Source organism: Cuculus canorus, chromosome 7, assembly GCF_017976375.1.
Source record: "Cuculus canorus isolate bCucCan1 chromosome 7, bCucCan1.pri, whole genome shotgun sequence".
NCBI classification, from domain to species: domain Eukaryota; kingdom Metazoa; phylum Chordata; class Aves; order Cuculiformes; family Cuculidae; genus Cuculus; species Cuculus canorus.
This window is the reverse complement of record NC_071407.1, coordinates 1,997,429-2,134,329: the sequence shown is the minus strand read 5'-3', so window position 1 is coordinate 2,134,329 and position 136,901 is coordinate 1,997,429. Positions and strand designations below refer to the sequence as shown.

At 45.8% G+C, this 136,901-nt stretch overlaps 4 protein-coding genes across 9 annotated transcripts; 3 read left to right on the top strand and 1 right to left on the bottom strand.

The window, feature by feature from the left end:
- Positions 1-8,620: 8,620 nt before the first annotated feature.
- On the top strand, positions 8,621-28,375 carry BAG3 (BAG cochaperone 3). The gene is made up of 4 exons (XM_054071789.1): positions 8,621-8,952; positions 21,849-22,205; positions 24,737-25,117; positions 27,069-28,375. Exons 1-4 carry the CDS (start codon positions 8,779-8,781, stop codon positions 27,840-27,842), a joined length of 1,686 nt encoding a protein of 561 aa, XP_053927764.1. The 5' UTR covers positions 8,621-8,778; the 3' UTR covers positions 27,843-28,375.
- Positions 28,376-47,153: 18,778 nt separating this feature from the next.
- Positions 47,154-90,061, top strand: INPP5F (inositol polyphosphate-5-phosphatase F). Of its 4 annotated transcripts, none has more exons than XM_054071573.1 (20): positions 47,165-47,384; positions 62,589-62,669; positions 68,074-68,210; positions 68,736-68,864; positions 69,565-69,732; positions 70,293-70,349; positions 71,847-72,045; positions 74,045-74,224; positions 75,441-75,508; positions 75,914-76,038; positions 77,371-77,448; positions 78,183-78,303; positions 80,323-80,451; positions 81,962-82,079; positions 82,603-82,801; positions 83,735-83,806; positions 83,899-83,972; positions 85,187-85,315; positions 86,046-86,133; positions 87,471-90,061. In XM_054071573.1, exons 1-20 carry the CDS (start codon positions 47,288-47,290, stop codon positions 88,603-88,605), a joined length of 3,384 nt encoding a protein of 1,127 aa, XP_053927548.1. In that variant the 5' UTR covers positions 47,165-47,287; the 3' UTR covers positions 88,606-90,061. The 4 variants fall into 4 exon arrangements, with proteins under 4 accessions (XP_053927551.1, XP_053927548.1, XP_053927549.1 ...); XM_054071574.1 differs by lacking the exon at positions 47,165-47,384 and adding an exon at positions 48,475-48,508; XM_054071575.1 differs by lacking the exons at positions 47,165-47,384; positions 62,589-62,669; positions 68,074-68,210; positions 68,736-68,864; positions 71,847-72,045 and having other exon boundaries at positions 69,660-69,732.
- A 2,462-nt stretch (positions 90,062-92,523) lies between these two features.
- On the bottom strand, positions 92,524-109,259 carry MCMBP (minichromosome maintenance complex binding protein). 3 transcript variants are annotated; one of them, XM_054071100.1, is made up of 16 exons: positions 109,105-109,259; positions 107,681-107,766; positions 105,870-106,010; positions 104,989-105,030; positions 104,409-104,510; positions 103,054-103,183; positions 101,754-101,905; positions 101,013-101,113; positions 99,175-99,338; positions 98,138-98,261; positions 97,121-97,238; positions 96,314-96,479; positions 95,124-95,257; positions 94,352-94,516; positions 93,171-93,259; positions 92,524-92,900 (listed from the first exon to the last, which is right to left on the bottom strand). In XM_054071100.1, exons 1-16 carry the CDS (start codon positions 109,160-109,162, stop codon positions 92,774-92,776), a joined length of 1,899 nt encoding a protein of 632 aa, XP_053927075.1. In that variant the 5' UTR covers positions 109,163-109,259; the 3' UTR covers positions 92,524-92,773. The 3 variants fall into 3 exon arrangements, with proteins under 3 accessions (XP_053927075.1, XP_053927076.1, XP_053927077.1); XM_054071101.1 differs by lacking the exon at positions 109,105-109,259 and adding an exon at positions 108,312-108,602; XM_054071102.1 differs by lacking the exon at positions 109,105-109,259 and adding an exon at positions 108,336-108,602.
- Positions 109,260-109,520: 261 nt separating this feature from the next.
- Positions 109,521-133,821, top strand: SEC23IP (SEC23 interacting protein). Its single transcript, XM_054071099.1, has 18 exons — positions 109,521-109,722; positions 113,500-114,023; positions 115,193-115,388; positions 115,634-115,827; positions 116,175-116,264; positions 117,929-118,049; positions 118,389-118,478; positions 119,444-119,585; positions 120,994-121,202; positions 122,332-122,450; positions 122,996-123,166; positions 123,942-124,037; positions 124,219-124,425; positions 125,746-125,901; positions 126,852-126,954; positions 128,273-128,458; positions 129,266-129,428; positions 132,298-133,821. Exons 1-18 carry the CDS (start codon positions 109,578-109,580, stop codon positions 132,377-132,379), a joined length of 2,994 nt encoding a protein of 997 aa, XP_053927074.1. The 5' UTR covers positions 109,521-109,577; the 3' UTR covers positions 132,380-133,821.
- The last annotated feature ends 3,080 nt before the right edge of the window (positions 133,822-136,901 follow it).

Genomic DNA, 136,901 nt, shown 5'->3' with positions numbered 1-136,901 from the left:
CTCAGCACCAGTGGGGCTGCACCTCAAATGCTGAGTTCAGTTTTGGGCCCCTCACTCCAAGAGGGACATTGAGGGGCTGGAGAGCATCCAGAGAAGGAGAACAGAGCTGGGGAAGGGGTTGGAGAACAAGGGTTATGGGACTGGTGAGGGAACTGGGTTTTTTTTAGCCTAGAGAAGAGGAGGCTGAGGGGAGACTTCATCGCTCTCTGCAGCTCCTGGAAGGGCAGTTGTGGTGAGGTGGGTGCTGGGCTCCTCTGCCAAGTAACAAGAGAGAGGAAATGGCCTTAATTTGCACCAGGGCACGTCCAGACTGGAGAGTAGAAAAAGTGTCTTCGCTGAAAGAGTGGTGAAACCCTGGTAGAGGCTCCCCATGGCAGTGGTGGAGTCTCCATTCCTGGAGGTGACAATCGCTACGAGATGTGCGAGGCCTCCAGAGCTCGCCAAGAGCAGAGGCAATGGGGAAAGAGGCCTGTCTGCCTCCTTGCGTTCCACACGCACCATAACGAGGTGTTTCACAGGAAGCACACTGCAGGGCACTGTTAGCTGGGACCATGAAACCAGCCCCTATGGTAGGCATGGAAGAAAGTGTCCTTAATTAGCAATTAGAACCCCAAACAGAGTTGGTATCACAAAGTGGAACTTGGTGCCAGCAATCGCAACTCAGCACAAATGGCAACAGAGCAGGGATGATGTCTCGGAGGAGTCTTGAAGGAAGAAGCCTTGTACATTATCATCTGTCACCAACAAATTCAGCAGAGGCATTGAGCAATGGCCTTGGGAAACTCTTTTTCCTGGAAGTGCTCTCCTTTTCACATCAGACACAAAAATCCTTGCCAACATAGAATCACAGAATGGTTTGGGTCGGAGAGGACCTCAAAGCCCATCCAGTCCCACCCCCTGCCATGGGCAGGGACACCTCCCACTGGCTCAGGGGCTCCAAGCCCCATCCAACCTGGCCTGGAACCCCTCCAGGGATGGGGCAGCCACCACTGCTCTGGGCAACCCGGGTCAGAGCCTTCCCCACCCTCACAGGAGAACATTTCTTCCTAAAACTTCATCTCAATCTCCCCTCTTTCAGCTTAATTATCTTACAGTTTGAGCAGAAGGCTGTGAGAAAGCCAAGACATCATCAATTGTTCCCACAGAATTCCTCTGAGCTGAAAGTGTTTCTCATGTGGAAGTGGAACCTCGTCAGGAAGCATCTAGGGCCTTTACACATCAAAAGGTCATTCCACCAAGAATAAACATGAAGACACTGCCAGCTTAATGAACGTTTACTTCAAATGCCATTCAGAATTTGTCATCTATTTGTCAACGCTGAGTTTGCAACAAGAAAACACACACACATCCTAAAATAAAACAAACCCTTCTGTTGTGCCACGCTGTTCCTATCTGATCGTAGTCTCAACTCCAAAAAAACATTGGCTGTGATCCCACAGGGCTAACAGGAGCACAACGGGATGTGACCAAACCAGTGCGCTGAACACACAAATAGGTCGATACTGATTTGCTTTCCTGAAGCTGACACAAAGGCACTTCGATGAATGTGTCTCTGCCTTGACTGGAATCTCTTGCAGAAGTGTGGATGTTCATGGAATCTTCACTTCTGTCACTAAACTGAGCAAAAATAACCTCAGAGAACATGATTCCCTGGACATCTCAACAGAAGACACCTGCTTGATGGGCAGCAAATAGAGAAAGAGGGACCAGGTCCCAGTGTCCCTGTCGTTCACCTACAGTCCTGATCATTGTAACAAAAGGAACCAATTCTGATATGTTTTTTACTCAGGAATTCACTGACCATGAAGTTTCAGGCTGCCCAGGGAGGTGGTCGAGTCGCCTTCCCTGGAGGTGTTTAAGGAACGGGTGGATGAAGTGCTGAGGGACATGGTTTAGGGAGTGTTAGGAATGGTTGGACTCGATGATCCAATGGGTCCTTTCCAACCTGGTGATTCTGTGATTCTGTTACATTCCTTTGCCAGACTGACCTTGGAAGCACACAGAGACTGGAACCTCCATCTGTTGACGATTTCCCACCACCTGAATTACTTAATAATTTTCTTAAATCTTCTTATCACAATGACCCTGAGGTTTGATTCTCGCAGCTCAAGAGTTTATTGTGCCAAAACCACAATGGGGAACTGAGATACCTTCGTTTGTCTGGTCAGAACCAAAGGAGATGTTATTCCAAATGACTGACTGCTGGCCACGCTTCTGATGCAGCCCAGGACACGGTTGGCTTTTTGGGCTGCAAGCACACATTGTTGGCTGATCTTGAACTTCTCATCCACCAGCACCTCGATCTCCACCGCGTATGCTGAGTGGAAGGACTGTGCCCGTGCTGGGTAGCCAGGGACCAGCCGTTGAGCAGCTGACTTCTACTCATCCGTCCTTTGCAGGAGATGTTCGCACGGATTTCTCTCCACTATTGATTTCCAAGGAATATCTTGGGATGCCATTGCATTTGAAATATTCTTCCTGCTCAGAAATATTCTTCCTGCTCAGTGATAGGTGTTAGCACAAGAGAGAATGGCCTCAAGCTGTGCCAGGGGAAGTTTAGATTGGACATTAGGGAATACTTCTTCATAGAAAGGGTTCTCAGGCCCTGGCAGAGACTGCCCAGGGAGGTGATGGAGTCCCCATTCCTGTAGGTATTGGAAAGGTGGGTAGATAAAGTGCTCATTAGTTGACAGGTGTGATTGGAGTTGATGATCTTGGAGGTCTTTTCCAACCTAGCGATTCTATGATTCTATGATTTCCATGGAAGTGGCCATGGATTCAGAGGACACAGGCAGCAGGATTGCATGAACACCTTTTCCTTGGACTAGGCTAAAAAAGAAACCATTCCAAAGCATCCAAGGAATTTTTCCAAACACGGTTTTCTCATCAGGAATTGCTGACTTCTCGAAACTGAACTTCTCTCAGCACTACAAGCTTTGATAGGAAAGCCTTCAGAGGAGAGAAAAGACAGACAGTGCACGTGCAATGATCTCATGGTCTGGGGCCCAACTGGGCTGTAAAGAATAAAAGTGAAAGTCTCTGATCTCAGCAAGCGCCAGGAGACTCAGACCACAATCCAGTGAACACCCTAACCATGAGGATGTTATGGGATGATATTCTCATTTTTCTACACAAAGACAACAAAAGTAAAGATTTCCTTTTTGACAAAGATCACTGACGGTTAAGAAATCTCAGAAGGGTTTGTGGGACGGAAGGAGAGGCCAGGGCAGCAGACTGGTCCTCCAGCTACTCACCTGGCCAAGACAGACTACTTTGGCAGCTCTGGATTTGCTAAAGCATGGAGGTGATCTACTGCAGGCCACATTCCCAGCAGCAGGGAACAAAGGGAAGGCTGGGCTGCCCCAAAGCTCGGCAAGGATCTGTCCATGCCAGCACAACCCTCTGGAAATCACATCCCCTGGTGGTGTGTTTTGCACCGTCTGTGATATTTTTTTATATAGAGGTGATATTTAAACCACAGAAGAACAAAGAATAAAGGGTGTTCAGCCAAAAATGAAATAAAATATGAGAACACAGAGCGACACACAGTCGTTCCTCCTTCCCTCTTAGCCTGCTGCCTCTTTTCAAACCCCAGTGTGCCAGGGAGGGACGCAGAGATGCTCTCAGCTGTTTGCCTGCTTCTTCAATTCAAGGGAATAAAACCATATTGGAGCAACGATCAGAGATAGAGCACCAATACAGATAAATCAGCGGCAGTGCCTACGGAAAGTGGAGAAACCCTTCTGCCTCCACATGAGCCGCATTCTGCTACTGCTCATAAAAGATCAATCTACTGACAAAAGAGAGGTTTCAAGTTCCCTTTTCAGTTGTTTTTTCCGTGGCTGCTCTTGGGCACCCTCAGCTCTGGAAACAGTTCTTTTTTTTAACTGAGATTTGCCAGAAAACCATGACAAAGCAGCCCAGATGTCCCCACGGACCGTTGGGCAACGGCAGCCTTGCGTGCAGAAGAGCCATTCACCCACTAGATGGGGGCCTGCAAATGCTAATGGATGCTGACCGCTGAGCAACCACAAAATCGACTCTAATTCATCCTCCTGGCTTCTAACGAAGTAAGGCAAGGTTATCTTGCTCTCTGGGTAGAACCAGGTAGAACCAAAGAGCTTTCTCTGTAGGCTTCTGTCTGACCGACTCAGGAAGAGCAGGGAACGGTCAACCACCAGTGCCTATTTTGTACCCATTTAGCTTACACGTGCCAGGCATAAATGAGGAGCTCTAAAAATCTCAGTTGTCTTCTGATGCCTGTCATAAAATCATAGAATAGTTTGGGTTGGAAAGAACCTCAAAGCCCACCCAGTCTCACCCCCTGCCATGAGCAGGGACACCTCCCACTGGATCAGGGGCTCCAAGCCCCATCCAACCTGGCCTGGAACCCCTCCAGGGATGGGGCAGCCACCACTGCTCTGGGCACCCTGGGCCAGGGCCTCCCCACCCTCCCAGTCACTCGGTTTCTAGCTGTATTGGGACACCATGGAGCAAATGCTCAGACTGGTGCTCCTGGGTGTGCAAAGCACTGTGCAGATACGCACTCGGAGAAGCCAGGAGTGCTGTGTGGGCACCTGCAGGAAGAAGACAAAAATATATCAAATGCTTCTTGATTGCTTTCCCTTCTGAAATGGAATAGAGAGACCTGGAGCCTGGAGTCTCAACGGAGTTTAGCAAGACACTACAGAGAAGAGATTTTTGCTTGGCAGTGTTCCTTACGTGAGCATTTCCATAAATCATTCTGATCTGAACTTATGGCTAACGACAAGGTAAACTGGGAGCTGAATCCCCCCAGGGCTGCAGTGATGGCCCAGCAACAGCACAAGGGAACAAAAAGCAAACCTCTGAACCGCTGTCCCACGTGACCCACCAAGCTGGGAGTCCTTTCACCTTCACAAGACACCACACTAACCCCTACCTGTCAAGGAAGACAATTTAATTAGCAGACAAAGCTTGAGGTCTGGCCAATTCAATCACTAAAGTGCTTTTTCCTTCTCAGCCCAGGCTGCTCCATCTCCAGCGGGATGCTGGTCCAGACAGGGGTTTCTTTCCCGCAGCAGCTCAGTGGATCCTGAACCACCAGCCCATGCCAATTCCTGTGAAACATCATCTCCTCCGTATCTTAGCAGGGCGTACCCTGACGAAAAATACCCAACTTAAGCCTGTTAGAAACCCCTTTGAATGTTCCTTTTATTACTTTTTTGTCGCTGACGGTGTTCAGGACTTCTGCTGCGCGCACTGATAGCTGTCGGCCACAGCGGAACAAAGAACCCCCATTCTTTACGTCTCTCTTTGCCCTCCATCAGCTGCAAACCCTGCCTGTATCACTTCCTCGACTTCCATGAGTGATTCTCCTGCAAGATCTTTCAACATCTGTGTCCCCTGCATCTGAATCAGCTGCTTTTGTTGATTTGGCAAGCGCTCCGGCATATGCTACGGCGAACAGATGGTGTGAGAGTGCCTCGCTGTCACCAGAGAGAGACAGTGCTGTGCCCATCGCTGCAGGCTGGAAGTAGGACAAAACCTCTGATATCACAGCTTTTGAGGCAGCTGCTGACATCTGCGAGGCTGAGCGAAGGTCTCATGGCACTGAGAGGTAGCAGGGGTAGGAGATGTGTCCTGGGATAGATGGACAGACAGACAGACAGACAGAGACAGGCACCGCAGTCCAGGGCTGATTACAGGATGCACAAAGTATGTGACTTATTCACATAACAGATAACAGATAATCACAGAATCACAGAATGGTTTGGGTTGGAAGGGACCTCAAAGCCCATCCAGTTCCTCCCCCTGCCACCGGCAGGGACACCTCCCACTGGATCAGGGGCTCCAAGCCCCATCCAACCTGGCCTGGAACCCCTCCAGGGATGGGGCAGCCACCACTGCTCTGGGCAACCTGGGCCAGGGCCTCCCCACCCATATCGTGAAGAATTTCTTCCTAACGTCCAATTTAAAGCCATTCCCCTTGTCCTGTCACTCCACACCCTTGTAAAAAGCCCCTCCCCAGCTTTCCTGGAGCCCCTTTCAGCACTGGAAGCTGCTCCAAGGTCTCCCCACAGCCTTCTCTTCTCCAGGCTGAACAACCCAACTCTCTTAGCCTGGCCTCACAGCAGAGGTCCTCTAGCCCTCGGATCATCTCCGTGGCCTCCTCTGGACTTACTCCAACAGTTCCATCTCCCTCTTTTGCTCGAGATCCCAGAACTGAATCACAGAATCACAGAATCACAGAATCACAAGGTTGGAAAGGACCCACTGGATCATCGAGTCCAACCGTTCCTAACACTCCCTAAACCATGTCCCTAAGTACTTCATCCACCCGTTCCTTAAACACCTCCAGGGAAGGCGACTCGACCACCTCCCTGGGCAGCCTGTTCCAGTACCCAATGACTCTTACTGTGAAGAATTTTTTTCTGATATCCAACCTGAACCTCCCCTGTCGGAGCTTCAGGCCATTCCCTCTTGTCCTGTCCCCTGTCACTTGGGAGAAGAGCTCAGCTCCCTCCTCTCCACAACCTCCTTTCAGGTAGTTGTAGAGAGTAATAAGGTCTCCCCTCAGCCTCCTCTTCTCAAGGCTAAACAACCCCAGCTCTCTCAGCCGCTCCTCATAAGACTTGTTCTCCAGCCCCTCACCAGCTTCGTTGCTCTTCTAAACTGGACGCAGGGCTCCAGGTGGGGTCTCACCAGAGCGGAGCTGAGGGGCAGAATCCCCCCCTCTCCCTGCTGGTCACACTGCTCTGGATGCAGCCCAGGACACGGTTGGTTTCCAGGCTGTGAGCGCACTTTGCCGGCTCATGTCAGCCTTCTCATTCCACAGCACCCCGAGTCCTTCTCCTCAGGGCTGCTCTTAATCATGTTGTCCCCCTCCTGTACTGAAACCACGGATTGCCCTCACCCCGTGTAGTACCTCACGCTTGGCCTTGTTGAAGAGATAACAGATGATGCTACAGAGAACAGAGGGTCAGTGATGGTGCCGATCATACAAACAGTTGAAACACTCAGGGAAAGAAATGAGTCAGTATTACAATTGCAATACTTATAAGTCAAAGGCACACAAGAAGAAGGATGGAAAACTGAGTCCGTGATGGACCACATTGTGGCGAGGGACCACACTGAAGGTGAGCGACGTGCTGGACAGAAGAGCTGCAGGAATGGAGCTTGAGCAATCATGAGGTTTGTCAGCGTGATAAGCAAAACCCAGTCTGTCAGAAGACAAATGGCTCAGAGCCCAGCAGTATCTAGAGGACTCTGATCCTGCCCCAAGCAGGAGGAGGTCCTGGCTGTCCCCAGGGGTGTGGACAGGCACGTTTGACTGAAACAAGAGATGCTGCAGCAATGAGCATCTCTCTCCAAGGAGCTCATACCTTGGATTCACTGAAGCAAATACCCTTGCAGTGTGTAACGTCTGCGCTTGAGGGACACGGTGCATGCACTCTTCTACGCAACCACCACCAGACATCTACGGCCGTTCCTGTGACCCTCAGGTGACTGCGAGCGTCATCGCTGAGTGCAGACACCTCAAACTGAACCCACTGAGCGCCTGGTATGGGACTGGTGCGGAAAGAAGTGGGTTTAAAGCTCGCAGACACACTCTCTGCCTTTGGATGTGTTTCTAAATGGGACCCAGAAACAGATTTGCTGAGCAAGTTCAAACCATCGGGATCTGAACAGCACTTGCCCTCACCCTTAGCTGGGAAGAAACCTTATTTTCGTTCTTTGTCCATTCTCATCTCACGTTATCGGACCTGAGCCAAAGAGCTCTGAAGGAGGAGCTCTGCGCTTTGCTCTCTGCTCGGGGCAGCAGAAAGGAGTTAAGGGGCAATCGTGTCCCCATCAAATGACCCTGGAGCGTGCGGGACGGCTGGGGATTCTCCAAGGACACCCAGGGTGCTGAGACAGAGCAAGGACCGGGCAGAGTGGGAAAGCAGCTCCATGGGGAGCATTTACTGCTCCAGACCCTGCGCTGAGCGCTGTCCCAGTGCAAACGGAACCGGTACAAAGGGAACCAGTGCTGCTGTCCCGATGCAACTAAAACTGGTGCAAAAGGAACTGATGCCGCTGTCCTGGTGCAAATGGAACCGGTGCAAGGAGAGCCAGAGCCGCTGCCCTGGTGCAAACAGAATCGGTCCAAGGGGAACTGCTGCAAAGGAACCACTGCTGCTTGCCCCAGTGCAAGTGCAACCAGTGCAAGCGGAACCAGTGCAAAACGGACTGGTGCCGCTGTCCTGGTGCAAACAGAACCGGTGCAAAGGGAACCGTTGCAAGGAGAACCAGAGCTGCTGCCCTGGTGCAAATGGAACCGGTGCAAAGGAAACCAGAGCGGCTGTCCTGGTGCCAATGGAACCGGTGCAAGGGGAATCGGTGCTGCTGCCCCAGTGCAAAGGGAACCAGAGCCGCTCTCCTGGTGCAAACAGAACCGGTGCAAAGGGAACCGGTGCAAAGGGAACCAGAGCTGCTACCCTGCTGCAAAGGGAACCGGTGCCGCTGTCCCGGTAGGAAGGGACGCAGCTCCGCTGCAGGGAGCCGTGTCCGGTAACCTGAGGGTTGCCTGGAGCCACCCAGAAGTTTCCAGCCGCCCAGCTCCTCCGCCTCCCTGCCGCTCCGGATCCCTCCCCCCGTCCCTCCTCCTCCTCCTCCGTTTCCAGACACTTCCAGCCCGGTTCCTCCGCCCCCCGGCCCCGCGGTGCCATAAAGCGGCCGGAGCGGCGCCCCCGCCCGGCACTGGGATCGGAGCGGGCAGAGGCGGAGCGCAGCCCTCGGCCCCGGAGCAGCCCATCCATGAGCGCCGCCGCGCAGCCCCCGCCGCCCCCCGCGCCCATGGACGGCAGCGCCGAGCCGCTGCCCCCGGGCTGGGAGATCAAAATCGACCCGCAGACCGGCTGGCCTTTCTTCGTGGATCACAACAGCCGCACCACCACGTGGAGCGACCCGCGGGTGCGGGCGGCAGCGCAGGTACCGCGGGGATGCGCCGTGTCCGGTACCCCGGGATGCAGGGATTGCGCCCTGTCCGGTACCCCGGGGTCCAGGGATGCTGCCTATCCTGTTCCGATGGGGTCCAGGGATTCTCCCGTGGCGGGTATTCCCGGGGGGCTCGGGGGATGCTTCCTGACCGGTACCCCGGGATCCAGGGAGATGCTCCGTGTCTGGTACCCCGGGACTGGAGGGAGACGGGGATGCTCCGTGTCCGGCACCCCGGGATCCAAGGAGATGCTCCCTGTGCGGTACCTCGGGATCCAGGGATGCTCCCTGTCCGGTACTCTGGGCTCGGGGGACACAGGCGGGATAAGGAGGGGTACCCCGGGCGCTCGGGATGGCGATGCGGTGAGGGCAGGCGCTGCCTTTTGTCCCTGACGCACTTGCAAGCCCTTTTTTGTGCATTGGATCATTTGATACCGCGGGCCCACGGTGTTTATTTAAAGTTGGGGGGGGGGGAGGAAGTTTTCAGCAGAGCTTGTAGCGATAGGACAAGGGGGGGAAGGCTTTAAACTAAAAGAGGAGGAGTTTAGACTAAGTATTAGGGGAATTTTTTTCATGCCGGGGGGTGAAGCACTGTCCCAGGCTGCCCAGAGAGGTGGGAGATGCCCCATCCCTGGAGACGCTCAAGGTCAGGCTGGATGGGGCTTAGGGCAGCCTGAAGGGGTCCCTGCTCACTGCAGGGGGTTGGACTGGATGGGCTTTGGGGTCCCTTCCAACCATGGTTCCCCCCGTCCCGCCTGGGGAGACACAAAATCTGATTTATTTTCCAGTTCACACAGCAAATGCCCTTTGGAAAACCAGAAACCGCCCCAGCCTGTGTCGGGGTGTTCTTCTTTTTTCATAAAATGGTCGGAAGGGACCCCAAAGCCCATCCAGTCCCACCCCCTGCCATGGGCAGGGACACTTCCCACTGGATCAGGGGCTCCAAGCCCCATCCAACCTGGCCTGGAACCCCTCCAGGGATGGGGCAGCCACCACTGCTCTGGGCACCCTGGGCCAGGGCCTCCCCACTCTCACAGAAAAATATTTCTTCCCAAGATCTCATCTCAATCTCCCCTCTTCCAGCTGAAAACCATTCCCCCTCGTCCTCTCCCTGCACTCCCTGATCCAGAGCCCCTCCCCAGCGTTCCCGGAGCCCCTTTCGGCACTGGAAGCTGCTCTAAGGTCTCCTCGGAGGGACCTTTTCTTCTCCAGGCTGAACAACCCCAACTCCCTCAGCCTTTCCTTTTCTCCCTGCTCAGGAGCTGTCAGTCGCTCCCTGCTCTGCGATCGGAGCGCTAGGAAAAGCCGTATCCCACTCCAAATATGTCCATGGAAGGCGAGGCGAGAGCGGTGCTGTCAGGGCCCTCAGGAGCAGCTCTTTTGGGTCTGATTCCCTCGGTTTGGAGCAACGCAGCCCCTTTGGAAATACTGCTTCCTTGGGAACGCGTTCCCCCCCGGGAATGCCACCCCCTTGGGAGTGCAGCCCTCTGGTATTTTTACAGTGCAGCGGCTGTAGGCAGAAAGTGCTGGAAACTTGACCTGAAGTAGGAGTTGCCTGGTGGGAAAAGGGTTTCCTGTGGGGGGTTTCGTGCGCTTCCCTGCCCGCTCGGGTCGGTTTGGCTGCACAGGGCCCCGGGGGGGTGAAGGTGGTGGGTGCGGGGCTGGGAGCCCACGGGCCGGGCTGTCACCACAGTGGCTGTGCTGGCGGGAGCCAGGGGCTCGAATAAGGCACCGCTGGGCTCGAAGCGGGACCCTCGAACCGTATCCAGTCATGTGCCAAACACCGCAGCAGTGGGAACATCCTGCTTCCTTCTACATCCACCCTTGCCAGACCTGCTGTAGCTTCGCCTCAGTGGCCCGCAGTGCTCCAGGCTTGAGGAAAAGCAGCTGGGGAGCTGCTTGGTGGAAGAGGACCTGGTCGATACCGGCTGAACACGAGCCGGCAGTGGCCCAGGAGGGCAAGGAGGCCAACAGCATCCATGGCTTGGATCAGGAATGGGGTGGCAGCAGGAGCGGGGAAGGGATCGTCCTCCCTCGAATCCTGGGTTCAGTTTTGGGCCCCTCACTCCAAGGAGGGGCTGGAGTGTGTCTGGGGAAGGGAATGGCAAACAAAGGTTATGAGGAGCAGCTGAGGGTCCTGGGGGTTTTAGCCTGGAGAAGAGGAGGCTGAGGGGAGACCTCATCGTTCCCTGCAGCTCCCAGAAAGGAGGTTGCAGCGAGGTGGATGCTGGGCTCTTCTCCTGAGTAGAAAGGAAATGGCCTCAGGTTGCACAAGGGGAGGCTTAGATTAGATATCAGCCCCTGGCAGAGGCTGCCCAGGGAGATGGTGCAGTCCCCATCCCTGGAGGTGCTTGGAAGACAGGCAGGTGAAGTGCTCGGGGGTCTGGTTTAGTGGTGGACAGGTGGGATTGGCCTTGATGAGCTCAAAGGGCTTTTGCAACCAAACAATTCTATGATTTTTCCACAAATGTGAGGGGCAAAGCTCTCAGTCACTGTTATTATTTTAAGAACTTGATGTATCCTAAAATAGCGCTTGTCCGCTCTGAGCACAGCCCGTGGCCGATGCTCGGTGTTGGAAAGAAAGGGAAGGGCCATCGCGCTGCAGCCACATCCAGGAACCTGCTGGAGTGCTGTAATGAGTCACAAGTGACCAAACGCACCCTTTCCCTGCCTTTCGACCTTCTGAGGGCTCGTTCAGTTGGTCTATAAATAAACACACAATGCTAGTCATAATGCAAAGAGGTCTGAGAAGGCTGTAATTTGATAATGTGGATATTGGAACTGGCGCAGGAAAAAGTGCTTTAACTGCTTTTCGGAGCCACCATCGTTCCGGTGTAAGGTGGGACCTGATAACACTGGCTGTAAGGGCAATTCAAATAATAAATAGTTTTGGTTTTAAAACAGACTTGAGAAAATTGAGCTGTTTACTCAGAGGCTTTTGTTATGAAACACCACTTGAAAGTAACCTGTTTAGTGGAAAGGTCACTTTTAAGCTGCTTTTGGTAATCTTGTGAAGTACCAGCATGGATCTGACTGCTTGAGTAGAAAGGTGCCCAAATCAAAACAGATTTCACTCCTATGCAGTGTGAAATCCATGGCAATGAAGGGTGCCTCCTCTTCTGCCAGCTTGCAAAGGTTATTGCAGAGAGAAAAACTTGCACCGGCTGTTGGACAGCTTTTGCGGGACATGCTTTTTCTGGACAGGAGAACCGGTCGCTGGGCACTAAGAAGGAATGTGTGCACGCTTTGGGATGGTTCATTGAGGAAAGCTTCTAGAGATAACCGTGGAAAAGAGCTGATTTTCGGGAGTTCCTGTCTAATGCTGTTCAAAGAGAAAGCCCTCCAGTGTATGATGGCAGCAGTGGGGTCTAACTAGTCTGATGCAGCCACGGGTTAGAGCTGTGCGAGTTAGGAATATCTGTGGGAATTCATGGGCAGCCTCTGAAATGGTTGGTTTGTTAAATAGCAGTGGATTTCCTGAGGCCAGGTACTGTTTAGAATCTTGGAACCAGGCCCAAGGAAAATATTTCTTCTCCTCAATAATAATTTCTTAGCCAGACAATGCCAAAGAAGACACATGACCCACTGGCACTGGATTTCAAATTCAGCAGTGATTTTTGAAGGCATTAGGCTGTTTTTTAACTGAAGGGGTAGGAGGGGCAAAATCACAGATGCAGGCAGAGAGAGAGACTAAATGTGAACCGCTTTGTGATTCCCTCACGCTCTGTCTGTCTCAGATGAGAAGTTGGGGATTTTAGAAGTGATCTGAGAGCTGCGGAAGCTGGCTGCATGTGTCAGGCTTCATGCACCTTTCCGAGGGTGATTACACAGAGATCAAACTTGCGCTGACTTTGCTTTCATGGAAATCAGCCAGTGAGACTAGAAGTCTTTAAAATCACATTTATGATGGTCCTTCAATAACCCTTACACTCATATCTATCAATATTCTCTCTCTGAGTATTTGTTCCACTTCTGGAGAAACCTGGATAATGAAATGAGGTGTTAGAATCAGAACAGTTTGGGCTGGAAGGGACCTCAAAGCCCACCCAGTCCCACCCCCTGCCATGGACAGGAACACCTCCCACTGGATCAGGGGCTCCAAGCCCCATCCAACCTGGCCTGGAACCCCTCCAGGGATGGGGCAGTCACCACTGCTCTCGGCAACCTGTGTTTCACTGTGAGTGGTCAGTGAATGGAGCGCAGGTCTAAAACTGAGCTTTTCCAGCTAAGCAACGCACTGAGACAGCGTTAACGATGGAGTCCTCTTTTCCCAAATGGTTGCGCACTTGCTTCAGGCTTGACATCAGTGTAGCCATGCTGACTGCAGTAAACTGTACCAGGTATAGGGTCAAGTAAAATTCAGAATGGCTCTTTTAAAGTTTTAACCCATGACAGACATTGTAAACCGACAGAACCAGACCTTAATTTTGCATTTAACTATGTTTTTAGATACATTCATAATCATGATGCCTCTCATGTTCTCATTCCAGCTGACCTTTTTTACCCACCTGAAGGATGGGTGTCTGCATATGTAGCTCTGTTCCTGAGATGAAATCATTGCAGGATAATGCTGGAGCAGGGAGATCTCCCTGAGGAAGAACAGAAAATAACTTATTGTATTCCCTTGAGGAATAAGCCATGACTTTGCAAATGTAACAAAACCTCTTAGTGGGCAAATGGACTTCCTTCCATGTGTCTAATTATTTAATGGGAAGGCTTTCAAAGAATAAGTCACAATCAATATCGTGAAGCACATGTCTGCGAACTTGTACTAAAACCATGTTTGCTAGCAATGTCCTCTTTTTTTTTTTTTTTTGGTAGAATTGTGGATTTCCTTTCGTTCTCTGTCAGTATTTTCTGTGTTAACTCATGCCATCACAGCTCAGTGTACTTTCTGCAGGATTGTCTTATAAATTGTTCACTTGTTATTCCCCAAAGTGTTGATTAAAAATAGATGCTTAAAGAAGAAGACAATGACAGGGCTTGTATTGATGCCCCTTCCATGTGTTGTTTCCACATGCAGAAAACCCAGTGGGAAATATTGCACCTAAAAATAGACCAAGGGAATTGACTGCGCTGGGTTTCACCGGGCTGATACTGCGGTGATCGATAGCTCACTAATGCCTTAGGGTTGAGATAAAAGCTCTACCAGCCAGCCACAGAGTCTGGAAGCAGTCAGAAAAGTGATAAATAGATCACTTATTGGTTGCAACGATACCCAGAGGAAGACGCTGCCGTCTTACCCTCTTACCGATGGCTTTGCTGGTGTTTGGGGAGCAACCGACTACGCCTGGGTTTCCATCCTCACCCTTCCTGGCCTTTGCATCCCTTCTGTCTTCTTCCCCAAATGAGTCTTAAGTCACTCAATTCCCATCTCTTTAGCAGTGAACTTATTTTTGAGCGCTGACTTCTAGTGCTCAAGTCGACTGAAAAATGTTGGGTAGACCAAATTAGAAATCGAATTGGAAGTTCAATCCAGCCTCCCTGCAACTCTGCGCCTCCCGCAGGGGCTCACATCAGTGGAAGGGAATGTCAGAACAGGCAGCAGTTTAGATCTCTTACCGTCAGTGGTTTTTGTGTTCCCTGTGCTGATGTGTGTTCTGTTGCAGGTTAATAAACGAGTTACTGGATTAAAAAAGTGATTTATATAAAAGGCATAAAATGTAGGAGCTGCAAAAGCTTCACTAGGGGATTTTTGGAGCGTTGTGTGCTGGCTTTGTCCAAGTTCCCTGAAGCTGCTTTGTGTAGTTTTTCAAAGCACTCCTTGCCAGATCATGGTAGGCAGGGAGTTAATTTACAGAGAGAGCAATTAATCAGAAAAGAAGGGATGGATCAAATCGGGAATAAGCATAGGAACACGAAGAAATGACGCTGGCAGTGATGTGGCACTGTCTGGGCAGTCATGCGAGAGGAGAAGCAAGGCTGGTCTTGCACGGCTGTGTAACTCCTGACACAGCAACCTCTTATCTGAAGGAGAGAGAAGGAATTCTTGTGCCAGGTGGCAGCGTTCCTACCTAGGAATCATATTTAACACTTAAAGCCTGTACTCAGGCAAGGCTTTTCCATAACCATGTGACAGAAATAGTTGTTGCCACTTGAACCACGATAAGGCAGGTAAGGATCCAGTATGCTCTGGGGTACACAGACAGTGTCGCTCTGCGTGAGCACCGTCTGCACCTTTGTCTGTGGCAGATCTGCTCTCTCTTCATGCCAAGTTAAATGTAGATGTCAAATAGAAGAAATGGCTTGTTCACACCAATTACAGTGCTTAATTATAGCTGAAAAATGCTGTATCTTTGTTTCAGAAGCTGTTGGTTTGGTTCTTTTCTTTCCTCCTTGGTTTTACAGGCAGGAAAACGAGACATGGGCTGTGGAAGCAACCTGGCTAACATTGCCCAGTGGGCTGGGTGGCACGAGAGTGTGGTTTTATGGCTGATGGCAAAGCCGTTTTACTCATAAATAGGGTGCAGTGAAGTGAGTGATCTTACAGTGTTGGAAAGTTGCTGGTGAAGAAAGTGAAGTCAGAAATGTAGGTGAAAATGTTACCCCCATGCTGTGAAATCCACAGTCGACTCAGCAGGTGTTGGCTACTCATTCTCCACTTCTATGGAGCACGTTTTGCTAGTTCTTGAGGTTTGTACTTTCTTCTGTGTTCCAAATGCCTGGCTCACAGCTCCTAGCAGGGGCGCAACAGGTTGACCCCCTGCAGTGTAGGTAAGTGAACCGGAATAACTGAATGAAGTCTTTATTCTCATCATCCTTGGCAAAGATGTTGCTGTTAGCGCTCCAAAGGGCTTCTCTTTAACCCTGCCTGTTAAAGCCGGCGGGGTGGGTGGTGATGCCAGCTCTGCCCTTCGTAGCAGCTCCTGCTTCTTTCTCCAAACTTGTTCCGTGCAGCCCATTGTTCAGCCCAGCTTCCACTGGGCATGAAAAGCAAGCGTCGTCATGTCTGCGCCAAGGCATTTCAGCCTACGAATCATCTTAACGATAAAACAGAGCAGTTCTAGTTCCTGAAACAAGATGAGTCTACGCGATAGCCAGTGTGTTTGCTCCAGTAAAGCTCTCTTGTTCTGGAAGCTCGGGGATTGTTAAGCCTGGAGAAGAGAAGGCTGCGATGAGAACTTACAGTGACCTTTCAGTACCCGGAGGGGCTACAAGAAAGCTGGGGAGGGGCTGTTTACAAAGGCTTCTAAGTGATAGGGTGAGGGACAATGGGGATAAACCAGGGAGGGGCAGATTTAGGCTAGACATAAGGAGGAATTTCTTCATGATGAGGGTGGTGAGGCCCTGGAACAGGTTGCCCCGGGAAGCTGTGGCTGCCCCATCCCTGGAGGGGTTCCAGGCCAGGTTGGATGGGGCTTGGAGCCCCTGATCCAGTGGGAGGTGTCCCTGTCCATGGCAGGGGGTGGGACTGGATGGGCTTTAAGGTCCCTTCGAACCCAAACTATTCTGTGATTAGCTTTCTCCTTTAGGTTTTAGAGGTGCTTATTTATAATTTCGAATGACATCATTGCGCTCCATCAGCCAGAGCATTCGTTAGTGTCATCCTTGTGTAACACAGCGTGGTAATTACAAGAGAGAACAAGCAGCTTGTTTGGCTACACATGTGTGAGTGAGGAAATAAACCTCAGCATGCAACAAACACAACATCAAAAGCAGCGTGGCGTTTAAATGGGTTGCATGATGTGGCCGACCCGAAGCTCTACTGAGACAGCTCATGTGACGAAGCTTATTCATGGTGTCCTTTGGTCATTCGCTAATGATATCGTGCTCAGATGCCTATGTGCTCAGTGTGTATATTTAAGTGCAAATTGTGAGTAAAATAGTGAGCGCATGAAGATGTTTGGTGGTTGAAGCCTGGCAGTGGGAAACGAGGGATCAGTGCTGAGAGTAAATCCCTTCTCCACCTTCCCACTTGTAGAGTTCTCTGGGAAGTGTTAATGAAATCTACTTTATGGTGGTGGTCTACCATTAATGGACACAAAGCGCTGCTAAACTGTAGAAATACTTGGATATTCTGGTCTCTATGGGCAGTCATTCTGATTTAGCTGGTTAGTGTTAACAGGGAAGAGAAAAAGTCTGGCCAAAAGTGCAATACGAGCCGGTATGGAATCAGTTTCAAATGGTTCAGTGACATAAAATGGTATTTCTTCAATGCATAAAATTGGCACCTTGTCCTTAGATTTCAGTATTAGCTGCTGCTGGCTTTTTTGGTTATTCATGGCAATTTCTGGTACTAAATAGGTTTGAGCATATGTGCAAACTTAGTTGTATTTCAGTCACTCTGTTTAGTTATACCGTTGTATTCTGTTGTCAAAAAACAGGACTAAACTACTCCCTTCTTTCTAAATATATGATTCAGGCTTAAAAGCCTTCTCTCAAGTCGGATTTTGCCAGATGCTGGCATTTTGTCATTTGAGCAACTACAGTCCTGTTATTTGCCTGATACTCTTTACAGCAGCAGCAGCTGAGGTCAGAACCGTATTGAGCTCAGCAGCCTTTCTGTTTGCAGAGAGAAAGAGATATTGCATCTCTTCGTAATGTTAGTAAAAATGCGAGTTTCTTTGCTAGGTAATAATTACAAAAGTACAAGTTAAATATTTACATTGCTGCTGCGCTAGAGCTGCAGAGGTGCTGCCTTTGTGAGGCACATACACGCTTCAGAGAACTGAATTTACTGTAAATAATAGCAGTATCGATCAAGAAAAATATGAGAGTGTGGCGGCAGCAGAACTTGCTTTTCAATTTCTTTTTTCCATAGACCATTTTAGTATGAGAGGAATGAGAAGTGTGTTATGCCAGCAGTCTCAAAGGGAGATTCCAGGTTCCATACAACTACTTGAGTAACTTAGTGTTCGTAGAGGGTATATTGATGACTCTCATTCCATGGGTGCAGCCATCTGGATGGCTCCAGTCGCAGTTTGGTAGCATCAGCAGTGGCTGAGTTTGCAGGTTTCTGTGTTTCGGTCTGGAATAACACTTGAGCAGTCGCTGGGGCACATCAAGAGTTACGCCGTTGTCCCCCTGGATGGATAGCACAGCTGGAGCGGCAGTTCGATTGGCAAGTTATGTTTTCCTCTTGCTGTCATTTCTTTCATTCTGATGGCACAGAGTCAGAACTCACTTAAATCTGAGCGAGTTTGAGGATTTTAACGTCACTCCTGCCTGTGCCCTTCCCATGGGAAGCCAAGAGTAGGATGTGGGGGGGATGAAGTGTTTTTTTCCAGTTGCACAACTGTGTGCTGGCTGCACCTTTATTTATCCTGGTGATGGCCTCACAACAGAAACGCGAGTCCTCGTCCCGAGAGGTGGGAGTGCTGCCATTCCTCTGCCATTCCTCCTGAGCAGATCTCTTGTTCAGAACACCCCACAGCTTTTCTCTTTCTCATTTGACTGGCGATGAGGACTCCGTTGCACTTGCTCAGCATTTCATGAAAGGGTGGATGGGGTCTGGGTTCCTGGTGGTGTTTCAGGGTACCTGGCATGGAAGCCAAGACTGTGGTCAACATTTGAGCTGCTTGAGTGGTTTTATTGCATTTTTGCGCTCCTTCTTTATTGGGATTCTGTCTCTTAAATGTACAGTCACAGCCAGGATTCCTGCAGTGCCGCTTGCCAATCCTGTGACCTATGGGAAGGTCCATCAATACTCTGTTGCTTATAGTTACTCTCAATATCACTGCCCAAGAACTTCTTTCCTTGGATGAGGGTAGGAGTTCTGAGTTGGCTTCCTGCTTTCTATACTTCAAGTGGGAAGAATGATGGGCCAAGGCTTGTAATTCATTTATGGGTCATGTCTCTCTGCAGATTTGTGTTAGATGTGAGCGTTAGGCGCTTTCAGATGATGTGTTTGCTCATACAGCAAGCAAGGACCGTGTGTGGTAGAAGGCAAAGAAAACCAAACAGTGGACATCTTTCCTTTCCTGACTGGCTCTCCTTTGAAACAGGAATTAAAGTGTTTGGAGAAAATCCGTGACTCTCTTCTCCATAGTGTTAGGACAAGAGTTTTTCAGAGCTGGATTCTGTTCCTCCTCCTGTAGTGTCCCCAGACACACCTGAGCTTCTCCTGATGCCTTCCAGAACCTGTTTGGCCAGGCTGGGAATGGCAGGCTCCCTGGCACAAGGGAAAGAACTGTTTTGACTGAAAGCTGGACTGTGGGGGTGCCAGGATCCGTGTATGCTCACTGTTGTGCTGGATCCTCATTAAGCACAAGCCTGAATTGCTTGCAGCCATCTACCTGAGCCCGGGGCCAGTTCGGTCTCCAGTGCTGCTGCGCAGGTGTCATTGCTCAGGGCAGGGTGCTTCACAGTGGACAATTGTGCATAGAACCATAGACCCACAGAAAGGTTTGGGTTGGAAAGAACCTCAAAGCCCATCCAGTCCCACCCCCTGCCATGGGCAGGGACACCTCCCACTGGATCAGGGGCTCCAAGCCCCGTCCAACCTGGCCTTGGACAACTCCAGTGTTACAGAGGGAAAAAAAGCCTGGAAACAAGGACCAACTTCAAATGCTTTCACAGAAGCAGCACAGTTTTTCTGAAACTGTAAGAAAAAAGGACAAGTTATGAAAGTAGGGTTCATGCTGTGGCTCTTAAAGAGGGGCCAGGGGTCCCATTTATAAAAAAAGTATTAAACTTAACCAAAGTATCGCTTCAGATATAAATGGAATTGGTTGAAAAAAGAGCCCAGTCTGATTTTTCTTGGGTTTTAGGCTGCTGCTTTTGTTTCTCACTGGGGCTTAAGTTACAGAGGCAGATTTCTTAGCTTGCTAAGATGGTTCAAAACGAGGAGAGCAGCCTCAGGGGTCTGAAAGTGGGGATAAAAGAGGGGAGATGCATGGTCAGGCTTTAGGAGGGTTCGTGGAGAGGAGGGGAGCAGGACACTGACAGTGATGAAGCCTTGGCAAAGGTTTATCATTGTGGATTACTCCAGAATACCGAAGGGCTTCTCCCAAAGTGGAGCAGTTCAGAACACTGCAGAGCCCTAAAATGCCAAGAGAGAGGAGCTGGCAACTAATCCCTTAGGGCAGGTTTGTTGTGCATGCAGGTGGAGTGGAGCACCTGTGGCCGAGAGCCTTCTGGTGTCCGGGCATGCGTCGGTGCTGCTGGCCCACCAGCTCCGGAGCCCTTCCCAGCACCGACCCTTGACACGGCTGGAAGTGAGTGCATCTCCTTTATGGCCACGGAGCCGTGCCTGTAGGTGAGGTGTCTGGCTGCGGGCTCTCGGGCTACCCCGCAGCCCACCGCCTCTTCCCTGCGTCAGGGAGCCTGCGGAGCAGCTGCTGCGGAGTGCGTGCAGTCGCCGCGGAGCAGCAAGGTGCTTCTTCTGACTGGCAAACCATCAGTTCCCCTTGGCTCCGCTTGCCCGGCAGACGTTTGGCTCTGACACAGCCTCGCATTGTTGCTTGCTGAGCGTACCTCACATTTATTTTCTGGCAAATGCAACTTGCTGGCGTAACGGCACAGCCCTCCGGATCCCAGGAGCGGTGTTCGTTGGGACCGCTGTGGATTCGGGGTTGGTAGAAGGCGAAGTGGCAGTGGTGCTGGTGCCGGGGGTCCTGGAGCCGCTGGCAGCCTGCCTCGCCAGAGGAACGTGGTTTCCCGGCAGGGTGCATTGAAAATGACTCACCCGTCGGCGGTGGATCCTGGTGCAGACCTTGGCATGAGATCATCCTCGCTCTGCAACTGGAAAAGCCAACTCCAAATGACTTCTCCGTGCGAACTTTCTAGGCCTGGCTCTCCTCTCTGCTTCTCTCAGAATCTTTCCATTGTGTAGGGTTTTTTTTTCATGAGTAAAAGGAAAAGCAACACCAGGGCTCTGGCTTTGAACTCGTTCCTTTCAGTGCTTGATATCTTTATTTTATTAGTTTCCCGAAACAACAGCCTCTATTCTCAGTTTCCTTGCTTACAGGAATCCTCAGAAATCCTTTTTAAGGGGATAGTGCCATGTGGGAAGAACACAGTCTGACTGGTAAAATAGTTAATGAATTAGTGTATGAATGTGTACAGAGGCGACATGAAATATTTTTGAAGCTTAAACACCTCTTTAAAAATAGGGTTTCCACCATATGTCCCCTTATTAAATTCCCCTCTTACTGAATAATGACATTACCCTCTGAATGACAGAGGTGCTTGTTATATGATCTGACTTAGAGATACATCTGGAACTTAGCCCTTGCGGGGCCCCAAAATAGAACAACGGGTGCAGGAAGAACTTACTAGAGGACTTGGGAGGGCTCGCGGTGCAAACCGCTCCCACCCTTGCCAGAGCTTTGACATTGTCCAGGGAGCGTATTCAGGCAAGGCAGGGATTTAATTTGCCTTGCTTTTCAGTCTTCTTTACGCTATCCTGTCTTTCCCTCCTCTCAATATTAACTGGGCCGCATCCTCTCCAAGCTGAAAGTGAATTTATTCTCCAATATATTTTACCAGTAACTCTTTAGGTTCCAGTGGGAAGAACAATCCCAATAAACATTGTGCTTCTGATGAGATAAAGCTTCCTCGAACCTGTCTTTTCAGATGGGGTTGGTCCTGAGCGGTGCTAAGGAAATGCCTCTGGTCCCGTGGGTGCTTGTTTGAATTGGAAGAGCTCCATGTGAAGGGGTGGGCTGGTGGCTAAATGCAAGCAATGCAGGCTGAATAAGAAATCCTATTGCAATGAGGTGTTTCAGAGCCTGAGTTGAGAAGTGAAGGTGAAAGCCACGTACATAAGGAAGCTGTTTAGCTGCTTCCCTTCTCTCGCCTGCAGATCTGGAGTGTTCTTGCCTGCTGTGAGCTGCCCTGCATGGATCCAAGGGGTCTGAACTTCTCCTGCATAAGCAGATGCTGCTTTTAGCATAGACCTTAAGGGTAATGTTTTCTTACCGGGTGTATTGATGTTTTTTAACTTACAGGAAGGCCAAGCGTCAGCAAACGGTCCATCTCGTGATAGCCCCAAGCAGCAGCCAGCGAGAGAAGGAAACATGGGCTACCCCAAGCTCCGGGCTGGCTATATCCCTATTCCCATCATCCACGAGGGCATCGATGGGCGACGGCAGCACCCCTGCTTCTCTGCTCCGCAGCCCGGCGTGCAGCGATACAAGACAGAAGCCATGCCCACGTCAACGCAGGCGCAGCCACCTCTGAGGGGGGCCTATGCCGGCCCTGAGTCCCCTCCAAGGGGACCGACGGAGGCTTCCCAGGCGGATAAACAGTGTGGACAGACAACGGCAGCTGCTGCAGCCCCAGCGCCGGCTGCACACGGACCTGAGGTATCTCAACAGTGTTGCTGGGCTGTGTTCACATTGGTCTTTGCAGCGTTTATGACCTGAATGTCACATGGGCAGTTTGTCCGTCAGAAAGCCAGAGTTCCCCCAGGACTGCATTTTCTCATTACTTCCAGAGAGTTAAAATGTGAAAATACACAGTCACAGCAGCACGGATATGTGAGGTTTTCCTGACATCGCCTGCTTTCCTTCTGGAATGGCTCTGCAGAAACAAATGCATGTAAATGGCTTCTGCAGGAAGGGAGAGTCGAGCTGCGTGGGTCTGGCAGGAGGGGAAGGTTGGTTTAGGGTTCACACTGGATCCTCCACAAGCGGAGGGCACAGGGAGTCTCCTGGCTTCTGCACCACGAGTCAGAAACCAAAGTGAATAAAGTGGGAGAGAAAAACGAAGTGGCCATTTAGCCAACACCACAGGCTGCTTCAGTAGTGCTGCCGAGATCTTGGCTTTCTAATTTAATACTTGAGTTCATTAAGTGTGTAGATGGACACGTGTACAGCTTTAAAAGGGAGTGTAAAGCACTTTTGTCATTCAGTGGCATGTGAAAATACTCTCAGACTAAGAACTTCTAAAAACCTAAAAGCCACCCTGCTTGCTCTGCGCTCCAGGATTCTGGTTTGCCTGCTCTCTCTAGAGAACGAGCAGAATTGGTATTTTCTTAATACACGGAAATATCAACCTCATTTTTATTCTAAGTCAGATGAGCAAGAAATTCAGCCTTCACTAATCTTAAAACACATCAGGTCTGTAATTCAGTGCTGGATTTTACTCTAGAACCTGTTCGGAGTCTGAATAATGTAACTAGTATTCTGTTAGCAGGTTTCTGAGCTGTCTTGACTGACAGCGCCCTGTCCATGCAGTACCAGGACAAGGGGCTCAGCTTCTCCTTCTCCCAGCACTGTACAGCTTTGTCTGTTACGCAGAGTGGCATCTGGAATGTGTCTGCTGTGCCTCTCACTGGAGTCCTCTGAGATAACTACTGAGGACCCCTGAACTTGCTGTTACAAACTTAGGCAGCGTAGTGTAGGTAACAGCTGCCCAGAGCCTGTGACAGTGCCTTTAAACCCCATGTCCACATGGCCACCAGTGGTGGCTGTGATGGGTACCATAATACCCACCAGCATTTACTTGTTTATTTAAGGCTGCTGGTTCATGGGCAGCTGAGCAGTTCACCAGCACCAAGAGAGAGAGGTCTTGTTCCCCTTCCTAGAATCATAGAATCATTGAGGTTGAAAAAGACCTCTAAGATCATCCAGTCCAACCATCAGCCCAACCCCACCGTGCCTACCAAGCCATGTCCCAAGTGCCACATGTACACACTTTTTGAACCCCTCCAGGGCTGGAGACTGCCACTGCCCTGGGCAGCCTCTGCCAGGGCTTCACCACTCTCTGTGTAAAGATATTTGTCCAATCCAAGTCTCCCTGGGCGCAACTTAGGGCCATTTCCTCTCATCCTATTGCTTGTACTTCGGGGAAGAAACCAACACTCACGTCATCACAACCTCCTTTCTGGGAGCTGCAGAGAGTGGTGAGGTGTCCCCTCAGCCTCCTCCAGACTAAACAGTCCCCAGTTGTTCCCAGAGCTCCTGTTCTTCAGACCCTTCCCCATCTCCGTTGCCCTTCTCTGGATGTGCTCCAGGCCCTCCATGTCCTTCTTGTCCTTCCCCTCCTGCCTTGCCTGCCCTTCCCTCGTCTCCTGGCTGTGGTGTTCTGCCCTCTCTGCCAGCTGCAGTCTGTCCTGGCCATGTAGCAAACCCACCAGGAAATCATTAGCGAGGGGAACTGGTCAGGGAACAGCCTGACAGCTGCTGGAACTGGTGCAGAGTTGGTGAGGGGATGGATCGGCATCACAGGACGTGGAAGGGACCTGTGAGCAAAGAAACTGCCTTTCCCCAAACTCCAACCCCCAGCCTGGAACACGCTGGGAGCTGGATTCTGCAGCCAGCCTGGTGCTCGCCCTGCTGACAGCAGCTCTACGCTGGTGCAGCTCTGGCTGCTGGTGCCAAGAGGTTGAGGTGCTGGAAGGTCTTGGGAGGAAAAAGGGGACATTAACCGTAGCCTGCTGCCGAGTTAATGATGTGCTTTAAAAAACCCCAACCCCATCAAATCTGTTAGCGTGACCAGGATCAGAAGTCTGTGTGCCTCTGTTAAGGCTCTGTTTTTGGCCTCAGCCTATAATTTGTTTGCTTAACTTCAGTTTGCCTCAAATTTAACAGGTTTGGACAGGACCGGCCATGCAAAAGCAGCAGACATTCTGACTGAGCACCCACTCCCTGCTCATTTGAGGGCTGGGAATGCTGTAACTCAGGTTTCTACTTGTTATAATGATGTTCTCTCACGACTTCTGTGGTTTGTCTAGTGAGGTCCTTGGCCAGAAAACCAAGGAAGTGGATCCTTTGCATGCTGGAAACACGAGTTCAGTTTCTATGACTATCTCCTCCTTTGCTCTTTGGAAATGAAAAGTACTGCGAGTGCAAAACCGGTTAAAACTCAATAATGAATTTTGCTTTCATGGCAGCCTCAATCTCCTGGAGCTCCCGATTCTCCAACAGTTTCCTCTCAGACCACTGGCAGACCCAACGCAGGGAGCCATCAGCTTCCTCGCGGTTATATTCCGATTCCTGTGATCCATGAAAATATCCAACGGCAACCACCGCAAGTCTACCACCAGGCGCAGAAGACGCACTACCCTGCCCAGCAGGGCGAGTACCAAGCCCACCAACCAGTGTTCCACAAAATTCAACCCGATGAGAGGGAGCCGAAGCCAGCGCGAGCGCAGTCTCCGTTCCGAGTGGCTCAGAGAGGTTCATCGAGCCGCGAAAGCTCCCCGGCCAGAGTTACCACCCAGATACAGCCCCCAGCTCCCATCAGAGTGCAGACAGTTGTAGACAGACCCCAGGTATGTGGAACGGGGAAGGGAATGACCCCCTGGGTGTTCTGTCCCCTGTGGCCAGAGCTGAAAAGTCAGCTTGCACTGACAGGTACATGAAAGCATGGAAAGCCATCTCCACTTCTGGATTTAAACTGGGAGTTGTTGCGATAATAAGAGCAGCACCACCTCAGGACTGTGGAGCGCTTGGATTGCTGAGACGTGATTTAGCAGGCGATTTGATTTTCTTCTCTTCAGAGCATAATTTGGGGTAATTACACTGAGGTCACTGATATTGCGTTATGTTTGCGAGAGGAAAACCAGGTCTGCGGGCTTTGTGGCATCCTGTGTAAATGCACCTTGTTGATGTCTCAGAGCCATTTAGGATAGCATCAGGCACACAGAGTCATTTTAGTTGTGAAGGAAGAAGATCAGCAACATCCAGTCCTGGAGCTTTTTCTGCTTTCTACACAACATGGGCTCTTGCTCATAGAACTTGTTGCTCATTGAATATTTTTTCCATGTTAAAATTCATGCTAAAAATTCTTACGGTTAAATAACATAAGTGTGTGGAAGGGGGTGTGCATGAAAACAAGCCTTGGTCTCCTCTCTGGATAGATTTCACAGGCAAAAATGACAGGAGCAGAATTGAGTCAATATATTTGAAAACCCATGTGCTAGGAGAAAACAAGGAAGGCTTCAGGTATAATGGCACATTCTAGATTAGCACTAATGTGTTTTTCCAGGTGAGAATAAGCTCCCTAATTCTACATTGAGTCGTCAGTGCAGGCCATCACTTATTCGGTTTAAATATAGCTGTAGATATTTGATTTCAGCCATCTAAATCAGTGAGAGCTGGATCTTAGCATTTTTCCAAAACCACTCTGTATGTGCACAAAGAAGTGAAGAGGGCGGCAGTGGAAGGAAAATACAGTCCTCATTAATTCAGCTTGCTAAGATTTTAAAATCTAATTTTCAAGGTATTCCTGATTTTATGACTGTTAGGTCTGTAGCGATCCCAGGGATTGTCTCTAATCACAAAATCATGGAAAGGTTTGGGTTGGAAGGGACCCGAAAGCCCATCCAGTCCCACCCCCTGCCATGGGCAGGGACACCTCCCACTGGATCAGGGGCTCCAAGCCCCATCCAACCTGGCCTGGAACCCCTCCAGGGATGGGGCAGCCACCACTGCTCTGGGCACCCTGGGCCTCCCCACCCTCAGCGTGAAGAACTTCTTCCCACTGCCAATTTAAAGCCATTCCCTTTCATCCTGTCACTCAGTGCCCTTGTAAAAAGCCCCTCCCCAGCTTTCCTGGAGCCCCTTTCAGCACTGGAAGCTGCTCTAAGATCTCCCCAGAGCCTTCTCTTCTCCAGGCTGAGCAACCCCATGTCTCTCAGCCTGTCCGAGATCAGTACAGTGTAATAAGATTGACACAGTAACCTCTGCTTATAAATAGTCTAAGGATAAAATCAGTATAAATAAGTACTGGTGGAAAAAAGGGATGCCCTAAAAACAGGAACGCCATGAGAATAGCCCAAAATGTGATTAAAACTCAGCAAAGTAGCTGGCTTTTCAAGAAACGGCGGCTCTCAGTAAGTGACAGTGAGGATGGAATTGTGACTGTGCTGCAGGCAGCTGCAAACTCAACTCAAGTGAGGGCTTTGCTCTGAGGTTCTGTCTTATGAAATTGCTTGCAGGGGTTATTTTAGGGAGCATGGGCAGGGTTTGGCGGGTTGAAGTTTCATGTCTTTGAGATGATTTGTGCTTGTAATCTGCAGTAGCTTGGAAACGACTCTTCAGCATGGTGCTTTTTTATTTTATATCACTAAAATTCAGCAGTACGCAGGGAAGATTTTCTGGGGTGTGCGAAAATTGCGCTGCTTCAAGTACAGGCAGTAGAGTGTTAGGTTACTTGCTCTTTAGACAGAAATAAGGAGCATTTTTCATTGTATCTCAACACAAACTTGCCTTGCTCACCAGGTTTCTCAGCAACCAGTCCCACCTCAAGAGCCACCAAGACCACCTCCACCACCTGAAATGAAGCCAGAGAACAAGGCAGTCCCACCACCCGAAACTGAGATGCCAGCGACATACGTCCCAATTCAGGTCACCCACCAAGAACCGGATCCTAAACTGCCACCCCAGAAGCCTCCAGCCACAGCAGAGAAAGTCGATAAAAAGGTTCCTTGCCCAGCTAAGGTTGTTCCCCCACAGGAGAGACCTCCTCCTGAAGAAACAGCAGCACCGAAGACAACGGAAACGGGAGAACCTCCAAAGCATCCTGGTGTTTTGAAAGTGGAGGCAATTCTGGAGAAAGTACAAATGCTTGAGCAGGCAGTCGACTCCTTTGAAGGCAAGAAAACTGACAAAAAATACTTGATGATTGAAGAGTATTTGACCAAAGAGTTGCTAGCCCTAGACTCGGTGGACCCTGAGGGTCGTGCGGATGTGCGCCAGGCCAGGAGAGATGGTGTAAGGAAGGTCCAGAACATTTTGGAAAGACTTGAACAGAAAGCAGAAGATGTCCCTGAACCAGTTCAAGTTGATGGACTTGAGCCAAATTTGCCAGAGCCAAAGCCCCCACAGGACATCATGGAGACTGAACCTGTGGTAGTCAAGAACAAGGAAGATACCAGTAACAAAGATGCTAAGGAGGAAACCAAAGTGGAAAAACATCAGCCTGAAAATAAGGAAGAAGTGTTTACCAATCTGGCCACCACAACAAACACATCCAATAACACAACCAAACCATAGCCCCGTGCTGAAATCTCTCAGACTTTATAACTGAATGTGTGTTTAAGTGAATTTTAAGTTGCATGCATTTCCAGAGCTCTTTTCAACTGTTTTTTAATCGACATAGCAGCTTGGGACACCGTAAACACTTTGTGGGGGAAGGAGGGAGAAGAAAGAGAGTAACGCATTTATCCTTTATTCTTACACTATGTAAAAGCCGTGTTTCAAAAATAAATCCTGTACCTTAACCACTTTTAGATCAGCTGAGTGAAAAGAACCCCAAGCAAATGAACGACTTCAGGGCTAACATTGACGCGTGGTGTTCAGGGTGTGTTCTTTCACAGGTGATCTTCATACAATCGATGGCCTGTGTGGTCCGAACACCTGTCCTCCTGTACCCGTAGCCACTCTTAACGGTTAATGTTTTTATTTTCATGTTCACAGTTGGGCACTTTAACGATGGATAGAAAGTGTGTAAGAAACTGTAGGGATATTTATATGTGTGCAGGACTTCAATGCTATATTTTAAGAGGGAAATAAAATAATACAGAAGCCTCATTTAGTCTTGTCATTTTATAAGCTGGCAACATAAGGGCAGTGATTGGTTTCAAGTGCACTCTTCTACTTGGATTTCCTTTAGTACGGCACTGCAGGTGAAGTCTGGCTTTCCCATCAATGTGCCTTTCTGCATTCACTTGCTTCCTTTTAATTTCATTGCTATATCACGCACATGGACTGAGGAAAGAGTTAGGCTTAACATCTTATTTCTTCTTTTTTCCATCCTTGGCCGTGGGAGTTACCATTTAACAGAGATGTTTATGACATGAAGAAATCACTGTCTGCTGCTGCTGTCTTACAGAAGTTTGCTTTCCAGCTTCTTATCTTGTTTTGCAAGTCATTAGCCTTTTGTTCTCTACTCCTGAGCTCCCAGCCAAACGCACGGTCTGTTCACCGAGCCAGCAAAGAGGCAGTGCTCTCCTTCCGTCAGCAGTTTGAGCAATACTTCAGGGTTGTTCTAAGCTATTGACAACTTACACTTAATCAAGGGATCTAAAACATCCTTCAGCTGCACCCATGCGGTGTCAGACAAGAGCAGAGCTGAGTGCCAGGGAGAAAGGAGTCAACCAGACCGCAGAAGTCACCTTTAGACTTTTGCATTTGTAAAATAACAGATCTTTTCTAATCGATGGCATGTTCACAGCATATGCTGCTCAAGGCAGTTGATCACTTATTGAATGCCAAGATCAGATTGGAAATCGGGTTTAAACCCATCTGAAAACCTGGTTTTAAGAGGCAGGTTGAGAGTGGTCAGCTGGAACTGTCATTCTTTATTCTAAAATAACAATATAGCAGGTAAATTCTAATGCAGCGAGTGTTTCAAAATAACAGTTGGACTGAACTGCCTGCTTAGTTGTAGGTAGAAGGTTGATGCCTCTTTTAGTTTCATTTTGGTAGTTAACACTGTAGGAGCACACAATGTCTTGCAGCATTTGGCTGCTCTAGGTTTCGGAGCAGCATTGCAGGCATTCCAGCAGGAGAGGTGTGAAAGTTCATCCGCCTGCATAATTCTTGCATGATCTCACTTCAGTGACACGTTCCTCCTGCAGGATTACGTTTCAGCTAAGGACAGGCATCGCTGACATCGTAGAACAAAAATACTTAAATTGAGGAAAATCAGCGGTGGGATTTGACAACTAAGCTCTAGGCAAGGTCTGCGGAAGGTGTGATGTCCTTGCCTCGCTCTGGTTGCTCTAAGCAGCCCACTGAAGTAATTCAGATCGAAACCACTTCACTAGCTGGGATGGCAATGGGGAAATTCAGATTACAGTCATAAAAACATACCATTTACAGGGAGCTAAACAGGTGCTCTCCCTTTAAAATATGTCATCCGCTGCTAATGGCGCCTGATTCATGTTGTGCTGCTCGGTGGTGGTCAGAGGAGGTGGAGTCAAGTCTAATTATGACTGGTTTCTTATTTTTAAAGAAGCCAAGCTACAGGTAGAGTTACATTCTGCCAAGCTTTAAAAGTTGATTATTAAAGTCGGTGATACTGCTGCAGAGTTAGGTAGCGAGGTTTCGTGATCTGCCCTAATAGGGAAAGTGCTTTCGGCTGCCCCGGAGCTGCCTCGCTGGAAGACGGGTGCTCTGAGTCACGGTCTCTCTTTGTTTCCTCTGCTGCTGGAGAGAAAACTGCACCCAGTCCAGCGCGTGTGTGCACAGCTCCACATTCTGCCTGTGGGCTGGGAGGAGGGAGCAGAGGAGGAGGAGGCACATGGAAAATCCCTCCCTTTCCCTGCCCGCTCCTGAACTGCTCTTTGCGGATCCTGCTTGCTTCCTTGTGTTGGTGCCAGTGGTGTGGGGAGGTGGCAGCGGAGACGAAAAGGTTCTTCTTTCCCTTGCTTTGTGCGGGACGGCGCTGCTGGCCTGCGGTTTCACCCTGCGTAACAGGCTGGGAACTTGGCTTTGAAACTCAGGTAGAAAGAAGTCAGGGTTTTAGTACCAGTGATAAGAATGACATTGCATGACATTGCTTTTCAAGTACAACAAAAGGCAGATGTGCTGTGGAGCACAAGTTGTTCAGGTACACACACTGCCATCCTAAAAAGAAAAAGACCCTGAAGGTGTTCATAAAGAGAAGAACACAGCTGCCGGTTGCTCATTTTGAGTAAAAGGCTAAGATTTGATTTATCCAAGAAGCAAATATTCCCCAAGTCAGTGAAAGATGCTGTTTCAACTCATTTAAAAGCCGCAAGAGGAACAAGAAAAGCCTGGACACGGAATGGCAGTAAAAGCTTAGGCTATTTTCTGATAGCACTATCTTGTCCAGATAGTGATATTTTCAGTGCCAGGAGTGGCCTGTTCTCTATATTTAAACTATCACAGCAGCGAGGCGTTATGTTCCCTATAAATACAGCATTGCGATTATTTACACCCGGCCAAATCCCACCGTACCCCGAGGAAGGGGCATCAGACGGTTCCGTTGCCCCCAAGAGCACCACATTCCTCTCTTTCTCCAGCAGGAGGTACAAACCCTTTTTCTGGGATATGATTTATTCACGTGAGCTCTGCTGTGTTTGCAGAGGAGTTGGGGAAGGGCAGGAGGAAAGCGAATCCCCCCAGAAGGCAGGAAAGCCCCATGGCATGGTTTGTAGAGGCGGATCATTCCAGGCGCTCCGGTAGCGATGTAAGCCAGCCTGGAACACTCATCAGTCGTGGGATCCTCAGTGTGGATAGCACAAGGCACTTTGTAAAATGAGCTGCCAAGGAGGACAAAGGAATCAAGGTATGTTTAGCAGATTTCCGTTTGCTAGATTTTTATTCTACCTCCTTAGATGAAGATGTATTGATCTTTTTAAATATGCAAGTAAGCAAATAAATGACACCACTGCATCATGATTTAAATAAGATGTACACAAACATGAGGGTAAAATAGGCTCAGACTGAAGGCCAAGTTATGGGCAGTAACTCCTGTGCTTTTGGTCCTGTAATGTCAAGTAATGACATGCAGGTGTCTAACAGAACTAAAATCTAAATCTTCAGCTGTAAACATTTTGATCAATTGGGATCAATCTTTTGTTTTGTTAAAAAAGCTGGTGATAAAGGGAAGTGGTGGCTGCCTCTAGAGATGTTCCAGGCCAGGCTGGATGGGGCTTGGAGCCCCTGATCCGGTGGGAGGTGTCCCTGCCCATGGCAGGGGTGGAACTGGATGGGCTTTGAGGTCCCTTCCAACCCAAACCGGTCCACGAGTCTCTGGGTATATAATATTGTCATTAATGAAAAATGAACACTATGAAATATTTTAGCAGTAAATACTCTGATCTCGTTGGCACTTCCACCTTCTCTTTATGTGCGTGGGAGTGTCTCACTGGCACTTCGGAGATCCAAACGAACCACTCAGTTTAGACTACTTTTGTCTTAAAGCAAAGCATTTGCTTAAAGATAAATGGATGACAGTAAAATACGTTAACCTTGCTGCACAAAGAGCCCTTTACACTGGATAATTTGGATTTCCTAGCTTTCCGCATACAGCACATTGATGGTCTTGTGTACAGTATCAGCCTCCACTGCCCTGAACCGCTGTGTGCATGTGAACTGTCTGTCCACTCTGTAATACTAGACACGAAAGAGTTCGTGCACCAACCACTGTAATCCAAAGCGAGAGCTATTTTAAGAGAGGCAAGAAGCCGGTTACAAAGCAGTGGGACGGACAAATTCGCATACAAGTACCCTTCCAGAATTTATAAATAAGCAACTTTAAGAAATAAAGAGGGTAAAAATTAGAGGCTAGTTCGATTGTTGCCTACTGGAATTTTCCCTGCTGTCTCCAGAAGCTGGGAATTTTTACAAAAGGAAGGAACAGGTCTGTCCTTCAGGATCCACGTGTCCTTCAGGATGCAGTTTTGCACCAGCAAACTGCAGGGTAAGCAGCAGCAGAGGATCGCATGTTAAGTTTGAGATTATAAAGAAAGAAAAGTGCATTTGTCATGCATATTGCAGAAAAGAATTCCAAAGAGCACTGATCTGTAAAGACACGAGTCCTATTTCAGAATGAAGCACGGAACACGGAGCTCCTTGTCTCTGGTCCTTTACATTTGATATCCGTGCAAGGATTGTGCAGCACTCTCTGATGTCCCACAACAAATACAGAAATTACCATTAGAATTTGCACTGATTGATAATATTGATAGAAGACTCAGGAAAAAGGCTGCAGACTGACCAGGACTGAAAATAAGTTGCTTTTTCTAATGAGAAAAAATCCTTTTCTAGGAATGAGGTGTGCAGGCATGGAAATGTAACACACTTTGAAGTGCTACTCTTTCTGTTGCACCTGCTAAGCGGACAGAGGATCTGTCTGCAGGGCTCTTCAGCTGCCTTCAGAAATATGATTTAAAAATGGGGGTATCTTAGTTTTAAAGCAGTAAAGAAATACACTGAATGTAGCAACAAAGGGGTGTGGAACGCTGCCTGGCTTTACTATATTTCTGCAGCACAGATTCGATTTGCTAAATCATCTAAATGGATGACTTGAAGCCCTGATTTATTGCTTCTCATCATTTGGTGAACTTTGAGTTTCCATCCATTTCTGCCTGGTCAGGAAAGCTCAGCTCCTTCTGTTTGCAGAAATGAGCAATGTCTGGAACAATCCTCTCGGTGCGCTTCCCACAGGGTTGGCAGGCAGACCATGTGTGTTTTCTGTAGCCCATACAGACCTGTGGCCAAGAACATGAGGAGTCGGGGGTCTCTCCTGCCCTTCCAAGTGCACAGTTCCAAGCGTAAACTCTGTTAGTGAGAGCCATAACATTTACCCTAGTGGGATTTTTTCTGTTTCATTTAAATAAAAATTGAGATTAAGTGAAGGAAAACCCAAAGCAGGGTTGCCCGCCTGCCAAAAACACTTCCAAGGGATCAATGAAATGATAACATGTACCCCTAGTTAAACATTTCAGTAGGTGTTGGTGGTTACTTGGTCCTCAGGACCTTCTCTCAAGCATCATCATGTCTGCTGAGCTCGTCTCCTGTCCATTCCTGCTCCCCTCAATTGCCTTTCCAACTGCCATCAAACTCCCTCTCTTGGCCCATTGCCTCTTAGGAAAGAGTGAGATAAAAGAGATCAACTCAAATTCATCTCCCCTTTTAAAGGTGATCTTGAACCTCAGCCATTAAATTCAAATGCTTATCACCATTTCTACATGTCTGCACACCAGATATAAAGCCAGCTCTAAGACGGAACATGCCTGGAAGCATGAGGGCAAAGATGAAGTCACTGTAATTCAATCCAGATTGGGCTTCTCTCCACTCAAAGCACCAAATCGTACAGTTTACTTTAAAGCTTTGGAATTTTGTACTTCTGAAACATGTGAGCATCTGCAATAGGGGCTAAAAGCGCACACCACCAACTTTTAAATGGCCTGACTCAAGTATTTGGTTCAATTTTGAAGTATCAGGGCTGCAATTTAACTGTATGGATATATTAGATTACACTGAATAAAGGCTATAAGGTAGAAAGTGTTGTATAACAATATCATAAACAAATATTGCTGCCTAGAAACAGCAGGCATAGACACATTAAAATATTTAAGGTACCTTAAATATTAACTACCTAGCAACAAGTCCCTGATTACTTCAAGGAAAATAGGCACCACTAGGGAGGGCAGAAATGATAGCAATCATGACTATTATCCTTTTTTCTTACTTTAACAATTAGACACATCCCTCACATGACATAACACACAATTACATGCCCAGAGAGTCCCTGCCTTACATAGTTTGTGCTTGACTACACTAAGGAACAATCTATGGCTCTGAAATTACAGGATATGTGTTTGATAGAGCTGAGAAACTGGCTCCCTGCATCACTGGATTCCTGTTCCTCCTCTGCCTCTGATCTCCAGTGTGACCACACCAACTCACTGATGTCCACGCATTCTTGTGTTGGTGCTTGCGATGATAATGTGGTTGTGCCATGGCCTGGGAAAACAGGATCTGAAACATGTTATTGACATTGTTTGACTAAAGAACGAGGACAGCCTGCCAGCCTTACTTCCCTTGACATTGCCCGTGTCACTTAGAAAGTCATGTGTGTTCCTTTCACAGTGACCTATGGTGCAGGATCTCCCCGGGGTTACGGCTCAGCGCTGCCAAGTCTTCCTGCACCATCATTACATGTTTGAGCGTATGAGCCCGAAGGCAGAATTTCCTCCTGCACTATTGGTAAAACAGCTGAAAGGACTGTGCTGGAAAATGGTGCCCCGTAATAGCTAAACAAACTTTATAATCTCGCCTGTGTTCGTTAACAGCAGTGAGTAAACATGCTGGCAGGACACTTACATGCCATGGTGGCAGGCTCCAGAAGATGTCTACATTCCTGTGATCTCTTTTAAAGCTTATAAAAGGTGTCAGGTTAATGCAAGTTTCAGGGTGTTGGAGGCCTTGGGTTCCCGCAGTTCTAGTTTTAACAAACAACATTGACATGTCCCAGCTAGGATACTTTCAATTTGGCTTCCAAACTAGATTTTGTAGAACCCTACCTGCACATGACACTCCCAAGCCTCCCAATAAAACCAGTAAACGCTTCGAGTCAGGGATCCACACGAAGGCAGTAATCCCCCAGCAGAGGGATTAGAATTTGGTTTACAGTTTATAAACCAAATAAGAAAGCCATCAGCTCATTTCTGCACTTCTTCATTCCACAACCACAACTCTAATCCAAAGCTTAACTCTACCAACGATCCCAATCCATCACTCTCTATCTACCTGAAGAGAAATACAAATCCATAGACTTGGTTAGGACAAGCCGGGAATTTTCCCAACAGCACTTCTAGACCCAACACTGGCAGCAGTTCTTTATTTCCTGCAGGCTAGAAACTGGCTTAACCCTGGGGAAAAGCATGGCTGTCGGTTCAAATACCTTATTTGCGGTGACACCTACTTTTGAGATTATTTAACAGGTCAGCATTGATATGGGAGGCTTGGCTTTTCACCAGGAAGGAGTGAATGAACCCATTACAAAGCCAGATCCTATATAAATGTTCATCCAGAAAAGGTTTGCTGCCTTTGCTCATTCACTTGAATTTGTACTTTTATTGAATCATAGAATCACAGCATGGTTTGGGCTGGAAGGGACCTTAAAGCCCACCCAATTCCACCCACTGCCACGGGCAGGGACACCTCCCACTGGATCAGGGGCTCCAAGCCCCATCCAACCTGGCCTGGAACCCCTCCAGGGATGGGGCAGCCACCACTGCTCTGGGCACCCTGGGCCAGGGCCTCCCCACCCTCACAGTAAAACATTTCTCCCTAAGATCTCACCTATGTATCCCCTCTTTCAGGTTAAATTTCAGATCCCAATTTTGAAAAATCTGTGCCCTGTAAAGCCCAACAGCTCCCAGCACAGCACCGTCCTGCCTAATTCTTCTCTGGAGCAGAGAATGCCATTGTCAATGCTAGGAATTCAGATCACTCCTCCAGGTGCTGGGCAAGAGACGGCTCTAAATGGCGTTTTAATTAATATATCTTTTGAATTACTTTCTTATTGATTTTCGCCTCAACACAATGACACATATTTTCAAAGGTGTACCTTTGAAATACACAAAAATGTATTACAGGGGTTGGTCCACGGCTTTGTTCCTGGCAGAACAACATAGTGCTGTTCCCTCATTTGTAACTGAAATACACTTTTAGTCCCATAAAATGAAGCCTAGCCCAGGGGGAGAAGGCACTGTGGAAGGCCAGGTGGAATGGCTAAACTTCATGTTCCCCATCCAATTTCTTCACAATTAGGGTGGGGAGGCCCTGGCCCAGGGTGCCCAGAGCAGTGGTGGCTGCCCCATCCCTGGAGGGGTTCCAGGCCAGGTTGGATGGAGCTTGGAGCCCCTGAGCCAGTGGGAGGTGTCCCTGCCCATGGCAGGGGGTGGGACTGGATGGGCTTTGAGGTCCCTTCCCACCCAAACCATTCCATAATTCTATGATATGTAAATGATGGAGGAAGGGAAGCCCAAGTTTTGTATGAGTTCACATGGACATTTCAGGTGTGGATCCATCAGGGCACGCGCAGAAGGCACAAAACCAAGCTCTGAGGATCTTTCAGATCTAAAAACCCACGGTTAGTTGGGCTTGAGCCAAGAAACAAGTTTCTAACTGACTTTATTTGCCACCTGGTGCCCTGATACAGGCAAAGCCCAGCCAGCAGAAGGGACTAAGGGTGCCATGGACGGGCCGGTCGCTCACACAGCCAACAGGTACCGAAAGAGCACGCCCCGGTCCGGCCTTATGACTCAACCCAGCGTACGCCGTGCAGTATTGTACGCTGACAGAACGCTCTTTCCCGGCTCCCACTGAAGCGGTTCCGCTCCTGCAAGCAGAAAATCGGTCCCCTTTGTCCATGGCCGGCGCTCTTCTGAGCTCCGAGCGTGACGTCAGCAGCGCCGTGACGTCACCCCCGAGCAGAGCCACCAGCAGAGGGCAACGCAGACCCGCGGAGCACTGCGGCACCGATCCCCTCCACAGCAGGAGTCCTGGACCCCTTCCTTGGAAAACAGGCACTTTGGGGCCCTTTTCCTTGGAAACGGGGCACTCCAGGATCAATTCCTTGGAAATCAGGCACTCCAGGACCCTTTCCTTGGAAACTGGGCACTCCAGGATCAATTCCTTGGAGATCAGGCACTTTGGGGCCCTTTTCGTTGGAAACTGGGCACTCTAGAATCAATTCCTTGGAGATCAGGCACTTTGGGGTCCTTTTCCTTGGAAAGTGGGCACTCCAGGATCAATTCCTTGGAAATCAGGCACTTTTGGACCCTTTTCCTTGGAAACTGGGCACTCCACGATCAATTCCTAGGAAACTGGGCACTCCTGAACCCCTTCCTTGGAGATCAGGCACTCCAGGACCCTTTTCTTGGAAACTGGGCACTCCAGGATCAATTCCTCAGAAATCAGGCACTTTTGGACCCTTTTCCTTGGAAACTGGGCACTCCAGGATCAATTCCTTGGAAATCAGGCACTTTTGGACCCTTTTCCTTGGAAAATGGGCACTCCAGGATCAATTCCTCAGAAATCAGGCACCTTTGGACCCTTTTCCTTGGACACTGTGCACTCCAGGATCAATTCCTCTGTTGGATGGGGCTTGGAGCCCCTGATCCAGTGGGAGGTGTCCCTGCCCATGGCAGGGGTGGGACTGGATAGGGTTTGAGGTCCCTTCTAACCCACCTTCCCTGGAGGTGTTTAAGGAACGGGTTGATGAAGTGCTTAGGGACATGGTTTAAGGGAGCGTTAGGAATGGTTGGACTCGATGATCCAGTGGGTCCTTTCCAACCTGGTGATTCTGTGATTCTATGGTTCTATATGAATGTGATATGGAAAAATCCCACCAGAGACCAGGATAATCACTGGGATCACTGACAGTCACTTCTGTGCCAGAGCAGGTCAGGTCTGTATCAACCTTAGGGCACATAAGAAGAATTTTCAGCTTTGAGAAAGTATGAGTGTAGGTGAGCAAGAGACAGCTGAAACTCTTTAAAACTATGAAGTACGAGCAGTTCAGTAGTTCCAGTGCTTTGTATCAGAGCGATGTTCCTGACAAGGCTCTGGGGAGCTGTGCTGTGAGGCTTCTGAGGACCAGACAAATATAAAATTTCAGCTCTACTTTGCAACCAAGTGCTGCTCCAAGAGGAAAGTTGGACCAACGAACTTCAGTGGAATCTTCTAACCAGCATTGCTGTACCTACACTGTGAGTTCCAAAAGAGCAAGACATTAAAATCACAAGTGATTGTTGAATAAACCTTTCTTTTATCGTGGCTGCTATGACTCAAAGCAAGTCAGGCCAGAATTCCTAAGCCCCTTTTTTCCTGAGATGCAGTGGTCACACATCCTATTTTGAAGTGACTGATGTCAGCAACAAAGGCTGCCAGAATTCACAACCATCTGACTCCAAGGGCCCCTCCAATCTCTTTGAAGCTGGATTGTAAGAAGGGGACATGGAGAGCACAGAGCAAAACTTGGTATTTGCATAATGGAGCACTGTCTGTATAAATCCATCCTGTTATCATAAAGGCTGGGCATTGTTTTTCGCCTTCCATCTGAGGGAACTTTGCCCGCTCTTTCATGTGCTTATCAAATATTTTAATTATATGGTTCCAAAGTGCTTTCCAGTCATAAAATATTTCATGGGGATAGGTCGTATGCCTATTATTTGATTTACAAGTGGCATGGTAAATTATTTGCCGTTTCAGTAGTATTATAGAATCATGGAATGGTTTGGGTTGGAGGGGACCCCAAAGCCCATCTGGTTCCAACCTCTGCCATGGGCAGGGACACCTCCCACTGGATCAGGGGCTCCAAGCCCCATCCAACCTGGCCTGGAACCCCTCAAGGGATGGGACAGGCACCACTGCTCTGGGCACCCTGGGCCAGGGCCTCCCCACCCTCCTCATGAATAATTTCTTCCTAATGTCCAATTTAAATCTTCCCCCTTCCAATTAAAAGCCACTCCCCCTTGTCCTACCACTCCAGGCCCTTGTAAAAAATCCCTCCTCACCTTTCTCATAGGATAATCTAGTGATGTTGATTCCCGGACCTTCCGGAATTGTTTTCCCATAGGTATTTTGCTGCTTGTGGCAGAGCAGAACTCTTTATTTTATCTTCTGTAGGCTGACCCTGAATACACTGAACAAAACTGAAGGCTACATGGCTACTTAAAATGATGTACTTTGACTGAGAATCCAATCTGTGACCACAGCTGTTTTTGCAGCATGAAATTGCATTTGCCTGCGGACACTGTGTGTGGTTAAAAGCAAGGCAGTAGCATCTATTTCTAAGATTGTTATCAAATTTAAATAGAGAGTCTGTATTTATCTTTTTCACTATAATTAAAGTTAAGGCCGAGGCAAATCAAATCAGCCAAACAGAACAATAGCATGCGTCATGCACTAATTGGTCTCAGAAACCTCGTTTCAAACCCTTTTAGCTGAGCAGGAAAGTTATTAGGGAGTTTGCTCATGTTTGTTTTCTCTTTTTTTGGGGGTTTGGTACATTCAGAGCTACTGCTTCTGCGAAGGCGTAAACATAGCAGAGTGGGGAACACTGGAATGCCAGCCTTATTTCTCTTTTTTCCTGTTCTCTCTTTTCCTTTACATCACCTATTTGGAAAACACTGGTAGATACTTGAGAGAGAGAGACGCACATGAGAAGAAAGACAGAGTGGGATGGATGAAATGAAGGCTAAGGACATGTGGAGATGGGCAAAGAGACTATGATTCAAAAAAAACAAGGTTGCGACAAATCATCACAGGCCGTGAGTAGGAAGAGATCACTTTACCTCATTCCTGCACTGCCCAGCCTGTCCTTAAAAACACTAGTGATGGGTATCGCCCAGCTGATCTCAGCGAGCAGTCTGTTCTGAGGCTTATTTATCCCAATTCTTTCTTTCTGCCTCATCTAACTCATTCTTCTTGCAATTATGCTCACTACTTTGTTTCTACCTGAAGTAAGGCCTGGGATGTTTTACCCTCAAATAGAAAAGGCTCTGGGAGGATCTTATCAGTGCGTTTAAATGCCTGATGGGAGGGAAGAAGAGAAGCTGGGGCCAGACTCTCCTCTGTAGTATCCAGGGACAGGATAAGAGGAAATGGCACAAACTGAAATACAGGAAATTCCACCTAAAGTAAAGAAAAAGCTTTTTGACTGTGAAAGCGGTCAAACACTGGCACAGGTTGAAAAGAGCAGTTACAGAGTCACCACCTTTGGAGACCCTCAAAACCCCTCTGGACATGGTCTTGGGCAATCTGCTCTCGCTGACCCTGCTGTGAGCAGAGGGCTTGGACCACAGGTACCTTTCGACCACAACCATTCTACGATTCAGCGACAGTGAACAAAGAAACCGGTTATTCTTGTCCTCTTCCCAGTAATTTTTATGTATGTCAAGACTGCTTTCGTGTTTCCCATGAGAAATGATTCTAAAGAATCCTAATTCTTCAAACCACAGAGCACAGCTTGTAAAATTCAGAATATCCTTTGTTTCCTTTGGCTCGTTTGCAGTAGGTAACTCTTGAAATGGTTGTATCACGCTGAATACGGTGTTCCCACCAAGGTCTTACTCATAGCAGAGTAAAAGGATTACTGCACAGGTCTCATGCCTAATGGTCCTGTGTATTCATTTTAGTGTATCTGGATGTTTTTTCACGTTTTTGTTACTGGCTGGTGGATCAATTTATGATCTAGGATTACCCTAGAACACCCAATTAACCAGCTGTTCCCGAGCTTGTATTCCTGCAGATGATCATTCCTCTTGGAATGTTTTCTCTCGCCAGTCATTTCATTTATTTCAGATGATTTATTCAGCTTACCCTAATAACCTCATAAAGGGATCCCGATGCCCAGTGGGCTTTCAGGTCCTCTTAGCTTGATAATTTACTGAGTACATTTGTTATTCCATTATTTGGGCCATCGGTAAAGATACAGGACAGGACCAAACTCTTGAGTTTATCATTAGTAACCACTCCGTGAGAGAAACTTCTCAACTATTTGGGACTGTGGAGGTGTCCTAACTGGAGCGTATTTCCTTAGTTATGGGAAAATCCCAAGAGACGGGGTCAAAGGTCATATTAAGTACGGATACCCACGATCACCCAGGCCTGCTGGACTGTCAGAAGAGTAAAGGGCATTGATTCACTCTTAAATTGATTGCCTTAGCAGTTTCTTAATGCTTTGCTGTCTTGCAGGCACCTGAAAGTACCTACTTTGATTATTTTTTTCTATTCATTTTTATATAAGAAAAGGGTCTGGCTGATCTAAAATTCCCTGACTCTTCCTTCTTTTCCCTTTTCAAGGCTCAGGATGGTGGCACATATCCATCAATACATACAAAGCCCCCTTGATTTCACAGATGATGGACAACAACGAGAAGTTAGAAGCCCAAATACTTTTCCTGCTTTCTGGAACTTCACTCACCCTCTGTTGGTTTCCAAAGATCAGTAGGCACTTCTCCAAGGGTATTGTGTCATCGTATGTCCACCTGGTTCTGCTGGATGGATGACATACTGAAGGGTCCTGCAACAACACCACATGCTTGTCATTCTTTCCTTCAATAATTACCCAGAGGCTCATCTCTTTCCTCCTCCATTCTGTATGGTCTAATGGTGCACACGGCAGGCCTGGGATGCCTGAATAAATGAAGCGATGCTTTGCAATTCTCTGTGTGCCTTTTCCCTCAGAGAGGGAATTTATGAGTGGTTTATAGGACATTTTAAAATTGTGTTCGGGAATGGCTTTAACCTTTCATCAGAAACATTGTCTGGTAAAGCTGAGTCATCTGTCGCAGTGTTATAGCTCCTGATTGATCACACAGAGTCATAGACCCGGGGTATAAAGCAGTTCTAGACATGCAGTACATCTATTGCTCAAATATATTTGGATGTCGTAGCATAATTCTGATGTCAAACAAAGTGAAAAGGACGTTAGTGACTGCCAAGTGTTACAGGTGGCTCTGATTCCACCCTGTCTGCTCAGTGGCATCCTCCTTCACAAACCCCACCTTACTGACTTCAAGGACAGCACAGAACTCCTCTGATTTGTCTGAGGTATAAACTTACATCACTCTTTTCTTATTATTTCCACAAAATAGAATCATAGAATGGTTTGGGTTGGAAGTGACCTTAAAAGGAGACCACTCACTTCCAATCCCCTGCTATGGGCAGGGACAGCCTTCACTTTAATTTATCTGCATATAAATATGAGAATAAACTTTTCCACAACAGCCGTTTAAAACATTTCATACCTATCGATATAGTCAGGCTGCAGTATCTCCACACAGTAGGGAAATACTACCTTTAATGGCAAAAGCAAGGTACAAACTGCTTCAGTTCTTTACCCAAGGCCAGGCAGGTAGGACAGGGACTGTCACTGCCTGATTCTCAGTCCTCTTTTTCAGCCTTGTGTCTACCTTCTTTCTCTGGGTTTTACAATGACCTACAAATCATTGCACAAGAAACGCAAAGCCAGCAATAAACACTTTCAGCCTGTACAGAACAATGACCATCTATCCTAGCTGTTCAAGTATAGAACATATAATCTCACAGGAAAATAAAGTTCTTTTAATCTTCTGGTTTAGCCCTTTGAGAGTCAAAAGAATTCTAATTACTGAGACAGTGCTTGACTGAGCATCAAGAGCTTGAGGGCTGCGAATTCTATACATGATTTTTTTTTTATCCACATAGCAGAGATGAAAAAAACAGCTGATAGTGATTTTTGACCTAAATTATCACCTAGCTGCTGGAGATTCTGCTCTTGGGAGAAAAGGATTCAGTGTCACTCTTCGAACTTCATACATCCCTACTCATCTCTTAAATACGGATTTGTTTATCTGCAGTGTAAATGCAGCTGTACATAGAGGTTGAGGATCTGTAAACATGAGTTCTACTAGAGAGCAGTGGGTTTATATGTCAGTAAGGTTTTGTTATGGCTCTATGTCTGCTAGAAGTAGCAGTGTTAAAAATAATCACCTCCTCAGCCTGTGTGTCTCTGCAAGCGAAGGTGGTTGAGATAGAGCACGGCTTACAGAAGACCTCTTGTACTGTTCCAGCTCACGTCATTTGGGAAGGTGATGGAACAGTCACTGGAAAAGCTCCTTCAGATGGCACCCTCTGTGTCTCATCACAGGGCTCTGCTGCTCTGAATATGGATGAGCCCATGGATTGCATTCTTTGCAGCTGAAACAGAACCAGAAGGTACACTCCAGGGCTGCATCTGTTGTGCTCCAGCTGGCACTGCAGGACAAAACTAGATCTAATAAAGCTCATGGAATGTGCAGAGTGCAGAAGCTGCATCCTCAGTGCCAGCTGTTTTGTCCTCAAATCCTTTCCTATTGCACCGCGCTGCTTGCTAAGGCTTTCATGGTTGGCATCAGCCTGGTCAGAACATAGATGGGATCTGACTCTGCATTGCGTGGCAGCTCAGAATGAGTTTCTAGGTGAGTGACACTAAAGTAAATCCTGACCCTAAAAAATTAGGCTCTTTCCATTGAATTAGGCCTGGGTACGTTCCCTGTTCCTCCAGTTGCTGTTATTTGGAGGCCAGTTCCCTAAGCGGTATTTTAGCAGGTTCTTCTGCATCTGTGTGAGTTTTCTGACTCCAGCCCACAATCTGCTGCTCAAGTGCTTGTGGCTCTCCGGTGCAAGCATGGCACAGGAATAGAAACACACAGCTGGGAAGAGGGAATGACTATTTCAGCTGGCTCTAGCAGTATTCCTGCTGAATGTCACAGCATGTGAAACCTTACTCTGAAAAGTTTCCTCTGGAACATCTCGGGTAATGAAAGAAGAATTATGAATTACAAGTGGCCTTGGTATGCCATAAATAGTATTTCAGCCGATGAAGGCAGACCAACAACAGAATAAGGATCTTTTTCATATGTGATTGCCCTAGCTTGGTAGTCTGAAAAGTGAAATTTGTGGTTGTAGAATAAAGGAATTGTGCACAATCAAAACATTCCCATTTATTTCTGCAAACGGTCTCATTGATTTGATCTTAATGGTAAGTGCAACAGAGGGAAATCAATACCTTACCCATGAGCCACAGAGTACATTGCAGATGTTAACCACATGCACATTGCTTTGAAGGGAGAATGTTATTGTTTTCCTACGCGCTTAGTGAAGCTCGGGGAAGCCGGTGGAAATATCCCCACTGGCAAGTAAGAGTTTTTCATGGGGAACGAGGAAATACCAGAGTTCCTCTGCCTTTAGAGATAACAATTACAGCTGCCATGTGAAAAAGTTATTCCACTGCAAAGCAAGCTAAAAACAAATGCAGACAAAAATTCTTACGCTGCGGTGCTTTCACTGTTTTTGAGAAAGTTTCCATTCTCTTGCCAAAAGTTAATATTCATGCCACTAGTTTTGTCTTTTTCTGCTATAAAACATAACAAATGAGTATTTTTCAGAGTGTTTCTATTGAAAGTATATTTACAGGTACTTCAGAAGTGTTCTGGCTGTTACAAACAAGTCTCTCTTTATCTGTAATATTGGCAATCGGAAAAGCCTGTTGTGCTACTTCTCTTCTGAGGCGGTTCCTTCTCAAAGCAGGCTTTTCTGAGCGTCTCTTTAGTGCATAACTTCTCTAAAAAGCACACAAAGGACTTCTCAAAAACATATTTCAGAAGAGGAAAGTAACTCAAGAAACCTTCTTGCATCATGGTTCATTAACCACCTCACACAGCTGGGGAGCTCTCAGGTTGAGAAACACGCGATGGAGGAGTAGGTAAATTAAAGGACCTGATTGGAATATTGTGGACGCTCTTATCCATGGATGTGATTTAAGACAGCAAGAGTATAGCCTCATGGATTTATATGCATGTTGCTATGTTAGTAGGAACACATTGGAACCATCTGAGTTACAGAAACAGGCAAACCAGTTTGTCTTGTCTGCAAAAAATCAGCTTGGAAGGAAACCAGCAGGTGTAACAGGAGGCCAGCCCGACTGAGCGGGGAAACCTAACGAAGCTCAAGCACAACAAGGGTAAAAAGCGTAAGTGGGTGAGGACTACCCAGGAGGAATAAAGATGCATTGACTGGGCACAAGGGGTGAAAATAAGAAAGATAAAGAGCAGCTAGATTGAACACCGGCAAGGTGTATGAAGGGTAACAAGAAAGGCTTCCATAGTTAATTCGGCAACACAATGATGACCAAAGGCCATCTGATGGTCAACTGATGTACCCCCAGTCCTGAGCCAGGCAGGCAATCCTGTGATGAAGGACATGGAGGATTTTACTGGAGGATCTGCTTTGGGGCCTCTGTGTCCAATAGCAAGGCTGGGGGACAGAAGTCCCGCGGGTGGATCTCATTCCTTAATTTCCTTTAGTAACATGGTTTGTAGCACAAAGTAATATATATATATTTGAGTACGCTAATGGAGAGAAGTTGTGTGAGGGAGAAACCAATCTTTTCAAAGCGTGCTCCTATAAGACAACATGAATCAGCTGAGTTAAAAGTCCAGTAAAGACTCAGACCATTGGTTCAATGTCCATCTAAAAGTCAAGTGCATACATTTACACAATGAAATGAAGGAATAAGGGGTTTGCTGCAATGTCCAGAAAACAACAACAAAATATTTCCTGCAGGCAGGTGTGTACAACTGATTCTTTTACCAACTGAGAGTTAACTTCTCAGAAATCTGCCTCACCTCCCATCTTAGCACATCTCGGCTCCAAATAATTCTCAAATTGCTTTTTTCTTCCAGGCTTCACACATTTCTCTGTGAGAAGGGGAACGCTGCAGCTACTGCCGCTAAGACGCCGCTACGACGCCTGCTGCCTGTGACTCATTATCTAATTAAACCACTGTCCCTCTGCCCTGCTCATAGTGCAAGTTAAGGAAGAGAGAGAGAAGAGCAAACCTCAAGAACCCCTTTTAGCTGCCAACTGCCATCTTCCTGGCAAGGTCACAGAGGGGCTTTTTTCCATGAATAGGAGAAGCTGCAGCGAGGGTGTTACAGAGCCGAGGATTTGGAAAACCTGAGGCTTTTGCTGCTCTTCCTCCTTCCATTTGGGCAGCTAGAACTGAAAGACAGACATTGCTTTCTTTGAACACCATGAGCTTTCAGTTGGAGAGGCAAAGTACATCCCATTGCCATCACAGCTCTGTGGAACATCCATCTGTTCCACCTGGCCTTCCACAGTGCCTTCTCCCCCTGGGCTAGGCTTCATTTTATGGGACTAAAAGTGTATTTCAGTTACAAATGAGGGAACAGCACTTCTCCTCCCTGAGGGGTGCCATGTCCCCAGTGGCACAGGACCCTCCCGGCTCGGACCTCCCTGAGGTTTGCAGCCTGTTATCCCGGCCATGGAGGTCAAAGCGTCCCCGTGGGGCGCCTCAGGCCCTGCACAAGCCTCGAGCTGCCCCAGGCTGAGGGCACCGGGATGGAGGCGCTCGGGGAGAGACCGGCACCCGCTACAGCACCCAAGCCGCGCCTACGACTGCTTAAGCCACGCCCACAATGCCAAAGCCACGCCCACTCCATATAACCCCGCCCACTCCACACAAAGCCCCGTCCACACAGCACAAAGTCCCTCCCAGGGCGCTAAAGCCCCTCCCAGGGTGCTAAAGCCCCGCCCATGGTGCCAAAAGCACCACCCACCTTACCACAAGCTTCACCCACTGCACAACAAACCCAGCCCCAGGAGCCACAAGGCAGGCCCATATAGGAAAAAGCCCCGCCCCTCACAGCCACAATCCCCGCCCACTGCATCACACCCCGCCCATGATGCCAAAGCCACACCCAGGGCGCCAAAACCCCCGCCCACACCTCCACAAGACCCCGCCCTCAGCACCACAAACTCCGCCCACAGCCATGCAGCCCCGCCCAGAGGGGCTTACTTCAAGGTAAGCTCCGCCCACAGCATATCAACACATGCCTGTTGCAGCACAAGTCCCGCCTGACACATAAGCAACCCCGCCCACGCCCCGGAGCCCCGCCCAGAGTGTACCAATCACTGTCTACAGCGCCACAAACCACGCCCACTGTCACCCAAAGCCCCGCCCACGTCACTCAAGCCCCGCCTACGACCTATTATGCCCGTCTACTACCCCAAGACCCCGCCCACAGCGCCAAAAGCCCCGCCCTCAGAGCCTCAGCCCCGCCCACTGCTGCACAAACCCACCCACAGCCACACTAGCCCCGCTCACAGCCACTCCAGCCGTGCCCACAACACTTAGCCCCGCCCACCCCCACCGCCAGCAGCCTACAAGGCCACAAACCACGCCCACTGCAAATATAAACCACGCCCACCGCGCTCGCACCACTCAGCGGGCGGTGTCACGTGCGGTGGAGGCAGCGCGCGCGCGCGCTCGGGGGAGAGCCGGGGGGGGGAGCGCGGCTCGTGATCGCGCGCGCGCGCGCCCCGGTCCCGGCGCTTCCGCCCGGCCGCGCGGGAGCTGCGGGAGCGCCCCGCTCCGCGCCCGCATCCCTGCCCGGGGCGCCAGCATGGAGCTGTTCCAAGCCAAGGACCACTACATCCTGCAGAGCGGAGAGCGGGCGCTGTGGTGCAGCCGGCGGGACGGCAGCCTCCAGCTCCGAGCCGGTGAGCAGCCGCTCCCGGCAACGAGGACGCGGGGGACAAGGGCGTCGGCACGGGGGGCGGTGGGGGGGCAGCCAGGCTCCTTGGGGGGAGGTAGATTTGGGCTGATTGGGAGCTGGTTGGGCTCGTTGAGGGGGCATTTGGGCTGGGTTGGGGGCACTGGGACTCTTTAGGGGTGGCAGTAGGGCTGGTTTGGGGGAGACTGGGGCTCCTTGGGGGCATTTGGGCTGTTGGAAGGGGCCTTTGGGCTCGGTTGTGGGCCGTTTGGGCTGGTGGAGGGGCCATTTGGGCTGGTGGAGGGGGCATTTGGGCTTGGTTGTGGGGCGTTTGGGCTGTTTTGGGGGTCATTTGGGCTGTTTTGGAGGTCATTTGGGCTCGGCTGTGGGGCGTTTGGGCTGTTTTGGGGGTCATTTGGGCTGGTGGAGGGGTCATTTGGGCTGTTTTGGGGGTCATTTGGGCTGTTTTGGGGGTCATTTGGGGTGGTGGAGAGGTCATTTGGGGTGGTTGAGGGCGCCTTTGGGCTGGTTGAGAGGCATTTGGGCTGTTTTGGGGGGCATTTGGGCTGCGTTGAGAGCATTGGGGCTCGTTGATGGGGTAGTTGGGCTCATTGATGGGCACTGGGACCGCTTTGGGGGGTAGCAAGGCTCCATGGGGAGAGGCAATTTGGGCTCAGGGACATTGGGCTCGTTTGGGGGGCATTTGGGCTCGTTAGGGGGCAGTTAGAGGGCCTTTGGGCTCGTTGAGGGGGGCATTGGAGCTCAGGGACATTTAGCTCTTTGGGGGGGCAGCACTGGGGCTCATTTGGGGGCGCGGGGCTCATTGGGGAGCAGGTGTTGGGTCTCGTTTGGGGGCAGCAAGGCTCGCTGCGGGGTGCAGCGGGTCTGGTTGTGGGGTGGGCATAGGGGCTCGTTGGGGGGCAGCAGGACTGAGGGGCTGTGTGCCCCTACGCTGGATTTGCTTCCCTGGAGAACAGCGCAGGGCTGCCCCTGCCAGCTCCCCGTGTGCGGCTGGAATCGTTGGCGGTGTTGGAATGCGACTAGTCACCCTCATGGGGCATCAGGAATTGGGAAGGGCTGCCTTGGAGTGGTGTCAGCCTTGTGTGTAAGGGATGCTCGCCAGGGCTCCTGGTATGTAGCAACTATGTGGACAGATGTATTCCATGATCTCCTCCTTGAGGAGGAATAGCACAGCTCTGCTCTCATAAATGGCTCTCAAATTGTTTTAGCGTGACAGTTCCAGATGTGTTTGAGCGTCAGGGCTGCGGAGAAGGCAGTAGGAACAAAATTGGAATTGTGGGAATAGAGGTTCTCATAGAATCGTAGAATGGTTTGAGTCAGAAGGGATCTCAAAGCCCATCCAGTTCCAACCCCTGCCATGGGCAGGGACACCTCCCACTGGGTCAGAGTGCTCAAAGCCTCATCCAGCCTGGTTTTGGAGCAATGTTAATTATGATGACCTAACTGGGAGGTCAGTCAGTAGAGGGGCCTGTGAAGCCGAATCCTATCCTTAAAAATTAGTTTTCTTTGAGTACTATATGTAGTTTAGATGTAAAGGGCCATAGCGTACCTGCTTATAAGCTAAAAATACCCTAAACAGCTGGATATTTCACCTCACAAATGTGAGTTACAGCTTTCTTTGTGCTTTGCCACAAAAGCCAGTTCAGCGCGAGTACAATTCGGTTGGGTCTCTGGGCACAGCACCCTTCATGAGCTTTGTTAAACGGTTGGAAGAGCTTCATATGCAAACATCAAATACCATTGTTATCTGTGTTTATCCAAAGAACTGTTTTTCATACTGGTCTTTATTGTGTTTTGTTTTCATACTTGAGTCGTGCTGATGCTTTTGTCCTGTCGTTGCAATTTGTTTACATCTTGTAGCTGAAATTGCAGTTCTGTCTCAAGTTAACATGACTCGTTCTTGACCAGCAGCTTCACTTATGGTTGAAAGTCATAGAACCATAGGGTGGTTTGGGTTGGAAGGGATCTTAAAGACTGTCCAGTTCCAACACGGCTGTTATGGGCAGGGACACTTTCCGCTAGATGAGGGAAGTCCAGTAATACTTTCATTTATAAGTCACCTTACAAAATACTTGATATTAAGCTACCAAACAATTAAATCCATGTTTTCACCAAAAAATCCGCCGCCTGCCCCCCCCGCTTTTACATTTACTTTATTTAAAATCATCTGCGTAGGCATAAAACCTCATACTACTCGACCCAGAGTAATAAAAGCACAACGTAGTGAGCTGCATTTCTGGAGATTGTTGTTTGAAAGCTTTAATTTTGAAAGCATCAATCAGTTTTTTTCATGCAGCAATTGCTGTGATTTTTTTTTTTTCTTTGTCCATTAAATTCCTGGAGGCTTTGCCAGTGCCCTGCAGTTTGTCCGCATGCTGTTCAGCTGGATTTTATCCTTTAACATACCTTTAAATTTTCAGCCTGTGTATATGTGATCCCTATTGTGTGTGACCTACAGCTTAATGGAAGGTAACATGATACTGAAGTCTCTTGGTCTGCTTGAATCTTGATCGTTAGTCACGCTTTCCCATTTCAGTGTATCTGTAGCTTTGTTTTCCCAACCCTTCTCTGCATCATCTTATGGAAGGTGAACTCTAGGGCAGTGAAATGAAATACCTTAATGTGCTGAGAGTAAACCCAAGGAAGAAACAGTTCTCTCATAGGATGTATTTTGTGGATCGGTAGCTCTTGCTTGTATTAGGACAAAGCTGGATATCCTCAGGTTTACAATTTTATTACATTTCGCCGTCTATAATCAAGGCCACTGACCGGAAGGGAGTAAATGAACTCTAATGAGCGGTGAGTCACTGCCATGTTAACAAAACAAAGTCATAACTTGTGTTCATTGACATGTTTAATAGTTCGTCAAAGGGCTAGAATCTGACTATCTGTCTCTACTTGTTTTTTTGGAGACCTCGGTTTTATTCAGTCCCATGGCGGCTGTTCTAGATTAGTCTTTACGCAGTCACAGATCGAAATCCATAATACTGGCAAACCTCGCGAAGTATTGCTTTATGTGATAGGTCTGAATAGAAAGAGCTGACGGTAAACTTTGTAATACTCTTCTTCCTCAGCTCTAAAGGCCTGTTCAGAAATTTGCTGATCTTGAAAATTGCATTTCTGACCTCTTTGAATCGCGCAGAGGACGACTTGGATTAAAAAAGGCAACCCTCCTTGGTGAATGATTGCTATTCTGAGGTTGGCCTTAGTTTGAAGGCTTTCTGCCTATGTTTACCAGATATTTCTGGTCTGGTTTTCTCTGAAGTGAAAGCACTAATGAGTCACCTGCAGGAAATCCATGAATCACTTTGGCATCATTGGTTTCGTTAGGAATTTAGCTGTCTACAGTGTACTTCTTTCCATGTAGTTAAAAAACATGTGTGGTTCGACCATGCTCTACACACTTTAGGTCGCGTCTTGGTCAGGATTTCACTCCTGGTGTGCTTTGCTTGTGACTCCTCCTGACTGGTAGTTCAACACAGATTACAAACATGATTTTATTGATGTATAAACTATGTATTTATATATGCATGTGTATACACATGTAGAAAAGAACAAAAGTTTTGAAAGCAGTGAAGTTTTCTCCCCACTTTCTTATCAGCAGAAAAAGGAATGACTGTGTTTCATGGTTGAAAACTTCTGTTATCATGGTGTTGGCCTTCATAATACTCTGGGCAGGAACGTCAGCCTAAACAAGGCTAGGAATAGTTGCTACTAAAACCAGTGTAGTAATGCTGGGTTCCACCACCCTCGAGTTAAAAAACTATCGGATATTTTGAGTGAGACACAGCTTGGAATTATTCTGATGACTTTTAGGGACTTTGTGCTCAAAGACTCCATCCCCTCAGCTTGTGGTGTTAGGATGTGTCTTATCTCTGGAGCTATAACTACAGGCAAACGAGCATTTATTTGTTTTAAATGCAAATTAGTGCTACAGTGCTGGTTTTCAGCTGTTGAAAATGGTTGTGAACCAGTGACTGAAGCAATGCTTCTTACGTATTGTTCTTTTAATGAGAGATATGTTACCAAACAGCATTTTCAGGCAATCAGGGCAGAGATTTTGGGTTAGGTGTCATAGTCTGGTAGTATGAAATCTTCCTGGAATCACAGATCACAAGGGCAGCTCATATTCCAGCTGCGCATGCTTGCCTTGCTCCTCAGGGACATTACAGGAGTCACGTGGAAATTACTTTTTGGCATTCCTGAGCAGTTCTTCATGGACAGGAGTAGCTCCTTGGTTTGAAGGTCAATGCCTCTAAATGCCCAAGTGAAAGCCTTGATCTGATGAGTGTTGTAAGGGGCAATGCCACTGGTACCAGTAGATATTGGTAGGTTTAAGGCTATGCAACAGCCCTGAGCATGGCTCTGAGGTTTGGTGGCCCCAGCGGTGACACACGCTACTGAATTCAGTATTTCATGCAGAATTGACTTCCCGAATTTCAGTAATATGGCTTGGAAACTGCCTATCTAGTCTCAAAAATATTCTAGAGGAGACAGTTGTAGCGTTAGAAAGCTTCTCTCCATATTTCGAGTTGCTTCATAAGGAGCGTCAAGCTGTTTTTGACACTTTTTTTAGCTGCGATGGTTACTGAACTGTTTCTCACCCTTGTCTGCTCATTTTGTTCGCTCTTCTCCATACCCTTTCTTAGCTGTCAGCACAACGTACTTGTGGCATATGTGACAAACCAGATGTCAGAACTGGTCTGTATTAGCTGCAACCCAGCAGGAATGTATGCTTAAACCGTCTTGAGCGGTTGGTTCCCTGTTGCCTCTTGCTCCTCGCCAAAAGGGAACAGAGAGGACTAGGAGAGGCTGCTGTGTTTCCTTCATCTGATGTAACGGTGCAGACCTTAGTCCATTTTGTACCTTCTGACTGTAAAGCGAGACCTTCAAATGTATTTATTAGAGCAGGATTAGTTTCTACTTTGGTTAAATAAGATCTGCTTTGTAGTTTCAACCATGATTCTTTTTATGGAGTGTAGTAAACCTAAAGCTGACTTAAATCTGTTGAAATATGCTATATCCTACCCTGCTGAGAGTGAAATGGATCTTGAGGTGAGGTGTTTCTTCTTTAGTTTCTGTTGAGTCTCCATAGCAGATGACAAGTTGAATTCAACAAGAATGTTTCTGTCTATTTTTCTTCCCCCTTTCCTATATGAAGAGGTCTGGAAGTGTCAAACTTGTCTCAGCTCAGATGCATAGGTGTTTTGGAATTCCTGCCCACACTGCAATGACTTTAGATTTTAAATATGAAAAGCCTCTTACGCTGTTGCCTTTTTTTTTTCCTCCCTTTGAGATCTGAAAGTTGCATACTTTGGGAGGAAAAACAGCTTCTTTTTAGGATTAAAATGAAACTCTGATTCAGGTGGATCTCTTGTGGTTTGTATGTTGATGGCAGCAGAACTTAGACTTATCCGGGGTCCCATGTGTTAGTATTGACTAAATAGCAAACAGGAAATTGTAACTGCAACTGAAATATTTAGAACTGAAGGCACTGACAGCAGCTTTTCAGCTGAGAAGGGTCTGCATTTGTGTCAAAGGCTTGTGGGTTTTCGATCTGTGAATAATGTTGTTAGTAGGTTCATTCACAGATTCACACTTCAGATGTGTAAGAAAACATTTGAACTTTAAGTGACTTCAGTTTTAAACTGTGTGATCTGCAGTAAAAAGTGACCACTTGCTGTGCCACCTGTGTTCTTTCAAAATAGCTGTTGTAGATTGGAATGTGATTATTTTGTTAATGATCTTTGATAAAGTGAGACTTCTCAGGTGGTTGTATAGAATTTTCTTTTGGAAGCAAATTCTTCTGTGCAATATCAAACAGGTCTCAAATACAGCTTAATTAAATATTGAATGTGTGTTTCAGAAACTCATCTGTTTGGGTTGTGTTGAGACTCGGGGCCCGGAGCTTGATGTGTTGTACTTGTGTCTCTCAAATTCCTCGAAGATTTGAGACCACGGATAAAAGCTTTTTTTGTCTGTGTTTAGAGGGTTCATGATTTACATTTATTGTTATGAAGAACTCAAATGTATATGGAGGTTTTTAGCGGATAAGATATAAATTTTATACTGCATAATGAGAAGCAAATTCCGAGTTAAACTTGCTGTAAACTTGTGATTTAAGAGAGTAGTTCTGTTCCTTGAATGTTCTGGTTTTGTCACAGATGGGTATAGTTATTCTAATTGAGAAATTAGCTTGTGCAGGTGAATCTCTATTGCTTGAGAACTCCCTATCCTGCTGTGGTAAGATAACTTGATCTAGAATGGCTTAACTCGTTATCTAAACAACCAACAGCACCGCTTTCCTTAGTTTATTGTCAGTTGGGATTTAGCCATGTTGTCTAATTTTGCAATTATTGTTTGCAAAATTCTTAACTCTGCAATAACACCGGCTGTGAGAGAAGGTGAAAACAGCACCTGCTGGGAGGGAACTGCAGGTGGTTCTTCTCCTTCTGTGTGTTCAAACCTTTGGTGAAGTGTTCTGATTCTTGTCTGCGGAGTTCATCCTTCCAGCTGATGGTCATCGGTTCAATCAGCTGATCCTGTTCTAATTATATCCTTGCTTGTTAAAACCATTGCATTTTCTGAGTCTGCAGAGGAAACGGTAATAGGAACAGAGCATCAAGAGGAGAATAAATCGCTGGACAGGTTCCTAAAGAAGGAATTTGGGAATATTTGAAATCTCCCCTTTAGTAAACAGGAGTGTTAACTCTCAATGATCAGTTGTATATTCGCGTTCTCAAGTATCTCTTAAATTCCTCCCACAGTAAGAACTGGGAGAGGATATTTTTTCCTGAAAAGCTGAACCGAAACGAATGGAATTATGCTTGAACACTGAGGCTTTCCTTGTAAGGAAGAAATCTTCCTTGAATAGAAGCCCTGAAGCAGCGTTCATGGTGTCTTTGAAAGAATGAAAACCAGGCACTTGGATGTACTTTGTGCTTGAAAACTTGACTGATGGAGTGAGCCTTTATCCCTGATAAAACAGTAGGGATAGTAGGCAGGATCCTACTGAGATGCTGAGGTGAATCATGTAAGGTGAATGGAATTCTGGGCCAAATTTAAGAGTGTATGGCTTTGCCCAAGGGATGGTTGCAAAATGTGCTGGTTTGTCATTAATTGTTACCTTTCAGTTTGTGCTTTGTTCATGAGGAACAGCAACTTTCCCACCTATGCCTGGTGCTTGTTTTCCTATCCTGACGTGTCTTCTGTGGTGTTTAAATGAGATACTGCTCGTTGATTAGCTAATCAAATGGTCCCCAAGAGTTAAAACAAATATGGGACGATATGTAGTGTGTGGAGGGTGGAATCCTTCACCTTCTGTTCCTGAAAGGAGCCAGACTTAAGTACAAATCCCTTATTTAGCATTTGAAATGGCTGTTCCCAATGCATAATTACTTTTCTGCTCCGAGTTTGGTTCCTTGGGCCATCAGAGAGGGCAGTGAATTGTGGAGTGAGGAGGAAAGATGACAGTGAGGGAAAACCGTACCTTGCTTGGACTTGGCTCTCCGCGGCTCTTGAGAAGCACTGATGTTAGTCAGCAGAGTGGGAAGTAAAATAATTTATCATAGCCTTGAAATCCTTCTGCTCAATTAACACTTAGATTGAAATCCTTGTGAGGATGGGGTGGCTTTCTTGCTTTCTCTTCCAAGTATAGCTGTAACTGTTGAGCAAACTTTGAAACCCAGCATATCTTCAACATGAGTGAAGGTAGTGTTTAAACTGCCAGTTTTGTAACAGTCTTTCTAATAATTTCCCTCTTACAAAGTAAATGGGATTAAAAATTGCGGACAGGCTGTTGTTTTTCCTGGCTTTAAGGATAAACCTACAAACAACTTAGGCTTTGCAATGCGAGCTGACAGTGGGAGCATGTTTTGGTCTGTGATACTAATTAATATAGCGGTGTTAGTTTTGGAAAGATGAAAGGTATTATGTCCTTCCCTGTATCACTTCTGAGAAAAGTATGTGTTCGCTAGCAGAGTTCAGCAGTGAGGAAGAATGAAGGGAAATTCTAAAGTGAAAAAAACCCTGCTGAACTTCTTGGCTTAGCGCCTGTTTGCATTTTAAGAGAGCCGCTGCTGTCATTTATCTGAACGGTTTTGACAGGTTTGTGGAAGGGGTGAGGAGGAGATTCTAATTTCGAGCGGTTGAAGCACGCATAGCGGCTTGGTGCACGCTTTCAGCCACCTACAGCAGTGGTCTCTGGAGCAGGGTGTGTACACCTTGGGGGGCACAAGACAATACTGGGGTGTGGGAAGTAAATATTTTATACTGTTAATAGAGATGAGATAATTTTTAATTTTTTTTTTTAATTTCATCCGTTTAAAACTTTGATTTTTTTGTTTATGTTTTAGCCTGGAGAAGAGGAGGCTGAGGGGAGACCTTATTACTCTCTACAACTACCTGAAAGGAGGTTGTGGAGAGGAGGGAGCTGGGCTCTTCTCCCAAGTGACAGGGGACAGGACAAGAGGGAATGGCCTGAAGCTCCGCCAGGGGAGGGTCAGGTTGGATATCAGAAAAAAATTCTTCACAGTAAGAGTCATCGGGCACTGGAACAGCTGCCCAGGGAGGGGGTCGAGTCGCCTTCCCTGGAGGTGTTTAAGGAACGGGTGGATGAAGTGCTGAGGGACATGGTTTAGGGAGTGTTAGGAATGGTTGGACTCGATGATCCAGTGGGTCCTTTCCAACCTGGTGATTCTGTGATTCTGTTTTAGAAGATACGCAATTTATATATGTTCTACTATGCTAAATGTGGAAATGAATGCACACATCTTTGAAGTGCGTGCATAAGTGTTTGTTACTGATGCGGTATGTAGTCAAAAAAGTTTGGAGAGCGCTGATCTACAGGGTCAAATTGCGGGATGGAAGATGTTTCAGTTGGTAACAACGGCTGGCACAGGAGCTCCTTGTGCAATTCCTTGTAATGCTGGATACTCTCCAGCCAACAGAACATTTTCTCAGTGTGTTTAAGTTTCCTGAGCAGTGCCTAGTGACTTGGGGAATTTTGTAACTGCAACAGGATATACAAAGACGTGTTCTTCATCAAACTGAATAGGAAGGATTCGTTTTCGTTAGGTGCTTTCTCTGGGACTCGCATCCTGCTTTTGTAATACAAACTGGCGATGTGCGCTCCAGTCCCCACTGCTTTAAAACTGTCGCTGTACGACCTGAATTGTGGTTGAGCTGTTCCTCTTAATCCAGTCTTAACTTTAAAATGCTGATGGAAAGCGTCCAAAGAAACTACACCTCAGTTGCCTTTCTCTAGACACAAGTGGGTCGATGTGCGCTTTGCGGTGTGCTGAGATGGGCACCGTGTCAGAAACTTGTGCTGAATTACTGTTCGGAAAACCTGCTTCTCATCATCGGAGACTGGAGTGAAAGAGGACTTTTTTGCATGGCTGCGAAGTGTAGTAGCAATGTAGAGACTGGGATTTTCCCCAAATCTTCCCAGTGTAGCCTGGCCGTAGGCTTCTAGAGGTGGGTGGGTGTCGGGGAGAGCGGAGAAATGAAGTCTTCTCTACTCCCCGGTCTGTTAGAATTTAAATGCTTTGCTTTATCCGTGATAGAGTGCTCTCGAGGCTACCACAGACAACACAAGTTCTGTCTAACAAAGATAATTAAAACAGATGATTAGCGAAAGGAATAACTTGTTTAAAGTTTGGAGAATATGCAATTAAAGTTAGCACATAATGACAATTAAGAGCTTGTACTTCTAATACTAAATATCTTAATACTCCATCTTTCTGCAATTATAGTGACTTAAATATAACTTTAGAAATCTGTGCTGAAAGGAAAACTTAATTAGCCCAAGTTTGCTTGCATAAGTAGTACTTTATTTCCTACAAGACAAAGAAGTTAAGTTTATACTCTAAAGTTTTGCCAGTTAATTTGTAATCTCTTAATCCTGGCTAATATTTTGGAACACTATTCAAAGATGAGCTGCAGCTTGGGAGCAGACTTGCTTTTGAAAAGCCACAAATGCTCAGAAGGATCAAATAGTGTGAATAATGAAGTCTTGTAGTTGTCTTTGATCTAAAGCAGCACAATTTAAAGACAAAAATCTCACGTCTATTTAAAAATAGTATTGAAGTTTTTCCTAAAAGTTACTATTTCAGGTGTGAAGTTGAAAGATTTACTGTAGTTGTTTACTTGGCTTTTACTTTTCCTATATAAATGTCCATTGCTTGTGTTGAACCGTGAGAAGGATTGTGAGAATTGCTGCTTTCGCAGGTTGTGGGAAAGAATTTTTGAGAAATAGTGTGTGTTTTATGTCTGTGTTTATACACTTAGATGTAAACCAAGCTTGAAGTTCAGTGACATTTTCGATGTTGTTATACAGGCAGCAAACACTTTCTAGCCAAGGTCCATTCCTGAAAGCCAACGAAGTTAGAGGAAGGTGAGGGGAATACTCCTTGAACTACAGCAGATAGGAAGAAAAATAGTTACAGCTATCGGGTGGATTGAACCAGGCAGCAGCTCAGTCAGTGGTAAGGGCTGCATTTAAGTGATTACAAATGAAATCTTATTTTCTTCCTGCCGTCTCCTTTGTGAGAGCTGATAGCCCAACTACTTATGCCCTTCAGACTTACCTAGAGTCATCCAGTGTTGAGCGAGCGGCTTATGCCAAAGAGCAGTTTGTTTTCTCATCGGAGTTTGTGTCTGACCTCACATAGGCTCCTCTGGTGCTAAACTTGAGAAGGAGCTGGAAACCAGTTCTGGCTTTTGCTCTTCTTCCAAGTTGCTTTTGTATTGCCTTTTTCAGGGTTACATTTGTGTAAACACAGAGAATTACCAGAAACGTTATCTGCACGGCGTGGTCCTGCATCCCTGGGGGTAGGGGTGGGGGGGAAGTAATCGCATCAAAGCTGGTTCTGTTCCCAGTTCTGTGAGGGAAGTTCTGTTGTGCTGTGACTACAATGCTGATAACAATCGCCGTGAAAGGTAAATGTATTCTCTGTGATCGTTAATCTGTGACAGCGATCAGCAAAGAGATTTCAGGCTGTTGCAATAAGCGGTGCCTTAGGTAGTGGGATGAGGGAATGAATGAGCAGTTCTCTACTTCGAGATGGAAAGCTAGTAAGCAAGTAGGTAACACATGCCCTTAATACTTTGAGGTAAGCCTAGGAAACCCTGGAAGTTCTCGAATGCAAACATACTGAGGACACCAGAGAGCTCCTCGAGTCAGAGAAGGTCTTTGATGAAGCTCAGCTTGCGGCTTGTGGTGACCCTTTCTGTACACAGCTTCCTACTCTCCGCTGTGAAGGACAACGACTGCTTTGACAGCGCTCATTTTCACCAGCACAATGCTGTAGGAGATCTGTTTTGACAACATTGCGTTGCTGTTTCAGATTGGTAAGTCTTTATTCCTCACTGTCTGAGTTCCAAGAGATCACTAGACTATGACATCTGTGGGAAAATAAGATTGTGTGAGGAAAAAAGAGTATCTGTATTGATAAACTGCGTTTCATATTACATCTCAAAGCATTTGGTCTGTTTTGCGTATAAAGGAATGTCCAATGTTTCCTTTGATAGAGCCTTGTGGTTGTTAATTCTTATTGATAAAGCATCTCTTTAAAACAAAACCGAACTCGCCGTCTGTTGTTTCAGTGTTCTGCAGTCAGAAATATGGCCACATCATATGTATGCTATCCAAAATCTTGTAACTGAGAATTTTCATCCTTGTTTTGTGTGGGTAATTTCCCCTTTGGCTTTAAAAGGATGTAAATACCTTCTCTAACATGTGTCACTGTCTACCAGCTTATGTTGTCTCATAACTGTAAAATATAGCAGAATTTAAAGACTCATCTCCTGCGGGCTTACAGGTAACTTTCTCAGATCTCTCTGTGTTTAAAATTGCTATGTAAGGAAAGATTAAGTAGTTATAATTTTCAAAGACAGGAGGTGGTGGCTGAAGATAGCTGCTGCCAGAACTGCCAGACAGACTAGATGTCTGCTGGTGATCAACCTTGGATCATTTTATCCTGTTAGACAAAAGTTGGAGGCAGCTTCTTCTAAAACAGAGTAAATAGGACTGCCCTCAACAGGAAAGCCCATACCCTCTGGACTGTAGTGAAACCTTTTAGCATCATACACTTCCAGAACTACTTTTGAAGAGCCAGAGGTCCCTATTGGTATTTGCTGTGCTGATATTTATTCAGCACGGCTGGCTGTTGGCTCCCAGTCGAGCTGCGGCTGTTGTGCAGGAAATCAAGCTACAACCAGTAACGAAGTTCTAATCAGAAAGTCAGAACCAAATGTGGTTTACTTACTTAAAACAGGTTGCTTCTGTGCTGTCACACATACTTTCCAGTAGCAAGTTGTCTAGAAATCGCATAAGAGGGAAAAATAACATTGTCACCAAAGAAAGTCGGTGTGATTCCACAATGGCTATTTTTTAACAGCCTACAGGCATTTCTCCTGTAAGACTTGTTGTCATCTGTATTCTTCTTAGACACTGAAAAAGCCATGTTAATGTCAAGTGTTGCTAAATATGTCTTTCCCCCCCCCTCCATGCCCTGCCTTCCCCAAGGAAAACGTTATTTCAACAATTGCCTTCATTGTTGGTAACTTGATAATCAACGTCTCTGGAGAGCCGGTGCTGCGTAGCTGGTGGATCCACCTTTGATGTCTTTAAGCTTTTCAGGTGTAATGTGCATTGCATGCCAAATGCATTCTCTTTTCCCCCAAAGCTCATCGATACTTGAAGTGAGCGCAGAGGAGTCGCAGTATAGAGTCAGTTCTCATTGTGTTTGTGCCGCTAGGGAGACTGTTCCTGTGGCAGCCCTGGGCACGGCTGTGGCTGTGTGTAGGGCTGCATGCGTCACTGGGACCCACAAAACGGATAGAACGGCTGCCTAAGACCTGCTTGCCCTACGGTCCCTGTTACCAGTTTCCTTATGTCCTTTTGCAGGCAAGTCAACACCACTGTTTTTATATCCGTTTTTAAAACAAAATCTTGTTTCCTCAAGTAGCTCTTTGAAGCTCTAACGGAAAACCTCCCTTACTAAGCTTTCCTACTAGTGTGCCTTGTCATAGCAGGAAGTCAGTGGTTTAAAAAGACCGAGATGGTATTCTGGGTTCCTGGGTTTGTAGTAGCTATGGTGAACCCTCAGTGGTTTGCTTCTTTAAATGCCTCCTGTTCCTGCCTGGTTTTGACTGCTAGATGATGTATCTAGCTGGTTTCTACATCTCGCAACAGAATATGAATGCGAAATTCAATTGCAAAGGTGGCTCAAGCTCGATGACACGAGACAGTGCAGTCGTAGAGAATTCCTGGGGTGACGACAAGGCTCTGGGATTGTGTGGGTGAACTGGGAAAGAAAGAAGGAAATTTGGGAGTGAGGAAATCTGCATGTGTTCTTCTTTCCTCTAAGTTTGATAATGCAGATTTTCTACTCAGATGTTCTTGCCTGTTATTTGGACCAAACCTCTGAACATGGGCTGTCCTAGAACTTGTTCTTTATGGGCACAACTCTTTGGCATACGGATACAGGATGAGTTTAGGTACTTCAGCAAGGTTTGAGGGTAAATCAAACTGTTCACACTGTCGTCATAGCCACTGTTGCTTATTTCCTGGTGCTCCTCTACCTATATTAGTCTCCTTAAGAACTTTATTTAGCTATGGTATGATTGACACTGGGTTCTGTGCACACCAGGTTACTGTCTGTAGCACTCTTACAGTGAAACAAGAAGATCCAGGAGTTTCTGTGCGGGTACAGCCCATTAAATCATAAAGCCCGGTTACACACATTAATTGTAGCTCTGTACCACCTCCTGAAGACATCACTTTAAATCCTGCTACCACGATCTGTTAATTCTCACCTGTCTGCATACAGGCATGTGTGATGCATTCCATTTAAACGAGTTTGATTTAGATTGGTCCTCCGACTTAAAGCATTTCTATTGTATTGCATGTGAATGCTTGTAGTCAGTGATGAAACTAGCTGAGTCTTGGTTACTACTGAATGTTATGCTGACAGCGTAAGTGTGCATTCTTGAAACAGCAGAGTCTCAGTTACAGACAGATATTTCGGGGAGGATACAGCCTTTGAAAATAAGCACATATTAACTGTCAGACTGACTGTCAGTTGTCACCTGCAGATCTCAGACTTTGAAGAAAGAACTAAGGTGTTGTAAGTAAATTGTGTGTAGGTGGACAATTTGTAGTCTTCATATCTTAATATCTTGGTGAGTTTGTTCTTTCAAATCTTCGTCTACGTATGCCAAGAGCTAAAATATCTGTCTGGCTGTTAAAACCAGATAAACTCTTCTACCTTGAAACAAGTGAGTTTTGGTAGATAATAATGAGCTTCTTGTCCTCTGTGGTACAGAAAAACCTTCTCTTCTAATTTGCCATTGAGAGTTTATTCTTTTACACAGATATCACTTGCTTTTAAGGATTTGGTTTTGCTTAGAAGTATTTGACTTGGGAAATTTCTTCTTTCCCACAGTCCTGAACTCTTGAGCAGGTACTACACCACTGTTAGAGGCTCGTATCAACTCTTATCAACAGTGTGTGCTGTGTTACTGCAGGATGCTCCTTGTGTTTATACTGACTTGTGTCAAGCTTGAATGCCTGTGGAGCACAGTGCCCATCAGGAATCAGAAAGTTGGTAGTGTCGCCTTCCTGCTTTCTCTTCTACTTCCTACACGGTTCACTGGAATTTCTTAACAGAAGGGGAACTGGAAACCTGGACCTCAATTTCATGTACTTTGTTATTCCATGTAGTTGTTGAGTGTTATAATGAAAGAGTGTGTGCATGTATATAGGAAGAGGATGTGAAACATAGTAATTGAGTAGGTATGGGAGAGAGCTGGGGCTGGAGGTTGACATCTGCTGGGTATCGGGGGCTGTTATTGACGTGATGACCTGTACTTGAGTTCACTGTAGCCATGTAGAATTTCATTTAAGTTACATACAGGTGGATATTAGAAGAATTCAGCCTCCATTAAACTGAGTTACCGAAGCCCAAAACAATTACTTATTTTTTCTGAAATATCCGGGGTAGGGCTTTACATTGGAAACTTAACTCGGTCATAACTACTTGGTAACAGGCAAAAACTGAACGGCATGTATATCTTATTGCAGGAATGTGATGTATTTTCTACCCTTTAAGGTGTGGAAAGTGGAGAAAACAACTGCCACTAGAGTTTACCTTTGAAAACCAGGACCTTTGTTTGTTTTTTGCAGCCACTGATCTACTCTTGGCTTGGAATCCCATCTGCCTGGGCCTGGTGGAGGGAGTCATTGGTAAAGTTCAGCTTCATACAGGTACGTGCCTGTGCTGTTGTCTGTCTTTTTTACCATTAATAGCCTTCGTTTTGAAGTCAGTGATACTACAAACAATACCGTGTAGCTCAGATAGAATTCTGTAGTGTTCTTTGGCATGGAGGAGTGCTTCGCGACCACGTGCGCTTGTCACGGTGATTATAGTGTAGCTGCCGGTACAAATTCCCTCTGCCTTCCAGGAATGTATTTTGGTTTATCACTGTCTTGTAGAAACAGGGAACGGGGTTCACTAAGAAATTTGTGTTTGAAGTCCTCTCTGAGGCGCATAGAATTCTTGCGTCTTTTTGAATAATCCTTTCAAGCAGCTTTTTGTTGTTCTCCCTCAGCGCAGTGCGAAAACAAATACAGGGCTTGGATTCTTAATGCTCTGTGAAACTCGGGAGGATGATTACTTCCTATGATGTAGGTGACTATTTGAAAGTAAAAGGAACATTTAAACTTGGTTGTAGGTCAATATAAGACAGCTATAAAGTAAAAGCAGACATAGAATGCATTGTCTTTTAATGTCTTTAACTTGTTCTAGTTACTCTTTCCTGTAAAATAAGGTCAATGCTCTTTTAATCTAAGTCAGCTGTAAATTCCCGTAGCCTTAATAAATATTTTGATGTATATCAGCTTTGACTAGAAAGATTGTTCTGCCAGTAGAGCTCTGGGTATCTACTTGCTGGCAGGAAAGCTGGCCATAAACTCTGTATCACCTATCGTGTGCTGTTCCTTTTGTGACTGCTCAGACCCTGCATTTAAAGTAGTGCCTGGCAATGTGATCAATACAGGTAAGGTTTCAAGGGTATTCCAGGAGAGCAGGATGGATGAAGGGCTGGAATGGATCAGATGTTTGTGGTCTGTTGAATAGAAGCAGATTAGTCAGGATGACAGTGGCAAAGGAACAATGCGGGAGGAAGGAAGCAGGGCCTGGTACATCACTGCGTGAGGCTGATCTGGTTGTAGGAAATGCTTGGCTCCGTAGTTACTGTCACCCCTGGGTCTCATTTCTGAGAGTAATAGCTCATAGCACATCTCCCCACGAAACTTGAGATCGTATCCTCTTTCCAATTCCATTGCTTTATCTTCTTTGACTTTCACCTGGTATTTTTGCCTGTGCTCATACTAGAGATCTACTCAGCCATCCTTTTTCAGGTCGAATGATAGCATGTGGTTCAGACTTTGCCATCTTACGTTCTCTTCCCATCCAGGTTGTGCTGTTCAGAGTGTGCTGTTCATGAGAAATGATGGCCAAACTCCAGCGGTGACCTCTTTCTGCTGTGGGAAAGCGCTCAGTGATTGTTTCTAGCACGTTTTATTTTGTGTGTTGGTTGTTTTTTTGTTTGTAACCAAATACTAAAGTACACAACGGCCTTCCCCCTCTTTCTAGGGAGTCTGGTATAAAAACCTTTGAAGGGGAGCCCTTATTAAATGTGTTACAGAAGATCTTGTACGTTACGGCAACCAAATGTCGTTGCACGTGTGCTTATTGTGAGAGATTGCCTCTGCGGATGAAAGCTTAGGTGAAGCTTTGCCCAGCATGTGGCACTTCTATGGGTGCCAGCTTGCTGTTGTCAAGTAAATTAACATTATCAGGTAATAAGCCTGATAGCTGATCTTCTTTCTGTGTGGTCTGCAGAGCTTCTGAAACAATTATGTTCCTCCAGGCACTCCATTCCGTTGCTGCTTACGCCTGTGGGAGCCTTTTGTTCCCTCTTTGCCTTGCTCAGATGATGCCATCACAAGAAGCAGACTTCTTGTAGATACGCTGGTAGTCAGTGATGCAACTGTCCTGTAAATAGACATTTATCTTCTACCTTTAAATGTCTGAAGGAAGATACAATCGCTAGCTATTTATCCTTATTCTGCTGAAAACTGCTGCTCCTTGAATCTGCTGGCAGAGGCTGATGGACGTCCTCCAAAGCCAGAGGACTGACTGACAGGGACTACACAGGTCTGCTCAGACTGCTGTCAGTCACCTCTTTCTTGATCATATGTGCAGCTTTATGAAATCCGCCAGCTCAACCATCCAGCAGTCTGTAACAGTAACCTGTCTTCATTATTTATTCTTGTACCAATCCGTGTCACCTGGAAACTTCATCAGCAGAAGTTGTATAAATATTTAATATTGGTGAACCATTATGTCTAGACTTAGCGAGGATACGGTGCTGCGGGCGCTGCGTGAAATGCTTTTCTCCCAGAGCTGATCTGGAGCTCTTGTTGCTCTGATTTCTCCTCTCCTGCCCCGACACTGTAAAGATCAGAAAGCTCATTTAACTCAATCATTGCCATCACGTTTGTGTCTTGGTCACAGCACACTCCAATGCGGTTTAATGCCTGTACTTGTATCAATTTATTGTGCTCTTCTAGTGCTGATTAATTCAAGACCCAAATTAAATGCTGCTGGCAAGGTTGCATCGACTCAGTGAACAGAAGAGAACTGCAGTTTCTCTGCCCTGTCCCCGGGAAAGGAAAGCTCTTTTGTTACCATGTCTCTGAGTCTCCATTGAAACAAGGAGCGGTTCAGCATCTGGAATATCTTCAGTGCTGCTATTTCCAGCGTCGTCCAATCAACTTAAAAATGAGTCGTGTGCTAAAAGAATATTTTAAGTAATTCAAGTAACAAAAAAATAAGAAAACGGTAGCACGGAGTTTCCTGGCTAAAATCAAAATACTTGCAAAAAGCAGCATTTATAGTAATCTCATGCACAATTTAAGGAAAGTTACTGCAAATGCTCTTGGGGAAACTGCTGTATTGTTTGGGAAGGGTTAGAAACAATAAACATTGGGGTGTGCTGACAGTGGTGGAGCAAAGGAGGAGCTGAATTCCTGGTTTAGTGAGCAGTGGGAAGTAATGGCTTACTTTAGATAGAGTACTTTAAATTAGATGTTGCCGTCTGCTCTGCCAGAGTTCATGGAACACTAAAAATGAGTATCAGATCTGAAGAGATGACTTAAAACACGCACTCTTCTGGAATGATGGGTAGCTCCAGTGTTTGTCCTGTACGGTCCATGCCTCCCACATTGACCAGACATTAACAAAAGTATTTTTTTTTTCAAAAGCTGTTCTGTGAAATTACTTTATTTTAACTGCAGAAGCACATTGTTTAGGGATTCAGTTATTTAGATACTGCTGGCAATTATAATGTGCTGCTTCTATGGCTGTTGTTGGAGCTTTTACTGCAGGGCATCCCTTAACTGCGTAATTACTTCCTGACTGTTTTCTTTTGATCTGCTGGGAAATTCCTGTTTTCTTTCCATGTTCTGTGGTTCTGGCTGTAATACAAACAGGGTCTGGAAATGAACACCAGGATGACTTTGCCTTTTTTTTTAAAGGATAAAAGGATACAGAACTGAAGTGGCTGTATTAAGCCCAAGTTCTTGTTTACCACTACCAGGGTTTGTTAATTGCGAAGAGCAAGTGGAAGTCTTGGACATTAGGAAGAAATTCTTCTCGATGAGGGTGGGGAGGCCCTGGCCCAGGTTGTCCAGAGCAGTGGTGGCTGCCCCATCCCTGGAGGGGTTCCAGGCCAGGTTGGATGGGGCTTGGAGCCCCTGATCCAGTGGGAGGTGTCGGGTGCGACTTGATGAGCTTTGAGGTCCCTTCCCACCCAAACCATTTTGTGATTCTGTTTTCCACTTTTCACCAAAGTGTTTCTGTCTAGAAATGCCTTTGCACTATACCTTTTTTCCAATGGAATGATACTAGTTATTTCACTGGAGCTCTAGGCGGGATCCTTCCTTAACAGAGTCTCTGTTTTGTTTGTTGCTGCACACTGGTGATCTCCTCCCAGCAGTAAGTTGTGTGGTTAACCCTCTGTAGATGGAAACAGGTAAGACCATGAAGTGCCCGGCAGGAATGTCTGTCTGGATGTCCTGTTGTAGCACCCTTCTGCTGTGCTTGGATTGCTCTGGGTTTCTAAAGACACTTGCTTTTGCCTGCTGGAAAGCAGTATAGAAAGTGTGGTGCTTTTAGCAGCAATTCAGTTTCCCCTCATTTGAAAGGGTTTTCTTACCTGTTGGCCCCCTCACTGTCGCACAGGATCTGCCCTGTTTTCCTCCACTTCTCTCTTGTCGTTCCCACCTCACCTTCCTGGCTGCTAGGTGGGATGTTGGAGGCAATGGTAAGAGTTGAAGCGGTGAGTGCAACTGTTGTAGATTGGATGTGTGCACGGGATGGACCTGTTATCTTTGTTATCTTACCTGTTACTCTTTAGCTCGTTTGCACCCCTTAGGCACGTGTACTTCAGGAATGATGCTGTGAAGCTTTAAACATACATGAGCTGCTTTATGATGCAGTCCGTGCTCGCTCACCAGGTTTCTTGTAATCAGATGTTACCCGTGTCTGCCTGGTTTGCTGTTTTATGTGTGACAGAAGGTACAAAGGGAATGTCTTAGCTCGTTATCTGAGCTCCAGCTATGCTTTTCAAATCACACCACCACCGGTGGGCACGTGCATCATCCTGGACATTGCCTCGTTGCACTGGTCACTTTACCTCTAATGGATAAGTCTATGAAATAGTTAATCTCTGTGAAAGAAAAACTTGGTTTTTGAGCTAGTCCTTAGCAGTACTGACTTTAATGGATGCGATATCCTATTAGACAATAACAGAAACAAGCGTTTGGGACTGATCTGTTTATACAAACCATGGCAGTGCTACTCTGCTGTCCTCTGTACAGCCCCTTCCACGGCTGGTTTTAAACCCAGTCAGCCGAATCCACGGAAAAGCTAAGAAATGTCAGTCGTAGGTTACAGATTTAAGGCGTGATAAAAGAATAGTGTGTTCAGGAAAGGTTACTTAAAATTAAGTCTAGGCATAGATTAAATATAGGTTAATGGAACAACCTGAGGGTTTTCTTTGAAGTGAAAAGGTGGGTAGAAATGAAAAGTTGTTGCAAGAAAAGATAAGTGACTTTTATGACCAGAGCGTGACTGTGATCTGCTGCAGCATCGCTTCTGAAGGAGAACGGAGGTGAGACAATAAAGAACAGCTAAGATGGATGACCGAGATGGACTTACACCAAGAACGTCTCAAAAGAAAAGATCAATTGTATAATGTCTTGCAAAAGCCTATCTATTGTTTTGATTTTTGTGGGTCTTTGCCACTCACTGAGGTGATGGCCCAACTATGAGTTGTGAATAAAGCAGAGTTACCCACTGTCTGGGCCAATTCTTTAACATCTGATTCTATTAGAGACTGAGTAAGTATTGGGTTTTAGAGTGCTTTTGTTTATTTTTATGGTGATGCACAATAACGAAACAGCAACAGCTGCTCAGCACCCGCTGGAGGCTTCTAGCCCAGTGGTTCCTGGCAGGGGTTTTGCGCTGGGGAGAAGCTCCTGCCAGACTAATCGCAGCGAATGCCTGATGGGCAAATCAAAGCATCTACTGATCTTTTTACAGATTTACCGTGGTGGCTACTTTTAATTCGTCAGAAAGCATTGATTGGCAAACTTCCTGGAGACCATGAGGTTTGCAAAATAACCAAGATTGCAGTGATTCCGCTTTCTGAAACAGAACCTCAGGATCTGGAATTAGAGGTATGACTTTCTTCAATGAATCTGGACTTTTCCCCCTTCTGCAGTGAAATTGAAAGGTGAAATATAATAGTTAAACACCTGCCTCTTATCTCCTTTTCCTGGGCTGTGCAGAAGTATTGAACGTTTTGTGCTTTTGAAATGGTGGGGGTTTTTTTGTTGAAAGTTTTATTTTAAATAGAAATCACAAGTTTTGCTAGGAAGGAAAGTGAGAATAAAATTATAGCCAAGTGTCTTAAAGACCCTTGAAAACAAGGACAAAATTTACTTAGTGTCATTGAGTAACAGATCATATGAGAACAGAAGTTGAGGTGGATCTGGATCAATCTGTCAAATTGAGGCAGGAGAAAACGCCTCATATAAAAAAGAGGGAGAACTGTGCTATAAATAAATAAAAGGGGAACATGCAGGTTTTGGTGCCTCCCATAGGTTTGTGAACATTGCAGTCTTGCTTTTGTGGACTTCAAATATCCTTTCAGTTGTTAAAGAGTATTTAAGTATTGGCTTTAATTCAGTGTCATTGTTTAGCTCTGTAAAAAGCACCACTTTGGGATAAACAAGCCAGAGAAGATCACCCAGTCACCAGACGACACCAAGTTTCTGCTGAAGACTCTTACTCAAATTAAATCAAATGTGTCTGCTCCAAATAAAAAGAAGGTAAAGCTGTCTACTGTTTTACTGTTTTTTCCAGATATTTAGTTGATAATTCAGAGGTTGTGGTGGATGATAAATGGGGTGCTAATGTGTAAAAAGAGAATGAGTGAAAAAGTGCAGAGTGTAACTACTGCCTTGAAGTTAAATTTCATTTTTGTTTATTTAACTATTGCACTTCTAGGATTCTTCATTTTGGTAATTGTGTAATTTCAACAGAATTATTAATAGTGCCTCTTACCAGGATCAGCTGCTGGTTGGATTGTCCTCTTCCACGATTTACTCTGTATGAACCTGTCTTGTGTAATACAGAATTGGAGACAAAATCTGTTGCTCAGTTCTTCAGAGGACACAATGCAGTCTTATCAAAATGCTTTTAGCACCGTAATGGCTCGGGTTATAAAGTCCTATAAAATTAGAACCGGTAAATGTGATATTTCTGAGACTCTTGAGACTGAAACATGCTGCTTGAATCTAAGCTTGAAGAGTGTTGTAGTCTGATGGCTTGGAATGACTACTGCTAAAAGTAATAGGATGGTTTTCCTGAAGGTGCTGTCCCTTGGGTTTTTCTCTGCTAGGGGTTTTAATATTCTGTTTCTCAACGGGAAAATGTTTGTCCTACAAGGTTGGCAGTGGCATTTAGCAAATGTGGCAGGGGCCCTGTTCAGTCGAAGAGAAAGACTTAAAGCCGTTACATTTCTTTCAGATTAAAGAAAGCAAAGAGAAGGAGAAGCTGGAGAAGAGATTATTGGAGGAGTTATTCAAGATGTTTATGGATTCAGACTCCTTTTACTACAGCCTGACCTATGACCTAACCAATTCTGTGCAGAGGCAGAGCGCGTGTGAGAAAACGAACCTACCACTCTGGCGAAGAGTAAGTGGGTTATTTGTTTTTTTCCTTTTGAGAGATGCGCTGTTCAATAATGAGTGGTGCAAACTTGGCCAGTCACATTCTCTGCTGGTATGGTCTACAGAAACTGGAGATCAGCAACTTAAGCTGAAAGAGGGGAGATTGGGATGCGATCTTGGGAAGAAATGTTTTCCTATGAGGGTTGTGACAGCCTGGCCCAGGTTGCCCAGAGCAGCGGTGGCTGCCCCATCCCTGGAGGGGTTCCAGGCCAGGTTGGATGGGGCTTGGAGCCCCTGATCCAGTGGGAAGTGTCCTTGCCCATGGCAGGGGGTGGAACTGGATGAGCTTTTGTGGTCCTTTCCAACTGAAACTGTCCTGTGGTTCTATGATATTGCCGTGTAACCAGCCTCAGTGCAAGGGAATGAAACAAAAGCTTCCAGCAGCTCATCTTGAGCGAGGCTGTTGTATTCAAAAGCAGTGACCGCTCAATTTGTATGTACAGTTTAGTGAATAACATTGATGTCTTTACCAAAGCCCAGCCTTAAATAAAATACTGCAAAACCTGCTGTTTTCGCTACAAACAGGTTGATGACAGATTCTTTTGGAACAAGCACATGATTGAAGATCTCGTCAGCATTGATGTGAGTCTTATTTCTAACAACATCTATGTGTATTATGAGAATGGTTCTTTAGTTTTAGTTGAAATGTTGACTTAAGGCCTCATACAAGTTTACTTAAAAACCTGCTTGGCAGCCAGTCCAGGACGAGGGCTGTGCCTCCTGAAGCCAAGCAGCTGGCATTCCCTTCTTCCCTGAGCCACTTAGGCTGTGATCATTGCTAATGAATGATCATCAACTCAACTTAAAACTTGATTACAGTAAACCAATGCAGAGTAACTTGATGTATGATACATTTGTGCTGATTTCTGAAAGTTGATTTAAGGTGTATTTGTCTGTGACATCAGTTATCCCTGGACAGAACTGACTATTTGGTAAAGAGGAGTCAGAAAAGAAAGAAACTCTGCATTCCAAAATTTTAAGACAGGATTTTTGCCTCCCTAAGTGGAGAATACTGTTTGCCTTCTTGAACAGAGCAGCTGATAAGTGTAACTATAGTGTAGAACAAGTTATTCTGAAGAGCTATTTAGAGTAGTAGAGAGAGCATTTGCAAACAATGAAACATAGAACAACCAGTCCTTTTCTTCAATGCATAAGTTCACTTCATTTTAAATTGCCTTCTAGATAAAGGACTGAGTTACTAACTAGGCTAGGTCAAATCTTAGGTTCTTTTAAGGATGACAGTGGACATCTTGCCTTATGCCCTGCCTCCCTTTCGTTAATAATTTTTTTATACTCTTAATGCTTATGGAGTCAGAGCAGGGTGAACCCAGCTGGGCTGTGAAAGGTTGCATATAGCGCAGGAGTTTAGTTTTATTTTTATTATAAGGTATAAGTGGATAACCTTGAATTAGTATGGAACTGGGATCTAAATTCTCTTTAAGAAACTGAGATTTTAGGATGACAGAGCAGTAATGTGCAGAGCCCTGAACCAATTGGCTTAGGTACAAAGTTGGCCCAGATAAAGCTGGTGTGGAAAACAGGCTATAACAGCATTTCACTTTGAAATTTTTAGCTATTTACCTATACAAACCTAATATACAAAGCTGCCTTAAAGCAGAAACCAGTATTTGCTGCTCTGTCTGAACTGATTGGCTTTCTCTTTGACAGGAGAAGTTACTACTTTAAGCTTTTAATGTGTTTAAACATCAGATGTGATATTGTATGAAGACTCTGTTTGGGAAAAGGGGAAAAGAAGCTTTTTAAACTGTGGGGTTCTCATCTATCCCTAGATAGCTGGGAGCAGAGAAGAGGTTTTTGCTGTGCCTTGATTCAGCTTGCTTAATTTCCACAGACAAATTTTAAGTTGGTTGCTTGTTCCCAATTTAAAACCTGTGTGGCTAATGCTGGAAAGATGAGGGAAAACAATAATGAGGAGAAGTTCTGAAATAAGGATACGGCAAGAAATTCTTAAAACATGAAAAGCGTGTGAAGCAACTGTTTATAAACATGAGAAATGGCAGAAATGATTGTAGGTAATGTAGAACCAACGAGAATGTAAATGTTTTTTGTAACCTTCAGAACGCTGAAGTGGACTTCTGGATTATACCCATCATACAAGGATTTGTGCAAATTGAAGAGCTTGTAGTAAACTATAGTGAATCTTCTGATGATGATAAGAGCAGTCCTGAAACTCCTCCGCAGGAATCAACTTGTGTAGATGACATTCATCCGACATTTCTGGTGGCACTTATTTCACGCCGGAGTCGGCACAGAGCTGGTAGGCAAACATAGCTCAAGGCATTGGGATTGTTCCTGAACAGCGGAGAGGGATAAAGATAAACTTGGCAGAGTGCCGTGGTGTTGAGGGAGATGGTCAGCTCTTGTCAGAGCGTGCGCTTCAGCCTTTCCTGCCTGTAGGAGGGAAGGAAAAAGCTGGAGTGCCTATGGCTGGTTAGAGTGGGTCTGGAGTGAGCTTCGCTGCTCTGCTCCTGGGTGCTGAAGGTATCCGAGGGCATTGGCTCTGAGATAACACCTTGGATTTGATGATCTCAAAGATCTTTTCTAACCAAATGATTCTGATTCCATCAGAATCTGTCTTTGCAAAGAGCACCTCGAGAGGGCCCTTGTGTATGTCTCTGTCCTGATCTATTTCAGTAGGCCTGGGTGGGAGTTAGATTTTCCAAGTCTTCCTTTGAGGGCTTGGCAGCAGCTGAGCAGAACCTTGAGAAGGCATGTCTGCATCCCGGGAGATATTCAGGTAGGGCCGATGTGTGAAATAAGAGCCATGCTTTGGTCATGCACTTTATTTGATGTATTCTAATAGCAAGGGAAACAATATTCCCTGTCCTTGGGAGCACTGGAAGACTGAATCGCATCACGCTTTACCACCTCTTAAGCCTTTTCAGTCTGTCAGTTTCTTGTTTTTAAGGTATTTTCTCCATTTCTGACTCTTCCTGCACAATTAGGTTTTTAATGTACTGAAACAAGAAAAAAACCCTGGTGAGCTCAACCTGATATAGGAGTGGCCTTTGTACCGCAGCTTGCTTCAATGCAGTTAATCCAATTCCCAGAAAAGTTACTTTTCAGAACAAGTCGGCGTCAATATTTGAAGGTTTCACAGTAGCGTCTAGTTTGCAGTATGCCTTATTTGTACTGAATTGTTTTACCGATACAGAAACTGAATCGCAGAGGGTAAATTGCTTATTGATTTCCTCTTACTATTCATGACGCCGTGCTCATCTGGTTGCTAGTCCGGAGCATAAACTGTGTAGAACTTTCTCCTTTGACACAAAAAGACCATTTCAGTAAATTGATAAAATGTTTTTATGAATACTTATAGGATTAAGTTGTGTTTTTAATTAATCTGTAATATATAATTTTAGCCTAGAGTTCAGAGTGTTTTCATTTCTGAAATATTCTAGTTAAAACAAACAAATGCACCCTAGCAAACCAGAGGAAATGCTGGTTTGAAAGGCTAAGATGATTCTGTGTTAAATACATGGATTGTTTGTGTCAGGGAGCTTTTTTGTGATGTAGAAAAAAAATACCCCCTGCACCAAATTATCAACATAGCCCAGACCCTAAGGAAACAGATCGTGAGATAAAGGAAGAGAGCTGCTCGTGAGGTTAGGAGAGCAGGAGCCTGGTGACTGCAAAAGCTGAGATAGCAGAAATAAGGAAGCCGAAGTTTCCTGTGCAATGGTTAATTTGGGATTTGGTGTAACAGCCCCTGTTGGTGGCAGGACACACGTAAAGGGTGTCTGATGACTTAGGCTAAAAGCTCCCTTCTAATTAAATGGTAACAAATTGCTTTGTTTTGTGACCCTATAAAGATGTCTGATGGATGTTTTATGTTCCTTTTACTTCCCTGTCTCTGACCTCTTCCCTTATTTCCCTCAGCCCACATTTAGTGCTGTTGGGGTTCAGTTCAAAGCCTTTGTCCAGTGCTACTTCAGGACTTGTTTGTGTTCCCATTCTGTGGAACTGGATTTCCATGCTATAAACCATAGCCTTGAATCTTCCACCAACCCTTTGTACGTGTTCCCTCCCCATCCCTTGCCACCACCTGCATCCGTTCTGAAATAGGGATGTCCTCCCCTTTGAATGAAGGCCACACAAACCTCCACGTGCAGACACTTACCTTATCTTTACCGTACCGTTGATCATGGATTTTGGCTAGAACTCTCTTGTGTTACTGTTGTAAAAAACAGTAACCAAAGTTATTAATGTTTAAGATTAATACTTAAATATGAACTGATTGTTCTCATTCCTCCTAGGAATGCGGTATAAGCGAAGAGGCGTTGATAAAAATGGAAATGTAGCAAATTATGTTGAGACAGAGCAATTGATTCATGTTCATAATCATACTCTTTCGTTTATACAAACAAGAGGCTCTGTGCCTGTTTTCTGGAGCCAAGTTGGATATAGATATAACCCACGGCCTCGCCTGGACAAGAGTAAGTATTTGAGTGAACACCTAAAGATCAGAGTTCCCTTGGAAATGGGTTCCTTGAAGTGTTGCTTTACCACTAGTGTTTCAGTGGCACTTGCTAAAAGCCAAGAAAGAGAGTAATGACTTGACTCCAGTTAACTCCTGCTCTAATTGCACCCTGACTTCTTGTCCATTGTCAATTCCAGCAGGTCTTAAGCCTCAATATTTAATGAAGTACCTGTTTTATGTTGCAGTGTTTTCTGGGCTAGGAAAGGAGACAATTTGACTTTCTCTTTTGAGAACCTGCTTAGACATTGATGTCTTACAAATATCTTTGTCCACAAAGTCAACTTATGCTGAGGTTTCTTCTGTGTTAAGAACTGCTATTGCGATGTGAGAAAACATGGACGTGTCATATAACACCAGTTTTGTATCATGCTTTTGTCTTCATTGAAATTGATTACTATCTAGTGGGCTTTGTCAGATCCAAATTGCTGCCTTTTCCACTCAAAGGTAACGCAAAAGCCAAATTACGTAAGACTATTGATAAGACTGTGGCAAAGCTTGATGCTTGTATGAACTAGGTATAAGAAAGCTTGAGCTTTCTTAAGAGGTCAATGGAATCTTCTCTTGGTTTAGCTTTGTAGAGCAGAAACTCCTCTTGGAAGGAAGCTATGTTCATGATCTGGTATGAAGATCGTGGAAATGGAAATAAATTCACGAAGTAAGGAGAATGAAATAAAAACCAATCCCCTCCCCCCAGTATTTGGAAGCAACACGTTAGTTCCAACTGAAAGCTTGTGTGGTGACGTCTCTTTATAGAGCAGAGCAGTTCTTTTTTTCCCATCTTTTCTTTCCCCTTCCTTTTCTAATAGGATTAATTTAAAAAAATAGTGAGGAATTGCATTTAATTTGATAGGTTTACAGGTAGAAATGAAGACATCGAGCAATCTGTGGTGCCTTGAATCAACTGGAGAGTAGGTTTTTGTTACAAATAGTCCTTTCTGCTAGGGGAACAGGAAAGCACTCTTGTCCCCAGTTTGCTTTTTCCAACAGTTCCCACGGTAGTAGAAAACAGTGTTGAAGTTGAGCAAATTGATGAGAGACCTTTAAAGGTAATTGTGTACAGTGTGTTATGTGGTAGATCCAAGTACTTCAAGCAAAGCTATCTTGGTTTTCTAGTGCATGGATTTGGACGTGACTTAATGCTTGTTGGTGAACAGGGTGTCTCTGCCTTGCAGGTGAAAGTGAAACCATGCCCTGTTTTCGTGCCCACTTTGAAGAACAGCTGAAAAATTACAAAAAGCAGGTGAGTGCTATGTGATAAAACAGTCATCTTGGGGTGAACGTTCACGTTTTTCGTTTGTTTTCCTTGGCGTTATGAGTTGGAGTTTTTCAGAATCTCATTGACAATTGGAAACGTGGTACATAAATAGAATTTTACTGAGTTTTTCAAGTATCCTTCTAAGTAACCTCTAAAAACCAGCAATAACTTACAGTGATGGGTTAAAACCTCCTTTTTTTATCTGTCTTGTGAATTCTCTGTGTTAAAATTCAAGCACGCAGGTAACTGTGGGAGCTTATTTGATCTTGGGTAGAACCTTAGCAGACTTACTTCTGCGATATTATGTACAAGTCTTTAACTCTTGAGTTGTTTGTTATTTCATGGTGTGCACTAAGCAAGTGACGAGTGTTAACTTAAACTTCCAAACAGGTTATTATTAATTTGGTGGATCAAGCTGGCAGAGAGAAGATTATTGGAGATGCTTACCTTAAACAAGTTCTTCTGTACAACAATGCAAATCTGACTTACGTTTCATTTGACTTCCACGAGCACTGGTAAGAAACCTTTTAAAAATGTCACTTTGCATCTTAATATTAGCATGAAATGAGAGTAGAAGGGAGGACAAAAGCCATTGTTATTTGTACTTTTGCATGAAACACTCTTTTAAACAGGAAGAATGCATGTTGTAAACTAAAGCACTGTGACAGTTCAAGTTTGGATAACTGAGCACTGCTGTTTGTTGATCTTGTCCCTGACCCGTTCAATATGCAGTTATTTGTTAGGCAAAGCTTAGAAGCTGTTATGCATTTTAAGACAGAGTTTCCTTAAACACGCTATGAATGTAAAGCTGTGGCTGATCTGCTTTTCAAATGATAATGTTCTGCTTTTAATTCTTTACTGCAAGCCTCTTCTGACTGGCTTGTTTCCCTGCCGTACGATGGGTTCTTTCTCAACCCTGATGCTATTGTTCTGTTATGAAATACACTGAATTTTGTTTTAATTCAGTATCAATAGTTGCTCTCTTCATGACTGCTCGGATGTTGCCGTGGTCCGAAGCAGCGTGCACGTGCCCACGCCTGTGCTCTGTCGTGCAGGCATGTAGATCTCCTGCTGCCCTCAAGCAGACTGCGCTTGTGTACAAATACGGGGTCTAAAAACTCTGGTTTAATCTTCATTTCCTAACTTAATCTAGGGATTGCATCTGGCCTGGAAAAGCAAGCATTACTGACTGAATAAGTATGTCATTAGTGGATATCTCTGAGGTGGGGGGAAGGGAAGAACTTCTCAAAATAGCAATGGCTTTTAAGAGGCCGCTTTTCAGTAGCGCTATGCGCTTTGGAATTATTTGATAGTTACCCTTTTGTTTAAATGAGCTCCCATTTTGGTTTGTTTGCTCTTCTCCTACAAACTGCTGCAGAAATAGGACTGTTTCTTTTCCACACTGTGAGCATGAGTGAATAGAGAACAATGTGGAAAACCGGGGGAGGAGCAGATGATGTGTCTGCAGGTGTTTATTCTGTAGATTCACGGGTGATGCAGCGCAGGCCATCCCAGTTTCTAATCTGTAGCGCTTACTTTCATTCAGACTGTGCCTAAAATGAGAACAGAATATTGCATATGCCTGAATAGCTTGTTCTTCCTTATGGAAGCAGCATCCAAGAATGCAAATTCTTGAGAATTTAAAGATCTGAATCTCTTGTCTTGGATTTCAATGCTGAACTGTACTTGAAAATATTCCTGAATATTGGCTGCTATTTAAAAGTTTATTGAATGTCTGTCTCTCCCACTTAGCCACAATGCTATCTTTATTAACTTTGCAAGTAATTAGAGTAGTGTTTTTTCTTTACTTAACTCAAACTTAACTGCTGTGAAATTCTGTGTTTTAGCCGAGGAATGAAGTTTGAAAATGTTCAAACGCTGACTGATGCCATTCATGATATCATTCTGGACATGAAGTGGTGCTGGTAGGTACTTCACTGTTTTCAGACCAGTATGAAGTATTTGTAGAGAAAAATATACCAGTGCATATTCAGAGCCCTTGATTTTGCCATAACCGGTGTGTTTAATATTCCTCTCTTCGTGCCCACCTTGTGCATCAGTTTTTGCGTTCTGAAATATTGGTGTTCTACACGCGTAGCAGCAAAAATTCTCGGACGCTGTGTTCTGCCTGAGGCTTTACTGCGTTTAACACTTTAGGGTTTATTAAATATGATCTATTTAACGAGGAACACTTTGTATTTGGCCCACAAACTGCAGAACGCCAACCTTAAGTGTTGGAAACAGCATGTTTGCATTTTAGCTTGTAGAGATTAAAGCTCGTGTGTTTTAGGAATGAGTGTGGTTGCAGTCTGTCACCAGTTGCTGCGTGCTGCTCCCTGTATGTTACCTGAAGTGTTGCTGTTATTGCTGTTGTTTCTAAGCTTTTGAAATTCAGTGAAATCTCCTGTGTGAATTAGATTCAGTGTCTGATTCCTCGAGTTTGTGGCCCCGGTAGGATGTGTTGGATATCTGGCCAAGACAAAAGAGGAGAATGGGTGGGAATACGAGGAGTTAATTCTCAGTGGGGTGTGCTGGGGCGATGAAGGAAGCCGTTAAGTAGTATTTTATGTGTAATGTTTTCTGCTGTTTGTACAAGCTGATAAATTACACTGGATTTTAAATGTCTCTGACTGCTTTTGCTCTGCTTTTCTCTTGAAAGGGTCGATCAAGCTGGTGTGATTTGCAAACAGGAAGGGATTTTTAGAGTTAACTGCATGGACTGCCTGGATCGTACCAACGTTGTGCAGGCTGCGATTGCAAGAGTGGTCATGGAACAGCAGGCACGTATAATGGACTTCTTCAAGCATTGAGAACCGTGGAACTTAATTGTTATTCGTGGGGAAATGTGTGTGTTTGAAAAATGCCAAAGTAACCCATGCTGAAAAGGATCTTTGCCAAGTTCTTGGGAGAGCTATGAGGCTGGAAGTAATGCGTACAGCTAAAATAACTTGGCATCACTGTTTCAGAATAAATTCTGGTTCTCATCAGAGAGGAAATGACTGCCCACAGTCCTCTTGGAGAGGATTCTCTTGTTTTGATTTAGCCCTTCTAATTGAAGCTGTGCCACAATACAAAGTTTAAAAACACACCGCCTCCCCCCTATAAATCCCTCCCCAAATGTGATGTTAAAGGACTAAAATCTAACTAGACGTCAGGTGCTATTTTAGCTGCTTTGAAGTGGAATAATGTGATGCAGCAGGTAGGGAGGTTCGTTGTCTCCTCTGTGTGTAAAGGAATAATTGATTTAAATATCCCAGGTAGCTGGCTGCGATGCTCTGGAATAGCTCTCCCTGTATGAGGAAGGCATTTCTAAGCAGACTGAGTTCTTCCTTCCAAAGAGAAGTCTTCCTCCTCTTTGCTCTGCCCCTCATCTGCCGTTTGATACGGAAGCTCAGGGAAGGTTGTCTTCCCTTGTGAAGAGTTAATAGTGCTGTAACCGAAACTTTACAGCCCTGCCCCAAATGAACAAACCTGACTGTGCTTAAAGTGAAAGATAGAGGGTGAAGTGGGTCCTTTGTGAAGATGAAGAAGGAATGGCTCTGTTCTGTACCTCCCGTTCCTGTTTGTCCTCTGCTTTTATGAGCTGCTGACAATGGAGGATTGGGAACAAGGGGTGGGACCAACAATCCCATGGTTATTTTAGAACAGAATTTCTATAGCTGTTGGCCTTGTGAGTTCAAGGGCAATCCTTCATATGGATTACTGTGAAGGAAACTTCAGTCCTTGTTGCTGTAGCGTTAGCTTGTGATGTGCTATAGCGCTCTTATTATAGCTGCAGTGTTCGGGATCCATTCATGTCTGGAATGCCCTAAGCATCGGAAGGTGACTGACGTGACGTGGAAGGTGGAGGATTGCCCTTAGGTTTCCCTTTTGCACTTTCTTGGAACCACAGAACTTGTTACCTCAGCTGGGAGCTCAGTGGGGCTTTCGAAGTCTGAACAGACTGGTACCAATTGTCATCTCACTTGCACAGAGCGCTGGAGCCTTTTTGTATTGGCTGTAAATGGAGCTTTGGGTGTGATTTAGTCCAAGATATCCAGCAGCTGACCTAACGTTTATTGACTCCATTGCAGTTATGTACCTGCTGCTTTACCAATTAGTGTGTAAAAAGGAGTTCAGCTTGTACCCAAGACTTACCGTGGACAAAACTGAAGTACTGGTTGGTAGAAAAGTAGGATACCTTACTGTCAGTACCAGTGTTAAATTAACTGTCCAGCACGCACAAGCATTAACAATACAACATATGCAGTGATTTTAAGGTTTTATTTTGGGGGAGGAGCAGGTTTGAAGGTGGTGCCACCACATTTGCTTTAGTGTTCAGAGGAAAAGATGAAGATTCTGATGTGCCTTTTCTCATATCTGGGAAGAGATTCCGTTTCTTTGTGTTCAGGCCTTAGTCATGAATGCCTTTGCAATAGAAGACATTATTTATCAATATTTATCCATGTTGAAGTTTTGTGATGTCTGTTCTTTCGAGAATTCTCTGTAGAAAGCAGAAATACGTCCTGCATCTCGAGTAATCCAGAGTAACTGGTTTTCCGTCAGCTAATTTTTAAGATTGACTGCTACATCCATAATTAATATATCACTACTGCATCCAGTGATGTGATGTTTAACAATGAATTAGCTATTCATTGCTAGCAATTAATTTAGTCTTACAAATTAGCAGAATTAGTTTCTTTTTCATATATAAAACGTAATTAAATGCTTGGCAAGTGTTCCCGTTTTCTTTATTGAGTTCTGATATTGAGAATGATTTTTATCTTGACGCTTTTATTAATGTGCGTATCGAATTCCAGCTGAAAAAACTGGGTGTGATGCCACCAGAGCAGCCTTTGCCTGTGAAATGCAACAGAATCTACCAGATAATTTGGGCGAACAACGGAGATGCCATCAGCCGGCAGTACGCTGGCACAGCAGCCCTAAAGGTACTGGGTGAGGAGCGTTATCCGCTCGGGTGATTGCAGTACGTTCTGTTACAGGTTTTATGTCCAGCAGAGAACTCCTGTACGTACCAAAATCAGCTCAATATTCTGCATGTTCATTTTGAAGAGACGTAAGGCCTTTCAGTCAAAGAGTATTTTGCATCACACTTTGTGAATTGGGGAATAATTCAGTGTCTGAGTGTCCCGGGCAGCGCTGGCTGTGGTTTAACTTCATTCTGTTTGCTTCATGGCTGGATACAAAAAGTAACTGAGTTTAACATCTATATTAAGTGTGATTTCTATTGAAATATAAGCATGTGCAAGCAGTTACACCTTCTCTTCAGAGAAACACTCTGAAGGACTGAAGATCAGGATATGTAGGTAGGAAGGTGATAGTGATTAGTTCTATTTTCCTAAAGACTTCTCTTAATTAGTTGTAATGTTGTTTGTCTACCAAGGTCACAAATCTGGCGTGAAACTCCTTACTGTTCAGTCCTCCTGCTTTGAAGTCGTATAGTTTGCGCTTCCTGTGCGTGTACTCGGCAGCGGAACAATTTTTAGTATTCCTGGTATTTGGCATTGCAAAATTGCCAAATGGAGATGCTGAACACTTCAATCTCTTCTGAAATCTCTCTAGGGAACTTTGACTCGTCTTTTACATCCATCTTTTTAAAAACATAATAAACCCCAGCCTGATGCGCTTGTCTCGATTGTAAATATTTGTAACTTTGATGCACAGAACTCTGTTTATAGGTCTGAATTTTCAGGTGTTCTGCCTGAAGCTTTCTCTACTCTCTGTCGAAGCTTGTAGTTCGAATTTATTTGTAGTTCAGTTGTAATATTTCTTTTAACTAAAGCGAAACGCACTTGCGATGTTCTTCATAGCAGTTGGTGTGGCTTTTAGAGCCGCTCTGTGCCAGTGGTCAGTGTCACTGAAAACAGAATCCTCTAATGAAGTCTTAACTACCAAACCAGCTTTTTACTCGCGTTCTAAACCTTTTGTGGCCTAGCAACTTCCTTTTGTTTCTGAGCTTGTGAGGGTACGTGCTGTCCTCCTTCAGCGGGTGATGCACGTCTTGTTTTTGTAGCAGAAGCAGAGAAGATGCATGTTTCAGTAAGCTCCGGTCTCCTTTGTTGTTCTGACACTGTTCTTTTTAAATTAAAGGCCAAGCAATAAGGGTGTTTTTTAAGGCATTCGAGCATCCTTGTGACTGATGTCTTGAAAACTCTGCTTTAATGTTGGCGTAACGTCCAGATCACTGTGTTCTGTTAGGACTTTATCTAGAGTCGTAGGTCTGCCAAAAGCCTGAGATTCTCTGCAGAGTCAAACAATGCCAAGAGGAGCAGATTCTCTTTGAAAATCAATCTATTCAACTTCTATGTGAAGTAGTTACTTGAACATCACTTCTGCGTTGTCATCTATTCAGTTCTGAGTTTGAGTGCCAAAGCTTTTGAGCCGAGACGGCCGCTCCAGCGTTGCGTACGTGCCTGACTCGCGTGTTCTGTGTCACAGGGGGACTTCACAAGGACCGGCGAGAGAAAGCTTGCGGGGGTGATGAAGGATGGAGTTAACTCTGCGAACAGATACTACCTGAATCGTTTCAGGGATGCTTATAGACAAGCAGTCATAGGTAAGAACACAATTTGAACTAAGCTGAACTGTGGGGTTTGGAAAGGTTCGTTAAAATCAGCTTGGCTTATTTTTCTGGCGCTTTAGAGCACCGTGAGTGGATATAATGTTCGTGTTTGTGTGGTGGACACTGTAAGGAGCAGTCATTCTGCATTTGGAGATGAAACAACACTCAGTTCAGAGGGACTGCATGCAGTGTTACTCATTGAAGAATTAGCTTCTGCCTTCATTTTAGCATTAACTGTCTTGTAATGTCTCTCTTGTAGACAAAGTGAAATTTATGTAGCACCTGTTCCTTAAAATGGTCAGTCAACTCTTGCTTTTCACTGAGAGGAATTAGTGTTGGGCTTACAGACCGTTCAGCTTTGGGCCACTTTCTATTCAGAAAGAATTACTGTTTTTTCAAGAGTATCTGTCTTCAAATATGAAACATTTGGCAGGAATTTACAAAGTAATCAATAGACCATTGCTGCTTATCACTTCTAACTTGATTTCTTGTTTGATACTCTGTGGCTTTTCCTTAGATTTGATGCAGGGTATCCCTGTAACAGAGGATCTCTACTCCATATTTACCAAAGAGAAAGAGCATGAAGCCATGCACAAGGAGAACCTGCGGAGCCATCAGGAGCTGATCAGCCAGCTGCTGCAGAGCTACATGAAACTGCTCTTGCCGGATGATGAAAAATTCCATGGAGGATGGGCACTTATTGACTGTGACCCAAGGTTTGTTGGACAAAGTCATAACTGTTTTAACTGCTACTCTGACACCTCTGTTATTTATTGCTGATGTTAAGTGATTTTGATAGCTGATGTGTTAGCAGAAATCAAGAGGACAGTTTTGTAGAATGACAGAACTCCTTGGAGGGATCAGATGCTCATAATTGTAAAGGGAAAGGTCCTCTAAGCATGTGGTTTGGTTCCCAAAGTGCCTTAAACATAGTGTCTACTGGAGTCACCTTTGAGACGTCACCGAGGAACGCAGACATTCAGTGAATATTGCCCAAATGGGACAGGTAGCATGAAGAGAATCTCTGATCGCCCTTAGTTGTACAAGGGGCTGTTTGAGGATCTCTTTGTTCCTTACGGCTTTATGTAACTCGACTTCAAAGCTGTATCAGACCAGATGGAATTCTTGTGAAGCGATTCAGTAGTAGGAAAGCCTAGACTTCGTGTCATGAGGAGTGGTGAACATAAACTCTAAATACATTGATAAAGGTCCATATCAAGTTTGGAGGTTGCTACCTTGTAAAAGGAGAACAGTGCTTAGATCTTCTGCAGGGTGAACTTTCAGCGTCTAAACCCAGGAAAGCGAGGTGTTACGACAGCTAGTCAAAGCTGTTTATTTTTGGACTTGTCGCTGATCTGCTTGAGCTATTGGGTAACTGCAGGTTTAAGAGAGAGTGTTTCTTAAGTGAATGCACTTACTGTATGGTAAATCTAGTGGTAAATCACGTTCTGTCTTGTGAAGTCTCACCTAAGCTGTTTTTTTAGCGGCTGTGAGGAGGTAGCAGTGTCATGAGATAACGCACCATAACCAAAACCTCTTGTAAGGTGCTTTCAGTTGTAAAAGTGTGTCCCCAAAGTACCCTGGGGGTGGGTTACAGCTGTGCCAATAAAACCTGCTCCTCTGTATTCATTCTTCTTCCCCTTCCTTAGCCTCATCGATGCCACTCATAAGGACGTGGATGTTCTTCTGTTACTTTCTAATTCTGCCTACTACGTGGCCTAGTAAGTTACCATTCTCTTATCTGTGTAGTTGATTTCTAGTAGCTGTAGTTTCGACTAGTAGGGAGCATTAAGCTCTGATTCTTTTCTTCCAGCTACGATGATGAGATCGACAAGGTGAACCAGTACCAAAGGTTAAGTCTTGAAGCTCTGGAAAAAATAGAAATAGGTAAGGATGTAGTCACTGTATCTTGAGTTACCAATAGCTTGAGCACTTCTCAAAGCATCCTAAGAATGCATGGAAACAGCCAACCTCAATGGCTCACACGGATCCTGCGTGGCCCAGTGCTTTCTTGCTGGTAACAGATGCCAGAGTTAAGTCTGTTCTCTCAGGCCTGGCTTTTGTTGCTGCTTGAAATGGAAACCTTAGCCACTGGTAGGCTTCTAAAATCTTCCCCTTTTCCAAACTCTTAAAGCCATGAATGTGTTGAAACATAATTCATGATTTATCAATGGCTGTAACAATTTGATCAGCTTCTGTAACGAGTCCCAGGTTTGTGCATTCAGTGCACGTTCTTTGATCCAAACGCAGCGGCTGGGTCTGAATTGCACTGCAGATCTATCGCGTAGCTCGTTAAACCTCTTCTTTCTCAAGGTCTGCTGAGAAATGTGCCGTTACGAAATCACCTCGTTGTGCTGATTAGCTTATTTATTGACAGCGTAGCAACTGCTGGCTAAATCCAGTTGAAAGTAAAAAGATGAAGAGTCTGTGACTTCACAGATGACAAAAGTGTTCCAATTGGAGAGAAGGGAGGGACATTTGTGACCCCCAGCACACAACCCCCTGGTTGTTTAACTCTCCGTTACACGATGCGTGATGGTTTCATCATCTCCTTACTGAAACTCTCTGTGTCTGTGCAATTCCTGAGTCCAGCAGAATGGTCCCTTTTGCTTGTGTGTTGTGGAGGTCCGTAATGCATCCTGATCTGCTGGATGCAGATGAAACATCTCCACCAGATACCTTAAAAGCACAACTTCCCCTCTGTTTAATGCTCTAAATAAGATACAGTGAGGAGTTGAAGAACTTGGTCATAACTTGCATTGCTTCCACTTGGTAAAAATAGCTCAGCTTTCCCTTAATTCCTTGCAGGAGCCGTTCCCTAAATCACAAGATGGAATAGCTGTAGAGTTATTTTTCTCTTTTTGAAAGGATGATCTTTAATGAATAATCAACAGATATCGAGGGTCTAATTGCTTTTTTGTAAGTAATCAACTGTTTAAATGTTGTGAGACTGTTTCATTTAAAAATGAACTTGAAAGAAAAAAAAATGACACTTTTTATGCTGAAAAAGACTCGATGCTTAAAAGACATTTAGGTACAGTCTCTGCAACATCTCTCTGTGTTTGGTTAAAGACTGTTTCTAATCTGGTTTTGTTCCTCAGGGCCTGAGCCCACTCTCTTTGGCAAACCCAAGTTCTCCTGCATGAGGCTGCATTACAAGTACAAAGAAACGAGTGGGTATTTCCACACTCTCCGAGCTGTGGTGCGCAGCCCCGAAGAAGATGGAAAAGGTCTGTTTCGTCTGTAAAAGTTGTGTCACTAAGAGTGTATGCAATACACCAGCATTTCTCTAGGAAACACTGTTCCCACTGCTTTTAGAGTAATTAAGAGGAAGTTCTGAAGAAGGATAAATTTTAATATAAGCCATTTGTGCAGGGTGGGGAACCAACAAACCCCCTGCCCGTGGCTCCCCCTGCGAACATTGCTGCTTAAATAAAAAGACAGATAAGTTTCAGATGTGGCTTTGAAGCAACATCTCTCTAGAACTGAGACATTTCCACATCCAGATCTTTACTGCTCCATACACTGATAAAATGAGCTCAAAATGAGCTCCTAAACAGTGGAAGAATTTGATTTATTTAGTGAACTCGATGCCTAGAAATGTTCTTGCTTGTTGTTTAACTAAAGTAAATGAACGCTAATAAGGGAAAGATATTACTTCTTACCTGGAGCACTGAGTTTTGTCAATGAGGATTAGAATAAATGTAATTGCTTCTCTTCCTTCCGCGAATTGTAGATCATGGCATTGGTTCACTTACACCCGGTATTTAAGCTTAAGGAGAGTCGGTTATTTAAGCTTATTTTGTAAGCGTTAAATCAGAACTGCAACTTGTAGGGTGAAAGAAAAACCCAAACCAAACCCACTTAATTACGATGCAAGCAAATCGATCTAATTTTAGATGCTGGGATATATGCTTTGAAGGGTTTTTAAGGATCTGACAGCTGCTAATTGCATTTCAGACACTCTTCAGTGCATTGCAGAGATGCTGCGAATCACAAAGCAGGCGATGGGATTAGATGTGCCCATCATTGAGAAGAAGCTAGAGAGGTGAGTACTTCAACGAGGTGAACCTTGTGTTCCACTTCTTCTCTCTTCTCAGCGCTAACATTATTTGGTACCGGTCAAGAAACGTCTGTCTCTGCTGTGCCAGGAGTTAACTTGTCCCCGTGTGCTCCCAGTAGCGAGCGTCTGCAGGTGCTGACATCAAAGTATAAGCAAGAACACGATGTTACACGTGTGTTTGTAGACAGCGGGCGTTCCCAAATGCAAATAAATCTGCTGTCAGTGGGATGGCTCATAATTAGTTTGTCAAATTTCATTTTTCCTAACTGAACTTAATGCCTGTAACGAGACCTCCTGTGCAGCGTAAATCTGCTTTGGGTTCCACTGCGGTTGGGCGGTTAACGAATCCAGAGAAGGTTACAGGTGAAGAAGTGGATGAAGTCAAACTTCTGGGCTCCTCAGTCAGAACGGCTCAGGAGTGTTTGTTCTAAGCTGTTAAGAGGACACGTGAAAGCACAGTTTGTAATCAAAAGGACTTGCTAGAAATTCTTCCGTAGTTTTCCCTAATAAGTCAATTGTCTAATTAAACCTTTATCTACAAAGATGGGTGAGGTGTTACCAGCGAGGCAATCGCTTACAGAAGAGATGGAGTGGAAATGAAAGCGTGGCTGGTTGAGGCCGAGCACCTTTTACTGGTTCCAGTGGGATCTGTTGTGTTATTTTGGACCCTGGCCATTCGGGCTCTAGGAACCCCTCGAAAATGTGGTGTGCAGCACAACTGGAAATTGCCAAGCGAAAACTGTTTGGGCGCATAGTGCTATAACTCTCTTCTGCATTTGATTTTTGAAGAGCTGCTCTTTCAGCTCTTTGCCCCAGCTGAGTAGAAGAGCGTAGCAAGAAAGTTTTGGTCTCTTTTACTGATACTGAAGTCAGAATATTTGCTAAATCTTGTGGTCGAGTGCAGCGCAAACGCAGTCAGGGTTACCAGTACAGAGAATACAAATCTGGATTCATCTACAACTAAAAATGCCTGCAGAGCCTCGCATACCCCTTGTTCAGTGACTGTTTTGTATTGACCCTCCTTTTGGTGTCCTTGGTTTGAATTTGATTCACTTCTATGTAAGGAAGGGATAACTTACGAACACAGTTATGGAAATATGTTATGGAAATAGACTGGGGAGATGGTGGATACCTGGTGTTTAGAGATGAGACTGCCTGGAGGGGTTCCAGGCCGGGTTGGATGCGCCTTGAGTAGCCTGGTCTGGTGGGAGGTGTCCCTGCCCATGGCAGGAGGTGGAACTGGATGGGCTTTGAGGTCCCTTCCAGCTCAAACCCTTCCATGATTCTATGATCGCACATGAGATTTGCTCTTTGTCTTCCAGGAAGAGCAGCAAAGCCCATGAAGACATCATCGGCATTCGGTCCCAGAACAGGGGGTCGCTGGCCCAAGGCAAGAATTATTTACTGAGCAAGTTCTCCTCTCTCAATCAGAAAGTGAAGCAAACCAAGTCCAACGTCAACATCAGCAACCTTCGGAAGTTGGGCAGCTTTACCAAACCGGAAGTGAAAGTCAATTTCTTAAAGCCAAATTTGAAAGTGAATCTGTGGAAATCGGACAGTAGCCTTGAAACTTTAGAGAACCCAGTGGCAGAGGCTAAAGTCCATGGGGAATCCGACACGGAGATATCTGATAATGATTCGTTCCACTCCGATGACTTCCTGACTAATTCTAAATCCGATGAGGACAACCAGCTCACCGACTCTCTGGAGAACATCGGGCAGACCGACTACGTGCTGCCCAGCTGCGGCATCATCGCCTCGGCGCCGCGGCTGGGCAGTCGGTCCCAGTCCATAAGCAGTACTGACATGAACATTAGCATTCACGTTCCCTCTGAGATCCACGTCTCCCCGGCTGGCCACGCTGACTGTGAGGACGTACCCGTGCCTTCTGCAGACAATGCGGAGATGGAGTTTGCTAAACCCATTGATGTGTACTGCCAGAGGTTTGTGCATGATGCTCAAAATCAGATGTCGGGTGGTTTGGAGGCTGAGGCTGGCTCTCAAGTCCCCCACCACGTAATAAATCAAACCAGCAATAATATGTCCAAGAAAGCCGAACCCAAAGCGGAATCTACTGGAGACGTTCCTTCCAGGCCGTCCAAGTTGGATGTGCAGTCTTCTGAGCCAAATCCTCAGCTCTTGGCTGTCGGTGGGACCGACCTTGCTAAGTCTCATCAGAGCCCGGGGTCTGGATTGGGTCACCCTGAGGCAGGACTCCACACGACTCCTTCTCCGGCCGACGGCGGCAGCAGCAGAGCTGTGTCTCCCTTTGCTAAAATTCGCAGCTCCATGGTCCAGGTCGCAAACATCACGCAAGCGGGATTGACTCAAGGGATCAATTTTGCTGTGGCGAAGGTGCAGAAGAGCCCTGCGGAGCCCGAAGCTGTAAATGAAATCAAACAGAAAGAACTGAGAGAGATGTTTACGCAGTGCCAGACACGGATCATCCAGATCTAGTGGCTGCTGTAGGATGTGTTCTTCTAGCTGTGGCTTTTAATACCATACTAAAACAGTGGCATCAGGACTCGTTGTCTGGGATCAATAATACCTTGTTTACAGGAGGTGAGAGATGGGAATGAATTTGGTTCAGAATTCCTTAGGCAGCTGAGACAAGAACAGTGAACCCTCTTTGAACAGGTAGCTTAGACACTGGGATGTAGTAAGCATGCTGTCTGTCTTAAATGTGTTGCACAGTTATTTTTGGGGACTCATTTTGTAGCTCTTCTAACTTAGGGTAGAAATTATTTATACTACAAAGGTGATTCTGCACTGCTGTGACCTTACTGACCTTGCACTGCACCAGCAAAACAAGTACCGGTAACCTACACATTATTTATCTTTGAACCAGTGTTTCTACTTGTTTCTGTTGACGTTTTAGATGCAGCTTTCTCTGAATTGTGCCTCTGCAGTGGGAATTGATGCGGTTTTGTTGAATTTGATTATGTTGACCAGATATTAAGATTTCTTTTGGCTGTCCTTTTTCTTTCTGCACATCCTGGGACACTTCCAGTAGCTAAATCCTAGATCCAGTCTGAAGCATCCACCCTCCTGCAGTGCAATTTTAGTTTGTAGGTGTTCGGTTTTCTCACCTGAGGTGAGGGGATGGAGCAGATGTCCTCGTCTCGCCCTGTTGAAGCATTTCTATTTCCTTTTTCCCAAACACTGGCACTTTGCTCTAATTGTTTTGTCTCTGTGTAAAGCAAGAGAAGGCGGATACTCGGCCTTCAGGCACGTTGTCCTTCTGTGCTACGTGTTTTTAAGCTGTATTCTAACTGTCCAGATACAAAACTGCATATAACAATAACTGAAGGCGAGCGTAGTGATCCATAAAGTCAGTGTCACGTTAGAGCGTAGCTGTCAGCACCCGATCCAAACCGAAGTCATTACCAACTCGAGCTTGGCAGGGGAGGGCTGAGCACCCTCTCCTGCTGGGAACTGGATAACAAACCCCTTATCTACGTGTGTCAAAGGTAACATCTATCCAAGTTACTCCTCGGAAATGCCTTGCCATGCCATTCTAGCATAGGACAACATCCAACCGCCCTTGTGAAGCAGGACCTTCCTGTGCTGTGGTTTGTGACTCTGCCCACCGTTACAGCCCCAGTGCCTCGGTGTCCTGCTCCGTGTCCGTAGGCTGCACGCGGTGTTCGAGCTAATGGTGTCGTAGGCGTAGGGTAGCGCGGTGTCATAGGATCTCCAGTGTGTCTGAAACGGGATCACCTGACCCCACGGGCTGAAACTTTGATAAACAAATCGATTTATTTATTTGTTTTATTAAAGTGGTGTGGGTTTGGGTTTTCTGAGTGTCTCTACTTGTGACCATATTTAAAATGAAACTACTGCTGTATTTTAATGTGAGCAATAGACTGAGATATTTTAATAAAAAAAGGGGAAGCCAAAGAGCTTTTGGTGTCTGAGGGGAAGGGATGCGGCGCTGCGGGGTGCTGGGGTTCCAGTTCCCAGGAGGGGTTTGTTGCCTTGACGTAGAGTCATGGGGTGGTTTGGGTTGAAAGGGACCTTAAAGCCCTTCCAGTTCCAACCCCCTGCCATTGGCAGGGACATCTCCCTCTGGAGCTGGTGGGATTGGGCTCTGAGCAGCCTGCGCTTGACTTCCTCCATGTTCTGAGTCACAGAATCCAAGTGGCTGAGTCTGGAAGGGATTGCTGGAGTTCATCTTGTCTGAGGTCCCTGCTCCAGCAGGGCCACCTGGAGCTGCTTCTACAGGACCATGCCGAGATCACTTTGGAGTATCTCCACCACCCCTCCGGGTGACCTCTGGCAGTGCTCAGCTGCCCTCCTGGTGCAGCAGCTTTCCCTGATGGGCAAAGGGAGCTTCCTGGGTTCCAGTTTGTGTCCTGCCACTGGTGCTGCTGGGAAGAACCTGCCTCTGTCCCATGTCCAACCTTCCAGCCACGAACACAATTTCCTGTCTGTCAGGGACACGGACGAGACTTCAGCCCTTCCTGCTCCTCTCGTGGCACTGCGCTGCTCGAGCCCCGGCCTTGGCAGGGATAAAAATAACATGCATTTTTGAGGACACTCCTTGAACCCTTGGTACCAGCAACAGCGGCGGAGGAGGGGGAGGAAATTCCCAGTGCTTTGCTGTTTGTTCAGTAGGAGAAATCGAAACTCCTGGTGCCAATACAGACTCGGTGACCTCAGGGACGAGTCAGCTGGACCCGTCAGTGTTCGTTTTAGTGTTCAAAAGAAAAAATCAGCTTCTACATGGGCTGAAAGGGCATCGAACTGGGCTCAAGATTAAGACACACAGTTGCTTATCGTAATGGGTACTCAAGGGGGTGTCAGTGTGCAGAGGACAAGGACAGCTCAGCTTGGCCGTGGAGCAGGAAACAAGGTCAGGTTTAGAGTAGGAACACTGCAGTAAAACTGGGGTTCCTGTTCACAAGTCTCCATCCTGCAGAAGCACAGAGCAAAGCTGGGGTGACTCCTGCTCTGGTGAGACCCCACCTGCAGTCCTGTGTCCAGTTCTGGAATCCCCAACATAAGGAGGATATGGAACTGTTGGAACAAGTACAGAGGGGGCCATGGAGATGATCCAAGGGCTGGAGCCCCTCTGCTATGAGGATGGGTGAGAGAGTTGGGAGTGTTCAGCCTGGAGAAGAGAAGGCTGTGGGGAGACCTCAGAGCAGCTTCCAGTGCTGAAAGGGGCTCCAGGAAAGCTGGGGAGGGGCTTTTTACAAGGGCCTGGAGTGATGGGACGAGGGGGAATGGCTTTAAATTGGAAGGGGGAAGATTTAGATCAGACATTAGAAAGAAATTCTCCATGATGAGGGTGGTGAGGTGCTGGCCCAGGTTGCTCAGAGCAGTGGTGGCTGCCCCATCCCTGGAGGTGTTCAAGGCCAGGTTGAGAAGGGGGCTTGGAGCCCCTGATTCAGGGCTAGAGGGTGGAACTGGATGGGCTTTGAGGTCCCTTTCAACTCAACCTGTTCCATAATTCTGTGATTTGAAGATGAATCCAGCATTAACACCATCCCTGACTCTTGGAGCCTCTCTCCTCACACATGGCCTCATGTTGGCTGGATCACTCAATCCCCTGCTGGTTTAATATTTCTCTGCTCCAGCCTCCCTTGTTCAACCAGTGCTGCGTGGCACAGGGTGGCCTCTGCCAGGCAGAGCTCTCACCCCACTCCAGGAATCAGAGGGCTGCAGACCATTCTTATTCATAGAATAATTTGGGTTGGAAGGGACCTTAAAGATCATCCAGTCCCCTCCCTGCCATGCGCAGGGACACCTCCCACTGGATCAGGGGCTCCACGCCCCATCCAACCTGGCCTGGAACCCCTCCAGGGATGGGGCAGCCCCCACTGCTCTGGGCAACCTGGGCCAGGGCCTCACCACTGTCCCTGTGAAGAAATTCTTCCTAATGTCCAGTCTAAACCTGCCCCTCTCCAGTTTAATGTTTTGCTGCTCCACTTCGAAGTGTTTAAACACCCTGCATGACTGGCCAGGAGAAAGGGGGAAAGAGAAGGAGGTTCTGGGCTTGGGGTCACCCATTCTCAGCGAAGGCTTTTGTAAAGAGTTGTGCCTGAAGAAAGCTCCTTAGGGAGACAGGAGGAGGCAGTCAGGGCGTTCTCCCAGGACAGTGAAGATGGAGTTCACTTGCAACGCTTGTCAGCAGTGAGATCACAGCACTTTGCACCACACTGCAATCACTGGTGCCTCAGCACAAGGAACAGCCCCACAGCCCCCCTGTTTCCTTCAGCCACAGCTGGGGGGGCACTGACCCCCTGCTCCCCCCCAAAGCCATTCAAGGACTGTAGCACAAACTGAGGCCAGGCCAGAGCTGCCACTGCTGGCGATGAAAGGCTCTGGCTTCTATTTTCCTATTATTCAGGGAAATTAGCTTACACAACCTCCGTATTAAAGTTTAATATCAAACGATTTGCTCATTGTTACCAATTTTCACTTACAAAACAGGCTCCAAAAAAAAGGTCATAAAATAAGTGTAACTGGCTGAACGGAGTTAAGTGTTCGGCTGCGTGAGTGAATAGCCATAGCTTTTTGGTATAAATTATCTACAAAACCTGGTATAAACAATATTCCAATCTCCGTAGGGGTTCCAGCGAGAAAAAGACACCTTTCCGTAGCGACATCCATGGGATTATTAGAGTTCGTTCCCATTAACGCATCTCTGCTGCTGGAGCCTGGCTTTCCGCAGTGCCTCCAGCTGTTTTGCTCGCAGCCACCGCTCTCGTGACAGCGTCGTCTGCCCCGCGCTGAGAGACAGGAACCTGGAGAAGCAGAAACAGCCGTTAAATATTGTTCACGGGTCAGGTTTGAGGCACTAATTCAGAAAAAAACAGTTTTCTTCCTGTGCCCTATGGGCTAGAAAGCATGGGAGAAGTGGTGCTTTGGCCAACTAAGCTGTGCCAAGAGGAACAAGGGGAGAGGAGATGCTACACTCTGGTTGCTAACTACAACCCAACGCAGACGATGAGCATTGGCACTGTTTGTTAGGCGCTGGCTGGGAGCCCCTGGTGAGGACAGACAGCGTTACCCACCTTGCCACGAGCAGCGTTCTGTGCAGATCATCAGCTGTTACGCTCTCGGGGTCATTCTTCCGCATCTCCACGAAGTCTTCTTCTACTGCCTACAAACAACAGAGCACAGAATTAAGCGACAATGAACCTTCACCATGAGACAAGCCTGTAAGGAACCAAAAGCCATAATGACCCTTAGATGACGGGGAAAACACTTCAACTTCTTGCTGGTTGGAAGTGAGCCTGAGTGGAAATGGGTGGCTTCTCATCTTTGAAAAGGATTTGTTTTCAGCATGTGTTTTAGAAAGCAGGGCACACATCAAGCATGCACTGACAGGAGTACAAACCACTGAATGGTGTGGGTTGGAAGGGACCTCAAAGCCCATCCATCCAGTTCTTCCCACTGGCTCAGGGGCTCCAAGCCCCATCCAACCTGGCCTGGAACACCTCCAGGGATGGGGCAGCCACCACTGCTCTGGGCACCCTGGGCCAGGGCCTCCCCACCCGCATCATGAAGAATTTCTTCCTAATGTCCGATCTAAATCTTCCCCCTTCCAATTTAAAGCCATTCCCCCTCATCCTGTCACTCTAGGACATTGGAAAAAGTCCCTCCCCAGCTTTCCTGGAGCCCCTTTCAGTGCTGGAAGGTGCTCTAAGGTCTCCCTGGAGCCTTCTCTTCTCCAGGCTGAACAACCCCAACTCTCTCAGCCTGGCCTCAGAGCAGAGGTGCTCCAGCCCTCGGATCACCTCTGTGGCCTCCTCTGGACCTGTTCCAACAGTTTCATGTCCTCCTTATGTTGGGGACTCCAGAACTGGACACAGGGCTCCAGGTGGAGTAGAATCCCCTCCTCTCCCTGCTGGCCACGCTGCTGTGGATGTAGCCCAGGGCATGGCTGGTTTCTGGGCTGCGAGCACACGTTGCCAGCTCGTGTTGAGCTTCTCACTCCGCAGCATTCCAAGTCCTTCTCCATGGGGCTGCTTGCAATTACGTTGTCCCCCAGATTGTTTTGAAACCACGGATTGCCCCAACCCAGATGTAGGACTTTGCAAACTCAGGACAAGAAAATGCTTCTGTTTGTTTTTTAGAAAACTTCAAGGAGAATCTCAGACAGGGAGAGCAATGGGAAAGTACAACAAGCTTCCCGTAAAGTGCTTTCTAGCCGGATACGCAGTTAAAAACTGATAAGTGAGTTCTCCCGTACCTTGGTCACCTCATCAGAGATGCTGTAGTCCAGCAGCCTCGATAAACTCAGATAGATGCGAAACTTGTTCAGCACTGACGGGAGCACGGCCGTGAGGAGGCTGCTCATGTACTCCTCCATGTTGGGTGGGATTATCTGCGGCTGTAAGTGGACTTGGCAATCTGACTGGAAAATAAAATCACATATCATCTCTTTCCACATCCTCTCTTTCGCTACTCCAAGATGTGTCTAATCTCTGAAGCAACTGAAGTTGCTACTTCCCAGACTTAAGGTAAGACAATAATGTTTAACGGCTCCGTTTGAGTCTACTCAAGCGGGAGCCAGTTTCCCTTAAAGGCACGAGAGCAAGGGTTTGGTTCTTACAGCTGGAATGCAAGACAGCAGAGGTTTGTGAGCTTGGGTGACTCCATGTTCCTAGGGACAGCACAGGATTCGTTACCCATCACCTCAGGAACTGCTGTGCTAGAACAAGGCTTTGAAAGCAGCAGCAGCGTAACTGCAGGCTTTACGCCCTGCTGTCATCTCCATCAGTACCTCCAGTCACTGCCGTGCCACGGCTAGGCTGTGTGGCCAAGGAGGGAAGGTCAATCCCTTGGTTTTTGGCTTGGCTGCAGCCAAACGGTTGCATGAGCGGCAGTAACTGACGCTCCTGTCACTCCCACCCTCGGTCACAAGACAGCTGTCCCGTTTCACGTGGCTCGGGAATGCCACACTCCGAGGGAATTGCTATCAACTACAACAGTTCCCCAAACTGAGGAAGACTTGGCCATACCGGTAGGAGCGATCGGCCCTCTGAAGTGATAAGGACATTAATATTGCACGGGAATTCCATCTGGTGGTAACTGAAGTCATAATCCACCTTCTGCCAAGTGATCAGATTCCCCAGCGCCGTCACATTGTGAACACCTGGAAAGGCAACAACAAATTCTGTCAACAGGACCCAAACAAACACCAGACTTGATTTTCTTTTCCCCATCTTGTTCTTAATGAGCATTTCTCCTCCTTTCTGTGGTACCTCTCACAGAGACAACCATTTCTGAAGGCCAAAAATAAGAACTCTTGAAGCATTTCCGGCCTAGATTTTACCCAGCCTAGCGTATGTGTTCACGGGCGAGGTCTTCACAGGTCCCACAAAGCCAGGCAACTCTTGACAGAGAAACAAATCTCTCCTCAAAGAGAACCAACCATCACCAGTGATCCGACAGCATAACTGAACAGTTTAAAGAGGAAAAAAGAAAACGTAAAGCCTTGCTGGATAAGGAACCCATGAGAGAGGCGAGTAAGGCCACACTCAGCATTGCTTTGCCGGATTTTTATAAGTCACTTGCCTTACTCAGGACTAAGCTATTGAAAATCTATATTCCATCTTGACAAGAGCAAGTTAAGATTGACAAATTAACTGGTTAACCCTCGCAGTTCTCCCTTTGAAATACCGGTATGGAGCTAATAGATAATGTGAGTTATTCTTCAGCAGAGTCATTGCATCAAATGACAAACGTCCTGGTATGGTTTTGTTTTAATTTACTCTATTTTTGGTGAGAACCAGCAACAGCCTTCAGTCTTGGCACCTTTCATAGAATGGTTTGGTTGGAAAAGACCTCTGAGATCATTAAGTCCAACTGTCCCTGTCCACTACTGAAGCAGATCCCTGAGCACCTCACCTGCCCGGCTTTTAAACCCCTCCAGGGATGGGGACTCCACCACCTCCTGGGCAGCCTCTGCCAGGGCCTGAGAACCCTTTTGATCTGAACCTGCCCTGGTAGAATTTGAGGCCATTCCCTCTCGTCCTGTCGCTTGCCACTTGGGAGGAGAGACCAACATCCACCTTGGTACAACATTGTGGGAGGAGCTGCTGGATGTTTCTAATTTTTGGAGCCACTAAGAGTTTTGTAATAGAAAATTATCAGTGGGGCACAATTAGCATCAAGTGTCTCGTATCAGCTTTTAACGCTCCAGCCCTACCTGTGGTGTCGAGCTGTCCTTGCTCGAGCTGAGTCTCATCTACCACGAGAGAAGTGTTGCTGGCAAGCTGTAAGACTCCGCTGACGAGGCGATTAGCGGCGTAGTCTTTGTGCGGGTTAAATCGCGAATGGTTCATGTTTTCAATGGTCATTTGTAGGCGATAGGACTGCAATGAGAAAAGAGACCGATGAGCCCAGTTCCTCCCCTCCAGCTTCCCTGTAAATAGTGCTTCCTTCAGCAAGAGCTGTGAGCTGGGAACCTCCACAGCGAGTAAAACAAACCTTGTTGCCACAATACAGAACACGCTTTGTGCCAAAAGCGAATACTTGAAAAAACACAGCTTTCCAAAGGAAAATAATGCTGTTAAGAACTCTTATCATCTGTACAGCACATCTAGGATGAGGAAAAGCCCAGCTGATTTATTGCAGCAATACAATTATTACGACTCCATAAGGGATCCCTATGAACTCATTCACAAACTTGGGGAAAACCAGCACTGATGTGATAATTTAATGATTTAAATGTCTAAACATATCAACCCAGAAAGACCAAATGAAGTGTGTAGCACCCCTCTGTCAGTTTGATACCCACGAGGATATGATTTTATTCCATGCTCATCCCAGATGACTTGGTAAATAAAGACTCCAACTGACAGGCAGGCCGTATCTCCTTTTTTAGGTGCCCTCTACACAGCCAGCAGGAGCCTTTGTTTAAGAAGCCTGCCTTTAACGTCCATGTTGTCCATTTGGTTGGAACAATGAGTACAACATCTACAATCAATTAGAGACATTAAGCCATTATTCTTACTGCTGGAACGAGCTGCTGGATGATGTGGTAGATGTGCTCTGTGAAGATGCTGTTTCTTGGGCAGCCGCTCAAGTTGACTGTGAATTTTCCCAGAGGAAGCACATCTCGTCTGGCGTAACTAAACCAAAACCAAGCATCGGATTAACAGTGGATACAGGTATCGATCCCTTTGAGTGCTGTGTTGATAGTGAGCAGGAGCTCACACTAACACAAACACACACAGCAGCCCCATTTCCTTGCTTTCCTGCTGTCCCAGGCGAAGCTGGGCTTAAGGCTGCCAGAAGGCTTGGCTGTTCACACAAAAGCGGTGCATTTCGAGGGCCTGAGATCCCGCAATGTGCCTTCCAAACCTTCTGTTCCCCTGCAGTTGTCGCTACTCAGTTAACATTCTCCTAAATCCTTTTTGCCCAGTCTCCATTTCCCTGCTTATCACAGATTCACAGAACAGTTTGGGTTGGAAGGGACCTTAAAGATCACCCAGTCCCACCCCCTGCCACGGGCAGGGACACCTCCCACTGGATCAGGGGCTCCAAGCCCCATCCAACCTGGCCTGGAACCCCTCCAGGGATGGGGCAACCATTACACACGTTTGCATTTAATTAATTACATTCCTAGAACATAACTTTCTGTATCTTGTATCACCTAAACTGCAATTACTGCAGCCAGTAAAAGCTGCCTTTGAGGAGTTGGTTGCATCTCCTATTCAATAACAGAAGTTAGAGGTAAAAAGGTGTTTTCATACCTCTGTTAAAAAGTGTATCTTGGAGATTCTACCCAACTCTCAAAGAACACTGACAGGACATCCTGCCACAGAACCGGTCTTTTAACAAGACTGACTGGTACTGCAGACAAGAAAATTCCTTTACTCTCTCTATTACAACAGGCCAACTCCAGCTGGACAAAGAGCTACTGGAATACGCATTATTTAAGTTACTTCTGCCATTTATTTTGGTAAAGAACCCCTGAAGGGGAGATTTCTTTTAAAAAAGATGAGTATATAAATTCCGGAATACTCACACTGTTGAGATGAGGTGCAGTATCAGATACTCAGCAGCCAAACTGTCTCCCAGCAGGGCGTGGGTGAGGAACCCGAGCAACTCTGCTCGCACCGGTGACAGCTCAGACATGAAATTAGAAATAACTGAGAAAAGAGCAGAAGACAAAAATCAGAAATGTGCTGCTCCTCACCCTATCCCCTCTATGCAAATGATTTTCTGTTACAGTGTAATGACTGAAATGGTTACTCCAAAGCAGTAACCCCACTTTTATTGGTTTTCCAGCTAAACTACTGATGGCTTTGAGTAACCTGAGTCACTCAACATCTCCTTGAAAATGCTTTCTTTTTTTCACATAAGAAAATTGTCTCATGCGTTTGCAGAAGGCTGGGAAGTTCAGAGCCCAATTTCCAAAATCGATAGCCTACCCATACTATATTAAAGAGAGAAAAAAGCCCTCTGACACGTAGCACAGCTCAGGACAAACCATACAAAGCACACAAGGAAGAAAGTGATAAATACCAGTTGTAGGTTTGGGTTAGAAGGGACCTTAAAGATCATCTAGTGATCATCTGGCTTGCATGTAATAATTCTATGACAGAAAAATAATAGCCACGATGGCCACAAGGAATAGCAGAGCTGCTTCAAAACAGAATCACCTTCTTTTCCTCACTGCACTATGATTTTTACATTGTCAGTATGTTTCTTATTTTCACTCTTATAGCAAATGGGAAATCTGATTTTCCAGCAATTCATGCTCCATTTGAGCACAAATCAAATCATATGGCTGAACAACTTTGTAAAATCCTTCGGCATGCAGAACGCAATACCAAGTTTCATATAAATCACATTTAGTTCAGAAAAACAAATGCATAAATATCAGAAGCAGCCACGTCTTCTCCAGTTCAGTAGCGTTGAATGGTTCCTCCATTTAACAATGTTTGAATTCCAACCCTGCTATTGATGCATTTATCTCTGAGCAAAGAAGTGCTTGGTCACACGTACCAGGAACTCGTGTGCTTACACGTACACAGAGAGAGGTCGAATTCAGACACTCACAGGTTTTACTCTCCTCTTCATTAAGGCAGGCCGGCAGCAAGGGGTTAATGTGTTGTAATTTCTGTGCCAAAATCACGTGGATCCTGGGGACTAATGAGGCTGGAGGACTATGCACTCGCTGTTCCTCTGCCGCGTCCATGCACTCCATCGGATCGAGGGCCGAGCTATCCGGAGGAAAGGGCACAGCACAACTGGACTTTAACATTCCACACAAATTCCTCTCCCTCTGACTAAGAGCAGTGGGAACTGGGCCAAGAACAGAGAGCATCGGAACAAACAGTGTCCGAACCCGGCTCCCGCTAACTCCACCCCTATTCAAACTGCCACCCTTACAGTTTTATAAACACATAAATACTGAATCACAGTTACAGAACGATATAGAAATGCCACGCTTGGCATATTTATTATTTGCTGCATGATTTAATAACACGTAGCGTCAAACAAAACGTTACGTGTTGTTCTATCCAGCATGTACTAAGTCTGAACAGTAACTTTTAAGAAAGTAGGGTAATGATTTATGACATCTGTGTGTGCACACATGGAATTTTCATATTCCACCTGGTTCTGAGCCTGACAACAGGATCTTCAAGGCAGTCACACAGCAGCTGTGCCACTGGCTGAGGAAAACCAGTGAGTAAAGAAATCCTCATGTATCTCAGCTCAAACTTCAAGGCATTACCTCTGAATTTAAGAGTTCGGACACAAGCTTTGCCCTGCCCGATGACGCCTTACAAAATTCCTTCCAGGCGGTTTTCATTTGTTACGCAGAAACTCAAATCTCTCAAGGGACTATATCAGCTGATGGTAAAGCTTGGTACAAATCCAATCAATTTGTGCCAGTTCTAAAAGCTGAAAGTCTTCATAACTTCAGGTCCACCAACTATCGTCTCTTTCTTTTTACTTTGGCTGCATTCAAAATGTTGCTAAAAGCCACCATTTTATCTATTTGTGACAGAATGACAGGCGGGAAGAAAACCACCAGGCAGGAGAGCCCAGCAGAGCTGCCAGTCCGGGATTAGCTGCCAGGCACCGACAGCCCAAAGCAGCTGACCCGGCTGAGCTCACTTGTGAGCAGCTGGCACTGTGAGGGACTCACGCTGCGCTCTCCATATTGCACTGATTGGGAAGGTAAACAAAATCATCAGCAGGAGTAATTTAAAGCACAGTGACTCAAGACACCAGCAGTAAATAGGTCAGACTGGTAACAGTTTTGTTTTAAACGCTGACTTCCAGCATCCTTCTCAATTAGTTTGTGTTTTGTCAAGTGAGTCACAGGAGAACAGAACAACAGGTGAAGTGGGAAGTTTCTATCAGCAGCGTAACTTGATGATCTACCTTAATTAGTGGAAACCAATCAACCCAATTTATACTGGTTTAGGTCTCTCACTCTTCATGCAGACGTGCAATCTTTTTCCTTTTCTAATCTATGGAACTGGTTACAGCAACAACTTTCCTGGACTTGCAAATTATTCCAAGAGGACATTTTATAACCCTAAAGTTTATTTGAAAGCCTTGTTCACTATCCACCCATTCATTGAAGGTTTAATAGGCGTGAAAGAGCACAAAACATTCAGCTGCAGAAACACTTTCTGCCTAGAAGCAAGCTGCATCGTGTACCCAAGGGTAAGGACACACCAAAGCACAAAGGACATCAGTTTACAGGACACAGGATCCAATACTTTCCACAACAAGCGTTTTTAAACAACAAAATTCACCCCTTAAGCATAACTGTTAAGTATTTACACATTTCCCTGTTTGTGTTAAGGGGACAACGAAAATATTTTGCTTATTGAAATAGAACCCCTTCATTTCAGGATCGCACACTGGAGAAGCCTTACCTCTCTTCACTGTTTACGATGCTTAGCACCGGATCCACAGACAAAATACCGTACACTTCCAGGACATCGTTCACTTTGAAGCTCTCCCAGCTCTCATAGACCTGAAAATATTAAAGCACAGAGGCAGGTGGGCCAGATGCAGGACCGCAAACACACACAGGTGAAAGGAAACATCCCAGGAGACTCTGCTGCATGAGGTGGTCCCTCCAGTCTTCAGAGGGCCAATGAGTCTCTGTGGTGGGATGCTTTCTCCTACCGACATTTTTTTGCTATGCGAATGTAAAGAATTGCATTCTAATCAGATTTATCAAGATCTGCTGAAGAAGAGAGCATTCAGCATGGTAACAGCTTGAAATTTTATACTGGAGTTTCATAGCAGTGAATCGGTTTCAAGCACAGTGTAAAAATGTGCCATGTAGAGTTTTGCTGGTTCTGTCATAACTTCTTTTCCTCAAGAGGACAAATCTAAGAGCATAAAACCCAGAAGTCAGTACCAGCTGCACCCTGAGCATCTAGCAATGGATGGTGTCGTTGTTACCTGCAGGGAGGATGCCCAAACTCTGCCAAAGGAGCTTGGCAATTCACATATAGCAAGAGAAAAAACCTAACGGTCTGCAGCAATAGAATTCTGGACTTCAAAGACAATTTCTGAGCCTGTAAACTAATGCAAGTCTACCCTAACAGGCTCTGCCTGCCTCACTGAGACCACAGCCACACTCATCACCTCTCCTCCTGGGTTACCTTTACGAGACATGCTGGTCCCTTCTCTCCTGGCAACGGAAAATTTAAGTCAAGTGGAGGGGAGCAGTTGGGAGAAATGAGATGATGACCCGCAGACGCTTCTGTTTCTAATCTCTTTGGCTCCACACACCCATGGATATCGCTTCCAGTGCCTGAAAAATAAAGGATTTGTAGGCTCTTTAAACAGAAATGCAAACGACATCCTTCAGTGAGGAACACAAAATTAAATCATTTTAACAAGAAGTCCGAGACAAAAATATGAAATAAAGCAATGTATTTGACAAAAGATACTCTTCCTCAGAAGCGTCTCACAAATACATATTTTATATCATCAAGATGAGGGCGAGTTCTCGTGGAAATCTGTGTGCCTCAGAAACCCAAACACAGCCAACAAACTGATTTTCAAAATGTAACTCTTCAGCTATGTGAACAAGTATTTTCTAAACTGGGTAGGACTGCAAAGGTAATGTTGGTCTGCACCTCGTGGTCAGAAATCTATATCATTCTTAAAGGTAAGTGTGCTTCAACAGAACAGTTTATATTAAAAATCCCTGTAGCTTTTCAGCAACCACAGAGCTATAAAAATCTATCCCACAATTTATAAGACTGAGTCCGAAGATAAAACTGCCTAAATGACTCAACGAAACATCTGCAAACTGGTAAACATACAAAAAGAAAAAACTGGATTCAGCTCATGAACCTGACAGACATATAGCACTGAACAAGAGAAAGCAACAGCTTCTACAGTTTTTCTTTCTTTAACAGGACTGGATTTTAAATAAACTGTTTCCTCACATTCAAAAAGCCTATGCCAAAGCCTCCCCAAAGCCCCACGTGCCAGTTTAAGTGGCGTCTCTGCAGAAGAGCATCGAGATGAGCAGCTCACAAAGTGATGATGATGCAAGTAAGAACTGCACACACTCTGAATGCCGCTGGTATTCAAAACATCATCCTGTTGAAAGGCTTAATAGCATTCTTCAGGATAACACAAGTGTCTGGTGTTAACCTGGTTCCTCTCGGATACAGCTAGTGTAACATCAGAAAAAGAGGTAAGGTTGGAAGAAAAAAAGTTTAGGAACTGACTCTATCGAGTCACACAATGCACATAAACCGTGCACCATCGGCTTTCTCACGCTGCTCTGATTTAAACCACTGGTAACTCCAATAAAGCCACCAAATCACTTATGAAGGCTGTATCAACAGTCCCGATTCGACTGCAAAACTTCAACCTTTAAAAAAGGCAATTTCTGCAAATTCTGGAAAGATACCATAGTAACTGTGCATCAATAAAGTCTATTACCCATATGTTGCTCTTTCTGTTTAGATGGATGCAGATCCATATCCTCATCTTCCTCGTAGCTCCGCTTGTGGCGGCTGGGGGTGTAGGATGTCGAAGGACTCACTCGAGCTTGGCTGGCACTGATATATGCGTAAAATTGAGGATTAAGGGTAACACAGGCTCAGCTGAGAGAATTCAAACAAAGTTGGGATTTTTAAACCGAAAAACTATTATCCTGTTTTGAGCAATACATGAAAATAAGGATTCAAATTGCTGTCTAGAAGTCATCTTTTCAGATACGTAAATAACCTGCGTAAGAAGTGCAGAACATTGACTGGCTTTGTTGAAAACAAACAACCCAACCCCACTGAGCGCTATTCCCCTGCCAATCTCTAACAAAGGGTTCTTTCTCTTGCAGAGAACGCACTTGTGGTCAGGCACAACTCAAAACCTCAAGAATTCTCTCTCCCCCACATCTCAGCCCTAAAGAACAGACATAATAACATTCAAAGACTTACTATCCAATACAATTATCATTACCATAAAACAAACACAGAATATTCACATGTAACATTGCTTGTATCTTATGTTTAAATGGTTTTTGAAAAAGTTAATTCACTTTCCCTTTTTGTAGCACAATGGGCAAATACTGAATTTGTGTTCAGTATTTTGAACTCAGAATATGAAATACCAACTCATCATAGTTTTAACACAAATTCTTATCTTTTTTAGCAAACACAAGATATCTTCAGTTTTATAGACCTCTTCCTCGCTCCCTTGAAGGAGAGGAGAACATAAAATTCCAAAAAGGTACTAGAAGAAGCATCCCGTATCCATCCCACCTGGATAATTCAACTTCCATGTACTAGGAGAAACCGAAGAGGATTGGTTTCTCCCTAAAATGCTTCCTGCGCTCACTGAGAAAATGACAATGGTCAACCTTTAAAAAACACAGTACTTCAGTTTTCCAGGAATTATCGTCTTAATATGCTCAGCTACGTGTGTTTTTATGGGTTCCTGTAGGAGACTCTCACTGTGTAACAGCGTTCTAACTTAGTCACAAAACACCAATGGAAAATCCATGGCTCAGCTGAAATTTCTCATTTTCTAAGCATTTGCAATTAGAAATTACCAGAAATTTTCAAGCATACATGAAAATCTAGCCTAAGCCCACTGAATCCAAAAGCAACGCTCCTAAATTCATGTGCATACCCTCTGCACATATAACACGGCACCGATTTTTCTACACCTACCACCTCACCTATTCTGATTTGCTTGAAATAAAAGAAAACCTTAAACAAACTTATCTTCCTCCACCTAATGAACTGGTTGGTGACCACTGTGTAACAGAGCACTAGCTCAGCCGAAAAAGATATTTCTTTCACCCATGCTGATTCGCCAGGCACTGGGACGCAGTAGAAGGTCTGTCTCTCCGAGGTGACTGTGTGGGAGGAGTTCAGATCTATTTCCTGCTGAGGCTACAACACCAAAAGGAATGTTGTTACAAATCCGATTAGAGTTTGTTTTCCTTTTTATACACTAACCCCATGGATTCTGTTACTTAGCCAGAAGTTATAATAAACATGCAGGACTACATAATCATAAAACATTGGATCCAAAGAGTCTGTGTTTATAACGCACTGATCTTAACAGCTATGTGCTACCAAGAATAAATTATTCTCCATAGCAGAAATTTTCCAGACTTAGAGTGCACTTCCCGCCGCCCCCTCCCCCCAAGCATAACAAATTTTAAAGACAACAGAAATGCCTTGAAATCTGCTGAACTCAGAATGCCCACGAGCAGCTAAGAACACTCTTCCTTCCAAATTGGAGATAAACTTTGCATTTTAGGACCACTATCTCCAGGAATCCACTGGTGAGTAATAAACAAGCACTTACAAACCGCATCTCTATCTACTATTTCATCTTAGAATTTGTGTAAGTCGTATAGCCTACCCCACACTCTGCCACATCTCTGTATTTGCCAAAATGCAGAACCTGTCAAGTAAGAAAAGGCAACTGAATTATTCTGACAGCATCTCGAATATGAATTACTGACACCGAGATCATTGCAGTCTAACATTCTGCAGAGACAAACCAACGAAGCTTTCATTATTTCATTAATCATTATTTCCCAACAGAAATATCAGAAATGATGTATTACTGACGCCACCTGAGCCATGTAGAACCATAGAAGACTTTAGGTCAGAAGGGACCTTAAAGATCATGCAGTTCCAATGCCCTGCCATGGGCAGGGACACCTCCCACTGGCTCAGGCTGCCCAAGGTCCCACCCAACCTGGCCTTGAACCCCTCCAGGGATGGGGCAGCCACAGCTTCCCTGGGCAACCTGGGCCAGGGCCTTCCCAGCCTCATTGTGAAGAAATTCCTCCTTAAGTCTAGTCTAAATCTGCCCCTCTCCAGTTTATCCCCATTGCCCCTCGCCCTACCACCACAAGCCTTTGTGACAGTCCCTCCCCAGCTTTCTTGTAGCCCCTTTCAGTGCTGGAAGCTGCTCTAAGGTCTCCTCAGAGCCTTCTCTTCTCCAGACTGAACAACCCCAACTCTCTCAGCCTGTCCTCATATTGCAGGTGCTCCAGCCCTCAGATCATCCTTGGAGCCTCCTCTGGACCTGTTCCAACAGCTCCATCTCCTTCCTGTATTGAGGATTCCAGAACTGGACACAGGACTCCAGATGACGAATAGAGGGGCAGAATCATGTCGATTAAATACTGTCCAAACTCTATAGGTATAATTCAGAAATGAGAGGAAATGCAAAGACTAGAATGAAGAAAACGCTAAACATTTACCAAAATAACAGATCAGTATTTCACTTACACGTGCATTCGTGTTTGGGTCAACTGTTTCATAGACGCCCATGTAAAACTCGGGATCAAACATGTCTTGCACCATGCAGCGAAACTTCACTAAGCTGTTGGGCTTCAGGTAATGTACAGGAACATCATTCAGTGACGGGACCTGGAAAAAAAGAGCTTATTCCTAAACAACCGGTATATTAACATTAAGAAATGTCCTAAAGTAAGTCAAAACAAGCACAAAAGCTGTTACTCACTATTTCTCTGCCCATCTGGTATCTCCTACTGCTCAGTTACCTGTTGTAGTTGATATAATTAATTGTCTCTGATAATTCACTGCCTTATCAGCTAACATACTTAATGTTTTCCGAGTGCATCTCCTGCCCTCGCCACTGCAGTGACCAAGTGTGCACATCAGCACCCGAGGGTCCTGCAACAGCTGTGCAGATAACAATTACGATAATCAGGCACTTAACCGTTCCCAATTCCTTCCAGTTCCAAAGCCATCAGTCCCATTTATTTCCCAGTCCCAACACTGGACTAGAAAAGAAATGCATTTCAGTCACTGAAACCAAGTAAAAACTGAAGAACATCTGAAACTCACTCGTAAACTGGGAATTACTGCAACTGCAGTATTAAATACAATTTATTACATACAATTTATTACTTCTTTTATTCCTACTTAACAGCACTTTCACCATGTATTACGTATCAGTGGTAGCACAGCAACTGCATGCACAATCTTATAACAAAAGGCTGCAGAAGACCTGTCTACTAGTTTCCAGGTGTACATTGGGGGAGTCTTTTTCCCATATATTTACATGACTATGGAAAAAGCCCAAAAATCAATGCCTAGGCATGTGGTATAACTTAATGAGTTGCAAAAAGAATAGAGTTGTCCGATTTTGAAGATAAACTGTTGAAGAAACACACATCCAAAATGAAAATGAAAAGAAAAACCCAAACAGATGTTGTCCTACAGGAAACAGCATTTTGACAAACAAGCATACATTCCCTTGTGTCTCTTTAGTAAGAAAATGTGCTTTCAGTTCCTTCTAAGGTTGTAAAATTAACACAATTCTGCTCTCTACACTTCAAACTCTTGCTGAAATGTTGATTACAGAATACTCTCGTTCTCACAGAAGAAGAAAGAAAGAAACCAAATCATTTTCACTTGTTTTTTCATCCATAAGTAGAACAGGTTTGCTACAAAAGTTTCTAACCCACCCAGCAGTGTTCCACAGTGCTGTTGTCAACAGCCTTTTAGAAAAACACCAGCTTTTAAACTCAAAAGTAGGTGCTTTATTTTTAAACATTGCTAAACTATGAAAACCAGGTCTGGTCCAATAAGACACAGTTTCAGCAGAAAGTATTTTTCCCTAAAACCCGAGAGCCCAAGCAGCTATTTATTCAACCTAAAGTCTACAGCGTCGTGATAAAAAGTTGTGAGAGAAGTGGTTTATAAACAGCAGGTTAGGACCATGTAGGCAGGGCAGGCGTTAACACTTCCAAAAATGACAGTATTTGTCAGCTCTGCCATCTACCGGATCGTGCTACAAACAGGAAGTTATGGTCCAGGGATAAATGGGACACTCAAGGAAGGCAAAGGGACTGGCTTCTCCAGTTGCAGTAAGGATTTCACATCCTTGCTTTACACACAGATTAAAGCAACCGAGATGTAGAAAATGCACCACAAAGCCTAGGCCTGACACTTGGAACTGTTCTTATCACAAAAAGGAAGAACTTATCAAACGTGTGGTGCTGCAACAATTAAGAGGTGAAAAGAATGAAACTAAAGAAAGGTGTAATTCTAAAGGAATAGAATAATCTTACCCAGTTAGTAGCATTATTTTCTTTCAATTTCTCCTTGAAGTATTCCGTTACCTTCTTTTCCCAATCAGAGTTTGGAACATTTTGGGCTAAAAACAAAACACATTTACATGTGTATTAGCATCTCATAATGGACTTTTGTTCGACAGTGTCCTAACAGAACAAGTAATTTAAACATTTACTTTTATTCTGAGCAAATGACTGCATTCTGGAATACTTCACGTCTCTTAAAATGCACTGACTTCCCACCTTATACCCTTTCAGGCAAATGAAGACGAACACAGCCACTCTGGGAAGTGAGGAAAAGCTCAGAACTGCTGCAACGCACCCAGCTGGAAAGCGGAGGAGGTGAGGTACCACTTCAGAATCATAGAATCACCAAGGTTGGAAAAGACCTCTAATCTCATCCACTCCAACCATCAACCCAATCCCACCGTGCCGGCTAAACCAGCACCCGAAGCACCACATTCACACGCTTTTTGAACCCCTCCAGGGATGGAGAATCCAGCACTGCCCTGGGCAGCCTCTGCCAGGGCTTCACCACACTGTCAGCGAAGCAATCGCTCCTACTATCCAGCCTAAACCTGCCCTGGCACAACTTGAAGCCATTTCCTGTCATCCCATCCCTTGTTACCTGGGAGAAGGGCCCAGCACACACCTCGCTACAACCTTATTTCACAGAGCTGTGGAAAGCAATGAGGTCTCCCCTCAGCTTCCTCTTCTGGAGGCAAAACAGCCCCGGGGCCCTCAGCCGCTCCCAGAACACTTTCTGCTTTTTGCTCAAAATCCACTGTTGCTTGTCACCTTTCTGACCAAGGCGAGCGCAGAAACAGCTGCAGTTGATGGCCTTTCTACGCTATCACAGGATGAATCACGGGATATTTCGGGCCAGAAGGGACCTCAAAGCCCATCCAGTCCCACCCCTGCCCTGGGCAGGGACACCTCCCGCTGGCTCAGGGGCTCCATCCAACCTGGCCTGGAACCCCTCCAGGGATGGGGCAGCCCCCACTGCTCGGGCCCAGCTCACCACCCTCAGCGTGAAGAATTTCTTCTTATGGTCCAATATAAATCTTCCCCTTCTACCGCTGCTCGGCTGCCCACGGGCCCTGCACAGGGTGTTCTGGACACCCGACACACGCTGTGGGTTCCTCTCTCCTCCCCTCCGGAGAGGAGACGAGAGGAGAGGAGAGAAAAGGAGAGGGGAGAAAGAAAAAGGGAGAGGGGGAAAGGAGGAAGAGGGGGAAAGGAGGAAGAGGGGGAAAGGAGGAAGAGGGGGAAGGAGGAAGAGGGGGAAGGAGGAAGAGGGGGAAGGAGGAAGAGGGGGAAGGAGGAAGAGGGGGAAGGAGGAAGAGGGGGAAGGAGGAAGAGGGGGAAGGAGGAAGAGGGGGAAGGAGGAAGAAGGGGAAGCACCCGCTCTCCCCACTCACCGAAGATGCCCTGTACGACGCTGAAGGGGTTGTTGAGCCAGTCGGCGGCGCACGGCATGGCGGGCCCCAGCGCTGCCCACAGCCCCGCTCCGGAGCCGAACACGGGGCTCCCTCCTCCTCCTCCGCCCCTTCCTGCGGCGCCGCCGCGGCCGGCCCGGCGGGCGGGGCACGCCGCCATCTTAGCTGAGGGCAGGAAACGTTGGTCCGCCATCTTCTCCTACTGACCTATAGGCGGTGAGGCCGTCAAGTCGCCATCTTATGTGAGGGCGGAAAGGCCTTGGCCCGCCATCTTCTGTACGTCACTCGCATGGGGCAGGGTTCGCCATCTTAGAAGCGGGCAGAGCGGTGCGGGCGGAAAGGGTCGGGCACACCGCGTTCTTTACGTCCCGCACGGGCGGAGAGGCGCCGCGGACGCCATATTGGAAGCGGGCGGAAGCGGCGCGGCGAGCAGGGACGTGGCCGGGGGTGCGGCCATGGCGGCGGCGAAGCCGGGGGCAGCCGGCTCCAGCACCAACCTGCTCTTCTCCTCCTCCGCCACCGAGTTCAGCTTCACGGTGCCCTTCATCCCCGTGAGCCAAGCGCCGGCGGCGTCGCCGGGCCCCGCTCTGCTGGCAGCCGGTACGGGGCGGGGGGCGGCAGGTTCCTGAGTCACCGGCGGGGCCTGGGGGGCACCCGGCGGCCCCGGATCCTGAGGGGACCTGGCGAGGAGGCGGGCGAGGGACAGGCCGGGGGCGGCAGGGAACGGCCTCAAGCTGTGCCAGGGGCCGCTTAGACCGGATAGTGGGAACAATTCCTTCTCTGAAAAGGTTCTGGGCGCTGACAGAGGCTGCCCAGGGAGGCGGTGGAGTCCCCATGCCTGGAGGGGTTTAAAAGACGGGTAGATTAAGCGCTTAGGGGTATGGTTTAGTAGTGGACAGGCGCAGTTGGACTCTTTGATCTCAAAGGTCTTTTCCAGCTAAGCGATTCATTTGTTCTATGATTCATTGACTGTCACAGAAAGGCGACTGACTGTGTCCTGGGCTGCATGCAGAGCAGCGGCACCAGCGGGGAGAGGGAAGGGATTCCGCCCCTCTGCTCTGCTCTGGTGAGACCCCCACCTGGAGCCTTGTGTCCAGTTGTGGAATCCCCAACATCAGAAGGAGATGGATCTATTGGAATGGGTGCCACAGAGATGATCTGAGGGCTGGAGCATCTCTGCTCTGAGGACAGGCTGAGAGAGTTGGGATTGTTCAGCCTGGAGAAGAGAAGGCTCCAGGGAGACCTTGGAGCAGCTTCCAGTGCTGAAAAGGGCTCCAGGAAAGCTGGGGAGGGGCTTTTGTTCAGGGAGTGCAGGGAGAGGATGAGAGGAAATAGTTTTAAGCTGAAAGGGGGGAGATTGAGATGAGATCAATGAGAAATGTTTCCTGATGAGGGTGGGGAGGCCCTGGCCCAGGTTGCCCAGAGCAGTGGGGGCTGCCCCATCCCTGGAGGGTTCCAGGTCAGGTTGGATGGGGCTTGGAGCCCCTGATCCAGTGGGAGGTGTCCCTGCCCGTGGCGGGGGGTTGGAACTGGATGGGCTTTAAGGTCCCTTCCAGCCCAACGCATTCCATGGCTCTGTGTTCCATTGCAGTCACTGGTTGCCCAGCCAGGTGTTGCAGGGATCTGGCTGTGTAGAGCAGTTTGAGTTTTGAATCATAGTTCAAACCAGGAAAGAACAAGCCTTTGGGTTTGAATTTTAAGTTGTGTAAAATGTGATCAGGGTTGATTGCAGGGGTGTGTTGCCATCTGACAAGGAGGAGGAAGCTGAATGCAGCGATAAATTTGTCCTGTCTCCAAGAGTGATTAGTTGGTGCTTTGTGCTTTGCTGTTTGACGATTGCAGGTAGGCTCTCGAGCACAGATGTGGATAAAATAACTGATACATTTATTCAGAAGGCAGTGTTCTTAATGAGGAAACGGGCCAACGGCACTTGTGGCTGTCTAGTGACAATCTGGGAATGGCAAGGTTCCACATTGTCCTGGGAGGAATCCGCAGGAGGCTGTCACACAGGCGCTGTTGAAGACAGGCTGTGTTGTGTGTGGGAAGAAAGCAGCCCTTGTGTGTTAGAGCTGCATGCTCGCAGGAAACTTGTGAATGTGTATGAATTGCTTGTTTACCAGCTAGTCTGGGCTTGTGTTCATGTGTAATATTTGTAAAATTACTGATCTGTACCGGGACCAGTGCTGTTTAATACTTTTATTGATGATATAGACAGTGAGTGCACCCTCAGCAAGTCTGTGATTGACACCAGGCTGAGAGGAGCAGTTGTTGCACCAGAAGGACGGGATGTCATCCAGAGGAACCTGGGCAGTCTGGAGAAGTGGGCCTGTGTGAACCTCATGAGATTGAACAAGGGCAAGGTCCTACACCTGGGTTGGGGCAATCTGTGGTTTCAGTACAGAAAGGGGGATGGTGTGACTGGGAGCAGCCCTATGGAAAAGGATGCAGCCCTGTTGGGGAGGAGAAGCTCGACATGAGCCAGCAATGTGTACTCACAGCCCAGAAAACAACTGCGTCCTGGGCTGCATCCAAAGCAGCGTGGCCAGCAGGGCGAGGGAGGGGATTCTGCCTCTCTGCTCTGCTCTGGTGAGACCCCACCTGGAGCCCTGCGTCCAGTTCTGGAATCTCCAACATGAGAAGTACTTGGAACTGTTATGGGTTCAGAGGAGGCCATGGAGATGATCTGAGGGCTGGAGCATCTCCCATATGAGGACAGGCCGAGAGAGTTGGGGTTGTTCAGCCTGAACAACTCCCCTGCGGGAGACCTTAGAGCAGCTTCCAGTACTGAAAGGGGCTCCAGGAAACCTGGAGGTCTTTTTCCAATGTCCTGGAGTGATAGGATGAGAGGGAATGGCTTGCCAGGTACTCTGGAAAGCCGAGAACTCGCCGTGCGCTATGCGTTGTGCTTCTGTCTATTCCACAATGTTGATGAAATGTTGAAGGAAGGGGAATTTTATTGTTTAGAGGCCGAGGCCTTGTATTTATTATAAATGGTTGTTCTGTTTGTAGCTTGGAAATAACACATAGGCCTGGCTACGTCATGGTCATTGCTTGAATGGTTTATGTATTCTCCACATGATGGTTCACAAACATAGATTTTGGGTTTTATTCATCAAAGTGGCATAAAATGCTATAGGTTAAAGTAGGCGATTGATGAATGCAGGTGATGTCTTGAATTGACACGATCTGGAAAGATTACTGAATAAAAGGTGGTTAAAATAGTCCTTTTTAGTCATGGCTGCTGCTGCTTTTATGATTAATTAATTAGAACAGCAGCTTCCCAGGGAGGATTGTCTGTGGATTCCCCTGTGCTCCCTTGATGCTCTGTATCACAGTCATGTTGGCTGTGGATAAAGATGTTGGCCGTTGGCTGTGTGTAGCTGCAGAGATGCTGGGTCTGTCTCTCTGGCTGGGGTCTGAGTAGTGGAGGAGCAATGGTGGCTCTGTGGTTTCTTCCCCACAGCCTGGGGATCATTCGATTGCCTGAGCAGAAGACAACACTCTTAGGACTTCTGCAAATTGCACTGGCTGCCCGCAAGGTGCTGTTCCCTCAGCAGGCAACAACACTCAGCCCAGCCCGTGTTTCACTGAGCTCACTGCGAGAACTGTGGTGATGTCAAACCACCTTTTTCCCACTTGTTACTGGATTGCTGCAAAGCAGAAAACTCTGATTGACCAGGACTTGCTTTATGCATGGGGACTTATTCTTCTGTACCAGCATTTTAGCTCTTGTCCCAGTCTGGAGCGGTATTTTTAGAGAGAGCTGGAGTCAGTCCTGCTCGTCAAAGAACCTGCAAGGTGGCCATAACTCATCGCTCTAAGTCAAATGAGAAACCTTGTGAGGGCTCTGCTGAAGAAGCAGGTGAGAACAGGTTGGTTAACCAGTGGGATTTGCCTGTTTGGGTATGTCTTTAAGCTCCGCTTTTGAATTTGACCTTGGAATTCTGAAAACTAAAGCTTAAAGTCCTCTGCTTGGTAACTGTTTTCATGGTGAAAGGAATTGAACCAAGGCTGCTCTTGTATTTCATTGGTGTCAAGGAAACTGGAAGGGACTCTAATGCTCCTGCAGGGAACTTTATCAGGTTGGCTTGGAAGGGACTTCAGTCATACTTTGGTCTTTTATTTCGGATTTTTAACTTTTGTCGCTTTATTTGCAGACACTGAGTGATTTTTCTGGTCCATTTTAAATAGTCTTGAAGACATGGTATCTTCTGTTTCATTTTATGGTGTGTTTAATCGTAAAGGATGCATAAGCTTTGTAATCCTTTTGCTTTTGTGGGGGTTTCGTAATAACTGATAGTGTTACGGAACATTTTTACTACATAGGCTGACGGGTTTGAACCTCTCCTAATATCTCTGGTGATCTTATTTTCACAGATGATTCTGCAGACGTTGGTGAAGAGGACAGCTTCCTGGGTCAGACATCTGCGAGCCCCGCTCCACCACAGACTTTCAACTATTTCTCTCAGGTCCCCAGTGGCAGCGATCCATTTGGAAGCATCGGGCAGCAGCCCTTGACAACCGCTGCACCGCCCGTTGGAGCACCTGCCTTCACCAGGCCTCCAGTTTCGCTCCCGCTTGCGTCTGGGTCCCAGGACGGGCAAAACAGCTTTGGCCCACATGTCCCCAAGTCGCAATCCTCGTTCAGCGCACCACCTACTTCACAGGGGGCAGTTTCGGCTTATCAGATGCCGCAGCAGAGCTGTCCCCCGCCTGCAAACGTGGCTACTCTTGCCCAGGGAACAGCGCAGCAGGGGTACAACCCTTACCGGCACACCACCCTGAGCAGCAAAGCTAACCCGTACCTCACTCCGCCGCAGCTGCAGCAGAGCCAGGCACCACCACCGTCCTCTGTACCCCCCGCCCAGATGTATCAGACGCCTCCAGGACCATTGACACAGGTAGGTGAATCATTCCTGAACTTCTGGCACCAGAACGTAACAATGAAATCTCTTTCCTCTTTGAAGAAGTCTCTTTCTCCTCTTTATCCTGTCCCTGGCTACCAGGGAGGAGAGACCAAACCCCACCTCGCTACAACCTCCTCTCAGGCAGTTGTAGAGAGCGATGAGGTCTCCCCTCAGCTTCTTTTACTACAGGCTAAACAACCCCAGCTCCCTCAGCCACTCATCACAAGGCTTGTGCTCCAAACCTTTTCCCGGCTCCATTTCCCTTCTCTGGGCACGCTCCAGCCCCTCAATGTTCTTCTTGGAATGAGGGGCCCAAAACTGAACTCAGGATTCGAGGTGCAACCTCACCAACACTGAGTCCAGGGGGATGATCCCTTCCCTGCTCCTGCTGGCCACACCATGGCTGATCCAAGCCCAGATGCTCTTGGCCTTCTTGGCCACCTGGGCCACTGCTGGCTCATGTTCAGCCTCTGCTGACCATCACCCCCAGGGCCTTCTCCTCCAGGCAGCTTTCCAGCCGCTCTTCCCCAAGCCTGGAGGTTTATTTTTCTCTTAAGTGTATCCACTGTGACAGTTACTGCTGACATCACTTGCTTTTAGTTGTGCTAAGTGAGCTGATTTGACTGAAATCAGCTTTTTGTAGGCTACAGTCCCTTCCAAAATCAGTTACTTTTCTTGTATCACTGAGGCTATGAGTTTTAAATCTGCCTCTCCTGATCCCTTTGCAGGAGGGCGGTTACTGAAGGGGCCACTGCTTAAAAAAGTCAATCTTTGTGCAAAACCATAATTATCTCTAAATGAAGAAGGAGAGGACGGTTGTTTTGTTTTTCTGTCAAATGTGGTGGCTGGAAGAGATGAGCTAAGCCTGAATGCTGAAAATTTGGGAAAATATTTTAAATCTTGATGGTTTTACATAATTAAGGTCCTAGGCAATTGGAGTTTATTTGTGGGAATGAAATTCACATCCTTTCTCAATTAAAAAATGCGTAACATTTCAAAAATATTAAGTGCCCAACTTGTCTATAATATTTTTGGGTGGAAAGATAAAGTTCTTGGGAAAAAATGTTAGAAATAATGGCTCAGAGCGTTCTCTGTAGTTCTCACAGGGCTGGTCTATGCGTTGCTTTGTGAGATGGAGCTGATGAGCCCGTGTGTATTTTCAGTTTCCACAGCCTCCGTCACAGCTCCGTGCTCCCAGGCCAGCAGGTCCCCTGGTCCCGGCGCCTCCTGCTTTGCTGCAGAACCAATATGAACCAGTTCAGCCCCACTGGTTCTACTGTAAGGAGGTGGAGGACAAGCACATATGGATGCCCTTCAGCACTCTGGATTCTGCAAAGCTAGAGGAAGTCTACAACTCCGGTAAGTTGTATCTTACTCAGAGGTAACCAGAGTATCTGTATCTGGGAGCTTTTCAGAGCGCTTTTTTGTTGTGTGCAGCGCTTATAGAAGCATTTTTGGAGCAACACAGTGACATTCTGAAGCTTCTCTTCCATAGGATCTGTCTTAATGGCTTAATATTCATCACAGAAGTGATTTGGGCTGGAGTGAAAGAGGAAAGATTGTATGTGACTGTGTTGTAACGGAGTGTGACTTCTGTGTCCTAGTCCAGCCTGATCCCGAGAGCGTGGTGCTGAGTACTGATGGGGGACGCTATGATGTGTACCTGTACGACAGAGTGAGGAAAGCTGTGTACTGGGATGAGGAGCCTTCCGAAGTGAGACGATGCATCTGGTTTTATAAGGGAGACAAGGACAGCCGATTTGTTCCTTACACCGAGGATTTCAGTGATAAGCTGGAGGTTAGTATTAACTTTTGTATTAATGTCACCAAGAACTTTGTAGTTCTGTTTATGACCTCAGAAATATTTCTTTTGTGGTTCATTAAAATGATTTTCAGCTTGCACTCCCTGCAAGTAAGCAAAGTCGGCAAATCCTGGAAAGGGGAGTGGCCAGAAGGCCACGTTGCTCATGCATAGATCCTGCACCACTGTGACTTAAAATCAACTTCTGTAGGTCTTCATGTGACACTTTTGTGTAAATAAAGTTATGTAAAATATAACCTTAATGTTACAGAGGATGCCAAAGGCCAATAAATCGCTTGTCTGAGAAGGCAGACTGATTTTGTGTAACTTGTTTACTGTTTCAGGCAGAATATAAAAGGGCTGTAACGACAAATCAATGGCATCGGCGACTTGAATTCCCAAATGGGGAGACAATTGTCATGCATAATCCCAAGGTAACAGATTTTGGTGATTGGTTCTTGCAGAATTCACTAGGGAAATATAAATTGAATGTGGTCTTAGTCCTGCTTGAAATGTTCTGCTTGGTTGTTTTGAGTATGTGTGCATTAAAGATCATAAGATTTATAGAACACTGAGCGCCTGCTTGCTTTGATGTGCTGTCATGCAACTCCTGCTTGCTTCAATGATTAAAAGAGATTAGAAGAGAATGCTTGCTGAAACCCAAGAAGAATAAGGATTTATATAGTAAATGTTGTGACTGAGCATAACAGCAGCAAACGGGAGGCAATTGGAATTGGTTTAACCTCAGACAGTTTGTACCAAATGGAAGGGAACTTAAACTAAGAGCTTTCACGTGGAGAAGAGCATTAATATAACTTTAAAGCACTTAGGTTTTGTATCTAAGCCATGAGGACTCTTCCACTGCGTTTAGGCCATGAGAAAGTGTAGCAAAAAAAAAAAAGAAAAGCTTTAAAAGTTAAAGCTTAGCAGTCTGTTGTGATGAAAACACAGACTTCAGCCTTATTGACTGGTGCTGTTAACTGTTCACTTATCACAGTCACAGTAATTAATAAATAAATAAATGAAACAACTCAAGAGCCAGAAAGGATCATGATTGCTCCTACTTTAAGCACTTGATAATGCTGGTTAAGGAGTTCTGTCCAGTAAAAACCTAGAGAGGGAATGCATAAACTGCTTGGTGTCCTGAGTTCGGACTGTACCGAGTTGGTGTAAGTCCTGTAAACAGCCATGTTACTGAATTCCTCACTTTCCAAGGTCTGTGGGCTACTTTGAGAGCTGTTGTCCTTCCCTGAAAAGCACTGCTTCCCCCACCCCATGATAGAATAATTGTAAATAGGGGCAGTATTCAGTCTTCTCACAAGAACAGTAATCCACTATGGAAGACTGGGCACCAGGGCTTAGGATAGAGGAGCTTCAGCAATGTTTGCTTGGAGTTAAAATTGCTCAGAACCACCAAGCAGGCCGGTTTCCTCAACTGTGGTTACTTCTGTTTGTCACCTGGCTGTGCTTCAAATTAATGAGAACTTTCTGGGTTCGTTTGGAATCTGGTGTTGGTGAAGCTGACGCTACCACAAAGAATAGCCTGAGAGTTTCCTGTGGGTTTTTTTGCGTATGTGCTAATTAAGGAAGATGCAAAGTAAAACAATCAAACTATAGGTGTGTTGAATCATGCAATGCTCTCAGGCTAACAAGACAGTCTGAGAGAGTTGGGGTTGTTCAGCCTGGAGAAGTGAAGGCTGCAAGGAGACCTTAGAGTGTCCTTCCAGTACTGAAAGGGGCTCCAGGAAATCCAAGGAGGGGCTTTTTCGGGGGCCTGGAGTGATAGAATGAAGGGGAATCCAGCTTTAAACTGGAAGGGGGAAGATTTAGATTGGACATTAGGAAGAAATTCTTCCCCATGAGGGTGGGGAGGCTCTGGCCCAGGTTGCCCAGAGCAGTGGTGACTGCCCCATCCCTGGAGGGGTTCCGGGCCAGGTTGGATGGGGCTTGGAGCCCCTGAGCCAGTGGGAGGTGTCCTTGCCCGTCGCAGGGGGTGGGACTGGATGGGCTTTGAGATCTCTTCCAAACCAAACCATTCTGTGATTCTATGAATTAAAAGGGTTTTTGTGTTGATAAATGGATGGTGTGTTTTTTTCAGGTCATCGTTCAGTTTCAGCCTTCCACCACTCCAGATGAATGGGGCACCACTCAGGACGGTCAGGCCAGACCGAGAGTGGTGAAACGTGGAATTGATGATGATCATGATGAAATTCCTGATGGTATGTGATTACTTATAATAATAATAATAACTTGGCATTCTGTGATACCTGGATTCATGGGTCTGCAACTCCAGGGGTCAGTTTGGTTCTGTCCACAGTAGTGGGTGGAACAGTAAGTGCTGTTTATGCCTGGAGTCTGGAGATTAAAGTTCCTTAGCCTGAGCTGCTCGAAAGAGGTGATCCGGTTTGGTTTTTTTAATCAAGAGTCCTGTGGCTACATTACACCCTGAACCTTGTTATGTAAAAGGCTTTATAAAAATGTCTTAAGGTTGCTCGATCCTAGACTTCACTGCTGTGGTACACAGTGGTACCTGAATCTTTTATTTCCTTTTTCTACAGGAGAAATGTCCCAAATTGACCATCTGGTATTTATGGTCCATGGCATCGGCCCTGTGTGCGACTTGAGATTTAGAAGCATTGTTGAATGTGGTAAGTGTTTGCTTCTTTAATGAGCAGTCGCATTCTTAACTGTTTAGGTGTAGGTCTTTATCTTTTATTCACATAAGCATGTCTCTAAATAAAAGTCTGTAATCTGAAGATCACTTTCTGGTAGGACTTTTTCTGGCTATTTTCCAAAAGCAGAATCTGTGTTTTGTCGGATTTACAGCTTTAGCTGTTCTTATTAGTCCACAGCATTAGGTTTGCAGAGCGGTTTGGCTTTTGGGGTACACGGGGGTGTGTTTTGTGGTGGAGTGTGTGCTTTGTGTGGGGTGGTTTTCTGTTTGCTTTTTTGTTTTTTTTTTTAAGAACACTCCAGCACAGCTGAATAAATTCAGAGGCGGTGTCTGGTTGTGGAGTGAAAATACATTCATCCTGAGCTAAATAGAAGCTTGGTAGATAATCCACTTTTAAAAGCAGTATATTTTCTTATAGTTAGAGGAGCAATACTTTCAAAGACTTTTCCACATTGCAGTTTATTTTGTTTGTATTTTGACTCAATCAGAAATCGGAGAGGGGGGATAAAAAAAGACTATTTGTAACTGGGTGTTACTGTCAGATTTTCATTACTCTTTGTGGGGGCAGAAGATTCCACTGCCGCGTGTGCGCAAGACAGTAACGGCTGATGTCCTTGTGCATATGCGGCGCTGGCGAGTACAGGACAATACAGCCGATGTCCTTATGCTCGCTAGCAGAAAACCGTGGGACAGTAAACAAGACACCATGAGATAGTTAAGCGGGAGGAGAAAACACGGAGATAAAGACACATCTGTAGCAAGTAGAGTTATGCTTGATCGCTGTAACTGTGGAACCTTTAGAAGTGGAAAATCACTGGGGTAGCTGCTATCGAGGCAGTTAAGGGTATATAAAGCTTTGCTTTTGCATAATAAAGGGATTTCGGTTTTGACCCTGAACAGAGGCTGTGCCTCAATCGCTACAACTCTTTTTCTCTGCAGTTGATGATTTTCGGACTGTTTCCCTGAAGCTTTTGCAGACTCACTTTAGGAAATCTCTAGAAGAACGGAAGGTGAGCAGGGTGGAATTCCTTCCAGTCCACTGGCACAGTTCTCTGCATGGGGATGCAACAGGTGTGGACAGGTGAGGATATGGTTTAATGCTGTGGACTTTGTACAAGCTGCATCTGAACAGTTGTCATAGAGTGGATAAAAAGAGAAGCTACTGTACTCTTGAGGCTTGATGAGTAATTGTGTGACTGGGTTACAAAAGAGAATCTCTTATTTTAACTAACGGTTTGATGAGGAGTGTTGGGAAAGCTGGAAAAGCATGAGGAGTATTTTGTTTGCCTTCATGACACTGATTGACAGGATACATATGTGCATACACAAGCGCTTTTCAGTCCTGCATTTCCATGGAAGTGGCTCATGCTTTGATGCAGAATGATGAGTGTGTAGAGATAGTGAAGGTAAGTATGAAATGGTGAGCATGGAGGTGTATTGTCCAGCAGCAGGAGTGTCCAGCGTAGAGTGGAGTGTGCTCTCCTGCACCTTCCTGCGGTCTCGTTGACTCTATCCCTAAAGCACTGAGCCCTCTCTCCAGTCCTAGAGTAGTACTTGGGTTATGATCAGGCATTTGAGCTGAGGTTTTATTTTGTTTTTTGAATCAAAGCATAATCATGGTATCGTGGAATGATTTGTGTTGGAAGGGACCTTAAAGATCATCCAGTTCTAACCCCTCTGCTGTGGGCAGGGACACCTCTGTAATATCTATACCTATAGTTCCCGCTATAATATCTATATTTGGTAGGAGTGTTAGAGCGTTTTAAAATCTATTTTAAGCTCATTTCCTGGTGCCTGTCCCTTTGCTGACGCTTGACATTTTGAGCTGTTTTCTCTTGGTCAAAGATGGGGAAGTAGAAACTGGGAGGGCAGCAACCGCTACCACTTTGAGCGCAGGCTGGTGTGCTCTGGTTCAGTCAAGTGATTGCTTTCCTAAAGTCTGTGTCTTTTATTCTCATTTGAACACTGCATTATCACGAGGAATGAAGGTCCTTGTTCTGTTACTCAACTCAGGCAGTGTTAACTAGCTGTGGCAGTCTCAGTTCTTTGTCCATCCCGTTGCAGCTGTCTTTACTCCATGCAGGCAGATGGTGATGCTCGTTCTCCAAAAAGAGATTATGATGTTGCCTGTTAACTTCAATTTCACCTTCAATTTTTGCATGCGAGTTCTTTCTCTTCCGCTTCTGCTCATAAAACTTCCCTGTTACTGTATGACAACAGTGTTGGGACAGGGAAGAAATTACTTCAGGCATCCTTTCAGCATGGAGACAAAAAAGGGCAGCTGTACCTTTCTCAAATATGAACGAACAGTCAGCAGATAGCACTGGCATATGAGTGTGCAACGAGGCCAGAAGGCTGTATGGTTTTTAATGCCTCTAGACACCAAGTCTGTAGTGTTTCCCCTGCCGCTCTGCTACCTGTCATTTCAAAAGTTAACAAAGTTCTTATCTGTAAAGACATTCATGCTTCTCATGGTTCTCTGTTCCTAGGAACATCAAAAAAATCACTTTGCCAAGCATTGGGCGCCTGCGCCACTTCACCAACGAAACGCTCCTTGACGTCCTGTTTTACAACAGCCCCACCTACTGCCAGACGATCGTGGATAAAGTGGGGATGGAAATGAATCGTTTGTACGCCCTTTTCATGAGTCGCAACCCAGACTTCAAAGGAGGAGTCTCTGTGGCTGGGCACAGCTTGGGTAATGAGCGAAGGTTTGGGACAAAACCTGCATTCCGCACTGAGGGAAACAGAGCCTTCGTTAAGCATAAGGCTAAAATTAGCTGTTAGGACATGGCTGTCCTTCAGAATACAGCTGACTAAAAGTCAAACCCCTCTCAACAGTGAAGCGTACAAAGCCTTGAGAGAGCATTAGTGCTGTGTGGATGTGTGCATTTCCCTCACCTTTGCCTTCAGTTTCCTTCATGAAGGAAATTTGTGTCTGATTTGTCATTAAAAGTTGGCAGGTTATGTAGTGTATTGTTAGGTCGGGAACTTCCAGTATTGAAAGGGGCTTCAGGAAGGCTGGGGAGGGGGTCTTGATCAGGGAGTGCAGGGGTAGGGTGAAGGAAAAGGTTTTCAGCTGAAAGAGAGGACATCAAGATGAGATCTTAGGAAGAAATGTTTTGCTGTGAGGGTGGGGAGGCCCTGGAACAGAGCAGTGGTGGCTGCCCCATCCCTGGAGGGGTTCCAGGCCAGGTTGGATGGGGCTTGGAGTCCCTGAGCCAGTGGGGGGTGTTTTCTGTGGTTCTGCATTTCAGAACCCCCACTTCATAAAATTAAGATAATATTTTGGAGTATAGAACCAGTGTTACAATGACAAATGAGGTACTGGTTTAGGCTAGCACTTTGCCTCCAGCTAGGCAAGCAGTCCAAGTTGATGAAGAAAAGGTCATTTAATCATGGCAACTATGTGAAGCTATTTCACGTGTACAGGGAAGAAGAAAAATGTTTGCTTTTTGCTGAGAAGGATCATGTTCAAATTAATATAGATTCATGGAATGGTTTGGGTTGGAAGGGACCTCAAAGCCCATCCAGTCCCACCCCCTGCCATGGGCAGGGACACCTCCCACTGGCTCAGGGGCTCCAAGCCCCATCCAACCTGGCCTGGAACACCTCCAGGGATGGGGCAACCACCACTGCTCTGGGCAACCTGGGCCAGTGTCCCACCACTCTCATAGTGAACAATTTCTTCCCAATATATGGGTATTTTACTTTTAATTCAGCTGTCTATATTGTATATGTTGCTGATACTATTGCATATAAATCTTGGTTATGGTTTAGAGAAAATCTGACATTTCTCCCAAGGAAATTTTAATTCCGATTTTCAGGTTCCTTAATTCTGTTTGACATACTGTCCAACCAGAAGGACTTGGCTTCTTCAGTGAATGGTGGTCCATTCTCTGGTGTTAACGGGACTGTGAAGGATGTGGCTGCTCATGACAAACAGGTAATTTTTGTACCGGTCTTTCCAGGAGAAGGGATCTGAGGTTATCAGCAAGTTTTCCTTACGTTTCCAGGAGTTGTTACAGTCGTGGGTTCTGATAGTACTTTTTAACACTCAGTGGAAGTGTGTCATTCAGTAAATGCCATCCATTCCCAGAATAAACTGATTGCAACTCTCTAGTTTGCTACTAGGCCAGTAGCGAGGTTTGATGACGAACGTCACCCTTGTGAACACACAACTTGGTCTTACCAGTACTTGAACTGTGAGGGAGATGCATTAGAGGGAAGCAATTTGTGTTCAAGCTAGGAAAGGTGAACAGTTATTTGCTGCTTAGAAAGAAATGTTTTCCTTCTAAGAAACCTTTTCCTTCAAGAAACCTTTTGTCTCTCTCTGTAAGTTTCGATAGTTCTGATGTTGTTAGTGAAAAATCTGTGTCCTGCTTCACTAAAAATGAGCATAAATTTACAAAGCTTACATAATAATTAAAGTAATTAAACTCGTATTGGCTTTTCACTGTTTGATGAGATTGTCTGTGCTGTTTTGTTAAGATGACTGAAGATACCAGTTCTCTAGGCTCCTCGATTACTACTTCTGGCGATGACCTTTGTGAGGCTGAAGTGGATGATGATGTTCCTACTTTGCAGAAGACTTTGGAAATGCTTAGTTTGTCAGAGTACGCGAGCACGTTTGAGAAAGAGCGAATCGACATGGAGTCTCTGGTAGAGCAGCATTTGCTTGACTTTTGGGGATTGCCCAGGGTGTGGAGGCTTATGTTTGGGTCTTCACTGTTTGATAGAGGGTTGTTTTCTTTTCTTCATGCATTTAATGTACCATGAGGCATGACAGCATTCCAAAAGGGTAAGAAAATGAATGTCTGACATGGAGACTAAATGTTATGTGAATTCTTTTCATGGTTTTTTTTCCCCCTGGTTATTTTTGGGGCAGTTTGTATAATTTCTTTGCAATTCCTTTGTATTTTCTATAGCTTTATAAAATGTCTTCTCTAATTCCTATGACTTAGGAAATGGTCCAAGGGCTGGAGCCCCTCTGCTGTGAGGCCAGGCTGAGGGAGTTGGGGTTGTTGAGCCTGGAGAAGAGAAGGCTGCGGGGAGACCTTAGAGCAGCTTCCAATATTGAAAGGGGCTCCAGGAAAACTGGGGAGGGACATATTACGAGGGTCTGGAGTGATGGGATGAGGGGGAATGGCTTTAAACTGGAAGATTTAGATTGGACATTAGGAAAAAATTCTTCTTGATGAGGGTGGGGAGGCCCTGGCCCAGGGTGCCCAGAGCAGTGGTGGCTGCCCCATCCCTGGAGGGGTTCCAGGCCAGGTTGGATGGGGCTTGGAGCCCCTGATCCAGTGGGAGGTGTCCCTGCCCATGGCAGGGGTGGGACTGGATGGGCTTTGAGGTCTCTTCCAAACCAAACCATTCCATGATTCTGTGTTTCTAGAGAACTTATAAACTATGCTTTAATGTGTGTGATTTTTTGTAGCTGATGTGTACAGTCGATGACCTTAAGGAAATGGGGATCCCTCTTGGACCAAGAAAGAAAATAGCGAATTTTGTGAAAGACAGAGCAGCCAAGCAGGTAAGCGTGCTTTTCAGGAATGAAATAAAATGTTTGGCAAATGTAACCAACTTTCTTGCTGTGGAGTAACTTTTCTTTAACACACTCATTATCATTATCGATAAATTAAATTAGGAAAGGAATTAAATAAAGGAAATGTGAAATAACCCTTTTTTCGTGGTTTTGAAACGTGTCTCAAAAGGAACAGAAGAAGGCGTTAGCAGAAAAGAAAGCGGTGCTGGCTGCCACCCTCCAAACTCAAGAAGATGCCCAGAAAGCAAAAGACACATTAAATTCTGTCTCCCCTTCCGAGTCTGGTCAGCTGCGCTCGAAGAGGAAGCTTCCAGTGGGTGCATCCGTTTCTTCTGTGAACATCGACTATGAGTATTTTGAGGTTGGAACCGGCCAGGTGAGACTACATAGATTTAAATGAATCATTCGGTACAACACTTTTTGCTTGGGTTTGGTTTTTTTTGATGTTGGTGACTTTGTGCCACTTCCCTTGTTCGTTGTGCAAACATTGTGTTTAGGTAGAGCTTTATCTTTTGGTGGGAGAGTGCGTTAGATTAGTGGTAATCAAAACTTGTTGTCACAGTTTAGCCCCGGCCCAGCCAATTTCAGCAGCTAAATCCAAGCAGTTGGGCTCCCAATTCCCTTCTCCCTCACTCTCAGGGAAAGGGAAATGAGAGGAAAAGACTTGCATGCTGGAAACTAGAACTACAGCTTTAATAATACTGAAAATAATAAGGAAGTAATAAAATATATACAAATATATGGAATATACCCACCCCTCAATGACGGCATACCCACAGATGCTGCAGAGCAGACACGAGGGAAAGGGTCCGAGGCCGGGAGGGAGCTGGGCTCAGGGAATGGGTTCAGGAACACACGGATCCGGGGTCAGGGGCAAACAGGCAGACGAGGTCCTCGGTGGACATCGGCCACCAAAGAAGAGAGCAAGACCCTTGTGATCCCTCAGTTTTATCCTAAGGGTAACGTATAGAGGATGGACTCCTCCGTGGTCTGGTTGGGGTCACCCCTCCTGTCTGCCTCTCTCTGCAGGTGCGACCTTTTCTGCCTCTTTCCCTTACGGCTCCACCAGCTCGAGGATGGCCTGGGTTTCTGTAGGAATAAGTGTGAGCAGTGGCCTTTCTGCATTCCAGTGCCCCGTGTGATCCCTGCTGGAGGGAAACCCTGCCCGAAACACATGCAGTTCACTGCCAGAAAATGAAGTTACTCAAACTAGACTGAGTTGAAGTCAGAAACTGATCTTACTTTAACTCGAACCACAACACTTGTTATACGGAGGATGCTACTCCATTTCGGTTTCTTTTTCACAGAGAATGAGCTGTGAAGTCAGTTCTGTTCCAGAAGCAGAACTGTGTGAATGACATAATATTAAGTGGTTCTGTGGCCTTACAGTTAACATGGTAGCCTAAAGTGATCCACTTATGCTGTTACAGACTTCAAAAAAAAGACCTGGAAGCCTTCCTCTTTGAAAAAGATCTTTTCAATTTGTTGTACTTTTGATTTTTTTAATAAGAAAAGTGTTCTGACATTATAAAATGTGCTGGTACCACAGTATTAGTGTGGAAGAGAGCAAGGCAGCTGAAGCTTCCGGAAGTACAGTGAGCACGTGGTTGATTTAATACCCAACTTGTTTTTCTAAGCGTCATGTTAACTAGCGGGCAGTTCTTGAGTGATAACAGGTCTGATTTCTGTCTGGTAGGTTTCTGTGGTTTACGGTGCGTTGGACTTTGAGCCAGATATTTTCTTTGCTCTTGGTTCTCCTATTGGTGTGTTCCTCACTGTGAGAGGCGTGGAGAAGATTGATGAAAACTACAGACTCCCTACCTGCAAGGGATTCTTCAACATCTATCACCCAGTGAGTAAGCAGTGCTTTTGAGATTTGGTTTGAATTGATGCAGGTGATGGGGATGCAGAATATGCAGTTTGAAGCTCTGGACATTACACCTCCTGATCCTTGGTGTACGTTTCCCAAAACACTCTTTTTAAAACAATGCCCCAACTGAATTATATATTCCAAACATTTGTGGTCTTTACTGTGGAAATCATAGAATAATTTGGTATATGGGAATATAACTATATTCCTTCCACTACTAAACCATATTACTGAGCACTTCATCTACCTGTGTTTTAAACCCCTCCAGGGATGGGAACTCCACCATCTCCCTGGGCAGCCTCTGCCAGGGCCCAGAACACTTTTGGTGAAGAATATTTCCTGATACCCAATCTAAACCTTCCCTGGTGCAACTTGAGGCCATTTCCTCTTGTCCTAAAAGTGACAAGAAGTCACTAGAAGCGAAGCAGAGCTGGCTTCACGTGCAGCATTCCAGCGATGGATTGGCTTGATGATATTTGCCCTGTTCATTTTCAGAGCTTAAAGAACTTTTTCTCATTAATTTCAAGCCACTCTTATAGATATTTACAAAGTGTTTATATTTGAGCTGTTTACAGGACTTTTCTGAGTTTCCAGTTTAGATTCTGTGAGATTTGGAGATCTTCAGTGGTTTTGCAGTCCATGCAGTGCACTTGTCCTCTTCTGTCCTGTCTTGTTTCTAGAGATCAGCAGAGCACAGGAATGTTTTGCTGTTCTTTTGCTTTTTTTATTTCCTTTCCTAGAATCTCTGTAGCAGAACAAGATCTAATTAGGTGATAAACCTGCTGGATCTTACTATTAAACTACATGGTCATGAACTGAAATGGAACAGTTCTCTATTAATCAGAAATAAGGATTTTTTTTTTTTTCACTGAAATGTGATAATTAGGATAACTTCTAAGCTAAATAAGTGTCAACATGTTGTTTCTTAACAGCTTGATCCAGTGGCGTACAGGTTAGAACCAATGATCATCGAGGACATGGATTTAAAACCAGTTCTTATTCCCCATCATAAAGGCAGAAAAAGACTTCATCTGGGTAAAAAGAAAACTTATTTCATATGTGGATCTTATTCTTCGTTTACTCATCTGTTGCATTTAGAATATTGTAAGATTTCAAGGAATTAATGGATGTTCTTGGATTATCTGACTGTTCTTCCTAACGATCAGAGGGAATTCCTCCCAGCCCAGTAAGCTGGGCATTCCCAGCTGCATTCAGATGAAATAGTTGCAATTCCTCCATCTTTGAGCTTCTAATTAACAAAATTCCATTTTAAAATCTTTATACATCACTTGTTCACTTTAAATCCTAAGATGATGTGAAACAGAAACTGAATTTACTGCTTTCTTTTACTTTGTCCCTAATGCCCACCACGAAGTGTTTAACCAGTGTCTGCTCAGTACTGGAAACACTGAGGAGAAAGCTGGTTCTGTAGCCGTTGGTGTGCCGGGGCTGGGTGTTACAGCTCATGGGTGCACATCCGATCAAGGTGCTGTCCTTCAGTTTTGCATTCCTAATAAGGAAACTCAGTTTTGCTGTACACTGACAATAGTAGTTGACAGAGCCCTTCTGAGAGCCTGTCTTCAGGCCCTTGGATGGAGAAATTCCACAGCATCCGTACTTTGGAATGGTACATCAGGGTGAATCTACTGTCTTAGATGATGACAAGTGTTTCTTAAGGAGTGTTTTAGGTTGCAGCTCTTAAACAATGTGTGTACGAAAGGAGGAAAATATGGTCTGTTGCTCTTTACTGGTTTTCCTTCAATGTAGCTAAATGTTTTGTGGAAAATACTCATGAGCCCTGAGCCGAGAGACCCACAGGGCTGTAACCGGTTATTGGGAAGAGCTCTCTGTCATTTGGAAATTCCCAGTACTGGGTGGCAGCTTGGTGACACAGCTAGAGCTGTCTGGGAGTGCTTCTGCAAACACACTGCTGCTGCGAGAAACGTTGGCAGCTCCTCTGGTCTCTTCTGCTGTGCTGGTGTTTGAAACTCATCTCTTTATAGTTTTCCTTTAGTGTTGGGTGCTGGGAGGGATTGTGGGGGGCGGTGGTGGCGAGAGATTGGCTGGCGCAGCTATTTTTGTGGACTCTTCTGGACTTGGAGGTTGTTGGACTGTTTCCTGTGCCAGCAGGTGTTCATTCATTGACTACAAAGTGAGAAATTAATAGGATATTTGCTATATCTCCCCTAATATTTTTAAATGGAATAGAGAAGGGCGACACACATTCATGACACAGCAGGCCTATTTCTCCTAACGATTGGGATGTGTTTGAACAGGGTTTAATTGTTCTGGTTTTAGTTTATCATTTACGTACTTCTGCTATTGTGATCTGTTTGTTTATCATTTATTTTAGAGTTGAGAGACTCTCTTTCTCGCATGGGATCTGACCTGAAACAGGGGTTTATCAGCTCTTTGAAGAGTGCGTGGCAGACCCTGAACGAATTTGCACGTGCTCATACATCTTCAACTCAGCTGCAAGCAGAACTGGAGAAAGTAGCTAACCAAATTAAAGAGGAGGAAGAAAAGCAAGTGGTAGAAGGTATGTGCGCACGTTGTTGGTTTCCTTTTAACTTATTTGATCTCAAATTAGTAGAGACTTGAGCTACTTGACTGCTTGCTATTGATTTCCTGATCCTATTATGGAAGCCTCTGTGCTCTTGGAGTATTAATGTGAAATGTAATCTACTGGTGCATTTTTGTCTTTTAGGAAAGGAAGAGTTAGCTTTTATTGTAGGATATTTTAAGCTTGAGTTTGTATAACCTGTCAGCTTTGTGTTAGAAGGGCAGGTTTCTAAGTCAGTTGTGTTTTCTCAGTAGAAGTCAATATGTATTGGTGAGATTTACTTTCTTCGGTAGTGTTTGCTGAGTTTTTGGTATGAACTAAGAAACATTCAAGTACGTGCTCTAGTGAAAAAAATGCTGCTGAGGAAAATAAACTGAAGTCAGATATAAATATTACCTCTAATGATACCAGGCGCAGACTTGAATTAACCGTCCGTGTTTAGTAATGCTGGCTTTGTTTATACTTATAAAGACATTTCTCTTAGTTTAAATCAAAGATAGGGGTTGACTCCATGCAAGGGGGATGTAAAACGTGTGATTACAGGTTATTTGCTTGTGGAGTGACTGGATCTGTCTGTAGGGTTTTAAAAATGGCTCAGTTTCTGCTTCATGTGAACTATTCTTTAAACAAAACCTGTTCTGAAAGCAATAAGCCTGTAGTTCCAGTATCCTTCCTGAGTTATGCAGCGGCACTCTGGTCAGTTGAGGCTGACTGATATTTCTTGACCCTAGTCCAGCAGGCTGTGCTTGGCGCTGGTTTTAATCTTAAACTCTTTCATTGCAGCTGAAAAGATCACTGAAATTCCAGAGCCTCCGAAAGATGAAGATTTCTTAGTGAAGGTTGGAATGCTTAATGGAGGACGCCGCATTGATTATGTTCTACAAGAGAAACCGATAGAAAGCTTCAATGAATACCTTTTTGCTTTACAGAGTCATTTGTGCTACTGGTAAGAGGAAGTGTTTGTGATTCTTTAAATCCTACTTCTCTGCTGTAACTGTATCTTTACAGATTGGTGAGGATGTGCCTGCCATTTATTTCACTCTTGTTGTCTGTTACTTCCTGGGACCAATATGATAACAGCTGGAATTGGGTTTCCTGTCCTGAGTGCTTTATGCTAAAACCCCAGGTGATCTTTGTCAAAACTTAGGCCCTGATGTTTGACAAACATAACCAGCTTTGTAGACACGACTATTTTTCAGGCTACTGCTGCTTTGAGAAGTTAAGCATTGCAAAAGGACCAACAGATTTTACAGCCACCAAAGCAGCGTTGGGTCTGAATGTATGCCTGTGACTCAGGTGCCCAGAGGGTTCTGGGCCTTTGTAGTCTTTGAAGTGTTTGGAAAAGACAACTGTTGAGTTAGATATGAGGTCACCCTCGCTTAATTCTGAAATGGCCTCTAATTTGGAATGCTGTTGCCTAACTGAGGTAATGCAAGGATTAAGGGTGGTTCTTGCTCTCTGCTCTGCTCTGGTGAGACCTCACCTGGAGTCCTATGTCCAGTTCTGTAATCCCCACCTTCAGAAGGAGATAGATCTGTTGGAAAGGGTCCAGAGGAGGCCACAAAGATGATCCGAGGTCTGGAGCCCCTCTGCTGTGAGGCCAGGCTGAGAGAGCTGGGATTGTTTAGCCTGGAGAAGAGAAGGCTGCAAGGAGATCTTAGAGCAGCTTCCAGTGCTGAAAGGGGCTCCAGGAGAGCTGGGGAGGGGCTTTTTACAAGGACATGAAGTGACAGGATGAGCAACTGGATGGGCTTTGAGGTTCCTTCCAACCCAAACCATTCTGTGATTCTGATTAAGCCAAACAGTATCCATAGTTATCCAGGAGTTTCAGTCTTGAGGTGTCACACCTAGATGTCACTGTTGGCTAATCTCATGTCAAAATACAGTTCTGCATTAGCACAGAGTAAACAAATCTATCCTCCTGTTGGTGGTAAAGACACTGCACACTGTTCTCCTGAACTTTGACAGCCAGAACACGCACCTTCAGCTACAAACATTTTCAGAATGAGAGCTCTGTGAGCATTTTGACAACTGTAGTTATTGGTGAAAAGGAACTGTATTAGACTACAATGTGTAGTAAAGCCTCATTACCTCTTCCTGTTGAAATGAAATCACCTGATGTCGATGCTCTGTTTTCAAAGATAAAGAAACAAAAGAAGGAAAAAGGCCCTGTGGATCTTCCTGTAAATTTGGATGGTTATGATTTACCACTTGTGCATTGGGGGTTGCTCATACACAATTTATTGAACAAGAAGCAGAGTTTGGTGTCACAGAATGGTTTTGGTTGGAAAAGACCTACATCGTCAAAGCTCAGCAGCTGCTGGAGAAGGGATTATCAGGAAGGCAGAGCTCCCCGGGCTGTCAGTGATGCGGTGGTGGCAGTGCCGTTTTGAAGGTAGGGGCGAAGGAATCAGGAGTGCTTTTCCACAAGGCGGCAGCCGATCATTGCCAGGTTCTTAAAAACCTGCTATGCAGAGCTGCTTTTTGTCATCTCGGTGAGGAAGATAAGCACGGTGATTACTGACCCAAATATGAGAATTAGGGATTTGGGGGGATTGGTTTAGGTGTTTTTCAGAGGGGATTGTCGGGGAAGGCCTTAAATGGAAGGATTCATGTGTTAGGGAGAATGAAGTTTCTGTGTTGACGCGTCTGCTTGCTTGTTTGCTCGCTCATTTAGTAGTGGAGACAGACCACTAAGAAATCATGGAATTATTTAATGGTTTCGGTTGGAAGGGACCTCAAAGCCCATCCAGTCCCACCCCCTGCCATGGGCAGGGACACCTCCCACTGGATCAGGGGCTCCAAGCCCCATCCAACCTGGCCTGGAACCCCTTCAGGGATGGGGCAGCCCCCACTGCTCTGGGCAGCCTGGGCCAGGGCCTCCCTGCCCTCATCAAGAAGAATTTCTTCCTCATGTCTAATCTAAATCTTCCCCCTTCCAATTTAAAGCCATTCCCCCTCATCCTGCCACTCCAGGCCCTTGGAAAAAGCCTCTCCCCAGCTTTCCTGGAGCCTCTTCAGGTACTGGAAGCTGCTCTAGGGTCGGCCCGCAGCCTTCTTGTCTCCAGGCTGAACAACCCCAACTCTCTCAGCCTGGCCTCAGAGCAGAGGTGCTCCAGCCCTCGGATCGTCTCTGTGGCCTCCTCTGCACCTATTCTAACAGATCCATATAATTTTTCTGTTGGGGATTCCAGAACTGGACACAATTCTGTCTCTGTGCTCAATTGTGGAAAATAGTCTGTAGTACCTTAGATGGACTCTGTCCTGGAGCTCCATAAATGATGTTTCTTATATTTGCAGGATCACTGTTCTGAACGTGTATATCTCCTTTATTGCTTCCCTGTGTCATTTTTTTAAAAAATCCTGGGAAACTGCCCTTTCCTAACACCACCTGCAGCTTGGGAACTCTGTTAAAATTTGCCTGTTTAATTTTGTAGTATTTTAGTGATTGTTACTCTTATTTTGGTATTGTTTGTTTGAGTTTAAATACCACTTTACAGGCGAGTAAGAAAATAAATTATGTCTGTGTTCAATTTGAATGCAGATAGCCTGCAGCTTTGATTTTGAAAAGAGGAGAAAAAATTCAACAGCTTGGCAATATGGCACTTGAATTGTATTAAACTTCCAGTTATTTGAGAATTTCTGTATTTTTTAGTGGGAAGTTGGTAGTGATAAGGTTGCATTCCTGAAAGATAAGTACCAGAGCAAGAGGCTGTGCCAAGTGTTTAGAGAGCTGGAATGGGCTGAAGTGTTTTTTACGGAAATTGGAATGTGGACCGTACTGAAATAATGCCTTGTTTTTTCATTCTTCCCAGGGGTTCTGAAGACACCGCCTTGCTGTTCCTCAAAGAGATATACAGGACTATGGATATCCATCCTGAGCAGCCACAACATTGATGTACAGAAACCTGGATTTGTAAGTTTGTTCTAGTAGGATTTATGTACTGAGATTAAATCCAGCTGCAACCTGGATGTCTTTACTTTCCCTTTCTTCCTCCGAAGTTCAAATGGTGAAGCAGGCAGTGAAGAGTTGTTTGGGTTGGCAAAACAATTTCTGTATTTAAACGCAGAGGAAGTCTTAAATCTTCCCCTCTCCGTTCCCCAGAGGTATCTGATGTTAGAGGTTATAGTGTATAATATTTGCCACTACAAATACGTCAACAAATATGATCTCTCTTTATCATGTTTCACTCCAATTCAATTGCTCCGTGAATGTTTAAGTGTAGGAAAACTTGGTGATGTTGGCTACAATGAAATTGCATTTCCAGTGCAGTAAGTTAAAGAATACCAACAGTGTTCCAGGGTTGTAATGTTCAAATTGTACTATTGGTGACTAGTTGTGCACCTATGTGCCAAGGAAAAGGTCACTCCTCTCTGAAGATGATGTTAATAATTGATACCAATAAATTGCTGAATGATTCCTCTCTGTAACCCAGAGTTTTGTTATCCTTATGTAGCTTAAGATTTCCAGTAGAACAAGTGTAACAAGGTTGAATGGAAGTTGGTTCCCTTTTGAAAAGAAATTAAATGCTCAATCATAGAATTGTAGAATGGTTTGGGATAGAGGGGACCTCAAAGCCCATCCAATTCCACCACCTCCCATGGGCAGGGACACCTCCCACTGGATCAGGGGCTCCAAGCCCCATCCAACCTGGCCTGGAGCACTTCCAGGGATGGGGCTTTCATGACATCTCTGGGCAACCTGTGCCAGGGCCTCACTGCCCTCATCAGGAAGAATTTCTTCCTAATGTCTAATCTAGATCTTCCCCCGTCCAATTTAAAGCCATTCCCCCTCGTCCCATCACTCCAGGCCCTTGGAAAAAGCCCCTCCCCAGCTTTCCTGGAGCCCCTTTCAATACTGGAAGCTGCTCAAAGGTCTCCCCGCAGCCTTCTCTTCTCCAGGCTGAACAACCCCAACTCTCTCAGCCTGGCTTCATAGCAGAGGGGTTCCAGCCCTCAGATCATCTCCATGGCCTCCTCTGAACCTGTTCAATCAGTTCAATGTCCTTCCTATTTTGGGGATTTTTCATTGAGAATCGCACAGTTGGTGGATTGTTCAGTGAGATGTCATGCAACAAAGCACAGCCAAGGATGTCTGTGTGGTTGGAATGGAATTGCTCAGAACATCAGAAGGATGTTTGTGTGGAACTTCAGGAGCTGCTCAGAACTTCTCTCACCACGTGCTTGACTGAACAACATTTGGGATTAGGCTTTGGATCCCAGAGGCCTAAATGGGAGGGCAGGTAGGGCCCACTGGCATGCACTTGATGCTGTGCACTACCAGACCACGATCTTGTTCACATGAGAAGAAATGTCTTTATATAGGCCGGGTAAAATATTGATTAAAAATATATATTTTATATATTAAATATTATATATTATATATAAAACGTCTGTAGGGAGTCTTAGATTTTGTCGCGTGCTCTTGGAGTTGACTGGAGAATTTAATTCTATTGGTGTGGAATGGAGAGACACTCTATTTCCTATTTCCCATTGTCCATGTTCTGTTTTCTCTGCACAGCCATACCTGCTGCTCCAACAGACCTGGGGACAAGCACATGGAAGAACATCGAGTGTTTTAGAGTTACGGGTGTCAGGAGGAGCATCAGATACTTTTCCTGCCAGTCCGGAACTTGCTCTGACTCTACCTTCTCTCACTGCAAGGAAACATAAATGTTGAGTTAATCACCATTCAAGAGATGGATGCAATGACACGATTTTGATCTGAAATCAGTCGAATTGTCCAGTTGCCGAGTATAAAGTGATTGCCAAGGAAGGTTTCTTGACGTGCTGCTCCTTATTTCTCTCTTTCAGCTGCTCTGTCTCGGGCTGTCAAACAGGCTTTGCCCATGGAGGCAGCACGTCTCTGTTAGAAAGGACTTGTTGAGAACTGGCAATAAGCTGCTTTTCTTGACACATTTGTCTGTCCATCTTGTAAAAGTCAAGCGTGAACTGTAGTTACAGCCATCTTTAATAGAGATTACCTAAAACAGTTCATATTTACTAGAAACTAGCAACCAGAATAATTTTCTTACTATTGTAAGTGTGATGAAGATTATTTTATAAAGACCTTTTTAAGCCTCTGTTAAGAGTTTTATTGTGGGGTTTTTTTTAAGTGAAAATGAACCTTTAGCTTTGAAAATGTGAGAAGTTTGTTACAGCTGGTTCAGTGTTCCCATCCTCTGAAATGAAGAATGATATAAATAACATTTTGGTCTGGTAATTAAGGTAATTTTAGTGAAATTAGGTTGCAGCTGTAAGAACTAAAATACTGACCTCGCAGTTTAATGTCTCAAAGCAGTTACTGTATACATAGATGAATCCAAACCTCATGGCTGCTGGATGATAATCTAGGGCTAGACTTGCAATCCGGATTCCATTTTCATGTGATGAAGTTGAGATGAGTTGGGTATTATGAAACGCTCTGAATTCCCGTCTCTGAATACTGAGCTTCTGTAGCTTTCTTCTGGCTTAAACTTAAATGCACACTGTAGCTTTTCCTAATACGAGTGATTTGCCCTCACTGCTGACTGTTGGCTTCTGTTGTTGCAGTAAATGAACTTGGAAATGCAATATGGTTTTTTTTTCCTTCGTGTATGTGAAATACACGTTATTGTGTATATATTGGTTGTTATAACTAAAGCCCATCCAGTCCCACCCCCTGCCATGGGCAGGGACACCTCCCACTGGATCAGGGGCTCCAAGCCCCATCCAACCTGGCCTGGAACCCCTCCAGGGATGGGGCAGCCACCACTGCTCTGGGCACCCTGGGCCAGGGCCTCCCCACCCTCACAGCAAAACATTTCTCCCTAAGATCTCCTCTCAATTTCCGCTCTTTCGGCTTAAAGCCATTCCCCCTTGTCCTATCCCTGCCCTCCCTGATCCGGACCCCCTCCCCAGCTTTCCTGGAGCCCCTTTTAGGAAGCTGCTCTGAAGTCTCCTTGCAGCCTTCTCTTCTCCAGGCTGAACAACCCCAACTCTCGCAGCCTGGCCTCGTATTGGAGGTGCTCCAGCCCTCCAGTCATCTTTGTGGCCTCCTCAGGGCTCGCTCCAACAGATCGGTGTCATAAGCATCTTTTATCTGTCAATAAAATCCCTTCAGATCCATACAATTCAGGCAATTGAGAGTGAAGTGTGTCTGTTTAAGAGATGCTAATAGAGAACAAAGTTCTGTGAGGAGAAGCGAGCAAGGAGTGACCTTCATCTCCCTTTCTGCCAAAAAAATATTCAAGTAACTTAATGTAACATTGTTAAAACAACCTCATAAATACAACGGTAGCAGTAATTATGCTGGAGACCTCTCTGAGTGCAGGAGCAGGGAGAAAGGTTTATTCAGACACTCCAGCAGCTTGCTTGAGCGCAGGCACAATTCCAGCTTTCCCAAGCCAGGCCTTGCTGTGGGTATTGGGAAATATATTTATTCACTGGTGCGTAGCTCGAGGGATTCAGGATGTTCTCTGCATTGCAGGGTGTTGGGGTATGATTGTCCTTTCCCCAGTTGTTCTGCCCGTACAAAGGACTAAGGAAAAACAGCTCTGAATTTCTGAACAATAAGCGGTGGCCTCGGCAGCCCTCAAGGAGGCTCTAAGCGGGGTGGGAGGGAGTGGAGGGAGAAACGGAGCTCCAATTGCTGCCAGGATAACATAGCCAGCTGCGGGGAGCACGGCTGTGCCACCACAAATCCTCTCTCTCTCTTGATTTCCCCCTTAGCTTCTCAGCTACGTGTGAAGAAAATAATCAAGGTGCGGCTGAGTGAAAAGCAGGAGCTGCAGCTGTAGAGCAGGAACAAATAACTCCAAAAGGTCCTTCGTGGAGGTGGTACCATCTCAGCAAAAGTGATTTGTTAGGAGACTGTTTTTTCCGGACTGGGCTCTGTCAATGAACAAGGTTAGATTGGTTTTTTAGATCATCCTTTTTACAAATGTGTGTGGTTTTAGCCCCTGGAAGCTCTTTTGCTAATAGGTTTGCGGTACAAGTTTATTGATTGAAATATAGTGGCATCTTGTAATGAATGACTTGTGATATCCTTGCAGGAGATAACCTGCTTAGAAAATAGGGATGCCTGGCAGTGGTATAAAATGAGCTATTAGAATCATAGAATCACCAGGCTGGAAAGGACCCACTGGATCATCGAGTCCAACCATTCCTAACACTCCCTAAACCATGTCCCTCAGCACTTCATCCACCCGTTCCTTAAACACCTCCAGGGAAGGTGACTGGACCCCCTCCCTGGGCAGGTGGTTGAGTCACCTTCCCTGGAGGTGTTTAACACAAACGAGGGACTGAACTGAGAAAGTGACCAGAGAGAACCCATGGTTGGGTATTAACACAAATATACAGTGGTGTACGTATTACATATATATATACACACACATGTAGATATATGTAAATATGTGGAGCATTGTGTCCAGTTCTGAAA

Coding starts and splice junctions, on each gene's coding strand:
- INPP5F (XM_054071573.1), top strand. CDS start 47,288: ATGGAGCTGTTCCAAGCCAAGGACCACTACATCCTGCAGAGCGGAGAG. Junction 47,385..62,588: donor CAGCCTCCAGCTCCGAGCCG/GTGAGCAGCCGC, acceptor TGTTTTTTGCAG/CCACTGATCTACTCTTGGCT. Junction 74,225..75,440: donor ACGGCCTCGCCTGGACAAGA/GTAAGTATTTGA, acceptor TCTGCCTTGCAG/GTGAAAGTGAAACCATGCCC.
- SEC23IP (XM_054071099.1), top strand. CDS start 109,578: ATGGCGGCGGCGAAGCCGGGGGCAGCCGGCTCCAGCACCAACCTGCTC. Junction 118,479..119,443: donor TAGAAGCATTGTTGAATGTG/GTAAGTGTTTGC, acceptor TTTTCTCTGCAG/TTGATGATTTTCGGACTGTT. Junction 128,459..129,265: donor AGAAAAGCAAGTGGTAGAAG/GTATGTGCGCAC, acceptor CTTTCATTGCAG/CTGAAAAGATCACTGAAATT.
- MCMBP (XM_054071100.1), bottom strand. CDS start 109,162: ATGCCGTGCGCCGCCGACTGGCTCAACAACCCCTTCAGCGTCGTACAG. Junction 101,114..101,753: donor GACCAGCATGTCTCGTAAAG/GTAACCCAGGAG, acceptor TAATATTTTCAG/GTCTATGAGAGCTGGGAGAG. Junction 98,262..99,174: donor TGAAGAGGAGAGTAAAACCT/GTGAGTGTCTGA, acceptor CTCTTTTCTCAG/TTATTTCTAATTTCATGTCT.
- BAG3 (XM_054071789.1), top strand. CDS start 8,779: ATGAGCGCCGCCGCGCAGCCCCCGCCGCCCCCCGCGCCCATGGACGGC. Junction 8,953..21,848: donor GGGTGCGGGCGGCAGCGCAG/GTACCGCGGGGA, acceptor TTTAACTTACAG/GAAGGCCAAGCGTCAGCAAA. Junction 25,118..27,068: donor CAGTTGTAGACAGACCCCAG/GTATGTGGAACG, acceptor CTTGCTCACCAG/GTTTCTCAGCAACCAGTCCC.